The 144,179-nt window shown below is 44.6% G+C and overlaps 3 protein-coding genes across 7 annotated transcripts in view; all 3 read left to right on the top strand.

Moving 5' to 3' along the window:
- LOC140909989 (uncharacterized) overlaps positions 1–40,776 on the top strand; it is a 74,348-nt gene extending 33,572 nt beyond the window's left edge. The window contains exons 1-4 of one of the 3 annotated variants that reach the window (XM_073340088.1): positions 30,745–30,791; positions 37,673–37,772; positions 38,967–39,570; positions 40,158–40,776. In XM_073340088.1, coding sequence (XP_073196189.1) covers positions 38,988–39,570; positions 40,158–40,699 — 1,125 coding nt within the window. In that variant the 5' untranslated portion in view covers positions 30,745–30,791; positions 37,673–37,772; positions 38,967–38,987 and the 3' untranslated portion in view covers positions 40,700–40,776. Of the gene's footprint in view, positions 1–30,744; positions 30,792–37,672; positions 37,773–38,887; positions 39,571–40,157 lie in introns of those variants that run through there. The other 2 variants (XM_073340089.1, XM_073340087.1) reach the window with 2 other exon arrangements.
- Positions 10,373–12,213, top strand: LOC140909988 (uncharacterized). The gene is made up of 2 exons (XM_073340086.1): positions 10,373–11,023; positions 11,612–12,213. The coding sequence occupies exons 1-2, from the start codon at positions 10,441–10,443 to the stop codon at positions 12,130–12,132; spliced, it is 1,104 nt and encodes a 367-aa protein (XP_073196187.1). The 5' UTR covers positions 10,373–10,440; the 3' UTR covers positions 12,133–12,213.
- A 36,558-nt stretch (positions 40,777–77,334) lies between the features above and the next one.
- On the top strand, positions 77,335–142,747 carry ACSL1 (acyl-CoA synthetase long chain family member 1). 3 transcript variants are annotated; one of them, XM_073341795.1, is made up of 21 exons: positions 77,335–77,443; positions 92,787–93,015; positions 101,728–101,842; positions 102,290–102,354; positions 104,085–104,186; positions 108,569–108,668; positions 108,826–109,004; positions 113,491–113,523; positions 113,705–113,756; positions 114,483–114,556; positions 118,063–118,140; positions 122,257–122,391; positions 123,150–123,284; positions 126,345–126,440; positions 134,404–134,476; positions 135,507–135,595; positions 136,117–136,233; positions 139,062–139,205; positions 140,635–140,736; positions 140,834–140,905; positions 141,160–142,747. In XM_073341795.1, the coding sequence occupies exons 2-21, from the start codon at positions 92,821–92,823 to the stop codon at positions 141,298–141,300; spliced, it is 2,097 nt and encodes a 698-aa protein (XP_073197896.1). In that variant the 5' UTR covers positions 77,335–77,443; positions 92,787–92,820; the 3' UTR covers positions 141,301–142,747. The 3 variants fall into 3 exon arrangements, with proteins under 3 accessions (XP_073197896.1, XP_073197897.1, XP_073197899.1); XM_073341796.1 differs by lacking the exon at positions 118,063–118,140 and adding an exon at positions 117,924–118,001; XM_073341798.1 differs by lacking the exon at positions 77,335–77,443 and adding an exon at positions 88,557–88,732.
- Positions 142,748–144,179: the final 1,432 nt, after the last annotated feature.

The following is a 144,179-nucleotide window of genomic DNA, read 5'->3' as shown; positions in this document are numbered from 1 at the left end:
ATAATGTTGTAGCTGTTTGAGGTCTGCAAATATAAGCACTTAGAATCATTTTTCATCTTGTCTGAGTTTTCATTACACCACAATGTACTGTCAGAATATTAGCAAAGAAGTAAACACTGAAACTACACATAGATCAAGAGGGCTCAGTTCCCCAAAACAAGGTGACAATGCTGTTGAATGATGAAGTCTGTAAGTCAGACTTGGGAGTTATTCTCTGCCACCATGCTGAGAGTGTAAAGAGGATGCAACTGGAGCCAATGAAATTTGATATGGTGGAGCATCTAGAAGTATGAATGTTACCGAAACTTCTCCGAAGCATGAAGGGCAGATTGTGCCACTCTTTCTTATGTGGAGTAGCACCTTACTCTGCACCCACAGGGTGACGTATTACTCAGTATGAGTGACACAATCTGGCCCTAAGGGTTTAAGATGATTTGAGAAGTCTAGACATCTCAGATAAGGTTTTTCTGAATAGTACACAAACACGACAATGAGGGTTATGCAGGGAGAGGGCATCGTTCAATGACAAAGGTCCATTTCAGTTTTCAAATGCTGTGGTTCTGACATTGCCTAATGGCAGCTCAGCTATGTGATCTGAGTTTTCAAGAACTTCTTACACACAGCTGAAGACAATTGTTTTATCCATTTAGAGAACTCCAGCTTCATATATTCATGTCCCTTCCATAAGTTTGGTGTTTTCAAGCTTTCATAGCGCATGTTACAGGAGTGCTTGATAAGAGATGTCTGTACGTAGCTACATAGTTAGTTAATAGATAAAATGCCAGTAGATGGCATTCAAGAACATGCCATGTAGTTACTGGGTATAGTAGAACTACTCCAATGTCTTGTGCACTGCAAATGGCTTCCTTTTGTACTGCTGTTCATGTCAACTTTTAATAGTGCGGACCACAAGTTAGTTGAGAGAGTCTCATGTACTCCTCCAATTCAGTTAGATGAGCCATTGTTCCCCATTTGTGATCCTATAACACCCCCATGGCAAACTGACCAATGGTACACATAGAAAATTAACTTTAAGATAGTGTTTATGTATATCTCCCTTCAGTGTGTTGTTTTTAAATGCAGCAAAGGTGAGCTAGCACAATGTGACTGATGATCCAGAGGTCATGGTTTGGAAATCTGGGTCAGTGAACCAGAAGTTTAAGCACCATTTTTTTTTTCATTTCACCATAGAAGCGACTGTTGCCTTCTTGGAATGCTTTTTTCTAAGTTAAATATTTCTCAACTCTGCTTACACAACAGATGACTTCTCTACTTTTTCCCTTGAAGTTAATGGAAGAGAATAATATAAACTGATCAGTCCTTCCACTTTACCCAGAGAGCCAAAGGGACATTTGATTAAAGGGTCACTAATTTAGAGCAAATAGAAAAGGAAATACTCCCTTATATAGCATAGTCAATGTCTAAAATTTATTACCACAGGTGACTGAGCCACACTGGCTCGATTTTTAAAGTGTTGGGTAGCATTATGGCTATTAGCATCCATAACTATACAAGTAAAGACAATGGTAAGAAATGGCTAATCAAATCTTGCATTTTAAGGCATAAATTGAGATTTGATTACCTGTCCCTTTCCTTAGCTCTAAGTCCAGACATAATATTTAAGTTATAACATTTGGTGGTGGTTTTCATTTTGGCAGTACCTCAGACACTGTGGGATGTTTTTTGAAATACTAGTTAAAACTGCAAATCAAACTACATCTGGTTTTATACTTGAAGTTATGATCTATAGCAGGGGTGGGCAAACTTTTTGGCCCGAGGGCCACATCTGGGTTTGGAAATTGTATGGTGGGCCATGAATGCTCACAAAATTGGGGGTGGGGGGGGTGAGGGCTCCGCCTGGGGCTGGGGATAAGGGGTTGGGGGTGCAGGAGGGTGCTCAGGTCTGGGACCGAGGGGTTGGGAGGGAGGGAGGGGGATTGGAGCTGGGACAAGGAGTTGGGGTGCAGGATGGGAGCAGGCTCTGGATGCTTACCTCAAGCAGCTCCCAGAAGCAGCAGCATGTCCCCCCTCCAGCTTCTACACAGAGGCATGGCCAGGCGGCTCTGCGCGCTGTCCTGTCCACAGGTGCTGCCCCTGCAGATCCCATGGGTCACGGTTCCCGGCCAATGGGAGCTGTGGGGGCAGTGTTCGAAGCCCCTTGGCTGTCCCTATGCGTAGGAGCCAGAGGGGGACATGCCACTGCTTCTGGAGCTCTGCAGAGTGGGGCAAGCCCTGGACCCCACTCCCCAGTTGGAGCTCGAAGGCCGGATTAAAACATGTGGAGGGCAGGATGCGGCCCCCCAGGCTGTAGTTTGCCCACCCCGGATCTATAGGAATATGGAGAATGTTACACCAAGCTTCTCCTACCCACTTGTGATTGAATTACTTTTCTCCTTTTTAAACCATTCTTTCACTGCTTCTTGGACTATGAAACATGCAAAATCCAGGTTTTAAGAATGCAGTTATACCAGTAACACTTGAAGTAAACTTGGTGTTGCAGACATATATGGACATAATACATCCCTCCCTTCAGTAACTCAATTATACATATAAAAGTGTGTAGTAAATCAAATCAAATTTGCAGGAATACATATATGAGCATGCCATAAACAAAGCCTCAACCTTACAAAGGTAGGTATCTGCAGCGATAACCCAGCCCCATCCACCCCTTCTCAAAGCTGACTTCCCCCTGCCTATCCCTGCAGCCTCTTCCCTCTTCTTTATTTAGCCTTTGCTGTCTTTGGGAAGCGATCTTGGCTGCCCTTATCTACTCTCCTCTCAGATTCTTCAGAGGGTGGCATAGGAGTTCTTACTGTTAGCTTTGTCTTTCCTATTATCCTCCTCCTCTCATTATTACTCATGATTTATTTCAAATTAGCTTGTAAGATCTTTAGGATAAGGAACATGACATCCTGTGTTTGTACAGCCCTTAGAACAGGCCTGTGTTTATTATAAGAGGGTGTGGAAGAAGATCAGATTTCAGGAGAGGCCTACTTTGGTGAGGTCTCAAGAGTTTAGGAATGCAATTTAATGGCCAGGCTGCTACAGGACAAAACACTGACCTCTTTGCTTAATAAAGATGGTTTTCCTACAGTTCTGCCTCTACCTGTGGCATCTCTTACTGCTAACAAAACAGGGCCTTGATCTTGACTGGAACATCTGCCATTACCACAATACAAATGCTATTTTTAATTATTTCCTGATTTGTAACCCCAGAATGAAGGGGAGAAGCAGCCAATAACAGAAGATAAGAAGGCAAGGAAGAAGAGAAGAGCAACTAGTTCTACAAGAAGCAGGGAAGAGACAATGGAGGTAGCCAGAGATTAAAGCCCCAGGGGGGTAGATGATTTGCAGAAGATTACAAGTGAAAACGGAAGACAAGACTTGCAGACAGAAAGAATAGAAGGAGGAAGGCCTGAGATTTGCATCAACACCATGAAGAGGCAGTTCTACATAATTCGGGAAGTCCTACTAAGATGATCAGCCAGGTCTGTCACTGGAGCTGATCCAGAGAATAGAAGTGTGCTGTCTTCCTGGAGCTAAGATGCAGGATGTGAACTTGAGTCTGAAGAAGATCCTAATAGAAGCAGGAAAGAATCAGATTGCTCTTCATGTGGGAACAAATGCTGCTGCTAAAGTCTCACTGGGACACATCAAGGATGACACTTAAAGAAATGGAGGCTCAAGTGATCTTCAGTGGGAGTCTGTGTCCCTGGAGGACAGTGAAAGTAAGACAAGATTATGATGGTCATCAGATGGCTCAGGCAATGGTGCTCTTAGGAGGGCTTTGGGATGTTCAACCACGAGAAGGCATTCCTTGTTCTCATGGGATGGCCTCCACCTGAGTAGGGAGGGTAATAGACTTCTGGGATGCAAGCGGAGCTGGACTTTGCAAAGGCTATCAAAATCAACAATAAAAGCCTCTTTAGCCATATAAATAGAAAACAAAGAACTAGGACTGCAAGGTGCGGAGGATGGGGTGAAGATTAGATCATCTAGATATGGCCCAATATAAAGAAACATTTTACCTTGGTTTTTAATAAGGGTAATGAGGAGCTTGTTGGTAGTGGCAGGGTGGCTACTGGGAACAAGGGTATGTGTAAGCAGTGTCAGGAGAGCTCCACCCTGACATCTGGTGGTGAGGTATGGCAAGTTGTGGAAAAGAACTTCAGGGGCAGATCTCATTTGCATAGGCACACCCACCCTGCCTAGAATGAGGCCATAGCTGCCCAAATGGTCACTTTGGCTGCTGTGGGATCCCCAGTGTCTCTGTTATTGGGGCAGGAAGAATAAACTGTTATTACCCTGTTTATGGGAACTGTGCTTGGAACTGCACTTGGCCTTTTGTTATGATGGAGGGACTCACCATCAACTAAGTAGCACTCGCTAGGCAAGGGTCATGTTATGAATCCTGGTGGTGGTGTTTCCCCAACATAATGCCACATTGTTTCTCTCTGTTATTAAAAGGCTTTCTGCTACACTCACACTATGTGCTTGCGAGAGGGGAAGTATTGCCTCTTGGAGGCGGGGGTGGTATATATTTGTCCCAGGTCACTGGGTTGGGGCTCGAGCCGGTTTGCATTGTGTTATTGGAATGGATCCCCTAGATATTGAACCCGGCCCTTGTTGCTGCCAACTCTGACGGGCAGAAGGGTTACATATGGAATTAGTAATTACTACATCTGAGGTGGAAGCCAAACTCAAACAGCTTAATGGTGCGAATAAGGGGGCCTGAATAATCTCTATCCAAGAATATTAAAGGAATGACACATGACACTGCAAGCCAATAGCAAGGATTTTTAATGACTTTGTAAACTTCAGGGTTGTACTCTGACTGGAGCATTGAAAATACAGTACCTATATCTAAGAAATGAGGAAAAAGTTATCTGGGAAATTACAGGCCCATTAGTTTGATTTCTGTTGCATGCAAGATTTTAAAACAAATTTTGAGAGAGATTAATTAAAGATATACAGGTAAATGGTAATTTGGGCTAAAATACCACGTTTTTTTTTCAAAAGGTAGGTGTCTGACCAACCTGAGTGTTTTCTTGAGGTAAGTGATTTTCTAGGTCAGAGGTTCTCAAACTGTGATCCGCAGACCAGCAGTGGTACACAAGCTCTATTCAGGTGGTCCGTGGAAAGTTCCCTCTAAGGTGCATGCCTGGGCGGCCACACACAAGAGAATGAAGGGCCACCCACCTAATTAGTGGAGCTGCGCAGGCGTGGCTCCACTAATTAGGTGCCTGGACATATAAGGTGAGGTGGTGGCTTGGAGGGGAATAGGAGGTAGGTGGGAGTGGGCAATGGGGTGAGAAGAGGGGGTGGGGGGGAATTTGGGATGTACAGGGCTGTGGCGGCCAGAGGAAGAGGTGACTTTCCCCAACTCCAGGGCTGCGGCTGCTGGGGAGAGTCAGCCCTCCTTCCCAGCCTTAGCTCTGTGGCTGCTGTGGAGGGGGAGAGACACCCCTCCCCGCCCCCACATCCCAGCGTCAGCTTGGGGACTGCCGTGGTGGGGGAGAGAGGGGCACATCCATTGCATTAGAAAGGTAAGACTACTGATATTAAAATATGAGTTGTGTACCTTTATTTGTAGAACAAAAAAAGTTTTATTATTGATTTTTTTTTAATATAGCACATTTATCCAAAGTGCTTTACAATAGTTAGCTAATGGTACAAACAACATTTGGAAAGATCATTAAGTGGTCTGCCAAGACCCTCAGCAATTTTCAAGTGGTCCACGGAAAAAAAGTTTGAGAACCACTGTTCTAGGCCAAGGAAATGCAGTAGATCTACTCTACCTGGATTTCAGAATAGCATTTGATACAGTAACACATGAGAAACGATTTGTTAAATTGCAGAAGATGAGGATTAGTATAAGAATTGAAAGGTGGGTGAAGAACTAGTTAAAGGGGAGACTAACACTGGTCATTCTGAAAGGTGAACTGGAGTGAGGTTACTAGTGGAGCTCCTCAAAGAATGGTCTTGGGGCCAATCTTATTTAACGTTTTCATTAAGGACTTTGCTCCTACTTCTTGTGCCATGCTAATAACTTATCTGCAAATTTTGGGAGGTATTGCCAGTATGGAGGAGGACCAGAATAGCCTACAAGAAGATCTGGATGACCTTAAATTCAGTAATAGAAATATGTTGAAATTTAATAGTGCACAGTGCAAGGTCATGCACTTAAGGACTAATGAGTTTAGTATAAACTGGGGACCTACCAGCTGGAAGTGACAATGGAGGAGAAAGACCTGGGTGTATTGTTTGATCACAGCATGACTATGAGCTGCCAGTGGGATGTGGCTGTGAAAAAGGCTAATTAGGTTAAGAGAGAGGGAAATGTTATCTTTGTACAAGGCACTGGTGAGACCTCATCTAGAATACTGTGTGTACTTCTCGTCTCCCATTTTTGAGAGATGAATTCAAACTGGAACAGATGCAGAGAAGGACTATTTGGATGATCAGAGGAATGGAGAAACTGACCTTGTGAGGAGGAGATATAAGGTGCTTGGCTTGTTTAGCCTAACAATGGAGGCTGAGAGGAGATATGATTGCCCTCTATAAATAAGTCAGAGGGATAAGTTGCATGGAGGGAGAAGTTTATTTAAGTTAAGCGCCAATGTTGGCACAAAACAAATGCAAGTGCCTACTTTGCATGTGTGACTCAGTGAGTGACATTGCTCTCTAGTTACTGTCCCACAGAGGATGTAGGACCTACCACTGCTGCTACATAAGCAAGTTCTCTTAGTTCAAGTGGCAGAGGCCTACGTCGTTTGAGCTGAAGAACAAGGATTTTAGCCCCATTCCCAAAGGTAGATGTGGTGTCTATACACCAGGATTCAGCCCACTATGACCACTAAACCTTAGGCCCAACAGAAATTCCTTATGTGGACACTCTTAAATCAATTTGAATGTTTAATATTAGCTTAATAAATTGAACTAAAATTAGCTTAATAAATAACTAATTTAGCTTAATAAATTGAACCAAGATATCCTGTCTCAGGCTTGAGCTGTAACCACTGGATCAATATAGCACATCAAACTCACTGACCTTCCAAAGGACTCAGCTATCTGTTTGGTTAGCAGAAACGGGCATACAAGAGTAAAGTCAAAGTTTAAATCAATTACTAATAAAACCCCTTGGACTTTCAACACTTTTAACACTACTTGCTCAGTGGTAAGAGTTAAAGTGCAAACTGAAAAGTGCAGACAGAATAGCCAACTTTGAGACAACCTCAGTGTATGTCAAGAGAAACAAAATCTTCGGAGGCTTCCGATCTGGGACTCTATTAAGTTATTCCAAATATATCACCAGGAAAAGAAAACCTTAAGAGGGAATACTTGTTTTCCAAAGATATCTTGGGTCCAAAAGTAAAGATGTAACATAAATATTTAACATTGCAGTAAGGTAAATGACATTTAAGCTAGGTTCCCTGGAAACATACTCTACCTAGGCATCTCTAGAATAAAATGTGCTGCAATTATGCCCCTCCTACAACTCCCGCTTCAGCGGGGGTGGGGGGATTGGAAAAGGGCTGGGTTTGCTAGCTGAGAATTCCCCCCCATGCTCACATAAAGCAAAAGAGCAAGAATCTGGCCCAGTGCAGTGTACCTTAGCATGATGCTTGGATCAGTAGAAACAATTCCAACAGCTGAGATGTCAAAACTTTCTGCAGCCCCTGGGTTTTGCTTGGTGGTCTGGTTTAGGTATATACATCTTAACTTAAAAGACCAGTTAATGTCACTGTGGTGCTAGGGCAGCAGCATGATGCAATGTATGGCCACTGAAATCAACCAGGGTCATGTATAGTCTTAGTGCATCTGAATATGTTTATGGACTCCTAAATAGAAACAGCTGACATTAAGGAACTTATAAAAAGAGCATCGTTCACAATACCACTGAAGATGACAGAATTTTGTCCGTGCACCAAGACACACTATAGCCTTTCAGACAATAGAAGGTGAACCAGAGCAAGGAATAACATTCACAATTGTAAATCCTCAACTATAGCAACGGCTTCCACTGAGTACTTAATAAAATCTTTCCAAAAAGTTGTCCAGCTGCCAGAGTCTGAGCCTTGCCAGCCTGAGTCAACTGAGCTGGAGCAGTTGTGGGTTTTTTATTTCCATTTAGATGTAGCCAGTATCCCTGGTCTGGGGGACGCCTCCAGCAGCTAGGGACAGCCCAGGGACTTCCCAAGCTACCCCTGACTCCTTGGGAGCAGCACAGAGAATTCCCCAGGAATTGGGGGCAGCCCAGGAAGCCAGCTGCTCTGTTTCCTTGTGGAAAAAAAATGTAACGGGAACAGGATGTGTTTTTCTTGGTTGCTTTTTTCAGAATTAAAGCACTTTGTAATATCCTTTCCTGGGGGAATTTTTTTAAATGTTGGAATTTCCCACAGCACAGAAACTGAGGCTTTGACTAGCTCTGGTTAAGAGAGTCATGACATCATAGCCCCTGCTTCCCAACACAATATTAAAGTAACATAATACTTGAGTTAAAAACCTGCTTGAAAGTGGGATATGTAAACACTGGCTGATACATACAGAGGACTATAAGTTGAATGTGCATCCAAGTTCAAGTTGCACAGAGCGAGGCTCAGCTGCCTCCACAGCACCGACCCTTTCCCCATGTCAGACCCTATAGAGTGTATCATACAAGTCTGGGCTCTGTGCTTGGGGAGCAGGTGAAGACTGGATGGGTCAGAGACAGGGAGCACACATCATTTCCCGCATTCAGCTCCAGGGGGCTTATCAGAAAAGAGGCTACAGCTTCAATCTGTGTTACCAGTTCCCTGGAGCCGTCCTGGAGGTTGTGAAGACAGCTGTGAGCAAGCGCAGTCTCGAACTGTGTGGAGAAACTTACGGTCCATCAGGGTCTAGAGCTGATGCAGAAGTATGTACAGCCTTTGCCTCCCACTGATTCCTGAGTATCTGCTAGGTGAGATGACCTGGTCCTTCAGAGGGGCCTAGTGACCGACCATTAGTCAACTTTCAAAATTGGGAAGGATTGCATGATTGCATCAATTCTGGACTAGTGGCTGTAAGCACTGTTGCAATAGAATTCCTCTAAGCTGTCATACAAAACCTGTAATTATGAAATTGTCAATATGGTGAAAAATCAGAGGCTAGACAAGGGACTTGAAAGAGTTTCTCAATGTATTGGTAAAGGAAGCTAATTCAATCAAATGTGAATTAATCCAGCAATAACTAAAACATCTGACCTTTGTATGCATAAAAGTTTCACACACACTCAACTTCATAACAAAAATAACTCAAAATAACCTGTTGCTACATGTTCATTTTAAATTATTCCCTTTATCACGGCACAGCCTAGAAACCATCGGAACATTATGCACTAGTCATGTAGGAGTACAGCTAGGGAGTTTCTCCGGTACAGTTATTTTCCTAATGAATAATCACTGAATAGACCAAAAAGTCTTTGTGAAAGACTATGCTATCATATCTGAACTGTAGATTAAGATCCAGTATAAATTGCCAATGATGAGGAAGGTGCTGCTGGGGATACCTAGAACTGCGAGCCACTGTTACCATTCTGTCTCAGTAAGAGGAAGTTTTGAACAAATAGATTGTCAGCTCCCTGTCACACCAGTCTGTCTTCCTCACCAGCAAACTCCTCAAGTCTCTCCAGACCCAGACCATGCCTACCAGATAACAATCAGTTAACTCCAGCCCCTGAGCTCTTCAGAAACGTTTCTCTGCAATGCACAGCCCTTACCACTGTGCATTCACAGAAGATATTAAGTTTGCTGCTTTGTTAGTCAGCATGTCACAGCTTATCAGTCTAACTGGGGTAAATATACCCTTCCCTTTCAACATAGCATGGAATTGGTTTATAGTAAAACAAGTTTAATAAAAGCATGGATTAAGTGATACCACGTAAAAGAGAGACAGGCAGAGATGGTTACAAGCAAATAAAAGTGAAAATGTGCATCTAAAAGGCTAAAATTTAGTCTAGCAAGATATTCTTTGTTCAAGGTGGGTTCTCTCACCTCCAGTCTCCTTTCCGGATTTTTACAGGCACAGAGATTTTATTGCTTGGTTTCTTTTCTTGGTCTCCTAAGCCCTGGTCTACGCTAGGACTTTAGGTCGAATTTAGCAGCGTTAAATCGATGTAAACCTGCACCCGTCCACACAATGAAGCCCTTTATTTTGACTTAAAGGGCTCTTAAAATCGATTTCCTTACTCCACCCCTGACAAGTGGATTAGCTCTTAAATCGACGTTGCCGGCTCGAATTTGGGGTACTGTGGACACAATTCGACGGTATTGGCCTCCGGGAGCTATCCCAGAGTGCTCCATTCTGACCGCTCTGGACAGCACTCTCAACTCAGATGCACTGGCCAGGTAGACAGGAAAAGAACCGCAAACTTTTGAATCTCATTTCCTGTTTGGCCAGCGTGGCAAGCTGCAGGTGACCATGCAGAGCTCATCAGCACAGGTGACCATGATGGAGTCCCAGAATCGCAAAAGAGCTCCAGCATGGACCGAACGGGAGGTACGGGATCTGATCGCTGTTTGGGGAGAGGAATCCGTGCTATCAGAACTCCGTTCCAGTTTTCGAAATGCCAAAACCTTTGTCAAAATCTCCCAGGGCATGAAGGACAGAGGCCATAACAGGGACCCGAAGCAGTGCCGCGTGAAACTGAAGGAGCTGAGGCAAGCCTACCAGAAAACCAGAGAGGCGAACAGCCGCTCCGGGTCAGAGCCCCAAACATGCCGCTTCTATGATGAGCTGCATGCCATTTTAGGGGGTTCAGCCACCACTACCCCAGCCGTGTTGTTTGACTCCTTCAATGGAGATGGAGGCAATACGGAAGCAGGTTTTGGGGACGAAGAAGATGATGAGGAGGAGGAGGTTGTAGATAGCTCACAGCAAGCAAGCGGAGAAACCGGTTTTCCCGACAGCCAGGAACTGTTTCTCACCCTAGACCTGGAGCCAGTACCCCCCGAACCCACCCAAGGCTGCTTCCTGGACCCAGCAGGCGGAGAAGGGACCTCTGGTGAGTGTACCTTTTAAAATATTATACATGGTTTAAAAGCAAGCATGTGAAAGGATTACTTTGCCCTGGCATTTGCGGTTCTCCTAGATGTAGTCCTAAAGCCTTTGCAAAAGGTTTCTGGGGAGGGCAGCCTTATTGCGTCCTTCATGGTAGGACACTTTACCACTCCAGGCCAGTAACACGTACTCGGGAATCATTGTAGAACAAAGCATTGCAGTGTATGTTTGCTGGCATTCAAACAACATCCGTTCTTTATCTCTCTGTGTTATCCTCAGGAGAGTGAGATATAATTCATGGTCACCTGGTTGAAATAGAGTGCTTTTCTTCAGGGGACACTCAGAGGAGCCCATTCCTGCTGGGCTGTTTGCCTGTGGCTAAACAGAAATGTTCCCCGCTGTTAGCCACAGGGAGGGGGGAAGGTTGAGGGGGTAGTCACGCGGTGGGAGGAGGCAAAATGCGACCTTGTAACGAAAGCACATGTGCTATGTATGTAATGTTAACAGCAAGGTTTACCCTGAAAGAGTGTAGCCACTGTTTTATAAAATGTGTCTTTTTAAATACCGCTGTCCCTTTTTTTTTCTCCACCAGCTGCATGTGTTTCAATGATCACAGGATCGTCTCCTTCCCAGAGGCTAGTGAAGCTTAGAAAGAAAAAAAACCGCACTCGCGATGAAATGTTCTCCGAGCTCATGCTGTCCTCCCACACTGACAGAGCACAGACGAATGCGTGGAGGCAAATAATGTCAGAGTGCAGGAAAGCACAAAATGACCAGGAGGAGAGGTGGTGGGCTGAAGAGAGTAAGTGGCGGGCTGAAGACAGGGCTGAAGCTCAAATGTGGTGGCAGCGTGATGAGAGGAGGCAGGATTCAATGCTGAGGCTGCTGCAGGACCAAACCAGTATGCTCCAGTGTATGGTTGAGCTGCAGCAAAGGCAGCTGGAGCACAGACTGCCACTGCAGCTCCTCTGTAACCAACCGCCCTCCTCCCCAAGTTCCATAGCCTCCACACCCAGACGCCCAAGAACGCGGTGGGGGGGCCACCGGCCAACCAGCCACTCCACCACAGAGGATTGCCCAAAAAAAAGAAGGCTGTCATTCAATAAATTTTAAAGTTGTAAACTTTTAAAGTGCTGTGCTTAAAGTGCTGTGTAGCATTTTCCTTCCCTCCTCCACCACCCCTCCTGGGCTACCTTGGTAGTCATCCCCCTATTTGTGTGATGAATGAATAAAGAATGCATGAATGTGAAGCAACAATGACTTTATTGCCTCTGCAAGCGGTGATTGAAGGGAGGAGGGACGGGTGGTTAGCTTACAGGGAAGTAGAGTGAACCAAGGGGCGGGGGGTTTCATCAAGGAGAAACAAACAGAACTTTCACACCGTAGCCTGGCCAGTCATGAAACTGGTTTTCAAAGTTTCTCTGATGCGTACCGCGCCCTCCTGTGCTCTTCTAACCGCCCTGGTGTCTGGCTGCGCGTAACCAGCAGCCAGGAGATTTGCCTCAACCTCCCACCCCGCCATAAACGTCTCCCCCTTACTCTCACAGATATTGTGGAGCACACTGCAAGAAGTAATAACAGTGGGAATATTGGTTTCGCTGAGGTCTAAGCGAGTCAGTAAACTGCGCCAGCGCGCCTTTAAACGTTCAAATGCACATTCTACCACCATTCTGCACTTGCTCAGCCTGTAGTTGAACAGCTCCTGACTACTGTCCAGGCTGCCTGTGTACGGCTTCATGAGCCATGGCATTAAGGGGTAGGCTGGGTCCCCAAGGATACATATAGGCATTTCAACATCCCCAACAGTTATTTTCTGGTCTGGGAATAAAGTCCCTTCCTGCAGCTTTTGAAACAGACCAGAGTTCCTGAAGATGCGAGCATCATGCACCTTTCCCGGCCATCCCACGTTGATGTTGGTGAAACGTCCCTTGTGATCCACCAGAGCTTGCAGCACTATCGAAAAGTACCCCTTGCGGTTTATGTACTCGGCGGCTTGGTGCTCCAGTGCCAAGATAGGGATATGGGTTCCGTCTATAGCCCCACCACAGTTAGGGAATCCCATTGCAGCAAAGCCATCCACTATGACCTGCACATTTCCCAGGGTCACTACCCTTGATATCAGCAGATCTTTGATTGCGTGGGCTACTTGCATCACAGCAGCCCCCACAGTAGATTTGCCCACTCCAAATTGATTCCCAACTGACCGGTAGCTGTCTGGCGTTGCAAGCTTCCACAGGGCTATCGCCACTCGCTTCTCAACTGTGAGGGCTGCTCTCATCTTGGTATTCATGCGCCTCAGGGCAGGGGAAAGCAAGTCACAAAGTTCCATGAAAGTGCCCTTACGCATGCGAAAGTTTTGCAGCCACTGGGAATCGTCCCAGACCTGCAACACTATGCGGTCCCACCAGTCTGTGCTTGTTTCCCGAGCCCAGAATCGGCGTTCCACAGCATGAACCTGCCCCATTAGCACCATGATGCATGCATTGGCAGGGCCCATGCTTTCAGAGAAATCTGTGTCCATGTCCTGATCACTCACGGGACCGCGCTGACGTCGCCTCCTCGCCCGGTATCGCTTTGCCAGGTTCTGGTGCTGCATATACTGCTGGATAATGCGTGTGGTGTTTAATGTGCTCCTAATTGCCAAAGTGAGCTGAGTGGTCTCCAAGCTTGCCTTGGTATAGCGTCCGCACAGAAAAAAGGTGCGGAACGATTGTCTGCCATTGCTCTGACGGAGGGAGGGGCGACTGACGACACGGCTTACAGGGTTGGCTTCAGGGAGCTAAAATCAACAAAAGGGGGGCCTGTACATCAAGGAGTATTTCAGGCAGGACTTCACGGAGGGTTCCAATAAGAAATGGTGCACCTAAGTTATCGTTGTTATTGGAACAAGGAGGTTAGCCTGGCCTCTGATTGATACATGGCTAGATTTACCTCACTGCACCTTCTCTGTGAGTGACTGCAGTGTGACCTAGAGGAATGAGTCCCCTAGACAGGGGAGGAGGCAAATGAGTACAAAACAAATCTGGTCTATTTCTTGTTTTGACCCACTCCATCTATCTTTTACATCTTTGGCTGGCAGACGACGGTGCAGAAGGACTGCATGCCATCCACATCTCATGGCTGCTCGGCAGAAGATGGTACAGTACGACTGCTAGCCATCCTCATCTCTTGCCTGCCTGGCAGAAGATGGTACAATACGACTACTAACAATCCTCATCTCTTGCCTGCCTGGCAGAAGATGGTACAGTACGACTGCTAGCAGTTCGTATCGCCTGCCCGCTCACCATAAGACGGTTCAATAGGACTGACTGCAGGACTAAAGAGAATGACCTGGTCAAGTCATTCCAAATTTAGTCCCTGCGCCCATGTCTGCCCAGGCGCTCCCAGCCGACGTGGCCAGGAGCACCTCGGACACGACGAGGACGACTACCAATCGTATTGCACCGTCTGCTGCCAGAAGGCAATGGGTTGCTGCTACTGTGCAGCAAAGCCGTACCGCGTCTGCCAGCACCCAGGAGACATAGGGTGACGGTTACCTGAGCTGGCTCCATGCTTGCCGTGGTATGGCGTTTGCACAGGTAACTCAGGAAAAAAGGCGCGAAATGATTGTCTGCCCTTGCTTTCACGGAGGGAGGGAGGGAACGGGGGCCTGACGATATGTACCCAGAACCACCCGGGACAATGTTTTAGCCCCATCAGGCATTGGGATCTCAACCCAGAATTCCAATGGGCAGTGGAGACTGCGGGAACTGTGGGATAGCTACCCACAGTGCAACGCTCCGGAAGTCGACTCTGGCCTCGGTACTGTGGAAGCGCTCCGCCGAGTTAATTCACTTAATGCACTTAGAGCATTTTCTGTGGGGACACACACACTCGAATATATAAAACCGATTTCTAAAAAACCGACTTCTATAAATTCGACCTTATTCCGTAGTGTAGACATACCCAAAGGGAAGTTGTTTCTTACAAGTCAGGAAGGCCTCTTGGGGATTCTCTGTTTCTCTGAGGTGGAGGAGCCAGGTTAATTCTCTGTCTCTCGAGTTCACCAACAGAATAGCCCTTCCAGTTTAGCTTGATGAATTTGTTTATGGCTAATATGTAAATTAAGATAAGCCCACATTCCTAGAACTAGGTCAGACCTGTTTATCACCTTTAGAGTGGACAGCCTTGCCTAGGTAAACATGTTCTAGTCAGAGGGAATTTATAACTTCACATATAAGGGTAACATGCATTTTACAATTATATTAATAACCAGCATGTTGTTATCTTTCATGTGATACCTCACAAGGTACATTTTATATAAATATTGTTGCAGTTGTGTGTAGGGTTTGAATACAGAGGTGCCTCGGGTCACAGCCACTGTATGAATCTAAATAGATCAGTCTTCTTGGTTCTGATTCAGGCTCTGATATGTTTCCCCCAAATTCCTGACCCCAAATCAGATACAGGTCTAGATATAAAAAGAACAAGGAGTACTTGTGGCACCTTAGAGACTAACAAATTTATTTGGGCATAAGCTTTTGTGGGCTAAAACCCACTTCATCAGATGCATGCAGTGGAAAATACAGTAGGAAGATCTATATACACAGAGAACATGAAAAAATGGGGCCTCTACGTAGACTCTCTCCTCTCTTGGGAGACAGGCCGGTCCTTGATTACAGAAAGCCCTCCAACCTTAAGCAAATACTCACCTGCAACCATACACCATGCAACAAAAACACTAACTCAGGAACCTATCCTTACAACAAAGCCCGTTGCCAACTGTGTCCACATATCTATTCAGGGGACACCATCATAGGGCCTAATCACATCAGCCACACTATCAGAGGCTCATTCACCTGCACATCTACCAATGTGATATATGCCATCATGTGCCAGCAATGCTCCTCTGCCATGTACATTGGCCAAACCGGACAGTCTCTACGTAAAAGAATAAATGGACACAAATCAGACGTCAAGAATTATAACATTCAAAAAGCAGTCGGAGAACACTTCAATCTCTTTGGTCACTCAATTACAGACCTAAAAGTTGCAATACTTCAAAAACAGACTCTAACGAGAAACTGCAGAATTAGAATTAATTGGCAAACTGGACACCATTAAATTAGTCTTAAATAAAGACTGGGAGTGGATGGATCATTACACAAAGTAAAAACTATTTCCCCATGCTAATTTTTCCCCTACTGTTACTCACACCTTCTTGTCAACTGTTGGAAATGGGCCATCCTGATTATCACTACAAAAGATTTTTTTTCTCCTGCTGATAATAGCCCACCATAATTGATTAGTCTCGTTATAGGTGATATGGGAACTCCCATTTTTTCATGTTCTCTGTGTATATCTATCTTCCTACTGTATTTTCCACTGCATGCATCCGATGAAGTGGGTTTTAGCCCACGAAGCTTATGCCCAAATAAATGTGTTAGTCTCTAAGGTGCCACAAGTACTTCTAGTTCTTTTTGCTGATACAGATGACCATGGCTACCACGCTGAAACCTGTCACCATGCAAGGTATAGAAATGTTTTCCATGGTCATGTCAGGAAGTGATATGTGGTATTGTCAAAATGGAAGAGTGTCTCAACAAGATTGTCCGATGATGATGATCATCAACCTTCGGGAAACATTGTAAGCAATGTTTCAGATTAAATAAAATGAGGTCAATATGCAATGGCTGCATTTTTAGATGCTGGGACTGACTATGTTGTAGCCAGTGCCTGTTGGGTATAGCAGAAAGGTAGGGCATGGCCCCCCCAAATCTGTCTGGCACTGGCCCTAGGTACAACTTAAACCAGCTGGTGGGGTTGCTGTAACATGTATCAGCTGACAATGGTCCCAAGCGAATGTTCACGGTCTACAGCTGGAGAACAGTGTGCTTTTGTCACGCCTCTTCCATGCCCCTCCGTGTCTCCTTTTGCCAGAGCATGTACATAGGGTGCTGAATGAGACAGCTGTGCTGGTTCTGTCTGTAAACCTCTGTGGACTGTTGCATACTAGGGGGCATACATGGCTAGGGAACATAGTCAATCTTTCCTTCTCTGAGCTGTCTGGATGACATAAAAGGAATAGAGTGGGACAGAATCTGCTCCCCTGAGTAGCTGTTGTGTGTACATAAGAATGGCCATACTGGGTCAGACCAAAGGTCCATCCAGCCCATATCCTGTCTACTGACAGTGGCCAATGCCAGGTGCTCCAGAGGGAGTGAACCTAACAGGTAATGACCAAGTGATCTCTCTCCTGTCATCTATCTTCACCCTCTGACAAACAGAGGCTAGGGACACCATTCTTTACCTATCCTGGCTAATAGCCATTAATGGACTTAACCTCCATGAATGTATCCAGTTCTCTTTTAAACCCTGTTATAGTCCTAGTCTTCACAACCTCCTCAGGCAAGGAGTTCCACAGGTTGACTGTGCGCTGCATGAAGAAGAACTTCCTTTTATTTGTTTTAAACCTGCTACCCATTAATTTCATTTGGTGGCCCCTAGTTCTTATATTATGGGAACAAGTAAATAATTTTTGCTTATTCACTTTCTCCACACCACTTTTATATACCTCTATTGTATCCCCCCTTAGTCTCCTCTTTTCTAAGCCGAAAAGTCCTAGCCTCATATGGGACCCGTTCCAAACCCCTAATCATTTTAGTTGCCCTTTTCTGACCTTTTCTAATGACAGTATATCTTTTTTGAGATGAGGGGACCACATCTGTATGCAGTATTCAAGATGTGGGTGTACCATAGATTTATATAAGGGCAATAAGATATTCTCCGTCTTATTCTCTATCCCTTTTTAAATGATTCCTAACATCCTGTTTGCTTTTTTGACTGCTGCTGCCCACTGCGTGGACGTCTTCAGAGAACTATCCAAGATGACTCCAATATCTTTCTCTTGATTAGGTGTAGCTAAATTAGCCCCCATCATATTGTATGTATAGTTGGACTTATTTTTTCCAATGTGCATTACTTTACATTTATCCACATTAAATTTCATTTGCCATTTTATTGTCCAATCACTTAGTTTTGTGAGATCTTTTTGAAGTTCTTCACAGTCTGTTTTGGTCTTAACTATCTTGAGCAATTTAGTATCATCTGCAAACTTTGCCACCTCACAGTTTACCCCTTTCTCCAGATCATTGTACTTTGTTTTTAAATCACCTTTAACCATTGATCTGCTTCAACTGAAATCAGGGGCCAACATTTTCCAACGGAGGCAGAATCAGGTCCTCTCTCTAGAAATAATATCAGTAGAAAAAATTCCCTGGAGAATAATAATGGCAATACATTTGTGGTGTATTTTGGCCAATGAACCTATATATAAGACTAACTTGGAGTATAAAGAATACAGCAAGTACTGTACTGAATATACACAAGACCATCTCAATGGTTAAGACCAAACTTTTGTAACCTTTCTGGCAAGTGGAGTCAGGAGCAACAAGGATCGGGTTCAATAGCGAGGGGTTTCTCTCAACAATGCAAAACAACTGATTTGAGCCCCCACTCCTGCCATACCAGGATTCAATTCAGACCAGTGTGGGGTCTCACCCCTGCCCTGCAACCTGGGGTGTCTTACAGTGCCTTGCTGAAGTAGCTCCTACCTGGCCACTTAAACAGCCTTCCAGCGTGCAAGTCACACCCTGAGTGTCTGTGTGTCTTACTGCGGCCCACCTAGTTATACCCTGACTCTCACCAGCCTTGATTATACTGCATGGTGACCCCAACAAACCCCCAATGCTGGATTTTCCATCTGAAATGTATGTCCTCTACCGCCCAGCCCTCTCCTGGACAGTACAAATACACTAAGTCCGTTATTCCTTTAAGGCAATAATATGCCAGCTAATTATCTTAAATAGTTACTTAAGGCTTGTCTACACTGCCAAGTTGTCAATAAAACTTTTGTCTTTCACTGGTACTTAAAAAAGTCCCCCCCCCTCAAAAAAAAAAAAGATAAAAGTTTTTCCACAGCAAGTGGCAGTGTAACAAAGCAAACACTGCTCGCGGGACTGGAAGTATTTTTTCGGCAAAAGTGCCGACAAGGAGTGTTTACACACGCAGACATTTAGCGACAAGGCTGTGTCAACGCAGCCTTGTTGCTAAAAGCTGTGTGGTGTAGACAAGCCCCCAGACCCTTCCATTTAAACACACTGGATTAGATAAAACATGTTTATTAACTACTGTGGAAGTATAACATTGTATAAGGGGACATGCTGGATACATTGTATATGAGAGGGCATGCCAAAACATGTTACAAAGTATCTGAGGGAGCACACGTAGGGACAGTTAGCTTTTTGAATGGAGAAGCAATTAAGATAGAGCCAGCACGTCTAAGAAGCAGGCATCAGAATGGAAGGTGTGAAGGGCAATTAGTTAAGTTAACTGGAAGCTGTTAAAGGAGATTGTTAAGGGTGGCAGGTAATTGAAGATACGTGACTGATCTCAGGGATCTCGAAGGGTGGTGACTAAAATCTTTTTCTTCTTTTGTCTGTAACTTCTCTGTAACTTGTTCTCCAAAAAACTGTATAAATTAAAAGACACAAGCCCCACTCGGGGGGCTCACTTCTAAATGTATTAGCAGAGCAGCTTTGCTAATAAAACAGAGTGGTCTGATAAATTGTGAGTCTGAGTCAAACTTTAACACTACAAAAAGAGAGACTTAAAGTGACTACAAATAATGCAGCATAAAAGTCAGAAATAGTTACAAGAAAAATAAAGATAAGAAGCTTACTAGTGCCTAATTTAACAAACTATATTAGATTCAAGCAAAATTTCTTACCACATGCTTCCAGCAAGGTTACTGACCAAACTCTTCAGGTCAGGACCTCTCCCTCCCTCCTCCTCACCCAGTAGTCCCACGGCTGTTTTCCTTTGTTGTCTTAGGTGCAATGCCAGAGACAGACAGGAAGAAAAAGGAGGTGTGTGTGTCTTGGAGCATTTATTCCTTTTTATAGTTTCAATCCCCCTTTTGAAAAACATTTCCAGCTGGGAACTCAGAGACATAGAGTCTGTGTGGAAGGATGTTTTCTGTGTTTCTTTTTCACCTGTTTGAGCTTTGTTTGTTTTCCCTATCTAATAATGACTCTATTTGCTGCTTACATGCAAACAAAGGCAAACATACACTCCTTTGTTCAAGACAGGCCTGTTGACCAATTTGGTGCTAAGTGAGTTTTGAATGTGATTTTTTTAACATCATAGAGGGGAATCTTAAAACTTCATATTATACAATGTTGCTACACATATTTTATCAGGACAATACTGACCAGAAAATTATGAGTTTTGAAATGATACCTTAAAAGGCATAACGTGTACAAATATTATTACCATACTGTGTAGAGTCTGAACAGAGAGGTGTATTCTGCCACATCACCCAATAATCTGGGGAAATTTACCACCACCCTGGGAACCTTTAAGAGGCAATACTTACCTGTTCATAAGCACAGAGTCTGTGTATAACAAAAGACAGTTTCTATTAAAAAGAAAAGGGAAACCAAGAATTAGCTTGGGAAAATGCCAGAACCACATTCAAAAGAATGTGACCATAAGCAAACCCAACCTCTGAGTGCACTTTGCCTCAGTTTCCCACCTTGTGGTGGGAAAGTCTGACAAATGAATGTCCCTTTAACACATCACTCCCTCACCCTTCACTGCACCCCACCCCAGTTGGCTGTCCTTGGTTAGCCAAGACCCAGAGTTCAGAGGTGTGTTCACAGGGTTCATCTCCTATCCCAGGGTGGGGGGCACTGAGCAATACCTCTGCTGCTGCCTCTGCACCTGGCTCACAGCTACTGCTGCTGGCCACTGTCTGCTTCTGCTGCCACTTCTGCGATGCATTGTTCTGAGCTTCCACTGCTTCACTCAGCTCTCAGTGATTTCAGTCAGTAGTGAGGAACCTCCCAGCCAGTGCAGCCCCTGTGTTGTCTTTCACTGTCCCAGCACAAGGCCTACGGTCCTAGACCTGCTCAGCAGTGACACTGGCTCTAGGAATCATAAAGTGGAAACAAGGACTCCCAATTGAGTCTAATCAGCTCTGTCATTAAATGCTGGAGAGGAGCAGGCGAGGTAGTATCTAGGACTCTTTAGGCAATATCCACACCGCCAGCTGAAAACATCTGTCCCCACCCATTCTTATCTTCACTGAGATTTGGCATTTCTGTCCCCTGCTTCGCAAGTGAGGTTCAGTTTAGGGTGACCCCCTCAATCAGAGCATGCTAATCACAGTTCTGTTGCCCTTTACTTGTACAATAAAGATAACATTTCGTTACCCCTGTATTCAAATACTAGGGTGATTTGTAACCCAAAACCAGCCAAAAGTCATCATTTTGGTAAAGAAGCTCTGCCTGCTGCAGGGCCACGCCAGGTTGTTTGGGGAGGCACAGCCTCCCCCAGCCTATGATACCCGCCACCCATGCTGTATAGGTGGGATCTCAATCTCAAATCACCACAAGGGCCACATGAGGACTAGTACATTGGCCTGAGGGCCACATCACTGAAACCTTTCCATACAACGATACAAAAGTATAGTCAAAAATGAAAAAAATTGAAGAATAATATAGGTGCCTGCTGCACACCTAGGCAGAGTAGACGTATCTATTCAAACATGGTCTGTCCTGAAGTCTTTTTCCCCAGCTCATCACTTGATGTCAGGGGAAAGCTCATTCAGACTCTGCTTCTGAGACCCAACTGGAGTCTAAGAGATCAGTCTGGCTGGCCCCTGCTCTTACTGTATGGCATGGGCGGAGGGTGAATGAGCTGTGGGGAGGCTAGTCCCCGGCCCCTCTACCCAAGTCTCTGCCCCTCCCCATCACCTTCTCCCCCACCTCTCCACTGGAGTGCAGAGCACCCCCCCCCACAGCTGCCAGCCACCCTGCGTGCCCCCAACCTTGGGCAAGTGAGTTGGCCCCAGTACCCCCAGCTCCAGCGTGCCGGGCCGGTGGTGCGATTGGAGCACCCCAGCCCTGGGCAGGCAGGCAACATGGTTCCAGCACCCCCAACCCCAGTGCCAGGCGGGCAGCACAGTGTGGCCCCAGCCTTAGCGCCCCAGCCCCAGGCCTTGTGAGCACAGGCCCCATCTTGCCTGCCCCAGCCTCTCAGTCACAGAAGAGTGGAAAGGGGAACTAGAAGCAGGCAAGAGGGGGTCTGGCGGTGGCGCATAGGCGGTGCCACTCCAGGTTGTTTGGGGAGGCACAGCCTCCCCCAGCCTATGATACCCACCACCCATGCTGTATAGGTGGGATCTCAAACTCAAATCACCACAAGGGACACATGAGGATTAGTACATTGGCCTGAGGGCCACATCACTGAAACCTTTCCATACAATGATACAAAAGTATAGTCAAAAATGAAAAAAAGAAGAATAATATAGTATGCTATTAAAAGTCAATGTAATAACTTTTTAAAAACTGTAATGCAAAGAGGGGTTTTAATAAAATATAAACACTCAGTAATGCACCTCACTCAAATGACAAAACATGTATTTATTTTTAGAATTACTTTGGTTAAAGCCTCCCTCCTCTGCCCCCGGCCCTGCCCCCCACTCCACCTCTTCCATGAGGCCCTGCCCCTGCCCCGTCTCTTCCCACCCCTTCCCCGCTCCCATTCCAACCCCTTCCCCAAAGTCCCCGCCCCAAATCTGCCCCTTCCCTGCCCCTATTCCAACCTCTTCCACAAATCCCCGCCCTGGCCCCCTCTCTTCTCTGCCTCCTCCCCTGAGCACTCCGCCTCCCCGCTCCTCCCTCCCCTCCCTCCTGGAAAGTCCTAAGCACCACCAAACAGCTGTTTGGCGGCGGGAAGCACTGGGAGGTAGGTGGAGGAGCAGGGACACGGCGCGCTCGGGGGCGGAGGGAGGGGAACTTTGCTCCGGTGGAGTCGGCACCTATGGTGTGCTGCAGGAAGGCCCGCGGGCCACATGTTTGAGACCCCTGCTTTATAGTCTAGTTCAGGGGTTGGCAACCTTTCAGAAGTGGTGTGCCGAGTCTTCATTTATTCAATCTAATTTAAGGTTTCGCATGCCAGTAATACATTTTAATGTTTTTAGAAGGTCTCTCTCTATAAGTCTATATTATATAACTAAACTATGGTTGTATGTAAAGTAAATAAGGTTTTTAAAATGTTTAAGAAGCTTCATTTAAAATTAAATTAAAATGCCGAGCCCCCTGGATCGGTGGCCAGGGCCCGGGCAGTGTGAGTGCCACTGAAAATCAGCTTGCGTACCGCCCTTGCCTACCCCTGATCTAGTTACTATCTGTTATGCATGTGTTATTCTTACTCTATTTGGAAGTTTCAGCATGTTCCCAGTGAGAGATGAATTTTTCATATCAGGTTTTTAAAAAGAACAGACAGACATCTATATAACTTACAAATTGTGAATGAGGCCTAGTTTAATGAACGAGCAAAGCAGGAATGTAATCCTGAATTAAACACTGAGCAGCTGAGTGGAAACAATTTCCAAAGGGATTCGGGGGGAGAGAAGGGCTTGATTTTCAAGCTTTTCATCAAGAAATCCCTTTCAGCTATTAGTCAGTCAAATGTTCCTGTTGCTTGCCTGCTCTTTTCCTGTCCAAAAAAGCAGATTTCATGGCAAAACAATTCCAAGACTTTGGATCTCGTCCAGACATACTTTGAGCTGCAGTGTCCTAGCCAATCAGCAAACTCGTTTAACATTGCCATCATGTAGCCAGTTTTAACTGCTATAGAGATTTCTGTAGGAACATCGTCCACACGTCAGCCTTACAGTCTAAAGGGAATTTTTCCTTAGGAAACAAAAAGTGCTGAGCTGTATGGAATGAGTGCTTTGGCCTTTTGGTGAATATGGAGGTTTTGTTGGCTACTTAAAGCAGTGATAGGAATTACAATATCTTAGGAACTTGTTTCATCAGACTAAGACTTTGTCTCATTTGAAGTCTTACAAATTGGTAATTAAGTTCTGCCTAAAAATGCTGACTGGCTGATTTTATGTACGTTTCTTTAGGTTTTGCATATCTAAGAGTATAGCACAGGTAAACTTCATGCTTAAGGGCCTGATCCAGCAACCCGTACTCATATGAGCTATCCCGCTGACATCAACAGAACTACCCACATTGAGACTATTTGCAAGAGTAGCAGTCGCAGATGGACCCCCAACACTGCAGAATAATATTTTTTTAAGTCCTTTTTTCTAGCAAAGTAGATCAATTTGGCTATACATTCGCAAGTGCATTTTGAAATTCATCAGATCCTTTTCAGTTTGTTTCCAAAACAAAGCAAGTAAACCCTCACTTGCAACAACGAGTGAGGTTGTGCCTGGTAGATACAACCCTTCAATACCAGATTACTTCAATGTGGCTGCACCTGTATAACAGAACAAAATTTGGCCCAGCAGTTTTCTTTTGTCACTATATTTACATGATGATGAACAGATGTTACACATGTGGAGGGAAAATTGAAAAATGTCCACTCTAGATGCTTTTGAGAACGTAAAAATACAAAAACCAAAACGCACACAACTTTAAACTATTACTAAATCATGTTTTTATCATTGTCTATTTTTATCCAGGACCACTTCTGAAGTTCTATTTTCTAGTGAATATGGATCTGTGTCTTACTTGGTGTAACTGTAACACTCAAAATCTTAGTCCTTGCTCTCTCTTTGTACCACTGGTTATTTTGCTCACCCTTAGATTATTAATGTCAACAAATGAACCATTTCCAAAAATTATTAAGAGTTTAACTTTAGCATTAACAATGCAAAACAAAGCTGTTTGTAGTTCTTCTTATCCAGAAGAAATTCTGTTGTCTATTGTGTGAGTTTGCATGAAGCTTGTGTCTTAGAAAAAACTGATTGTAGGTCAGACTACCATGTCATATGCATAAGGATTTTTACATTTTGCAGAGAGACAACGTCAAAGTGCATCTGCACCCAAAACTTCTGTACCCAAATTCAGTTACCCCACTGTAAATCTACAATTATTACACACTTTCATTTTCCAGACACAAGGCCTTATCTGCACCCAAAGGGTCTTGATTTGTGACTTTGGGAAAACTTAACCATTTAGCATGACCATAATAACTTCAGCACACTTGAAAGGATATCCCAGAATGCACAATAACCTATGTGAACTTTTTGTATTTCATTTTGACCATGACTGTCACATTGCAGATGTGTGAAAATCACACTGAATGTCAAGCATTTGAGGAGCAGGCAGGAGCCTCCTTACTAAAGTTGTCTTATGCTAGTATTTTACCATCCTAGAGGAAGTATGGATTTTCTCCTCTATATGCGCTCTTTGTTTGTGATGATAAATCTCCCTTCTTTCTCCCCCTTAAAAAGTATGTGGTTTGTGTAAAAATTGGCATTCTAGATGAAACAAATATGACATTTGTATTCTACTACTTGAGGAAAAATCAGTTGTGGAGGCAGTGTTTCATGCGTAAATTAAATTTAAGTGTAAATGAATACTTCAGAAGGAAAAACTTGCTGTCTTAAGGCAGTATTATCTAGATGTGATTTTTTTTGTACACACTTTTTTCAAGTAAATCACAAATCTAAATACAAAATCTAGCATATTTGGCAAGTCTCATTGTTCCTGGAACAGTTGTCTCAGGTTTCTGTCTTGTGTTCAGAGTATCTCTGGACCAAGGAGAACAATGGTGTGAAGTTCCCCCTTCAAGCCACTGCTCCAGCTGAAGTTTTCCCAAGGTTTTGCTAAGGGCAGCCATCAGTCCCTCCCTTTCTTCATGAGGAGATGATCCATAAAAACAGCAGAAAAGAGAGCAGACTTACTTCCTATTCCATAAAATGTCCTGGAAGGGATAGAGGCCACTAGCCCTACTTCCAAGAGCAGCAGGATCCTGAACATGTTTAAGGATAGGATGCCTGTGTACTGAATGGCCATGCGAGTTAGTGGAGCCTCCATAGGTCCACATAAGCCTCCAATCTTTAGAATATTTATCAAAACCCTGACATTTTGTGGGTTCTCTATCACTGATTTCATATGGATTTTGCACTGCTGATGGGAGAAGTTTTATACAGTACCAGGACTCAAGCAATTTTTTTTTACTTTCATAACTAACACGACAAGCCCAGCGGCACCAGGGCTATGAACTGCTTAGCCTAGAGGCACCAGGGCTCAGCCCTGGCAAGCCTCAGCATAAACTAAGCACTGGATACTGGCTATCCAGTGATGGTGTTGGTGGCCACTATTCATTCAGCAATTAGCCTCACATCTTTAAATATTAGATTCTGTTTTACTGGAAGTGTCAATGTCAGACAAAATACAATGGTTATCACCTAACTGCTCAAAAAATGCTGTCAAGTCATGAGATTCCTCTTGAACAGATGCCATAGGGTGGGTTGTTTGGTTTTTTTGACAATTACAAGAAATAACTTTTTTTTCCTTTTAACTACCACCACCACCATCACCATCACCATCACCACCACCACATAAGGGTGGATGAGTAGATTTTGTTCGTTGGCTGGTAAAATTGTCATGACAATCTTGAGACGCTGCTGGAGGCACATAGATGGTTGAATGTAGTTTTAGAAGTATGTGGCACCTTTGGGCAGCACTACATTAGTGGTAGTATGCTGTAGTATTACAGCATTAGTAATATGCTGTAATGCATCAGCAAGGGGTATAAGTTTATGTTTTTGCTGTGGCAGTTGAACCCATGAAACACTAAACTTTACCTCGAGGCAACAATGCTACTAGCCAAGTCATGCTGACTCCTGCATCAATGTTCTTATTAACTGAGGACATATGGTGAATCAGTGACTCCAAATCACAATAAAGAAAACTCAACCATGTGCCATTCTGCAGCCAACTGCATAGTAAAAAGGTCATAAGTGTAACTACCGTACATACAGTAATACATTTAAACGGGATGAGGAAGGCTGAGGAAGTGAGACTAGGCATGTCCATCTCTTTACAGTACACAGTAGTATTGCAGTGTTGCAGCACTTCCGTTTACCTCAGAGAGTGAAATGGAATGGGTTGAAAACTTTGAAGGGAAGTATTTAAAGTGTGTTAGATCCGGTGTGAATTTGTTTGGGAAGAAAAAGTAAATGCTTATTTTTTTAAAGGGAAACTATCATTTTATGGGAGTTTAACAATATTCAGTTAACTTTGCTGATATGTATGAAATGAAAACTGAGAAGGAAGAATGAGAGAAATTAAGTGACTGAGACAAAGAAAAAGAAAATAAGAGGAGAATGAGTCAGAGGGAGAGGATGCAAAGTTAGGATCCACTAACGGGTGAGATGTGGACCTTGCTCTAATTGTAGCTGGATAGAGAAAAGGGATATTGGTTTAAGATCACAACAGAAGGATGGCACCTTTAACAGTCTATTCCTGTAGATGCTGTTTTCCCCCCCTCCTTTTCTACAGCTGCATGAGAGCTCTTGCTCAGTGTGAAACAGCTACCATGCTTGTTGACGTGGCCACTAGACTACCTGGTTTTATCAAAATAGACATTGGTTTGCAAAGTGCTTTGAAAGGGTATGAAAAAGGCTATACAAAATTAATTAATACTATGTGAAAGTTAAAATATGTTTGCAGTTGTTGAAATCCCTCTCATCTTTTGCAACTTCCCTGAACTGTGACTCTGAGAAATCTCCACTGACAGCATGTGATTGACAGTTCTGTCTTAAGGAAGTTTCCTAATATATCAAACTCAGCTGGTCAGTGTTGATGCAGTGCAGATCATAACTTCCCCTTTCTGTCAGTAAGTCACATTTGGGAAATGATGATGATCCACTGTACAGCTTTCAGAGGAAGCTCATCATTTGTAGGTCAGGAAGGTGGACTTTCCAGTTCAAGGGCCTGTTTCTGATCTGATAAGCAAGTCCTGAGTAACTCTGCTGACTTCAAAAAAGTTATTCCAGATTTATACTAGTGTAACTGAGCAGAACTTGGCTTAATCCATCCATCCTTGAAGAAACTGCAGGACTCTATTTAGTGGGTTAGGAAGCTTGATTGACTCACTTTTAAAGGGAACAGGGTCAGATCCTGCTCCCTCCACCTCACTTCTAACTAGTTACCAATGATGCTTGAAGAGCTACATTTTATGGTACTACAATGTGATCAACATTCAGTAACCATTTTTCATCAGTTACACCTCTCCAACTTTCATTAACAGTGTTCACTGAGCTCCTCCAGTTCTATGGAATATCCCCCGCAAAAGGATGTGATAATTTTATATAATAATAAAAGACAAAAAATAACTTTTTGAATAAAAATGCTCTTTTTAAACTCCCTGTATAAACGTATATCAGTACACAACACTAATAGTGCCATCTGTCTTACGCTTTTAGTCTACAATAGCATTAGCTCAAAAACAAACACAGGCTTCTGTAACCCCTACTCATGGGAGTAATCCTTACCAGTTTGAGGAATCTAACTGAAAGCAAATAAGGATTACTCCTGTGAGTAGGGGTTGCAGCATACGGCCCATAACTTATACTTCCCTCACTGTATGACAGTGAGTTGAAGATTGTGAATGTGATTGTGAACTACAGACCTGAACTGTTCTCATGGCATGATCCAAGTGAATAGAAAGATTCTGAATTACTTTCCTGGGCCCTGGATCAGGGCTAAGAGTATTAGAAATCTTACGTGGAAGGTGTTCAGATACTATGGTCATGGCTGGCAGGATAAAACTTTTAAGATAGATTTTATTTTTTTTAAATATTGGTGCTTCAGTTATGGTTTTGGAATATTGGTAAATTATATATAGTATGAAAAATCATTGAAATATTGAACTGAATTACAAGCACAGGCAGTTTGAGATGACCTTGATAACCTACTTCTAATTCATGTGCGCGGAGACCTTCTTTGCTTAGAGGTTACTGTTCTGTAATCTTGAATTGCATTTCTGCTATGTACTTTCAGCTGATGTACATATAAACTAGAATATTTCCTACTCTGTGCAGAGGGTGGACAAACACAGCAATTGTCTGAGCATGTTTTTCATTCCGTTTAACACAACTATTATCTTACCATTGTAATATAATGCATGCACTCAACCATTTACTGACTGCAAATATTGTGCTAAAATATTCAATTTCAAATGGATGCATACCATATAAATAAATAGAATGTATTAAAAAGACTTACAAATCCTAGCTGGCAGGACTGCTTTGAAAAAGGAAATGTTTTATGACACCACTGAATTAGTATAAATGTGTGACCAGTATAATTTGTAATAAAAAAAGTGTGAGAAATGCAACACAGTTTACCTAGCAACATATTTCCCCAGCAAATGTTTCTCTATCATCTGAAGAATTGCAATAAAATCTTTACCTGAAGAATTAAAAAGCCACATAAACATACATTGGCTCGTATTCCCTGCTCCAACGATGCTGTGTTCAGTGCAAAACTGGAAGGTGCAACTCTGAAGCAAAAGATTCCCAGCCACCTTTATGGTCCCCTACTCCTAGGGCAGGCCAGGGATTGCTCAAATGGTATAAATTAAAGCAGTTCTCCCCTCCCGGTGCATTTACACACAGGTAAAAAATAATCTGGCCTTTAATTGTAGGCATCTTTGACTAGGTAACAATGTTGCCAACCCTAACCATTTAAAAATCACGAGTTAGGCCCCCTAAATTCATCAGATTGGTTTAAAAAGCATGAGATTATTTTTTTAAAAATGTTTTCTTTAAGGCTGGCTGAAGTAGAAAGAAGAATAGAAGTAAATAGAACACAAGGTTGACACAGGGTGGGGGGGAAGGGGGAAGAGGAGAGGAGGGGAGGGGAGAAAGATACCTCATAGTGCTGCAAAAATAAAATAGAAACAGATTATAGTAATTCAGAGGTTCTTGTGAAGGAAAATGTTTCCCTTAATAGGAAATTGGAACACTTTAAGAGTTATTGAAAGGGGTGGCCAATTATGATCAAGAAAAGAAACTGAAAAATTGCTTAGTAGGGCTTTGGATCTAGATTTGAAGTTACCTGCTCAAAGAGGAAAAGTTAATCCAGTTCTGTGCTAGCTAGGGGATTCCTTTAGTTTGGCCCAATCCTACCTCTGTTGAGGTCTATGGAAATTTTGACATAGATTTCAATAGGAGAAGGAATGGACCCATCAACTATTTTTTTATCCAGATCCTGAGAGGTGATGAGCACCAGCTTTTTGATTTGGTGCTATGTTATTGACAATGTTGTAAAAAGAATCTTTGGCACAATTAGATCATTAAATCTTGAATGACTCAAAAGAGTCTTAATGCTAGGGAAAAGGAATATAACAGAGACTAAAATACAGGATGCTTCAAGGTGACAAAATGTAACACTTTTCTTTGATTTTAATGGATATGTATTTGATATATATATATTATAGGTATTTGCTGTGTGATTTTATTATACAGGGTTTTTTAAAATTTCAATAAATGTTTTGGAACAAGAAAACTATAGAAGATAATAGAAAATATAAGGATACATAAAAGACTTGCCAATATTCTAAGAGTGAAATGTGCTCCTCTTTGACCAGCTAATTTGACTTTGTGCAATGAACTCAGAAGGGGTGAAGAAATGGAACTCAAACCCCTTCTTAATTTCTGGGAAAGTCATGGTGTCATAAATATAAAGGGAAGGGTAAACCCCTTTGAAATCCTTCCTGGCCAGGGGAAAGCTCCTCTCACCTGTAAAGGGTTAAGAAGCTAAAGGTAACCTCGCTGGCACCTGACCAAAATGACCAATGAGGAGACAAGATACTTTCAAAAGCTGGGAGGAGGGAGAGAAACAAAGGGTCTGTGTGTCTGTCTATATGCTGGTCTTTGTCGGGGATAGATCAGGAATGGAGTCTTAGAACTTTTAGTAAGTAAGCTAGCTAGGTATGTGTTAGATTATGATTTCTTTAAATGGCTGAGAAAAGAATTGTGCTGAATAGAATAACTATTTCTGTCTGTGTATCTTTTTTGTAACTTAAGGTTTTGCCTAGAGGGGTTCTCTATGTTTTTGAATCTAATTACCCTGTAAGATATCTACCATACTGATTTTACAGGGGGGATTTCTTCATTTCTATTTACTTCTATTTTTATTAAAAGTCTTCTTGTAAGAAACTGAATGCTTTTCATTGTTCTCAGATCCAAGGGTTTGGGTCTGTGGTCACCTATGCAAATTGGTGAGGCTTTTTATCCAACATTTCCCAGGAAAGGGGGGGTGCAAGTGTTGGGAGGATTATTCATTGTTCTTAAGATCCAAGGGTCTGGGTCTGTAGTCACCTAGGCAAATTGGTGAGGCTTTTTACCAAACCTTGTCCAGGAAGTGGGGTGCAAGGTTTTGGGAAGTATTTTGGGGGGAAGGACGCGTCCAAACAGCTCTTCCCCAGTAACCAGTATTAGTTTGGTGGTGGTAGCGGCCAGTCCAAGGACAACGGGTGGAATATTTTGTACCTTGGGGAAGTTTTGACCTAAGCTGGTAAAGATAAGCTTAGGAGGTTTTTCATGCAGGTCCCCACATCTGTACCCTAGAGTTCAGAGTGGGGGAGGAACCTTGACACATGGGTATGTAGCTCTGCCCATGTATAGCTGCTATAGGCTGAAATAGTGGCCACGACCCCTCCACATCTCTTGCACAATGGTTTTGGAGCAGTGTAAACATTTCCAGTATCACTTCCCTGGAACCACCACACCACTCCTTTGCACTGATCTCATCAAAGCTGGAAGAAAGCCCTTCCTGCATCATATAGGGGGGTTGGAGGAGCCCCTTGCAGGGCTATTCAGCCCACCCACCTCCTTCCCACAGCGAGGGGCACCACAGAGTGTAAGCGGTGTAAAGGGCCTGCACAGGCTTTCTACACTTTGTGAATTGAACCCTCCAAGAATTTACTCTGATCTCAGGAATCGTAATATAGCCCTAAAAATAAAGTAGCATTGAGCAACATTTCTCTTTCACCTCATTCCAAATGCATGTTATACTTCAGGAAAATATGATTTATTTGAAACATGTCCCAAGAATTATAAATACAGTGTACTATTTTCAGAGACAGAAAGAAAACAATGAAAATTTAACCTAAGAGAAATGTCTTCACGAGATTGTTATATATAGAAAAATGTTGAGCTTGTTCTTTATAAAACTCTAAAATACTTAATACTGAACATATATTATACAGGTAGTTCAGTGATACTCAGATTGAGGCTTGCTAGCCACAAGTGGCTCTTTAATGTGTCTTCCGGGGCTCTTTGCCGCATATGCTATTAAAACACTGTGTGATTTAATTATTAACCAATCTGAGTTATTAACCAGTCAGGATGCTTTTATTATGTTATTAACCAATTAAGTTATCAACTTGCACAAAGTTATTAAATTATTTGCTGTGAGAATAAAATAGATAGATAGATAGATAGTACTACAGTAAATGAAACAATGAAGTCACACTACTGTGGCTCCTTTGGGCAATGTTGATTGCTAATTTGGCTCCTGAACCACTGAGGTCTGAGTATCACTGATCTAGAACATATTTCTTAAGAATTACATAATTCCACCTGCTGCAGATAAGGGTCCAATTCTGCAAGCTCTCCCCCATTACAGTTATAGAACCCCATGAAGGTCTATGGGAGTTCAGAGCATAGAGAGCTAGTAGCGTCTGTGATGTTCCCCTCTGGTGTTATCTGGACCGATGATCTGCTAGGCCACTCCAATCCTTGACTCTGGGAGCCAGCCTTACCCTGCAGTGCTGTGAGAACCCCCACTCCTGGGCTGTTCACACACAGCGTCTGGCAGGTAAGCTGCTTTCAGCTACTTGCAAGCGCATGACACTAGCCAATATCTCCAGTCCCAGACACAACCCTAGGAACCTCCATCTTGCAGTGTCCAGTTGTGCCCGCTGGACGTTGCAAGCTTATATGAGTTCATCAATTTAACAAAGAAATTGATAGGTACCAGGCTTGTTATCTCAAAGGGAGCCTCTGACACACTTCAAACCAAACACATTGCTTCAGGTAGAATAAACAAACAGATTTATTAACTATAAAGATAGATTTTAAGTGATTATAAGTCAAAGCATAACAAGTCAGAGTGGTTACCAAAATAAAATAAAATATAAGCATGCAGTCTAAACTCTCAACCCTATTAGACTGGGCAGCAACAAGATTAAGCTGTTTTTCTAACCCCACTGGATATTGCAATTCTTTATATACAGGTTTGTTCCTTAAACCTGGGCCAATCTCCTGTGTTGGAGTCTTGTCTTCTTCTCAGGGTCTTGGTTGCTTGCAGCACAGGTGGGGGCAGGAGAAGGGCCCTGTATGTGTCCACTCTGCCTGTTTTACACTCTCAGTCCATGTACTTGTAGAACACAAGTCCAGATATGTCTGTGGGGCATTGCTGAGTCTCTCCAAGCAAGGTTGAGCAATTCCCTGGTGTGTCCTCATGCAGGTGAGTCATTGCATTGTAGTTCCCTTGCTGGACAATGGCTGTTGATGGGTTGATTGACATCCCGCCCAGGTGTTGGCTACTTTCCTTGCTGTTGCCTCTGGGGAGCTAATACCTGGCTGATCCCCCAATTTACAGCATGTTTTAGTGACCCCATACAACACAATTCTCATAACTTCATATTCATTAATGATATACATATATGGATAGAGAAATGACTTTCAGCAGATCGTGACCTTTCCCCTGATACCTTACAAGGCATGCTTTATATGTAAGATCATGGTTATATGAAAATGAGGAATATGGGGGTTACAGTACGCTCCCCCAAGGTATAGAATGTCACAGCATCATTCTCAGGATCACTGTCTAAGGATGGCAATTAAAGTGAATTGTATTTATGATGTGGCACTCAACTCCGTGGTGATATAATAAAAGATCTATCAAATGTAGTAACATGGGACTATAAAAATAGATTTAATGTATATAGAAATTCAAACACTTTATTGATTTTGAAAAAACAATATAAAAACGAGGGGGGAATAGAAAGGCAGCATTGTAGAACAGAAACAAGCATCGTGTTTACGTTTTCTAAAGCATGACAAAATAAATGTAAAGATGACAAATTACAGTGGTCACCCAGTTTTTCTACCATTTAAAGAGACATCACTAGTTGTATTGGCATTCCCCATTTGAAGTATAGGGAATACCTCTCAAACCAGCAAAATCTTTCCAAACAGCAGAATTTTTCTAAATGCATAAGACCCAAATGTGGTATATACAAGGAGAGTGTAATTGGTGAAGATCTATGATAACACTAAAACAATCTACTACCTTTTCAGTTTTGATAATTTATGCTGAGAACTGGTGACTGCATTGATCACAAATTTCTTTGAGATGGGGTGTGAACACACTCTTCAGTAACATAACTATCAGGATGAGTTAATCAGAAGCTCCCCTTCACCTATGACAAAATGGGGTGGTGAACCTGCCCAGGAGGAAGGCTGAGTGGGCAGAGTGATTTTGGTGCATATTGTTTGGGGTGGGGGTAGAAGGGTTGATGGGGGTGGGAAGGCAAAGCACACAGAACAGAGAGAGAGGCAGAGGCAAAAAGAAAGCCAAGCAGTAGCCTTGCCTATGAGCACAGTGTGACTTTGGGAAAAGCTAGAGAGAGCTTTGGGGTCTGGGGTTGGCTAAAAGGGTTTGGGGGCTAAAAGCTAAGAAACTGCCCCTTTTGTTCTTGAGTCCTCCTCAGAGAAGCAGGACTTTGTCATTCCTTGTAAATTTTTAAGAGAGCATCAAGGAAAATACAAGACTCCAGACATTTATACTTCCAGATGGAACATCCCGAATGCCCTGCAATTTGACTAGCTGCTTGGGCTTAAAAGGGGGCAACAATAACCACATTCAACCATTCTGAGATTGAGACTTGCAGATGTTATTTCCCATTGTATATAATTGCTGACATGAACCTGCTCCCATTGAAGTCAGCAGGGGTTTGCAGCTGTAATCAGTGGGAGCAGGATGAGGACCTAATTTAGGTCCCAGTTTTCAAATTTGTGAGCCTTCTATTAGGTACCTAAATAGATAAGGATTTAGGGCCATAATTTTCAAATCTGTATACCTAAAGCTCCCTTCCACTGAGATAGGAGCTGTGGGTGCTCAGCACCTCTAAAACTCAAGCCCGTTATTTAGGTTACTTTAGGCACCCAAATGTGAAAACTGGACTCTTACTTGCCAGTATTATCCATTTTCCTTCCTCATGTTCTATAGCCAAATCATCGGTAATCTACAAAGCCCTGGCTGGGATCATCTAGTTGGGGATTGGTCCTGCTTTGAGCAGGGGGTTGGACTAGATGACTTCCTGAGGTCCCTTCAAACCCTGATATTCTAGGATTCTACATCTAAAATATTATAGAGGGTGAAATGCAAAATCTGAGTGTACAGGCTGCTGGATGAGCTGTTCAATTTGATATAACAGCTGACTTATTAGATGTTCAAACCATAGATGCCGACTTCTGCTGGCGCCGGTGGTTGCTCGACACACCCTGCTCCAGCCCCGCCCTGACTCCACCCCTGCCCCGCCCTGCCCCACCCCTTCCTGCTCCTATTCCAACCCCTTCCCCAAATCCCCGCTCCAGCCCCGCCTCTTCCCCACCTCCTCCCCTGAGCGCACCACATTCCTGCTCCTCCCCCCTCCCTCCCAGAGCTTGTTATGTGGTGAAACAGCTGTTTTGTGGCAGCAAGTGCTGGGAGGAGAAGCTGGGATGCAGCATGCTCAGGGGAGGAGGCGGAGGTGGAAGTGAAGTGGGCTGGGGCGTGGGGGCGGGGCAGGGAGCTTGGCTGCCAGTGGGTGCAGAGTAGCACCCACCAATTTTTCCCCGTGGGTGCTCCAGTCCCGGAGCACCCACAGAGGTGACGCCTATGGTTCAAACTGCATTTGTATATTGTTTCTATGTCAACTTCATGAAACCAACAAACATTTGATTGCCTGACGTCAGCTCTATTCATTCTCCCTGGAGTCCAGAGTTGGGCAGTCTGTGCAGGATAAAATAAAAGGGAAATGTTAATGCAGCTGACTTTAAAACCTATTGGATTTCTCCTCTCTGTTATTATTTAACACAAATATAACCTGCCTTCCAGTTACTATTCTAATTATCTTCAGTTAAGGGACTGCAGTAATAAAAAGGATTATTGGACTTCATTACCTGTGACCCACTGGAATTTGAAATTCTTTATGAAACACAAAACAGGGGCCACACTGTGACTGTGCCATCTCAAAAGTGCAAGGAGACTTCCCCTCCCTTTGCATGGGAGCTATCCACAATCCCAATCCTGGTCCATCCTGAACCTCATCCAGCTCCCATTTGAAGTCAATACAGTCCCTATTTACGCATATTTCTACCACTCCACAGTTCACATTTCAATACACAAGTCCTTTCTGTAACTTTTTCTGCTCTCATTTACTTTTAGGAATTTCCAAATTCATACTGCATTGGGTTATATTGTTACCAGCATTGGGGAGTGATGAAAGATACTCTGCAGCATTGTCTGATATGATCAGAATTCTCTCAGTAGGGTGTGGGTGTTCCACTGAGACACGCTTAAACAGTATATTGTGCTTGGTCCCACCTCTGAGCCAGCTCAACTCTCCTAAGCAATGGAGAAGGGGTTCAAGGTCATGACCCCACCCCTGACTGGACAGCCAATGTTGCCAGGTGTGCTCAACTCTTTCAGTTTTGGTAGTGAGAAGGCCTCTTCCAACTTCTATTAGTCTCGAAAAAAAGTTGGAGAAAATACATGTTTGTGGAAATGTAAGCAGTGGGCAACCAAAGGGTGGTCGTTTTTTCCAATCTAACTGCTAGTCTTCTCAATCTATTGAGCAGTTCTGTGGTATCTCAAAGATAGAATGGCAATGTTTATTGATTTAAAGTTTTTGTGTGGGTCTGTAGCCCTACTATAATTGATCTCCCTGGCATGTTCTTTAAAGTCTTTAGGTATTTTAGAGAGCTGTATAAAATACCAGTCTTACACTTACCATGTGTGCAGTCTTCTTCTTTCATAGGGCTGGTGTAGAGCAGCAACTACAATTTCATGTGAAGTTGATAGAGCCAAATGGCTACATGAAGCGTAGCAGAATTTATTCCAGTGATGCCTCCTTCATATTTTATAAATTGGGCAGTAGGTAGTGATATGTTCAATGATCTGTCATGGGGAACCATGCTTGCACACCGGTGAGTCCTTGATTTTCCATTTGTGCATTAGATATCCACATCAACCATGGTTGGTTTGAATTTGGTTCAGAGTTGACCAAGATGACCGTGGAAGGTCAAACCCAGGAACTTTCTGCTTGGGATCTGGCACAAGGTGCTTATTTTTTAAGTTTTATTTAGCCTAATCTGTTTTCCAAGCCTCCTTCTCATCATAGCCTGATTGCATGAGGCTAAACGAGTGTTCCCAGAAAGGTTTGCGGGACTTAAGACATTGCAGGGGGGGCGTTATCAAGGTCTTGGTGAATAGGAAAACAACTGTTTTTCTGGATTCACGGAGCTTTGCAGAATGTTGCAGCAGTTTGGCGTATCGGCGAGGGAGCAGTGTTAGAGAGGACAGGTAGCCATGGTGTTGGAGTCAACTTAAGGATTCCCATGATGCACGGCATCACTGTATTTAGCTGGGTATCCACAACTCGTGTATGGCTGCATCTGCTCCATACTGGTGCACAATATTCAGCTACTGAATATACAAGTGCTATTGCAGTGATGCTGATGCACCCCAGGTTGTACCTGCAAGTTTCTGGATTATGTTGACTCTCGTTTTTATCTTTGCAGATACCTTCTCAAGATGATCATGGAAGGAGAGGGTGCGGTTGAGTTTCACTCTGAGATATGTTGGAGTATAATCGTGTTGCAATGTTTGCAGTGCAGATAAGTAAGATCACCTTTTTTTTATATTGAGCCTTCATCCACAATGCACCCTCTATGTTTCCTCTTTACATTCACTAGCTACACAGTTAACACACTGCTAGGTTTGCACCTGCACTGGCGCTATCCTCTGAACCCTGGAGTCTTGGTTTTAAGTTTCTGTTACACCACTGCAGTGTTCTTGAGTGAAATACTTACGTGCCTCATTATTGATGCAATTATGGTTTAAATCCTGTTTGATCAATTGGTCATTTTCTTTTGTACAATTAATAGATATATCTGAACTCAAAACTGAGGAACGATCTTTGTCTTTCAAGTTTCTCTATATTTCTTCCTTTTATTTACTGTACAGTAGACCCTCAGAGTTATGAACCCCTTGGGGATGGAGGTTGTTCATAACTCTGAAATGTTCATAACTCTGAATAAAATGTTATGGTTGTTCTTCCAAAAGTTTACAATTGAACATTGACTTCATACAGCTTAGAAACTTTATTATGCAGAAGAAAAATGCTGCTTTCCCTTTTTTTTTTTTTTTTTTTTTGGTTTCTGATGCTGCCTGATTGCATACTTCCGGTTCCAAATGAGGTATGTGGTTGACTGGTCAGTTCATAACTCTGGTGTCCGTAACTCTGAGGTTCTACTATATCTACTATATTCTGAAGAGTGATCAGATACATTTTTCAAAAGCCCCTAAGGGTATGTCTACAGTCAAAAAACCAAAAAAAAAACCAAACCAAAAAACCCACAGCAGCGAGTCTAAGAGCCCAGGTCTACAGACTCAAGCTTGTGCTATAGTGCTAAAAATAGCCGAGTAGATGTTCTGGTTCAGGTTCTGAAGCCCACTCCTTTCCCCAGGCTTAGACTTAGCCCTGGTCTACACTAGGACTTTAGGTCGAATTTAGCAACGTTAAATCGATTTAAACCTGCACCCGTCCACACAGTGAAGCCCTTTATTTCGACTTAAAGGGCTCTTAAAATCGATTTCCTTACTCCACCCCTGACAAGTGGATTAGCGCTTAAATCGACGTTGCCGGCTCGAATTTGGGGTACTGTGGACACAATTAGATGGTATTGGCCTCCGGGAGCTATCCCAGAGTGCTCCATTCTGACCGCTCTGGACAGCACTCTCAACTCAGATGCACTGGCCAGGTAGACAGGAAAAGAACCGCAAACTTTTGAATCTCATTTCCTGTTTGGCCAGCGTGGCAAGCTGCAGGTGACCATGCAGAGCTCATCAGCACAGGTGACCATGATGGAGTCCCAGAATCGCAAAAGAGCTCCAGCATGGACCGAACGGGAGGTACGGGATCTGATCGCTGTTTGGGGAGAGGAATCCGTGCTATCAGAACTCCGTTCCAGTTTTCGAAATGCCAAAACCTTTGTGAAAATCTCCCAGGGCATGAAGGACAGAGGCCATAACAGGGACCCGAAGCAGTGCCGCGTGAAACTGAAGGAGCTGAGGCAAGCCTACCAGAAAACCAGAGAGGCGAACAGCCGCTCCGGGTCAGAGCCCCAAACATGCCGCTTCTATGATGAGCTGCATGCCATTTTAGGGGGTTCAGCCACCACTACCCCAGCCGTGTTGTTTGACTCCTTCAATGGAGATGGAGGCAATACGGAAGCAGGTTTTGGGGACGAAGAAGATGATGATGAGGAGGAGGTTGTAGATAGCTCACAGCAAGCAAGCGGAGAAACCGGTTTTCCCGACAGCCAGGAACTGTTTCTCACCCTAGACCTGGAGCCAGTACCCCCCGAACCCACCCAAGGCTGCCTCCTGGACCCAGCAGGCGGAGAAGGGACCTCTGGTGAGTGTACCTTTTAAAATATTATACATGGTTTAAAAGCAAGCATGTGAAAGGATTACTTTGCCCTGGCATTTGCAGTTCTCCTAGATGTAGTCCTAAAGCCTTTGCAAAAGGTTTCTGGGGAGGGCAGCCTTATTTCGTCCTTCATGGTAGGACACTTTACCACTCCAGGCCAGTAACACGTACTCGGGAATCACTGTAGAACAAAGCATTGCAGTGTATGTTTGCTGGCATTCAACCAAAATCCGTTCTTTATCTCTCTGTGTTATCCTCAGGAGAGTGAGATATAATTCATGGTCACCTGGTTGAAATAGAGTGCTTTTCTTCAGGGACACTCAGAGGTGCCCGTTCCTGCTGGGCTGTTTGCCTGTGGCTGAACAGAAATGTTCCCCGCTGTTAGCCACAGGGAGGGGGGAAGGTTGAGGGGGTAGTCACGCGGTGGGAGGAGGCAAAATGCGACCTTGTAACGAAAGCACATGTGCTATGTATGTAATGTTAACAGCAAGGTTTACCCTGAAAGAGTGTAGCGACTGTTTTATAAAATGTGTCTTTTTAAATACCGCTGTCCCTTTTTTTTTCTCCACCAGCTGCATGTGTTTCAATGATCACAGGATCTTCTCCTTCCCAGAGGCTAGTGAAGCTTAGAAAGAAAATAAAACGCACTCGCGATGAAATGTTCTCCGAGCTCATGCTGTCCTCCCACACTGACAGAGCACAGACGAATGCGTGGAGGCAAATAATGTCAGAGTGCAGGAAAGCACAAAATGACCGGGAGGAGAGGTGGAGGGCTGAAGAGAGTAAGTGGCGGGCTGAAGAGAGTAAGTGGCGGGCTGAAGACAGGGCTGAAGCTCAAATGTGGCGGCAGCGTGATGAGAGGAGGCAGGATTCAATGCTGAGGCTGCTGCAGGACCAAACCAGAATGCTCCAGTGTATGGTTGAGCTGCAGCAAAGGCAGCTGGAGCACAGACTGCCACTGCTGCCCCTCTGTAACCAACCACCCTCCTCCCCAAGTTCCATAGCCTCCACACCCAGACGCCCAAGAACGCGGTGGGGGGGCCTCCGGCCAACCAGCCACTCCACCACAGAGGATTGCCCAAAAAAAAGAAGGCTGTCATTCAATAAATTTTAAAGTTGTAAACTTTTAAAGTGCTGTGCTTAAAGTGCTGTGTGGCATTTTCCTTCCCTCCTCCACCACCCCTCCTGGGATACCTTGGTAGTCATCTCCCTATTTGTGTGATGAATGAATAACGAATGCATGACTGTGAAGCAGCAATGACTTTATTGCCTCTGCAAGCGGTGATTAAAGGGAGGAGGGGAGGGTGGTTAGCTTACAGGGAAGTAGAGTGAACCAAGGGGCGGGGGGTTTCATCAAGGAGAAACAAACAGAACTTTCACACCGTAGCCTGGCCAGTCATGAAACTGGTTTTCAAAGCTTCTCTGATGCGTACCGCGCCCTCCTGTGCTCTTCTAACCGCCCTGGTGTCTGGCTGCGCGTAACCAGCAGCTAGGCGATTTGCCTCAGCCTCCCACCCCACCATAAACGTCTCCCCCTTACTCTCACAGATATTGTGGAGCACACAGCAAGCAGTAATAACAGTGGGAATATTGGTTTCGCTGAGGTCTAAGCGAGTCAGTAAACTGCGCCAGCGCGCCTTTAAACGTCCAAATGCACATTCTACCACCATTCTGCACTTGCTCAGCCTGTAGTTGAACAGCTCCTGACTACTGTCCAGGCTGCCTGTGTACGGCTTCATGAGCCATGGCATTAAGGGGTAGGCTGGGTCCCCAAGGATACATATAGGCATTTCAACATCCCCAACAGTTATTTTCTGGTCTGGGAATAAAGTCCCTTCCTGCAGCTTTTGAAACAGACCAGAGTTCCTGAAGATGCGAGCATCATGCACCTTTCCCGGCCATCCCACGTTGATGTTGGTGAAACGTCCCTTGTGATCCACCAGAGCTTGCAGCACTATCGAAAAGTACCCCTTGTGGTTTATGTACTCGGCGGCTTGGTGCTCCGGTGCCAAGATAGGGATATGGGTTCCGTCTATAGCCCCACCACAGTTAGGGAATCCCATTGCAGCAAAGCCATCCACTATGACCTGCACATTTCCCAGGGTCACTACCCTTGATATCAGCAGATCTTTGATTGCGTGAGCTACTTGCATCACAGCAGCCCCCACAGTAGATTTGCCCACTCCAAATTGATTCCCAACAGACCGGTAGCTGTCTGGCGTTGCAAGCTTCCACAGGGCTATCGCCACTCGCTTCTCAACTGTGAGGGCTGCTCTCATCCTGGTATTCATGCGCTTCAGGGCAGGGGAAAGCAAGTCACAAAGTTCCATGAAAGTGCCCTTACACATGCGAAAGTTTTGCAGCCACTGGGAATCGTCCCAGACCTGCAACACTATGCGGTCCCACCAGTCTGTGCTTGTTTCCCGAGCCCAGAATCGGCGTTCCACAGCATGAACCTGCCCCATTAGCACCATGATGCATGCATTGTCAGGGCCCATGCTTTCAGAGAAATCTGTGTCCATGTCCTGATCACTCACGGGACCGCGCTGACGTCGCCTCCTCGCCCGGTATCGCGTTGCCATGTTCTGGTGCTGCATATACTGCTGGATAATGCGTGTGGTGGTTGATGTGCTCCTAATTGCCAAAATGAGCTCAGCGGCCTCCATGCTTGCCTTGGTATGGCGTCCGCACAGAAAAAAGGCGCGGAACGATTGTCTGCCGTTGCTCTGACAGAGGGAGGGGCGACTGATGACACGGCTTACAGGGTTGGCTTCAGGGAGCTAAAATCAACAAAGGGTGTGCCTGTACATCAAGGAGTATTTCAGGCAGGACTGCACGGAGGGTTCCAATAAGAAATGGTGCACCTAAGTTATCGTTGTTATTGGAACAAGGAGGTTAGCCTGGCCTCTGATTGATACATGGCTAGATTTACCTCGCTGCACCTTCTCTGTGAGTTACTGCAGTGTGATCTAGACAGGGGAGGAGGAAAATGAGTACAAAACAAATCTGGTCTATTTCTTGTTCTGACCCACTCCATCTATCTTTTACATCTTTGGCTGGCAGACGACGGTGCAGAAGGACTGCATGCCATCCACATCTCATGGCTGCTTGGCAGAAGATGGTACAGTACGACTGCTAGCCATCTTCATCTCTTGCCTGCCTGGCATAAGATGGTACAATACGACTGCTAGCAATCCTCATCTCTTGCCTGCCTGGCAGAAGATGGTACAGTACGACTGCTAGCAGTCCGTATCGCCTGCCCGCTCACCATAAGACGGTTCAATAGGACTGCAGGACTAAAGAGAATGACCTGGTCAAGTCATTCCAAATTTAGTCCCTGCGCCCATGTCTGCCCAGCCGCTCCCAGCCGATGTGGCCAGGAGCACCTCGGACACGACGAGGACGACTACCAATCGTATTGCACCGTCTGCTGCCAGAAGGCAATGGGTTGCTGCTACTGTGCAGCAAAGCCGTACCGCGTCTGCCAGCACCCAGGAGACATAGGGTGACGGTTACCTGAGCTGGCTCCATGCTTGCCGTGGTATGGTGTCTGCACAGGTAACTCATGAAAAAAGGCGCGAAATGATTGTCTGCCCTTGCTTTCACGGAGGGAGGGAGGGAACGGGGGCCTGACGACATGTACCCAGAACCACCCGCGACAATGTTTTAGCCCCATCAGAGTGCTCCATTGTGAGTGCTCTGGACAGCACTCTCAGATGCCCGATTGTTTGCCATTGCTCTGACGCTGGGAGGGGCGCTTACAGGGTTGGCTTCAGGGAGCTAAAATCAACAAAGGGGGTGGCTTTACATCAAGGAGTATTTCAGGCAGGACTTCACGGAGGGTTCCAATAAGAAATGGTGCACCTAAGTTATTGTCGTTATTGGAACAAGAAGGTTAGCCTGGCCTCTGATTGATACATGGCTAGATTTACCTCGCTGCACCTTCTCTGTAAGTGACTGCAGTGTGATCTAGAAGAATGAGTCCCCTAGACAGGGGAGGGGGGGAAGCAAATCTGGTCTATTTCTTGTTTTGATCCACTCCATCTATCTTTTACATCTTTGGCTGGCAGCAGACGGTGCAGAAGGACTGCATGCCATCCACATCTCATGGCTGCTCGGCAGAAGATGGTACAGTACGACTGCTAGCAGTCCGTATCGCCTGCCCGCTCACCATAAGACAGTTCAATAGGACTGACTGCAGGACTAAAGAGAATGACCTGCTCAAGTCACTCCAAATTTAGTCCCTGCGCCCATGTCTGCCCAGGCGCTCCTGATCAACCTCACAGAGGCGACCAGGAGCACCTCAGACATGACGATGACGGCTACCAGTCGTACTGTACCGTCTGCTGCCACAAGGCAAGGGGTTGCTGCTCCTGTGTAGCAATGCCGTACCGCGTCTGCCAGCACCCAGGAGACATAGGGTGACGGTTACCTGAGCGGGCTCCATGCTTGCCGTGGTATGGCGTCTGCACAGGTAACTCAGGAAAAAAGGCACGAAATGATTGTCTGCCCTTGCTTTCACGGGGGGAGGGAGGGAACGGGGGCCTGACGATATGTACCCAGAACCACCCACGACAATGTTTTAGCCCCATCAGGCATTGGGATATCAACCCAGAATTCCAATGGGCAGCGGAGACTGCGGGAACTGTGGGATAGCTACCCACAGTGCAACGCTCCGGAAGTTGACGCTTGCCTCGGTACTGTGGAAGCGCTCCGCCGAGTTAATGCACTTAATGCACTTAGAGCATTTTCTGTGGGGACACACACACTCGAATATATAAAAGCGATTTCTAAAAAACCGACTTCTATAAATTCGACCTAATTTCGTAGTGTAGACATACCCTTAGTGATTTAGACTCCTAAGTCACTTAGGGGCTTTTGAAAATGTTACCCATGATGTCCTGCCAATCTTGCCTGCTGATTTAGTTACAATGGTGTTGTCCTCATGTAAAGCCTACAGTACTTTCTCATTTACATTCTAATAAGAACTTCTTAATTTAGAATGGTATCACTTGGTTACATCCTTTCCCATATGTTTTCTATAAATCTCAATAATATGCTAGGCAGCATTAAGAAAAAAACTATTTTCAGTTTGAATGATTTTTTCCAATTCATTTGATAGTTCTGGAGTTTTGTATCCCAAGATTGAGACTGCTGTTTGTCTCACTAGATATATTACCCAATTTAATGCTAAGAAATCCTTTAATAATCCTACACATTCTAAATAAGTCATTCTTTAGCTCCTTCCTTTATCTCTTCCGAGAATCTGTTTTCTTTTTTATCCTGTGCAATTGTTCCTTTACAGCTAAACTAATTTAATTTTTGTAGTCTGTTCCTTGATTACAACTAGAAACAAATGTAGGGAGCAGTTATTTAAAACATAGCACCAGATTTTCTCTTCATTTTTCTTGAACTGGTTTTGAGTTGGATTTTTTTACTTCATACATTATTATGCAAAAACATTAAAATAAAGCAGGAGCATAAACATGGATGGGAATCTGGGAGGCAGTGACCATGAGTTGGTTGAGTTCAGGATCCTGACGCAGGGAAGAAAGGTAAGCAGCAGGATACGGACCCTGGACTTCAGGAAAGCAGACTTCGACTCCCTCAGGGAACGGATGGCCAGGATCCCCTGGGGGACTAACTTGAAGGGGAAAGGAGTCCAGGAGAGCTGGCTGTATTTCAAGGAATCCCTGTTGAGGTTACAGGGACAAACCATCCCGATGAGTCGAAAGAATAGTAAATATGGCAGGCGACCAGCTTGGCTTAATGGTGAAATCCTAGCGGATCTTAAACATAAAAAAGAAGCTTACAAGAAGTGGAAGGTTGGACATATGACCAGGGAAGAGTATAAAAATATTGCTCGGGCATGTAGGAATGATATCAGGAGGGCCAAATCGCACCTGGAGCTGCAGCTAGCAAGAGATGTCAAGAGTAACAAGAAGGGTTTCTTCAGGTATGTTGGCAACAAGAAGAAAGCCAAGGAAAGTGTGGGCCCCTTACTGAATGAGGGAGGCAACCTAGTGACAGAGGATGTGGAAAAAGCTAATGTACTCAATGCTTTTTTTGCCTCTGTCTTCACTAACAAGGTCAGCTCCCAGACTGCTGCGCTGGGCATCACAAAATGGGGAAGAGATGGCCAGCCCTCTGTGGAGATAGAGGTGGTTAGGGACTATTTAGAAAAGCTGGACATGCACAAGTCCATGGGGCCGGACGAGTTGCATCCGAGAGTGCTGAAGGAATTGGCGGCTGTGACTGCAGAGCCATTGGCCATTATCTTTGAAAACTCGTGGCGAACCGGGGAAGTCCCGGATGACTGGAAAAAGGCTAATGTAGTGCCAATCTTTAAAAAAGGGAAGAAGGAGGATCCTGGGAACTACAGGCCAGTCAGCCTCACCTCAGTCCCTGGAAAAATCACGGAGCAGGTCCTCAAAGAATCAATCCTGAAGCACTTGCATGAGAGGAAAGTGATCAGGAACAGCCAGCATGGATTCACCAAGGGAAGGTCATGCCTGACTAATCTAATCACCTTTTATGATGAGATTACTGGTTCTGTGGATGAAGGGAAAGCAGTGGATGTATTGTTTCTTGACTTTAGCAAAGCTTTTGACATGGTCTCCCACAGTATTCTTGTCAGCAAGTTAAGGAAGTATGGGCTGGATGAATGCACTATAAGGTGGGTAGAAGCTGGCTAGATTGTCGGGCTCAACGGGTAGTGATCAATGGCTCCATGTCTAGTTGGCAGCCGGTATCAAGTGGAGTGCCCCAAGGGTCAGTCCTGGGGCCGGTTTTGTTCAATATCTTCATAAATGATCTGGAGGATGGTGTGGATTGCACTCTCAGCAAATTTGCGGATGATACTAAACTGGGAGGAGTGGTAGATACGCTGGAGGGGAGGGATAGGATACAGAAGGACCTAGACAAATTGGAGGATTGGGCCAAAAGAAATCTGATGAGGTTCAATAAGGATAAGTGCAGGGTCCTGCACTTAGGATGGAAGAATCCAATGCACCGCTACAGACGAGGGACCGAATGGCTAGGCAGCAGTTCTGCGGAAAAGGACCTAGGGGTGACAGTGGACGAGAAGCTGGATATGAGTCAGCAGTGTGCCCTTGTTGCCAAGAAGGCCAATGGCATTTTGGGATGTATAAGTAGGGGCATAGCGAGCAGATCGAGGGACGTGATCGTCCCCCTCTATTCGACATTAGTGAGGCCTCATCTGGAGTACTGTGTCCAGTTTTGGGCCCCACACTACAAGAAGGATGTGGATAAATTGGAGAGAGTCCAGCGAAGGGCAACAAAAATGATTAGGGGTCTGGAACACATGAGTTATGAGGAGAGGCTGAGGGAGCTGGGATTGTTTAGCCTGCAGAAGAGAAGAATGAGGGGGGATTTGATAGCTGCTTTCAACTACCTGAAAGGGGGTTCCAAAGAGGATGGCTCTAGACTGTTCTCAATGGTAGCAAATGACAGAACGAGGAGTAATGGTCTCAAGTTGCAGTGGGGGAGGTTTAGATTGGATATTAGGAAAAACTTTTTCACTGAGAGGGTGGTGAAACACTGGAATGCGTTACCTAGGGAGGTGGTAGAATCTCCTTCCTTAGAGGTTTTTAAGGTCAGGCTTGACAAAGCCCTGGCTGGGATGATTTAACTGGGAATTGGTCCTGCTTTGAGCAGGGGGTTGGACTAGATGACCTTCTGGGGTCCCTTCCAACCCTGATATTCTATGATTCTATGATTCTATGTAAATAACTGCCATTTAACTGGGTTTCTTTAAATTCATCAGCAGTGCTCCAAAGCTCTGGAATTTAAATATATTTTATAAGTATAGTAGACCAGATATGAGTATTATCAATATACTTATGGCCAGATTGTTAGCTGGTATAAATTAGCATAGCTTCATTTACTTCTGGCCTGTTATATCACCAATAACAATAAAACTCTCTAATAGTTGATTTTTTTCCAAAATACATATCTGCATACTAACACCTGGACAGGATTGGCTGACATGCAATGTAAGAGTGGACTGCAGATATAGACAGAGACTGAATTCTTCTTTTCTTGACTATGATAGAAAAACAACCGTCTTAAAGTTGACTGTGCAGTTTTCCTGCATTCAGCAACAAAGAAGGAGCCTCTGTTAGAACACACAGCATAGAAGCTGGTTGTTTTCTAATGCCTGCTTCAAAAACCATGGTAGTACCATGCTAGGAGCTCTCACTGCCTTTAACATGTCTATTCAGATTTAGCTGGCTCCAGAGAGCAATGCTGCTGCTAGCAGAACTGACCTACATTTTCAATTCCACCTGCTGCACACATTTTCTCTCAGGGCCCATTCTAGTGCCCAGTGAAGTCAATAGAAGCTGTTCCACTCACTTCAATTGGCATTTGAGCAGACTCAGAGGAGAGGAAGGATAATACAGAGCTGGGCATCAATATAAGCATGTAATTAGCGAGGATGGTCTTGTGGTTAAGGCATGGGACTGGGATGCAGGATCCCTCGGTTCAATTCCTGGTTCTGTCACAAACTTTCTGTATGACCTGAAATAAGTCACTTAATCTCTGTGTTGTGGTTCCTGCTCTATAAGGTGTGGATAATAATGCTTCCCTACGCCCCAGGGGTTTCTGAGGATAGGGGTTATTTAAGTCTGTGAGCAGCTCAGATACTAAAGGTACTGGAAGTTTCATTCGCAAAGAGTGAAGCTGAATGCAAGTTAAGCTGAACAAGTAGAACTTTATTAAGCCCTGTGCATTGATTTATCCATGTGGCTGCGTTGGTTCCAGCCTAACACTCCCCCCGACACGTTTTCCTGGGCTATGTCTACACTGGCAATTGAATGACAAAACTTTTCTTTTTCACAGGTGTTGAAACACTCCCCACCCCCTGAAAGACAAAAGTTTTGGCGACAACAAGCACCAGTTTGAACAGCGCATTGTTGGCAGGAGCACTCTGCTGCCGACAACATAAACGTCGCTGATTGGGGGTGGAAGTTTTTGTCGGCAACAGAGCTTACAAACAGCAGCTACACTGCTCGACTTTTACCGGCACAGCTGTAGCAACACAGTTACTGGTGTTAATTCCTTGATGAGAGGGTGAGGGGACTCTCTCAAGACCTCTCTATGAAAGAATAGGGAAATCTGTTTCAAAACCTGGCAAACCTAACAATGGATGCAGAAAGGTCACCACAGTTTGCAAGTGAACACCACAAGAAGCCATAGTTATGGAAAAGATCTTCACTCCATATATACCTTCTAGATGAGACAACCTAAGAAGAACACAATCTAAGGCCTTGTCTACACTGAAGGCGAAAGTCAATCTAAGCTATGCAGCCTCTCCCGTGTCAATGTGGAGCGTAGAAGTGTTTTTATTAACTTCAGCTTGGAGAAGCTGAGTTCTCCACTGGCAACTGTTACAGGAAGCATTAGAGGTATGCGCAGAGCAACAAAAGCATTTGGAAAGAGGGTGGTCATCTTATTTGTGCACGTATATTCCAGAACAGCTTTTGGAGTTGATCCTGCTGAAATGTATCTTGAAAGGGCTTTCAGTTCATTACCTAAATTGCTTGCATCAATATCGCGCATGTCATCATGTGTCAACACTGTCTCTAGTGCCCTGCATTGCTGGTGTAGGTCTTCTTCAGGCATAGTGAGAGTTTTGGAATATCATACAACATCCCAAATATACTGCTGTGTTCCTTGAGTAGCATGAAACGTTCTTCAACTTACTGTATTGCACAATCTAGCACCTGGTTAAAGAATTCAACTTTGAATTGTTGTTTGGGGTCTCTTATGGGATTATCCCATGCCTCATAATCAAAATGTCTTCTTCTGCGGTGACTCTTGTATTTTTGAATGGGTGGGGAAATAACTTCAGTATGAAGTTCCTCTGCCAACTTCTGTGCATGCTTCAGAATGTTTTGAAATCCCTCATCTGACTGGTAAGACTGTAGCTATGACTTTGCTTTGTCCAGTTGTTCCATTGTTCCAGATATATCAAGGTCAACACCTTGGAGTCTCTTGCTTACAACATTTATTTCAAACAGTATGTCTTGCCACAACACTAAGCCACACAGAAATTTGAAGTTATGTATGTTTCTGGTGATTCCATTTCCCTCTGCCACTGTTCTCCCAAGAAAGCTCATGCTCAAATAAATTGGTTAGTCTCTAAGGTGCCACAAGTACTCCTTTTCTTTTTGTCATAGCATTATACTTCATAATGGCAACTATGGCATCATCTATCTTCCCAATTTGGTGTTTGATAGGCTTTATCGCCTCCACTCAACTTTCCCATTGTGTGGCACTCAGTGGTTTCAGTGTCAGAGAGGATGTTCCCAGATGTTGCTTCAAAATTTGCCATCGATGAGTTGATGCAGAGAAAAATACATAGATGCTTTGAATTACATTAAAAAATTCAGCAGCCTCACTAGAAGCTGATGCTGCATCACTGACCACCAAGTTCAATGAATGAGAACTGCATGGGACAACAAAAACTCAAGGGTTTAACTCTCGGATCCGTGTCTGCATTCTTCTGTTCTTTCCTCTCATGTTGGCACCATTATCATAGCCCTGACCTCGCATGTCACCTATCGCAATTCCTGTATCTTCCAGCTTTTTAAGAAGCACATTTGTCATACCAGCTCCTGTAGTATCATCAATGTCAATAAATTCTATAAAATGCCCTCTCCACAGTCACCATTGCAGGGACATTTTCACTAGGTTCTGTTGTTGTTACAAAATGCACCATTAAAGTCATTTGTTCCATATGGCTGATGTCAGGTGTGCAGTCCAGCATAACAGAGTAACATCTTGCTGACTTCAGATCTGCCACAATCTTCTGTTTGACTTTTGTTGCCAGTAACTGTATGATCTCATTTTCAATTGTTTTTCCAAGGTAGTGGTGTGTGTACATTTCTTGGGTGGTGACTCTTCTTAAATGCTCCTGGAGTACAGCATCAAACTCAGCCATCAGCTCCACAATTTTAAGGAAGTTTCCATTGTTTGGCGCATACAGCTGATCTGAAGTGCCAGGCAGTGCTAGGTTTTGGGTAGCAAGCATTCTCACAATGGCAACGAGCCTTTTCAGAACATTTTGCCAGTAAAGACACTCTTATGCAATCTTCTCTTGATGCTGATCATCTATGGTGGCCTTTAACCTCAGTTCCGTCTAAAGCTCTTTCCTCCTATGGAATGCTCTCTGGTGATTTGCTGCCTTCTCATGGCATGCCAGATTTCTAGACCGATTCTTCCAGTCTTTTGTTCCTGTAGAACCCAATGTGGCTGGAACATTAGACTGGAAGAGTTTGCAACAAAAACAGTAGGCAGCATTCTGGGTTTTTGAGTACATAAGCCATGGCCTCTCCACTGTGTCACCATTGGGGATTTCATGCCAGTAATGTGTTGGATGGAAACTTCTATTTTCATTGTCTTTGGGGAACATGAAGTTTTTCACTTGCTGCGGCCCATGCAGTACAAGGAAGTCCCTCAGGCTACTGCTCAAGTGGGTCCACAGTCCTGGATCATCTAGACTTAAGGAACTAAACTCATCAGCAGCAGTTTCTTGTGCCTCCACCACACTCTTCTCTGATCTACACTTTTCTTCAGGAATGTGCATGGTTACATCCATTTGAGATGGAGATATGGATGCTGCAGTAGCTGCCAGGTCACCTGCACTCTGGCTAACTGGAAGATCAGGCATCTCCTCACCATTCACATCCTCACTGGGGCCGGATGGCTCACGGTGAACATTTGTGTCTATGTATTTCAGGAGAGCTCCTTCCTGCTTAGATAGAAAAGCTTCCTTTGCTTTCTTTCTTTTTCTGAATGCTGCCCCAGAGGGGCGTTTTCTTCTTTCACTCATGACTGCTGTTCTGTGCCAGCTATAGTGGCTCTCAACACTCAATTGAAGGGGCCAAATAAGTAGGCTGGTAGCAGGGCCTGAGTGAGGGAAGATATCAGCGTCTTAAGGGCCTAACTGGCTCCTACTACTTCAGTTGACTGCCTGTTCTCCTCAAGTGGGTTCAGGGAAGCAGCAGGAAACAGGAAGCTCCCTGAAAGCTGGTGTTAATCAGCCCAGGCTCCTGGGGATGCTAGAGAGGCACATAAGAGGCTCCTCCTCCTCTCTCCCTGCAGCTCCTGCTGCTTTCTGTTATTCCCTCTCGCCTTTTCTCCTGCCTGCCTGTTATGTCGCTTGTGTCCTCCTTCCTCCAGCACAGCGATCCACCCTCTCTGTGCATCTAGAGCAGAGAGAATACATATGCACCAGCAGCAGACACAATTTTCTACACGCTGGGTCCTAGTGGCACCCCACCCCCCCACAGTCTGGCACCTGAGGCAGCCTCCTCAGTTTGCCTCATGGTAAGGCCAACCCTGGAGTACTGGAGTTGACATCCGAGCGATCGGCAGTCCATTTAGTGAGTCTTCAGTAGACCTGCTAAATCGACCCCCAGTGGATCGATCACCGCAGCGTCGATCCCAGCTGTAGTGTAGACAAACCCTTAGAGTGGAATTCAAACATACTGTCATAGCAGTGTTTGACTGTGCTGACATCAGGAAATATATGTATATATTTCACAGATGGAACAGTGAAACATACATGCTTAATGTGGAAGGAAAGTCTTGGTATTCCTATTGCACTGAAGAAAGTGTTCAGTAACAATCCATCCTTCAGAAAATATTATTACTTTAATGATGCCGTTAAAAGAGTCAATAAAGCTCTAAGGCATCTTTAGAGTATTAATGAAGTTCAGTCAAACAATTGCATTGACATTGCAACAGTTCCGTGGGAGCCATTTACAGAAATTATTAGAGGGGTTTAAAAGTTTTTTAACATGATTTCTTTTGAAAACGTGTATATAAGAGAAGTGTATAGTAGGGATATGGAAAACCTCTGCTACTGTACTAAATAGACATTACTAAATAATAATAGCTCTTCTGGAGTAAAATATGCTGTACTTATTTGTAATTTATTTATATCCCCTCCCTGATCCAACTTGTACTGAAGTCAATTGGAGTTTTTCTATTGACTTTAATGGAAGTTGGATCAGGCCTTTAGCTAACATCAATATTTTCATGCATTATTATAAACCTAAAAGAATATTAAGAATTAAGTCCTATATTCTTATTGGTTACTGCACTGATAAGAAAAGAGCATTACTGTCAACGGACAGGGAAGTGTCTTGAGCCTGTCAACTTTTAGCTTTTCAACATAAAAAGTAAATTAATTTTATTTTTCTCTTTACATTTTCTATTTCATTGTGTATACAAAATAATGACCTCTGGTCAGGTATTTCCTAGCAATTAGCAATGGGCTGGTTAATGATCCAAGACTGGGTGAACTATAGTAGCTGATGATGAATTGGATAAATTCTGCCAGCAGGTAATGACATTTTGCCTAGCTAGATTTCCCCTGAAGTTTGTATTGGATATGGTGTTCTTCACTTTGTGTCCTAAACTGTTGTTTGACATTTCTAGGTGCTATTAAATAGCTGCTGCGTTCCACCCAAGAAGTGGTTGTATTATATTGGTGGAAAAATAATCCCTCTATTTTGGCAAAATTCTGACTTCTGCTGTATCAGTGCAAAATGGGGGAATGGGGTAAGGAGCTTCTTCTCCTGGTGAAAGCAGCAAGGCAGGATCTCTCCATAGTGCTCAAGGCAGTGCTAGGGGTTTGAGCCTGGCTAGTGTTGGCCCATACATTACAGCTCCAAGGGGTATGGTCTGAGGTTTAAGTGTTTCGTCTGGACCTAGCTAGCTAGGGATACCATTCATTTTTTATAGGAAGAATAGTTATAGACCATTCAGGTGGTCTTTGGTTCTATAAGCCTCTAAATAGAAGAAGAGAATACTTAATACACTAACTGAAAATTAAATCAGTTCATCTCATATTTCAGAGTTAGAAGTTATAACTGGCAATTATTATAGGAGACCAAGGGTGTATTATATAAGATGGGCATAACAGGATTCACTTAGTATAATATTACTTTCTTCTCCACCTCTGTTCAAACAGCAAGCACAATGTTTTGGGTCTGCCTTCTTACCGTGAACAGGGATAGTGACGAGAGTCAGACGTATTAGAAAGTTATGTAACAATTGAGGGGGCAGCTTGAGAAACTAGGGCAATAGTCATGAGGGGAAAAGTTTTAAAAAATGGATAAAAGTCCATATAAAAGGAACTGAAGTCCTAGAGTTGGTTCACATCTTAATGAATGGCATGTCTGTCATACCAATTCTAGTAATTGCTATCCAGGGATTACCTCTGTATAGTGTTGCCCATCATGTTAGCATTTAGTCAAAAAGAGCAGAGTTCAGGTTGATATTCAACCTTATTCATGCCTTCAGCCTTGTGAACATTTCCCCTAGTCTAAAGGGGCATCTTGGTGAGAAAATCCATAGGAGATGAAGTAGGACATGAATCCTTTTACCAGCTCCAAGATTTTCCTAAACAGTTGGAAAGTTTTCCAGGCCAGTTTGAATCCATTCTGGAGACTAGTCAGTTCATTGTGAAGCAAGGTTAGCTACACATGCATGTGCAGCCATCATTTCTTAGGTGTGCACTTAACAATTTCAGCAAAAAATTCTGCTGTGCATGTTCAGTAGGTACTTTTCAGACACCCATAACTCAGTCAAGCCAAACCATCTTCCTCTGGAATAAGGCCTAATTTCTATGCTAAATTGTATCTTTAAAGCTTTTGCCATTTCAGCTCCAGATCTATTTAAAAACAGTCACATGATTTTTTCTAATAAGAGATAAACCTCAAAACCTGCTGAGCCATTCTTCCCCAAGCTTATCTATTTACTCAGCCTCCCTCCAGGGCTGGCTCCAGGCCCCAGCGTTCCAAGTGAGTGCTTGGGGCGGCAGTTAGAAAGGGGCGGCAGTTCCTCCGGCCGCGGCGGCAATTTGGCAGCAGGTTTTCTGTTCCACCCGCAGCGGCGGCAGCTTCTCCCCTTTGCCAGCCATGGCGGCAAATCGGCGGCAGCTTCTTCCTTTTGCTGTCCGCGGTGGCAGTTTTTTTCTCTGCTTGGGGCAGCAAAAACTGTAGAGCCAGCCCTGCTGCCCTCCCTCTCCCCCCCACACACAGTGAAAATCACTTTTGGGCAGACACCAGGCCTGGAAACTGCCAGCTCCAAATGTGAATGTTATAAAGTTAGGACTGTCTGCAAATAGGTTTTTACTATGGGAGCCATTTTGCAGCCCTAGCTATAGCAACATTTGCTGTCAAAGAAATGAACTGGAAGTCTGAATATGATTTTTGTCCTCCCATCACCTAAATCAGTGGTTTTCAAACTGTGAGTCACGACCCAATATTGGGTCGTGGAATGTAAGGCACTGGGTCACGGCGGCTCTGGTCAGCACCACTGACTGGGCCATTAAACGTCCTGTTAGTGGTGCTGCCTGGCTAAGGCAGGCTAGTCCCTACCTGTTCTGACACTGTGTTGCGCCCCAGAAGCAGCCAGCAGCAGGTCCGGCTCCTAGGCGGGGGGTGGGGGGGGAGGGAGGGGAGGAATGTCGGGGGTTCGCACACTGCCCCTGCCCCAAGCACTGGCTCTGCACTCCCATTGTCTGGTTCCTGACCAATGTGACCTGTGGGGGCCGTTGCCTGCGACCGAGAGGCACATGGAGCCGCTTGCATGCCTTCGCCTAGGAGCTGGACCTGCTGCTGACTGCTTTCGAGGCACAGCGCGGTCCCTGCTGTGCTGCTGACCGGGAACCGCCCGAGGTAAGTCCATGCCCCAACCCTGTGCCCCAATCCCCTGCCCCAGCCCTGAGCCCCTCCCAAACCCGGAGCCCCCTCCTGCACCACAAACCCCTCATCCCCAGCCCCACCCCAGAGCCTGCATCCCAGCCCAGAGCCCTGATCCCCTCCTGCATCCCAACTCCCTACCCAGCCCAGAGCCCCCTCCCACACCTTGAACCCCTCATTCCTGCCCCCCCGCAGCCCTCCGCCCCGCACCCCAACCCTCTGCCCCATCCCTGAGCCCCTCCCATGCCCCAAACCCCTCATCCCCAACTCTGTTGGGTTGTGGGCATCAACAATCTTTTTCAACTGGGTCGCCAGAAAAAAAGTTTGAAAACCACTGACCTAAATGACCAGACAAGTAGAATATAGTGCTCTGTGACCTTGCACTAAAACCACCTCTCGTTACACTGTAAGCAACATGTGTCAGCAAGCAACAGCAAGAACTGGCAAGCTGCTTCTGCTCAGAGGAGAAGCAGACAATGCCTGGCACTGCATTTAGGTGTCCCAGCTAGAGTCACCTTTCTCCACAGGCTATTGCGCCAAACACACAAAGCTGCCTACCTGGCACTCTGCGTCCCATGGGGTTGCTTTAGGTAAGGCCATCCGATTGATACATTGGTTTGTTTAGTACACCCTGAGAAGACTATATACACACAGAATATTATCATGATCTGTTACTGGGGCAGGGAGTTGCAAATGGTACAGCCCAATGTGTTAATTTAAATGCCTAAAATTATTTTAATCGTGTTTATAGCATGAAATACTTTTGAAAGCTAACAAGTACCTTAATGGAAAACAAAAACTAACAGAAAAAGAAATATCTCAAACATGATAGATTAGCAGAAGCAAGTTAGCACAAAACCAACAGAAATACATTAAATATCATCACTTCCTTCTCACCTCTCGTTCTGCGTCACTCCCTTCTAGCATCCCCTATCCTAGCACTCAATAGTCCTCTGTCACATTATCCCTTTCTTAAGGCTGCAGGGAGCCCACATACATTCTGCTGTCCCCCACATTAGCCCCTGGGAGAAGCATGGCTTTGTAGTGCCCTTGATATCTGGTGTTCTGACAGATGCACCTTTTAGAGGTGCTGTATAGTTTTTTTTTCTGAACAAGAGCTGACAACAGGAAAACAGAATGTGTGGAGGACAATGCAAGGATATTCATTGTAGGTTGAAGATACTAGATTCTGTTAATTGGTCCCAATCCTGCTGCCATTTGTGTGGCCAGGGTTATTGTACAGAGACGGGAGCCATGATCATTACTATTAGGAAATGCCAGACCTATTAGTTAACTATAAATAAGTTGCATTGTGGAAGCATCTAGAGACCACAGTCAGGATGTCCTGAAATTCCACTGTGGTAGAAATGCCTTAAAACTCCCCGGGCATGCCTACACAGCATGCATCCCAGCCCAGAGCAGCAGTGAGCACCAAAGTTCTTACGGAGCACCAAAGTTCTGTATGTGACAGTCACTGTCCACAGAAACTTGCCACCTGGCTCACAAACAGATAGAACAGTTTGGTCACACATGATACATCAGGTGCTGGTACAAAGAAAGACAGGCAGTGAAAGAATCTGACAGTAATCATCTGGGTTGAATATCATTACTATCTCCAGTGTTGCCAGCTCTTACAATTTCATCACGAGTCTCAGGATATTTGGTGTTTTGCTTAAAGCACCAGCCTTTCGAGGCATGTGATTAGATGAGAGTCTCAGCTTTCACTTTTTAAAAAAAGTAAGTTTCTAGCAATCATGGTGGAGAAAAGCTTGAAAATGTGACCCACGTGTCCCCTAAAGGCTCAAACAGAAACCAAATATAAAGAGCCCCACATTTATTGTTTACAGAAATTTCATGCATCCGACGAAGTGGGTATTCACCCACGAAAGCTTATGCTCCAATACGTTGGTTAGTCTACAAGTTGCCACGGGACTCTTTGCCGCTTTTACAGATCCAGACTAACACGGCTACTCCTCTGATACTTGACATAATTTCTGAGTGAGCGTCATGATTTTTGAATGCTTGGGGTTGCCAGTACAACATCTGACAGCCTATTTATTATATCATCTTACATATAATGAGCTGGAGCCTGTGATCTCATGCCAGGCTGAGAGGACATATGCCATAGTTGCAAACATTCCCAATTTTCTTGGCACAGTCCTTGGTTTCTGCCTTGTCTCCGTCTCCATGATCCCCTGTTTGGTTCATGCAATGGTAACTGGGAAACATTGGCTGAAGATCTCTCCTCCTGTTACTAGGGGTCACTGTCCCTGTCGGAGCCTCCAGAAGCTGCCTGTCCTTCTCCTTCTGCTCTCCTTTCCTGCCACCCTTCTGGTTTGCCAGGAAGGAAGGAAGGCCTGTCTAAGTGGTGGTTGTCTACTGATGCCCCTGCCTGTGCCTGGGACAGCAGTGACAGCCCCTCAGGAAGATGGAGAACCAGGACACTGGCAGGTGGGGGAAAGGAGCCAGGGGAATCCTCATGGGGGCAAGAGGAAATGCAGCCCGTGGGGGTTGGAAGCATTACGCAGGAGTGGGCAGACCACAAGGGGAGAGGAAGGGGGAACCCCATGGGGATGAGGAAAAGGAGACAACCCAGGGCAAACAGAGGCAACTAAGGGAAAGTGGAAGGGGACCCAACAAAGAGAAGCCATGGAAGCATGGTGAGAGATGGGGGGAAAGAGATAATCCATGAAGACATTGTAAGAAGGCGCATGCCTACTTTCTTCCTCTCAACCACATTGGAGTGGAGAAAGCCATCTTGTTTTCCTGTAAGGCCACCTGTGCTTGCTGGGAAACAGAACCTGTTTAGGGAAAGGGTGTCTGTGGGTGAGAGTTACAGAGCCGGGCAGGAGCCTCCCTGTAATCCAGACTTCAGGATGTTTATCCAGATTTCAGACCTGTTGGGAATTTCCTTCGGGGGGAGTGTCCATAAAGCTGATCACAATGTCCTTAGAGTTATTCACTTTTGAAATATCCTTGCCATTTTTTGGGTCAGTGTGAATGGTTTTACTACATGGATTGATTGTGAACAGTTCATTGTATTTCATGTTGGACACGCTATATTTGAAATTTGATCTGTGTTGCTCAACTGTGATTTGTTTTTGTTTTGTTCCTTGCTTGGATGAGTGCACTTCTTATAACCAGGGAGGGCCTAAAGAAGCCACTGGAAATGGGAATCTCTCAGGGAGGGAGAGAGCAATTTAGGTAATGAGAGCAAATAATCAGAGGATTTAATAAAAGAAAAGAAGTACTTGTGCACCTTAGAGACTAACAAATTTATTTGAGCATAAACTTTTGTGAGCTACAGCTCACTTCATCGGATGCATGCAGTGGAAAATACAGTGGGGAGATTTATATGCACAGAGATCATGAAACAATGGCTGTTACCATACACACTGTAACGAGAGTGACCAGGTAAGGTGAGCTACTACCAGCAGGAGAGCAGGCGGGGGGGAGGGGAGAGAACCATTTTTTGTAGTGATAATCAAGGTGGGCCATTTCCAGCAGTTGACAAGAACATGTGAGGAACAGTGGAGGGGAAGGGGGAAATAAACATGGAGAAATAGTTTTACTTTGTGTAATGACACATCCACTCCCAGTCTTTATACAAGCCTAAATTAATTGTATCCAGTTTGCAAATTAATTCCAATTCAGCAGTCTCTTGGAATCTGTTTTTGATGTTTTTTTGTTGAAGAATTGCCACTTTTAGGTCTGTAATCGAATGACCAAAGAGAATGAAGTGTTCTCCGACTGGTTTTTGAATGTTATAATTCTTGATGTCTGATTTGTGTCCATTTATTCTTTTACGTAGAGACTGTCCAGTTTGACCAATGTACATGGCAGAGGAGCATTGCAGGCACATGATGGCATATATCACATTGCTAGGCTGGCTCACCTGCACCTCTCTGATAGTGTGGCTGATGTTATTAGGCCTTATGATGGTGTCCCCGAATAGCTATCCGGGCACAGTTGGCAATGGGCTTTGTTGCAAGGAGAGGTTCCTGGATTAGTGTTTTTGTTGTGTGGTGTGTGGTTGCTGGTGAGTATTTGCTTCAGGTTGGGGGGCCTGTCTGTAAGCAAGGACTGGCCTGTCTCCCAAAATCTGTGAGAGTGATGGGTCGTCCTTCAGGATAGGTTGTAGATCCTTGATGATGCATTGGAGAGGTTTTAGTTGGGGGCTGAAGGTGATGGCTAGTAGCATTCTGTTATTTTCTTTGTTGGGCCTGTCCTATAGTAGGTAACTTCTGGGTACTCTTCTGGCTCTGTCAATCTGTTTCTTCACTTCAGCAGGTGGGTATTGTAGTTGTAAGAACGCTTGATAGAGATCTTGTAGGTGTTTGTCTCTGTCTGAGGGGTTGGAGCAAATGTGAAATAGTTATGGGTCAGGACAAAGTCACAAAGTTCAGCCACCAGGTTTGCTGTGACATTATCGGGGATACTGTTCTTGATGGCTTGTAGTCCATCTTTGTGTGGAATTTTGGTGTAGAGGGCTTCTACATCCATAGTGGCTAGGATGATGTTTTCAGGAAGATCACCGATGGATTGTAGTTTCCTCAGGAAGTCAGTGATGTCTCAAAGATAGCTGGGAGTGCTGGTAGCGTAGGGCCTGAGGAGAGAGTCTACATAGCCAGACAATCCTGCTGTCAGGGTGCCAATGCCTGAGATGATGGGGCATCCAGGATTTCCAGGTTTATGGATCTTGGGTAGCAGATAGAATACCCCTGGTTGGAGTTCCAGGGGTGTGTCTGTGTGGATTTGTTCTTGTGCTTTTTCAGGGAGTTTCTTGAGCAGATGGTGTAGTTTCTTTTGGTAACCCTCAGTGGGATCAGAGGGTAATGGCTTGTAGAAAGTGGTGTTAGAGAGCTGCCTAGCAGCCTCTTGTTCATATTCCAACCTATTCATGATGACAACAGCACCTCTTTGTCAGTCTTTTTGATTATGATGTCAGAGTTGTTTCTGAGGCTCTGGATGGCATTGTGTTCTGCATGGCTGAGGTTATGGGGCAAGTGATGCTGCTTTTCCACAATTTCAGCCCATGCGTGTCGGTGGAAGCACTCTAGAAGTCCAGTCTGGTGTTTCGACCTTCAGGAGGAGTCCACCCAGAATCCTTCTTTTTGTAGTCTTGGTAGGAAGGTCTCTGTGGGTTAGTATGCTGTTCAGAGGTGTGTTGGAAATATTCCTTGATTCGGAGACGTTGAAACTAAGATTCTAGGTCACCACAAAACTGTATCATGTTTGTGGGGGTGGAGGAGCAGAAGGAGAGGCCCTGAGATAGCCCAGAAGAAGAATATGTCCTAAGAATATAGCTGGATAGATTTACAATATTGCTGGGTGGGTTAAGGGAACCACTGTTGTGGCCCCTTGTGGCATGTAGTAGTTTAGATAGTTTAGTGTCCTTTTTCCTTTGTAGAGAAGTAACGTGAGTGTTGTAAATGGCTTGTCTAGTTTTTGTAAAGTCCAGCCACAAGGAAGTTTGTGTGGAAGGTTGAATGGCATCTTGCTATTATCTATAATGAAGTTATAATTGGTTATGCCCCCAAGTTTTAGTGAGGTTTAACTCAGCCCATGTGACACTAGTTTATGAGGTAGATTCAAGTAAACAGCCTAACATCATCATCATTTTGCTTTTAGCATACATTTTAAAAGCACCTTTATCACTGAGTATATCCTCAACTGTTAGGTGGATTTTTCAAGTAAATACTGTCTTTTGTCAATTTCTGACCATCTGTCTATATTTACTGACCTTTTAAAAAGGGGGAATATTATGAAAGCCAAGAAACAACGAGTGTTGATTTTTCTTTTTATAAAATACTTTTTCAAACACTGGGTGCTGCCAGGAATGTCTAGTTTGCTCATAGTGTTTGATTGTTTTGCTGAGCTCAGGGTATTTCACTGACAAAACCAACTGCAAAACTTCCTTGTTATGTTCACTATTTAGTTGGTTAGTTAACTTTTGAATTTGAAAAAAGCAGAATTGAAGTATTCAGATGAAGTGAGCAGTAATCTAGTCCCCAGTAGTTGATTTCCATTTCACTTAAAGTATTTGAGAAATATCTTTATTTAGTGGGTTTATACTAAGGCTATGTTACACTACAGCATAAGTCGACAAATTATGTCGCTCAGGGGTGTGAATTAGCCACCCCTTGTGTAATATAACTTATGCTGATTTAAGCACTGGTGTGGACAGTGCTGTCGGTGGGAGAGCTGCCATCGCTCGCGGGGCCTGGAATAGTTAAGGCGTCAGAAGAGCACCACTGCAAGTTCTGTAGTTAAGCCACAGCCTAAACCTCAAAAGGAGAAAGAGGCATTTGGTAAACAGAAATAAGATACCTCAGTAGCTGCAAGTGAACTGGTTTCGGTCAATACAACTGTGAAACAAAATAGGAGGAACATACAGAGATTGCCCCAAAATGTTTTCCCTATCAAAAAGCCTCTAGTATCTTCTAAAGATCAACTCTCTTCCTGGATAGGGGTCCTGTTTTTAAAAAAATCCATGTTTCATGGCTCTCATCAAGTTTGTGACTTTTGTTTCTTTTCTTTATAAGTTTAGCTAATGAAAGTGATGAAATGATTAAATGAGCCAGGCATAGTTTGGATTGGCACCGTGCCAACCTTGGCACATAGCTCTGCCAGTACAGTTCACTTTTTCCCTCCAACCCCTGTACTGTGAAAGGCTGCCCATCATACCAAGTTGCATGTTGGTTTTGTGATATGGCCAAACAGCTGTTAGCATTTAGGAATTCCCCAAAATTCATTTTCGCTTTTACAGGTTTAAATTTTGGAATGTGCAGGGGTCTTAGTTCACCATTTCTCACCTGTTTTCCCCATTCAGCAAAATCTCGCCATGCATACAAACAGACAACACTAAGATTTCTCATATATTTTCACTTGACAAATATATTGCAAGTAGTAGAACAATTGTATCATTATTCGGACTTGTAGCCCTCTCCCAAGGTTATAAAGTAGATTTTTACAAACACAGTTTCAAATATTACTTTTACAGATGCCCATCGAGAAAGAAAAAAATCCACAACTTAAATAACCAGGCTTCATCCATGGACCAATCCATTTAAGTGGTTTTTAAGACATCAAGTAAATGTTTTAACAGCAAGCAAGTGCTTCCTTACAAAACACTCCCTTGTTTATTTTCTGTCTGTGGATTCCCTCTAAATGCAAATAGAGGCAAATACTTTGAAACAAAGGAATAGACCAACCTGCCTATCAGGATGGATCTTCAGTTGGTGAAGGAGACAAACTTTTGAGCTACACAGAGCTCTTCTTCAGATATTCTTCTTCTTCTTCTTCAATATTCTGCCAAACACCATTGCACTGGAAATCCACTTTGGGTAATCTGTTCATTGGTATCCATATTATTGCTGGATAATGTACCAGCAGGGCAGGATCTCATTTCAAATCCTCCTTTGTCTGTCCACTATAGCAGACCATGGCATCTTATAGTGAAATGGGTTTCAAGAACTGCATGCCCCCTGCATATGGGCAGCATTAGTTAGTTTCAAGTCTGGAATATGCTTATGCATGCCTTCTTAATTAAAGGTTCCCAGCTCAAGCTGGCTCACAGTGATCAAACTCCTTAGCTTCCGCTCTGTGGGAGAATACAAAGAATGCTATGATCATATGTTCTGCTTCCTGTATTTACAGCAGGAAGAATCTCCTTCCTTTCTGTTTCCACCTATTTTATCTCCACCACATTATTTTAGTACAACAAAGCCAGTTATGTTCCCCTTCTCCTAGGTACCCAATCCCCTGATCAAGGCCAACTTCAGAGAGCAAACACAATTCATGGATTTAAGTAAGGGAATATTGAGTAGAAGTAGGGTGGGATTACCACTGTTTAGTGCATTAGTGAGATGACTATTGGAATTCTGTATCCAATTCTGATGTCCATACTTCAAAAAGAGATGTTGTCAAACTGGAAGGCGTTCAGAAAAGTGATGATTGATTTGAGATTTCGAGATTTGAGATTTCAAAAACCTACTTTGTAGTGGGAGATTAAAGAAGCTTAATCTATTTGGTTTATCAAAGATAAGGTTAAGAGTTGAATTGATCATGGCCTGTAAGTACCTATATGTGGAGAAGATTTCTGATAGTAGAGGGCTCTTTAATTCAGCAGACAAAAGTATAACAAGTTCCAATGGCTGGAAGATGAAGTTAGATAAATTCAGACTAGGAATAAAGCACAAATTTATGTGATGGAGTAATTCTCTGTCACTTAAAGTCTTTAAATTGAGATTGGATGTTTTTTTCTGAAAGATAGGTTCTAGCTCATCCAGAAGTTATAGGCTTGATGCAGGAATCACTTGGTGAAATTCTGTATCCTCTGTTATACAGTAGGTCACACTAGATGAACCTAATGGTCCCTTCTGGCCATAAAAATCTATAAACCACATAACATGAAAGTCAGTGAAGTGACAAGGTAACATACAGAAGAGCTATCTATTTGTTATGCTATAGAAGTAATTCCTAGGAACTATTTTTCAACTCACCACACATCCTCATATGCCCTATTATTATAAGGTACCACCTGAGCAGAATCCTCCATGAATTCATTTTCTTCATCAGCAATAGCTGAGGACCAAAACTTCATAATACAAGTTTAACCCTCAAAATAGATTGGTGGTCTCTACAAAGAGAAGTCCTTCCAGCATCTTGTAAAAGATTACAGATATGTATGTAAGGAAAACATTTAAGATGGTCCTTAACCCTAAACCAGTCACAGGTAAAAACCCTGACAATAGCCACGAAACACAAGGCATAGAAGACTAGAAAAGCCATGGCAATCTGGAATATATATATATATATATAGTATGACTTCATAAAATTTAGGCTGAAGTTTCCCAAATTCAGTGGACTGCTCAAGTATGCAGATAAAGCAAAGCAAGCTGTAACAATGATCATTAAAATAACTCTGGCTCACTCACAGTTCCTCCAGCTATCACATACTTTCCATACTGCACCAGAATGCAGACAGACCATGTAATGTTTAGCATTGGGAATGGTAATTAATTATGGTTCCTTCACAAAGTTTGATAGTAAGTAACAGACTATTCTCCTCCACAAAATTTGCATTTTCAAAGGATGATGCTAAATTATTTTATCCCCTCTCTTGTTTGTAGCAAGGTCCACAAATCTTTGACATTGGGTATCTGCTCTAGTAACCTTGGAGGCAGACCAAACCTGTCTGTCAGATACTGGCAGGAGAGATAAGAGGTATTTCTTTGAGAAACTGCCAGTTTTTCATTTCCTCATCTTCAGGCTGGCAGACCAGTTTCTGCCTGCTGCAGAGCAAACTTAAGAAAAAAAACTGTCTTAAAATTATTAGGCTGTCAGGGTCTGTCTTTGTCAAAAGTGGGGAGAAAGGGAATCTCTTCTGTCACTGGGACTCTCTGTGCCCCCTGCTCACCCATACAGAGTGCAGTTTGGTGGAGAAGACTAAGAAGAAGGAAAGCCAGATGCTGCATTTCCTGCACCTCCCTGTGAATTGAGTGGCTGGCTCACTGGAGATCTGCACCTGTTCTTCTGGGGAGACCCAGGCCACCTCAAATGCTCGGCCGGGGCAGTGTTTCCTCCACTTCCCTTCCAGAACAAGAGAGCTCCCACGAAGCAGTTGGCAGCACCTTAGCACCCATGGGCTGGCACAAGAGGCAGTCCTGAGAGTAGTGGTTCCCCCATGCAGGGGTGTGTGGGGTGAAGCACAGTATCAAAAGGCCAGGGAAGCTTCCTGCCCAGCTGCTAATGCCTGTGCTTACAGCACCAACTGTTGACTGCAGAGCAGCTCCCCAGCCCCTCTTCTGCAGCTGCTGCAGTGATAGGGAGCTACGGACAGGGACCTAGAGTAAACTAAGGAGAGTCTGGTAAGGGACCTTTGTGCACAACCTCTCCCTCCATTCCACAGCAAATGCCCCTTCCTTCTGCCCCCCCGCAACTAGTCTTTCAGTGGCTCAGGGCTACTCCCTGAGCCAGTGAATGCTAGCACTGCCAGCTAAGTGTTGTCTCCCAGTGCAGTAAGTGGGCTAAAGACTCCTGTTGAACTTCTAGGGTTGGAGCCTTGGTGCTCCTGGGATCGGGTCAGCCGTGGAATCTTCCTTGAAGAAAGTGTGGGAGCCTGGAAAGCCCATTTCAGACCCAGTCCAACACAAGCTCCAGTATGACCCCCCCTCCCTCTTTCTCAGGGTGAGAAAGCTGCTTGAAAGAGTAACCACAAAGTTCCCTTCACCTCCCCAGAGAACTCTTCAGTCTGAAATTTCTCTTCCCATCTGAGGAGGAGAAGGAAGATGGTCAATGAAGAGTTAAGAAACGGACTTTCAGACCCCTGTGACACCCCAATAAAAAGCTCTAAGGAAACAAAAAGAGCTCTCTCTGATCCCATTCATCTTTTTGAAGAGTGATTCAGGGGCGTCCTCTAGGAGGTGCTCTCAGAGGAACAGAGGGAAGTTGTTTCCCTCAAGTCACAGAAATCTGCAGATTGCAGCTGCATGGTTCCCGATTCACCCTCATAGTGTGCACATGGGAGATAATCCTCAGTGCCAGGTTCCTTCTCATGAAGTACAACATGACAACAGCCTGGGGTACAACATGACAAATTAAGTGTTGCTCTTTGAGGAACAGGAGGAGTCTGGCCCTGCAGACAGCCACCCTAGATCTCCTGAAAATGAGAGCAATATGGAGGAAATGAGGCGGACACTCCATATTGTTCCTAGTTCCTCCTGCTCCCAGCTCCCCAAAAAAAGCCATAAGGTAGTTCTCTACTTCAAAAATCCATGAAGAAATCAAAATTCAAGACAGAGACCTTAATATCCTCATTAGCTGCCATCATCAAAGGGGACTGTATGACATCAATAGATTTGAAGGATGCCTCTTTCCATATTCTAATTTGACAGTCTCACAAATGCTTCCTGTGCTTTGTTCTTGAAACACTGCCAGTGCAGGTCCTTACCCTTTGGTTTAGTAACCGCACCACAAGTACTGATAGTAATAATAGCTGCTTTCAGACAGGAAAGAGCCACGTCTACCATTACCTGAGTAATCTCCTTATCGAGCCTCATCCAGGATCAAAATCATAGATGGTACCATTCAGGTGATAAGGATGCTGCCAAGCCATGGTTTTGTGACAGAGTCAGTTAGCAACATCTCAGCAGATTCCCCATCTCAAAGTGGAGATGGGCACTGTCCTCTACAAAGTTTTGTTTTTTTTCCCCCCCTCCAGGAAAAACAGAAGAAGCTGAGGAATCTTACTCAAACAGTCCTCCTCTCAAGGGAGGTACCCATTATTCACTTGTGTCACTTCTGGGGTCAGTGTCCTCTTGTGTGAGCCTGTGCTTGCATGAGGTTGCTACAGAGCTTCCTTGTGTCTCTCCCCAGGAGGATTCTCAAGTCATTCAGACAGTGGATGAGTCCAAGGAGATTCAAGTCAGGCTTTCCAATAGGTGAACCAGACAGGACAGTTATCACTTCAGATGCAAGCATGGAGATATGGGTGTTCATGTGGGATTGAATACTGTCCAAGGGATCTGATCCAAACAAGGTGAACAAACACAGCATAAACTGGAGAGAGGTCAGGGCAATCCAATATGGTGTCAAGGATCTTCTCCCATATCTGGACTCTTCTCATGTGCTGATCATGCCAGACAAATCCTCAGTCAGGTCATATGTGCATACACAAAGGGGGAACAAGATCTATAGTTCAAGGAGAAGCTCGCCTCCTGACGACTTGGGCAGCGGAAAATGTGCAGTTAAATTCACTCCATTCACATCCAAGGGAAAAATGAAAGTTACAGTTGACTGGCTCAGCAGGCAAAAAGTAGATCATCCAGAATGGGAATCTACACTGGGATATGTTACATCTCCTGATAAAGGAATTCAGTCTCCTAATGATAGATCTGTTTGCCTTCCACCTGAATCACAGGGTTTCAATGTTCACTTACCAGTGGGATCAGAAGTCTTAGGCAGGGCTCCTCTTCATCACTCTCCTACATCAACTAAACCAGATATGAATCCAAGCCTCTAGGCTGATCTATTTACATAGTGACATGAGCCTCCAAACCAATGCCTTGCCATATTAATCTGAAGTGCATGGTCATCACAACCATATTTAATAGTGTAGTTCAACAGCTATGTGTCATCAGTATGTTGATGCTGTATAAGTAACAGTAAATAGTATCCTTATCAGTTCCTTTCTATAACTTGTCCTGTATGATATTGTGAGGTTTACATTGTGGTGTTGTGACTTGGCATCATTATGACAGATTACAATGCTTAAAATGCCATAACTGCATACAAATGTTATCACATTATGATTCTTTATTGTGTGGCAAATTGCCGGCTCTACTTTGATGGGTCTCACGCTTTCTCTTCTTGGGGAGGGTTCAGGGCACATTTCTCACCCCTGAACTGGGGTATTAATTGCTCAACTAGTGTCCTAGAGGAGGAGAGTGGAGAGGGAGGGAGCCAGGCCCGCCCTCTACTCTGGGTCCCAGCCCAGGGCCCTAGGGATAGCGGTAAACCGCTTGAACTAGTGGTTCCTTCCCCTGGGCTACTTCTCTCTACTGTCCTTCAGCTTGTGGGGCTTCCTGCCCTCCCTCTGCACAAACCGGGTGTCCCTTTACCTAAGGTCTTGGCCTTCTTAGCCCACCGCAGCACTTCTCCAAACTCTCCTCTGCTCCCTTCTAGACTGCTCTCTGCTCCAACACCAATCCATTCCGCTTCAGCTCCTTCCTTTGTCTAATTGAAGCGGGGGGGGGGGGGGTTATTAGGTGACTGGCTTCAGGTGCTTTAATTAATCTATAGCAAACTTTCTACCCTCTACAGGGAAGAAGGCTCCCTTCTCACACTCTCCTGCTGCCCTCTGGCCTGGGCTTTCCTTGCTTTTTGCCCCTGCTTTAGTTCCCCCCCCCCCCCGCCCCCAACTGGGCCAGACGCTTTTTCTTCGGTTTTTTTTTTTTTTGCTGTTTTTTTTTGCTGCCGTTCAAGTGCTGGTCGGCTACCAGCTTGCCTGTCAGCCCCCCCATGCCTGCCCTCGGACACTGCTATTGCTTCAGCTGCAACCCCCGGAGGAGGGGGGAGGACTGCCGACCCGCTCCCCGGAGGAGGGGAGTGGACGCCCCCAGACCCAACTGTTTTGCTGTTTGTTTGTGGACCCGTGATTAATCATCTTCTTATCTTTGCTTGCCATTTTTGGAATGCTCCACAAAGACCGGGAGAGAAGACAGCTGACAGAGACATTGCCCAAGGAAGCTACAAATCATCGTGGAGGGGGCCATAAGACTGAGTAACTTTTGAACTGTACTCTCGTGTGGGGGGAGTTTGACTGCATCTTAACTGCATTTGTAGGGGCACAGGGGGTGTGACACGGAGCTGCCCCCCGATCCATTGGTGCCCCCCCCAACACTTCTGCAACCTTCACGGCCCCCCCACCATCCATCCCTGCTGGCAACCTGCTGTCTGCCTCTAGCCTCAACTGCTTGCTTTGAATTCCATCACCCGGACCAGACACAACAGCCGACCAAACGAGATTCTTTGGATAAACACGCGTGGGTCCGCGTTCCCCCCTCCACCCCCGGACTGCCCACCCCACAGTTTGCCCCTGTTACCTGACCCCAACTCCTGTTTCCTTCCCCTGTCCAGTCCAACCCATTTGGCCTCCCCCCTGCCTGCAGCCCAACAGGGAGAAGTGGTTAATCTGCTTCCCCCTCCCCCTTCTGGTGTCTCCCCATCTCTCCCTGCTCACGATGGCGGGGAATGAGAGGGGTGAGGCCCCTCTAACAACCTCAGTTGCCCCTCCCCCACCTACCCCCCTGCCCAACCCCCAAGCCTCCCCCCACACCACTGCTGCCAAAACACCTGCCACCGCCCCCGCTGGGGCATCGGCAGCCGGAGGCACCGGGGCGACTATTACCGCTGCTACGCCCACCGCCCCCCCAGATTCTAGGAAAGCCCCCCAGGTTAGCCGGAAAGGCCAGGGTGCAAAGAAGGGGAAGGACCCCGCCACAACCACCAAGCCCTCCATGGCAGAGGCTGCCCCCAAGGCTGTTGCCTCATCATTGACCATGGCGTCCCCCCCCGCTGTTCCCTCCACCAGCTCTGCGAGCGTCCCTCCCCTGGCCCCCAGGGCGTATGCCCGGGCGGTGGCAGCCCCCCACCCACCTCCCCATCTCGCCCACCCACCGCCTCTGCTACCATCAATAGTGGCTGAGGCCCCTTTTCCACCATGACCAGGAAGCATGGCATCTGTTGCCTCCTGGTGCCCGCCTTGCCCCACGTGGAGACATACGTGCAGGCGTTGGCGAGGGTGGTAGGACCCACGGCCATTGTGGCGGCCTCCAAAATGTACGGGAAGGTCGTCTTTTTCTTAGCATCGGAGGCTGCCGCCCAGGAGGCGGTGGAGAAGGGCCTGGTGGTGGGGGGGGTGTTTGTCCCCCTGGAGCCGCTAGAAGACCTGGGCGTCTGCCTAGTCCTGACCTCCATCCCTCCTTTTCTACCCAAAGCCATCCTGTTACCCGCTCTCTCCACCCTGGGGAAACCTGTTTCTGTCATCAGCCCTCTCCCGTTGGGCTTCAAGGACCCCACCCTCTGTCACGTCCTTTCGTTCCGCCGGCAAGTGCAGCTTTTACCACCGGCGGCGGCACGTGACGGAGAGGCGCTCGACGGGTCCTTCCTAGACCCCTACCAGGGAGTATCGGGTCTACTATTCCACAGGAGAGGCCCGGTGCTACGTCTGCCGATTGGTGGGGCATGTCCGAAGAGACTGCCCCTTGGCCCAGCAGGGAGGGGCACCCAAGACCACCGAGACCTGGCAGGACATCGGCTCCGTCGTTGCCGACGCCCCTGGCCGCCCGACATTTGAAACCACCTCTCCTCCTGCTCTATCCACCGCTGCTCCTGCCCGGGCCCAGGAGACACCTCCCCTACAATGCCCAGACGAGTGAGGGAGCCCCGCCCTTGCTGTTAACAATCCAGCAAAGCCTATGGAGGAGGGTGCAGCAAAGATATTACTGGGCATAGGAGAGAGCCCGCCCCAAGGAGAACCGCCCCCCCCTCATGTTGCCTCACCGTTAGCCCCCCGAGCCCATGAACCATCGCCTCTGCCCCCCGACATGACCCCTGCTAACCAGCCCCCAGACGATGCTATGGAGGGCTGGACCCTAGTCCAGGGAAAGCGAGGCAAGCGGAAGGCTCGCGCTCCGCTGCACCCATCCGACGCGGAGGCCCCCCGGAAGACCAGGAAGGGAAGCACTGACACTGAGCCTTCCGCTATGCCCACGAGCGAGATCCATCTGCCGGTGTCAGGAGGGGAAGACAAAATAGCACTGGAAGGTAGAATCTCCCCTCCACGGGAGACCCTCCCCTCCGAGACCCCTGAGGAAGCCCCTTTTGCCTGAATATCACCCGAACCCCCCGCGAACCCCGAAGTGACCGTCGTAGCGGGCGCCAGAGGGGAGTCCCCCGGGGTGGTAGAAGACGACCTTTCCTCCATGTATGAGGAGATCGAGGCCCTAGGTTTGACCCCGGTCACCCAGGGAGAGAATGACCTACTGCCAGCTGGCCTCGATCTGGGCAACCTTACCCCAGTCCCCCTTTCCCCATGCTCCCTCCCCCTAACCACCTTCCCGGGCAAGCACCCTGCAGACCTAAAGCCATGGCTGCCAAATCCACCACAGAGCCTGCACCTAGCATCACTGGGAGCCCCCTCCCCACCCCCTTAACCCTCGAATCTGTTCGGGAGGCACTACCTCTTAGCTGCTTAGCTGCCTCCCGAAGCCCAGAGCCTCGCCTCTGCCCCCGCCCCCACCCCGTCCCTGCCCAATCCACCTCCTCCTGCAATGCTATTGCCACCCCTGGGGTTATTTCTTTCCCGTTTTTTGCGGATCCGCCCCAAGGAGCATCTTTGCATTTTCCTGCCGCAACCCATTAGGAGCTGCAATTTTCCCTCCGCCATCCTCTTCTACCCCAAGGCTTGAGATGGACCTAATAACTTTAGCCTGTCAGATGCCCGATCGGTGGTCTGCACCCTGCCTGCCCGCCTCAGCAGACCATGAGGCTGCACCAAGAGCCCCACCAGGGAATAACCCAGAAATCGCAACCCCCCCCCCATGACCTGCGAAAAGCGTTGTGACAGTTTTTAGAAGACATCTGTGGCTCCCGCAACAGGGTACAGCTAGCTCTCCAGCTATGGGGGGACTTTGATCACATCCTTCAGGCCACAAGGGCCCTTATAAAGGAGGGTAAAGGGAAAGGAAGGCACGGCGCCATGGCCTATGGGCGGGCCCGCAGCTTCCGTGACGATTTACTCACGGGATGGGTCACTGATTGTTGTGCGACCCGCCGGGGGCTGCAAACACCCCCGCCAACAGGGAACCCCCACCACCCCAGCCCTCCGCATGACGCCCCTCATTATTGCAACTTTGAACACCAGGAGCTGTAGGATGGCTCTCTGCAGGTCCCAGGTGCTCTCTTACCTTTGGGAAGGGGGGTACTCTGTGGTTTTCCTGCAGGAGACCCATACGATCCGACTGCCGAGGACAGCTGGCGGCTGGAGTGGGGGGACGGGGTCTACTTCAGCCGCTTCACGATCCAACAAGCTGGAGTGGCAACCCTGTTCTCCCCCAACCTACGGCTCGAGGTGCTAGGGGTCACTGAGGCCGTGCCGGGCCACCTGCTGCATCTCCGAGTCCGTATGGAGGGGCTCGTGGTCAACCTCATTAACATCTGTGCCCCGACAACGAGCCCGAAGTGGCAGCAATTCTATCAGCAGGTGTCCGACTTCCTCAGCACCCTAGATTCTCACGAATGCTTAGTCCTGGGAGGGGACTTTAACACCACCCTCGAGGAACAGGACTGCTCAGGGGCCGAGCTGAGCCCAGCCGCTGCGAACATTCTCCGAGAAATAGCTGAACATCACTCTCTAGTAGACATCTGGCGTGACCACCACCCAGATGACACTTCCGCGTTCACCTTTGTCTGGGTGGAGGCCCACCGGTCACACCACTCTCAGTTGGACTGTATTTATTTATCCCGTTTCCATCTTTCACAGGCCCACTCCTCCAACATTCGGCCGGCCCCATTTTCCGACCATCATTTAGCTACCATAACGGCCTCCCTTTGTGCAGAGAGGCTGGGGCTGGCCTATTGGCACTTTAACAACAGCCTGTTGGAGGATGAGGGCTTCGTGACGTCCTTCCGGGAGTTTTGGCTGGCCTGGCGAGAGTAGCAGTGTGCCTTTCCCTCGGCGCGGCGATGGTGGGATCTAGGGAAGGTGCGCGCCAAGCTCTTCTGCCATGACTACACCCGGGGCACCAGCCGACGGAGAAATGCAGCGATAGAGCAGTTGGAATGGATCCGACCAATCCTGGCGCTTGCAGGGTGCTCTGGGAGGAACTCCCCACGGTCAGCGTGGGCGACCGAGACCGACTAGAGCTGCCTCTCACCCTGGCCGAGTTCTCGGAAGCCCTCCGTCGCATGCCACCAATAAATCTCCGGGCATGGACGAGCTGACCATGGAGTTCTACCGCGCGTTCTGGGACATCCTTGGCCCAGACCTAGCCACTGTCTGGGCTGAGTCTTTGCAGGGCGGGGTCCTCCCCGTTTCGTGCAGGTGAGCAGTGCTCGCCTTGTTGCTGAAGAAGGGGGACCTCTGCGATTTACGAAACTGGCGTCCCGTCTCGCTCCTTAGCACGGACTACAAAATCGTAGCGAAAGCAATCTCGCTGCGGCTAGGGTCCATGATGGCGGACGTGATCCACCCAGACCAGACCTATACTATCCCGGGTCGCAGCATTTTTGACAACCTATTTCTAGTCCGAGATCTTTTGGAACTCAGGCGTAGAGACGGTCTGTTGTTCGCCCTCCTGTCTCTTGATCAAGAGAAGGCATTTGATAGAGTGGACCATGGGTATCTCCTGGGCACTCTGCAGGCGTTTGGACTCGGACCTCAGTTTGTGAGTTTCCTCCAGGTGCTGTATGCTTCCACAGAGTGTCTGGTTAGGCTCAACTGGACCCTGACCGAACCGGTCAGCTTTGGGCGAGGAGTACGGCAGGGGTGCCCCCTCTTGGGCCAGCTGTACGCTCTGGTGATCGAGCCCTTCCTCTGTCTCCTCCGCAGGAGGTTGACGGGGTTGGTGCTGCGGGAGCCGGAGCTGCGGCTGGTCCTGTTGGCGTACGCCAATGACGTGCTCCTCGTGGTCCAGGACCTGGGGGACTTGGCGCGGGTGGAGGCTTGCCAGGCCATCTATTCGGCAGCTTCCTCCGCCCGAGTCAACTGGGTCAAGAGCTCTGGCTTGGCGGTGGGGGACTGGCAGCAGGTGAGCTCCCTCCCACCTGCGCTTCAGACCATCTGGTGGAGCGCGGGCCCACTGCTGTACCTAGGCGTTTACCTTTCTGCCACGCACCCTTCTCCGCCGGAGAACTGGCAAAATTTAGAAGGCGGGGTGATAGAGCGGCTCCGGAAATGGCCTGGGCTACTCCGATATCTCTCCCTCCGAGGGAGAGCACTGGTGCTTAACCAACTAGTCCTGTCCACTCTCTGGTACCGGCTCAACACACTGGTCCCGGCCCTGGGTTTCCTGACCGACCTCCGGACATCGATTCTACAGTTCTTTTGGTCAGGAATGCACTGGGCCCCTGTTGGGGTTCTTCATCTACCCTTGAAGGAAGGAGGGCAGGGCCTGAAGTGTCTGCACACTCAGGTCCATGTCTTCCGCTTCCAGGCCCTGCAGAGGCTCCTTTATAGTGTGGGTAGTTCGACGTGAAGCATATTGGCACACGCCTTCCTGCGCCGCTTCCAAGGGTTCCAATACGACCGGCAGCTCTTTTATCTTTGTCCGAGAGGTTTTCTGCGAGACCTCTCTGGGCTGCCGGTCTTCTACCAGGACCTCCTCCGGACCTGGAAACTGTTTTCAACGGCCAGGTCCGTGGCGGCCACTGTGGGAGCAGATCTCCTCACGGAGCCCCTGCTACACAACCCCCAGCTCCGTGTGCAGGTGGTGGAGTCCCGCTCGGTGCGCCAGAGTTTGGTCCTGGCGGAAGTCATGAGAGTCGGAGACCTCCTGGACTACGACTGGGGAGACTGGCTGGATCCCGTGACGCTCGCTCGGCGCATGGGGCTCTCCAGACCTCGTACCCCCCCCCGCGCGTACTTCAGGAGGTGAAGGCCGCCTTGACGCCCGCTGCTCGGGCTTATCTCAACCGAGCCCTGCGCGAGGGCGCACCCCGCCCACCCTCTACCCAGGCCCGCCAGACCTTTCAATTGGGCCCCTACCCCGTAGATCCTCACAAACCCCTCACCCTTTCACTGCGAGCCGGCTGCATGAACTGCAGCCAGTCAGCTTCCAAATCGCGCCACGGAAATATCTATACACTCACGCTTCACACCCTTCATGCCCACACCCTGGTGTCCCGCCCTGATACAAAGTGGTGGGACTTCCTGCTACCTTTAGAGGGTGAGTAACCCTGGTGGGCCAGCCTGTATTCCACCTTGGTCCTGAGGCCCGTCGGGGACATTAGTTGGCAGTTCCTTCATGGAGCTGTGAGCATGGGCGTGTTTTTGAAACGGTTCACCCCCATCCCGGATACTTGCCCTTTTTGCAATGTGAGGGAAACCCTGGCGCACGTATATCTGGAGTGTGCCAGGCAGCAGCCCCTTTTCTGGCTCCTCACAAATATTTTATTATGCTTTTGGCTACATTTTTCCCCTCACCTTTTTATCTACACATCCGTGGCCCCACAAAATCGCGGGATCTCCTGGTTAACCTCCTCCTAGCCCTAGCTAAAACAGCCATTTATAAAACCAGAGAGAGGAGGTTGGCTAATGAAGCGTCCTGCGATTGTGGGGCCGTTTTCCGATCCTCAGTACATTCACGTATCTGGGCGGAGTTCCTCTGGGCCGCGTCCACCGACTCCCTTGACACCTTCGAGGAGCAGTGGGCGCTGTCCGAGGTTCTCTGCTCGGTGACCCCATCCGGTTCCCTCCGTCTGACCCTTTGATTGAGGGGAAGAGCAAGAGACCCGAGCCCCAGCCGTTGCCGCTGTGGATACCATCATCACTGTCACCTAGGAGGGGTCCTATCACACGTGGTGTACGTCCCTCCCACCCCCAAACTGCCCACCCCGCAGCCATGCCCATCTTGTCAGGCACTCTCAGGAGAGGGATAATCGGTGACACTGTGCGTGGCACTAGGTAACTCGAGGGGGTTAAAGACCATGAGTGTCGAGGAAGCCCCCCCGCTCTAGGACACCAGGTAACTCAGGAGGGTGGAAGACCACGAGTGTCAAGGAAGCCCCCCCGCTCTGGGCCCAGGCTAGCCTGAACACTTCTGCCTCCTGAAGGCTGCTATGTTATACCTTGTGTTTGCTTTTGTTTTGTTGCATAGTTTTGCTTTATCCTTTTTGGTGACTCTGTAAGTGTTACACAAATCAAACTTTTTTCTGCTTCAAAAAGAAAACAACAACAAAAAACAAACACTCTCCTGCTGCCCTCTGGCCGTGCTGTATCACAATTGCAAGATGATGAAGTTTTGCAGGCTGTGAAAGTAAATTTGGAATCCATGAATGTCCTGTAATCACTGGCATGTGTTTGTCCTCAGGAAGTCAGGATAATACAAGAAAATCCACCATGGATGGCAACTTTATGGACTCCTCCAGAAACAAATCTAGATGTCTGAAAACTCCTTTATATTCTTTACTTCAATTTCTTTATCTGTGAGATGCTGAGTGTTTCCTGTGTGGTTGATCTCTTTCAGCTTCCACAGAGGACACTTTGAGTACTTTGCAAAACCAGGCCCTTATTTTCCAACCACTCTGACTAAAGACGTGGATGAAACTATGGTGGATTTTTACAGCTGTCTTACAATTGCACAGCTAGGGAACAATGTATGTACTAATTACTTGATGCTTGTTTGTAAAATCTAACAATGGAGAAAAATGCATGACATTGGTCACTATGGTTTCAGTTTTTAATCCCATGTTTGACCTTCTGAATAGCCACTACCACATTTCTCTTCTTTCCATGTAAATTTGACTGGATTTTCAAAAAATCCTTTCTGCTCACTAAAGTGTGACCTGCTTCTGTATTTTTTATTTTCCTAGACATCTTCCTTTGGGGGGGGGAAGGTTGTTATATAAATATTAGTCTGTTTACTATACTAATGTAACATAGATTATACTGACCTAAAAGTGTCTATAAAGTTACAGAGGTGAGAAGGAAAGTGAATCAATGTTTGGGGGAAGTATGGCGCTGTTAGTCATAGAAACAAACCTCCCCAGCTATGGTCCAGTTAGGAGCTGTGAAACTGTGAACCCACATTTGTGGATATGATGTGCACTTAGGCAGAGTAGAAGAAACCTCAGAGACAGGTATAAAGAACGTGGAGTATTTGTGGCACCTTAGAGACTAACAAATGTATTTGAGCATAAGCTTTCGTGGGCTAAAGCTCACTTCAGGACTGATGACGAGGGACACTGATTTGTTCCTGTGAGATCTCTTTACCCAGTTTCCCCCTAGTTGGAACAAGAGCCTACTTTACAACTCCCTGTTTCGGAAATAGTTTTTTGTCTTGTCTTCTCCACCCTCCATTTTCAAAGCTTCAGCTGCACATATGCATTCTCTCCCTCCCCCGTACCTCTTCCATTTTCTCCCTCCCTGCCATTTAACTCTGGACCTGAGCAAACAGCTCTTGGCTCGTCTCTAACGCCGCCTGGGGTCACGTTTGATCCCGGGAAGCACTGGGAGCTGGGCTCGGTCTGTGCAGCACGCTGCTGGGCCCGCCAATGGATCTGGCTCTTTCGGCCGCCCCCAGCCCGGACCCCTCTCTCCCCGGCCCTGTCCCCCACCCGGCCGCGGCGCTCCGGCCGCGCGCCCTGCTCTCGCTGGTTACTTGTCTTCGCCCAGGCCCTGCTGCCTCGCTCCTGGCCCGCGGCGGCTCGGCTACCCCGCCGGCCCTAGCGCCCGCCGGCTCCGGGGGCAGAGAGGGGCGGGCGCGGCGCACACGCAACACGCCGCTCCGGCGGCGGCTTGTGGGGGCGGCTTAAATAGGACGGGCCGGGGGCCGGCGTTGCACTGTCAGGGCGGAGGGCGCTGGTTGACAGCCCTGTAGCTGCTACGCCGGGCGGTGAGTGAGTGAGTGAGTGAGTGAGGCAGGCGGTGCCGCCGCCGCCGCCCGGGCGCGTTGCTCCCAGCGGGGGGTTCGGGGAGGGGGCTCCGCTCGGTGCGAGCTGCCGCCTGGGCTCTTCCCGGGCCGCGGAGGCGCCGCGAGGCGATGCCGGCTCCTTCCCCTTCCCCTGCCGCAGCCCGCCGGCGAGAGAGCGCGAGGGGCCGGCGGAGCCCCTGGCGCTGCGGTTGTTCTGCCGCCTGCCCGGGCCTCTTGGGCGCTCCGCGGCTGATCGCTCTGGCTGACACGACGCTGTCTGTCTCCGGCGCGCCGGGAAGCTGGGGCTCTGGCAGGGGCCTCAGCCCGAAGCTGATCAGATGGCTTGAAAGCCTCCTCTCCATTTCCGTGTGTTAGGGAAGCGCCGGTGCAGCTAGTGGGCTGGCAGACCCCCCGCCCCGTCTCTGCGTGGTGACTGTGGAAACCGGCTCTGTGCTCTTGGTTTCACTGCAGGACCGTTCATGTGGTGCTATGCCGCACAAGAGCTTGCACTCCACAAGCAAAGCCTGCACTAGTGCGAACAAAAGAGCACAAGTCTTGTGGGAGGGGACTTGGTTCTAGTTTTCTAGAGCAGTGTTTCTCAACAATGGGTACTCCTTTTCTTTTTGCAAATACAGACTAACACGGCTGTTACTCTGAAACCTGTAACAATGGGTCTGTGGACCAGTGCAAGTCCCTGGGATCTCCTGGACACAGTTTAGGAAGGCAGCAAGCCAGTCCCTGGTATCAAAAAGGTTGAGAAATGGTGTTCTAGAGGGTGTACTGCTGAACTTCTAAAATAGAAGTTACAGATATAGGGCCATGTGTGGTGGTGAGTTTCAGTGAAAACTGCCTAGTGACCCTCCTGTATTGGATCTCAGAAGTCACTCTGAAAGTGACTCTGTCCTATCTAATTAAACAACCTCTGCTTAGTGCTAAGAAATGGTAGACTTGTACAGATCAGTGCTATGCTGTATTGTGCTACTGGGGTTATAGGTATGTGAGACTTCCCTTGGTATGAGTTAGCTTTCCCTTGTTTAAAGGGACACTAGAATTAACCCTCTAAGCATTGTAACATTGTTGCTTTTTAATATGTTACTGAAATGTGCTCCTCAGGCATCTGTTCCTCTTCAGTTAAGTGAAAGCTGGACTGGTCAGTGTTGTTTCTCTGGGTCTTGCATATAACAGTGATACATGATCAGAGGTCCCATGCAGGGTTTCAAATCCAATCTGAGGCTGTTCTTGTGTTAAAGCTAAGGAAAGCATTAGATCTAAACTGTGTAAACTGAAGCTAGTTTGGTGAAAAAGTGGCATTTGTTTCTGCAGGTCTAGTTCTCCCTCCTTTCAATGACTGAGTAAAAACTCTACTCCAAAGGGATGCTGTCAGGTCAAACTGGCTTGAAGTTTTATATTTAAAGCCAAAAGCTCTTAGACTAATTCCTTTCTTCGTTAAATGTTGGTTGAGCAACACTGTTTAAACACACCTTTTTCTGAAGGGTCTATAGTCCAAACATTGTGGTGTTACTGTAATGTAGTGGTTCTCAACCTGCAGCCTGCATGTGGCCCAATTAACACACAGCTGTGGCCCAGCTGTGCGCTGAAGGCTGCCTGGCAGGTTTGGGGTCTGGGACTGCTGGCCACACTGAGGGTCTAGCAGTGTCCAGTGTCCCTGCTGCCCAGAGCTCCACTCCTGGCCTCACTTTGTGGAGGGGTCTATGGGCGGGAGGCACTGGACAAGGGGGGTGCTGTGGTTCTCAACCTGTGGCCCAGGTAATACATTATGGCCCACAGTGATAAATAGATTTATCCACTGCTGTAATGTATTAGAGCCAGAAAGTGAAAATGATACTCTACTCTAATACAGGACCTGACTCTGATTCATCTCTGAACTGATGTAACTCTCAGGACTCTGTGTGCAAGCTAAAACAACTGATACCTTTATCATGCTACTTTCTTAAATATAACTGGATGCCTTTTTAAAATGGTTTTAATAACTAGTAATACAGCTAAGAATTGAACACTTGAACCAGAGGGTCCCTTATGTGTGGTATATGAACTTGTACAGCATTCATTATAAACCGTCAAAGGTAGACAGGTTTCAGAGTGGTAGAGTCTCTTAATACAGAATAAGGAAAATTAGCTTTTTAAGGGCTTCCTATTAAGTTGAAGCCACTAGTTTTTAAACATTCTACCCTTTTCAAAAATCTCTCATTCTGGTTTATTAATTCTTTAGTGATACTAAGTTGGGTTAATGTAGAATAACTTCTTTGTAGGACTAGGACTGTGTTTTAAGGGCAAACATAGTATCTTCAGATGTCAGTGTTCAACAAGAATGTGTAATCTCAGCACTCAAAGCTGTAGTTCCTAAGTTTCAAAGGAGAACCTATGGACGATCAGGCATATTTGGAGAATTGGGTTCAAAGGGGTGTCTGCAACATAGGTGTCTGGTGTGGGGTAGAGTCCAGGATGCCCTGGTTGGATCCTATGATAGGGCTTGATAAGGCAGTTACTTTAGACATTAACCTTTCCTATCTACTTTTCCGTACCTAGTTGGGAAAACTGTTCGAAAATGGCTTTAGCAAGCTTTTCTCTGGCTTACACTGTTCAGGCAAAGCAGTCTCTAACCCTGTTCTTAACCAGTTAACTAATGTTAATATATTTGTAATCTGGCTGGGGGCATACTCTTGGAGTGGCTTGGCAAGAAATTTTGGACATTGATACGCTTAAGTTTCCACAGGAGTGCATTAAGTACACGGGCACACTTAAAGACCTCTCCTTGCAAACAATAATAGTACAGGTTGTCCAAATAGCTTATTTTAATGTTCCAATTAAGCATATGATATGGCTCTGTCTGGAGCTGTGCTGTTGGCCTTGCCAGTGTCAACTGCCAGAGTTGTCATGACTTTTCACTCTCTGAAAAGCAGCACTTCCTTATTCTCAATTAAGGAAATGTTCAGACCTTGATTGGTTGGGGAAAAATAAAGCTTACTATTTAATTCGTAACAGTACACACTCAAGAGTATGAGCAAACAACATGAGCCTTCCTTGACAACTGCAGTGAATAAACGAAATCTAAAAATGTTAAACTTGTACATTTTGGAACTTATTTTGCAACTTTAAGCAACAAATGTTAGGTTGGATTTGGGTCATCAATTTCATAAAGCAAAAAGTTTCTGGGTTTTTTCTGTCCTGGAAGCAAGGTTGATATTACTGCAAAACAAAACCACTCCTTCAAAAGGGAAGGAATGAAATGACTTTCTAGTCATCTTAGGCAAATTTTCCTGCTTTTGAATAAACTTACAAGTCTACCTATCTGGTTGCATCACAAGATATGAATTACTAAATGTAAAAACTTTCACTTTGAAACTCTGCTCCTAGGGAATGAGTGTGCTGTTGTTGGGGGCACCGTGGTCTCCTTTGTATACTACTTCCAGCATTGGAAAACCACAAACTTTGCCATGTGGCTTTTGGTTTGGTTTTTGGGGTTGGGTTTTGTGGGAATAGACTTTTTTAATATTATAAACTATTTGGAGTGTTAATGACTAACAATCAGTGGACACCCTGATGAGATTGCTGTGGATAGTAGATAACCAATATCAAGAGAGGATGATAGTATTGGGCTAAAATCGGTGCTAGCACTTAATGGATTTTTCTGTCCCTGCTCATAAGTACGCTTCAATGAAGAATGTGGTTGGCTCTACTAACTCTTCACTAGTCTGTTTCTTAAACTTTTATTTTCTCTGCCTGTGTTCTACAAGCAAGCATTCTGGCCAATAAAGCTGTATTGTTTGAGACTCTAGATCCGTGGGCCTCTGGCTGGCTGCCATGTCTGTTTTCTAAAATGTAGTCAAAACACATGAAATACTGTCTTGATATATTGCATGTAACTGACCACATAACATGCTTGTGGGAGCTATAGCAATCTCAAATGGGAGAGGAAGTGGTGGTATGCCTAGTTATGAATGGGAGAGGTGTTCCATGAGAATTTCCCTAAGACATGGCCCATACTGTGAGGAAAAACGTATGCTCTGCTGCATTGCCTTGATCACTTAAGACTACAACTCTGAGGTATGGAGGGGGAGGGGCTTGCAGTTTTCCAACCCAGCCTGACCTGTCGAAATTGGGACACTTCAAAGCACTAACTACTCTAGCCTTAGTTTCTACATTAAATTATGGGTGTCAGTTTGTCTTCAGATGACAAGCCATGGTCCATTTGAAGAAGGGGAAAAAAAACCCCTTCAATTAAAAGCCTACTAGATATTTTTCTCGTAAGCCACCTGTACTAGAAGCTTGTCTATCGCTGGCTGAAAATAGCTTCCTTACCAGAAAGCAAAAAAATTATACTTGGAGCCGACACTCTTGGTGACTGATTTTTCCCAATGGTGATCACTTCTGATGGCTTAAGGCCCTGTTCTGCAAACACTTCCACGCAGTCCTGTGGAGGAGAGAAGGGCTTGTGGGACAAGGCATTTAGGCTCTTTCTGCATGATGTACAATCCTTAAATCCAGAATCCTTAATATAAGAATGACCATGAGGGGTCAGACCAATGGTCCATCTAGCCCACTATCTGGTGTTCTGACAGTGACCAATGCTGGGTGCTTTGGAGGAAATGAGTAGAATGGGCGATTATTGAATGATCACCCCCTCTTCTCCACTCCCAGCTTCTGACAGAGGCTAGGGACACTCAGAACATTGGGTTGCATCCTTGACCATCTTAGCTAATAGTGTGGTGTGTAGTTTTTTTGTTCCCCCTTTCTTATATCACATTGCTCCCACCAATAAGTTTTTGGCATGTTAAGTTGTAGCAATCGACTAGTGGAAAGGAATTTCTTCTCGCTTAATGCAAACTACTTGCTGCAGGTGACTAAAAAGGAACTGCAGTATAGTGTATTAGGGCTTGTCTACACTGGCAGTTTACAGTGCTGCAGCTTTCTCACTTGGGGTGTGAAAAAACACCCCTCGAGCGCTGTAAGTTTCAGCTCTGTAAAGTGCCAGTGTAGACAGTGCATCAGCACTGGGAGCTATTCCCCTTGTGGAGGTGGGTGGTTTTTTATAGTGCTGGGAGAGCTCTCCACGTTGGTGCCACGACTACACAGCCATGTTAAAGTGCTGACGCAGCAGAGCTTTAACATGTCTAGTGAAGACATGCCCTTAGTCCTGGGACAAGGAATCATTGAGAACTCTTTTACATAAAGGGGGAATCAGTAGACCTGATTCTTGTAATACTATTCGAGGAGTGAGTAAGGGTTGTGAACCCAATCACTTCCAGTAAGGTACTTATTGAGCTCCTTGTTCTAGTCTTGAATGCTTTAGCAGTATCTATTTATCTGTGTTGTGACTTTAGTCTAAAGGATTGGAGTTTAAATGCCTGAACACTAGTTCCTTGTGACATGATCTAAATTAAACTTGCCTGACTCTTACTTAACCTTTCTGAGATTGCAGGTGACTAAGTGTGTATAAGAAGCTAATTCTTGCACTCTGTCTCATTCATCATTCAGAAGGTATATGATGACTTTACATGTGTGCTGAGCTGTATTTTCCTGGAACTATCAGAATGAGTAAAATACAATGATTTTTGTCGGTTATGCTGCTGGTGACTCCACGAAAGTGCTTCTGTGTCTGACCAGCAATAAGCTTTTGCAGAACAATGCCCATCTTGGGTGCCTTTTGTGAATGAACCTACTGCAAACAGAGAAGCTGGGGTGTTGCTGCACACGTCAGTAGAAAGTTGTAGATGTGTTCATTCTAATTGGAATGATAGGCTTAAACATCACTTCTGAGACAGTGCAAGCACTCATAATTAGCTTCCTATTAATTATGGAGGTGAGAACAATTTTAGTGTTCAGTGGTCCAACATATCCAGAAGTGGATCAGCCTCAGTCTAAATATTAGGGCAACTGGTTATAATTTATACAATCTTAATTTGTGGTGCTACCAGCTTCACCTACAATAATCTAACTCTTAAAAGATGGTTGGGCACAGTCTTGTCATGTAGTGCTATACTGTCAGACTTGAGAACTTAATGTCCAGTTCAGCATGCCCTCAAGTTACCTTTTGGACACTATTCTGACTCTAAAATACAGCTGCTGTTCCCCTGAATATCGAAAGGAGTTAGCCATACATTTGAGGGCAGAATTGAGTGCCCACTTCAAATGTATTTCCTAGACATGCTGCTGTGTAAAGACTGCTGAGAAATGCTCTAATCCTCAGTGTGCTTGCAGTTTGCAGGGTAGAAAGAGAAAATTATCTTAAGTGCTAGATCAAATTCACACTGCTGCAAGGGCAGGTTATAGACTTTATTAGGAATACTCAGGGCTTGCCTACATGTATGGGAGGACTGATGCTGTGGCGATTGATGCATCAGCCATTGATTTTAGTGGGTCTAGTGAAGACCCACTAAATTGACCACCAATCACTCTCCCATTGACTCCTGTACTTTAGCGGATCAAGAAGAGTAAGGGGAGTCTGTGGGAGGATGTCTCCTATTGACATCGCACAGTGTGGACCCTGTGGTAAGTAGATCTAAGCTACATCAATTTGAGTTACGCTTTTCACGTCACTCGAATGGCATAGCTTAGATTGACTTTTCCATTTAGTATAGACAAGGCCTCAGAAGGCCATATGAGACTGATGGACCAGATTTTCAGGGGCAGTGTCGCAACCCTATAATCACTAGAATAATCTGGCTGTAGAATCAATCTAACTAGTGTTGGGAGGTTTACACTAGCACAACAGGTTTCAATGCTTTTTCATTTGCAGACCCCTAAAAATTTTCAAATGAAGGTGCCAGACCTTTCTGGAAACTCAACCTGTGGTCCATGGACCCCGATCATAGCAGTCTTAGACTGAAAGCTGAATTCTGTTCAGTCAGTTAATGTGTTCAGCTTGGCATTTGACACAGTGAGCGAGAGGTTAGTCTGTATTCGCAAAAAGAAAAGGAGGACTTGTGGCACCTTAGACTAACCAATTTATTTGCGCATAAGCGTTCATGAGCTACAGCACTAAACTGTGGGCTTCTATGGTAACTATAACACTTCTGGGTTTTGACCTGTAGGTGGGGGTACTTGCATATTATTGCTTGATCAGAAAAACAGAATGCCCTTTTCTGGGATCTGAAACTTTATTTTCTATGCCCTGCAACTGAAAGCTCTTTCTACCTCTGTGGACCAAAAGGTGAGAGGCAGGTTGAAAACTACTGCACTAGCTCTGGTGGCATAGATCACTACAGCAGCTTCTATGCCTTCTGCTTTCCCTGTTGCTTGTGTGAGGGTGACTGGGCTTGCTTTTAGAGTAGCAGCCGTGTTAGTCTGTATTCACAAAAAGAAAAGGAGTACTTGTGGCACCTTAGAGACTAACCAATTTATTTGAGCATAAGCTTTCATGAGCTACAGATCACTTCATCAGATGTATTCAGTGGAAAATACAGTGATGAGATTTATATACACACAGAACACGAAACAATGTGTGTTACCATACACGCTGTAAGGAGAGTGATCACTTAAGATAAGCTATTACCAGCAAGGGGGGGGAACCTTTTGTAGTGATGATCAAGATGGGCCATTTCCAGCAGTTAACAGGAACGTCTGAGGAACAGTGGGGGGCGGAGGGGGGAATAAACATGGGGAAATAGTTATACTTCATGTAATGACCTATCCACTCCCAGTCTCTATTCAAGCTTAAGTTAATTGTATCCAGTTTGCAAATTAATTCCAATTCAGCAGTCTCTCTTTTGGAGTCTGTTTTTTGAAGTCTTTTTGTTGTGACCTTTAGGTCCTCAATTGAGTGACCAGAGAGATTGAAGTGTTCTCCGACTGGTTTATGAATGTCAAGAATTATAACATCTGATTTCTGTCCATTTATTCTTTTACGTAGAGACTGTCCGGTTTGGCCAATGTACATGGCAGAGGGGCATTGCTGGCACATGATGGCATATATTACATTGGCAAATGTGCAGGTGAACGAGCCTCTGATAGTGTGGCTGATGTGATTAGGCCCTATGATGGTGTCCCCTGAATAGATGTGTGGACATGGTTGGCAACGGGCTTTGTTGCAAGGATAGGTTCCTGGGTTAGTGGTTCTGTTGTGTGGTGTGTAGTTGCTGGTGAGTATTTGCTTCAGCTTGGGGGGCTGTCTGTAGGCAAGGACTGGCCCGTCTCCCAAGATTTGTGAGAGTGATGGGTCGTCCTTCAGATGATGCGTTGGAGAGGTTTTAGTTGGGGGCTGAAGGTGATGGCTAGTGGCGTTCTGTTTTCTTTGTTGGGCCTGTCTTGTAGTAGGTGACTTCTGGTTACTCTTCTGGCTCTGTCAATCTGTTTCTTCACTTCAGCAGGTGGGTATTGTAGTTGTAAGAATGCTTGATAGAGATCTTGTAGGTGTTTGTCTCTGTCTGAGGGGTTGGAGCAAATGCGGTTGTATTGTAGAGCTTGGCTGTGGACGATGGATCGTGTGGTGTGGTCTGCGTGAAAGCTGGAGGCATGTAGGTAGGAATAGCGGTCCGTAGGTTTCCAGTATAGGATGGTGGTTATGTGACCATCACTTATTAGCACCGTAGTGTCCAGGTAGTAGATCTCTTGTGTGGACTGGTCCAGGCTGAGGTTGATGGTGGGATGGGAATTGTTGAAATCATGGTGGGATTCCTCAAGGGCTTCTTTTCCATGGGTCCAGATGATGATGTCATCAATGTAGCTCAAGTAGAGTAGGGGCATTAGGGGATGAGAGCTGAGGAAGCATTGTTCTAAGTCAGCCATAAAAATGTTGGCATACTGTGGGGCCATGCAGGTACCCATAGCAGTGCCACTGATTTGAAGGTATACCTTGTCCCTATATGTGAAATAGTTATGGGTGAGGACAAAGTCACATAGTTCAGCCACCAGGTTAGCCGTGACATTATCGGGGATACTGTTCCTGACAGCTTGTAGTCCATCTTTGTGTGGAATGTTGATGTAGAGGGCTTCTACATCCATAGTGGCCAGGATGGCGTTTTCAGGAAGATCACTGACTTCCTGAGGAAACTACAATCCATCGGTGGTGTCTCAAATAGCTGGGAGATAGCTGGTAGCGTAGGGCCTGAGGAGGGAGTCTACATAGCCAGACAATCCTGCTGTCAGGGTGCCAATGCCTGAGATGATGGGGCGTCCAGGACTTCCAGGTTTATGGATCTTGGGTGGCAGATAGAATACCCCAGGTTGGGGTTCCAGGGGTGTGTCTGTGCAGATTTGTTCTTGTGCTTTTTCAGGGAGTTTCTTGAGCAAATGGTGAAATTTCTTTTGATAACCCTCAGTGGGATCAGAGGGTAATGGCTTGTAGAAAGTGGTGTTGGAGAGCTGCCTAGCAGCCTCTTGTTCATATTCCAACCTATTCATGATGAGAGCACCTCCTTTGTCAGCGTCTTTGATTATGATGTCAGAGTTGTTTCTGAGACTGTGGATGGCATTGTGTTCTGTACAGCTGAGGTTATGGGGCAAGTGATGCTGCTTTTCCACAATTTCAGCCCGTGCACGTCGGCAGAAGCACTCTATGTAGAAGTCCAGTCTGTTTTGACCTTCTGGAGGAGTCCACCTAGAATCCTTCTTTTTGTAATGTTGGTAGGAAGGTCTCTGTGGATTAATATGTTCTGAGGCGTGTTGGAAATATTCCTTGAGTCGGAGACGTCAAAGCTCTTGTTGTGTGGTGGTGTTTTTTTTGTTGTTTTTTTTTTGTTTAAGCCCTTTGAGGCCACTGGCTACTAATGTAAGTTGATCAGTCTTTACTAGGGGTATGTCTAAACTATGAAGACTATACCAGCATAGCTACGTTGCAGGAGCTCTGGCTGGCAGCATCCTGTAGACACAGCCTACAGCAATGGAAGGGGTTTTCATGTTGGTGTGGGAACACTGCCTTCCCAAACAGCGGTAGCTACGTGAATGGAAGCACTCTTCCATTGGCATAGATGCATCTATACTGGGGGCTAGGTTATTATAGCTATGTCAGATGGTGTGGATTTTTTCATACACCTGACTAATGTTAGCTGGTAACTTTTCAGTATAGGCCAGACCTCTGCCTGGGTGGGAGGAGAAGTTCAGGAGAACTTGCTTTCATAAGTGCTAGATTAATTTCCTAGACTAAACTTAAGTCTGTATGCATCATATTAAAAGGACCATCTCTTGAGGTGGGTATCGGTTCCTGCAGCAGCACCCTCTCCTGTGCTGTGGTTTCATACATGGCTGGAATGAGGTTCTAGACTGGGTCTCTTCCTCATTCAGGTTTTTAGACTTGGGTACTACAAGAACATCCCCTGCTAACTATGTACAGCAACATGCAGCAGTAAAAGGGGGAGAGGGGGAATGTAATGAATTGATGGCAATCCAGGTGCATTGCAGTACACTTAATGTAATAGCAATGGCCCACTTAGACATAAGTATAGTCTGGTAACTTTTAGAGGGACACTTTCCAAATGATGGGAGAGGGGAAATCTTAGCAGATATCACTCAATTTGTAGGAGGCAGCAGTGGCAATCAACTAGAGCAAGTTTCCATAGTACTAGTCACTAAACCTTTCTTTAGAGCAAGACTCACAACCCCTTTGCTAGCCATTTTGCCAAATCTAAATGTTTGGCTATGTACACACTACAGCTTACATAGGTGTAAGTTATGTTGCTCAGGTGTGAATAAGCTTCACCCCCCCCAAGTGACATAAGTTACACTGACCGAAGTGCTTGAGTGTATATCGCTATGTCAGTGGGAAAGCTTCTCCCACCGACATAGCTACCCCTGCTGGTGGGGCTGGAGAACTAAGTCAACAGGAGAGCTCTCTTCCATCAGCTGAGTGTCTGCACTAACAGGACTACAGTGGTGCTGCTGTAAGCTCGCATAATGTAGCCATAGCCTTTGGGTGGAGAGAAACTATTGGTTCTTAAGTTTTCTCTCTGCAATACAGAAGCTGACTGCTACTCTCCTGTTTTCTTCCGTTGCACTGGAATGATGTCTGGTTACTGATAGACAATAGGGGAGTGCTTAGCCCTCTGTAAATAGATCATTGTACACCATGAGTGGGAGGAGCAAAGAATAGCAGTATCTTGCCAATTTTGCTTACTGCCTCAAATGATTCTGTCCTTGCTGTGAAGATCAGTCTTGGATGCTGTGCTCGTTACTTATGTGTCAGAAGGAAGCTTTCTTTGCCTGGGTGGCACAAAAGATTTTAACAGAACTGATCTGAAGAGCTCAGAAGGATTCTTTCTCAAGTGGAAAGTCGACTCTGCATGTCAGTATTTGGAAATTGATGCTGTTTCCCTAAAGGTAGGTATATTACAGAGTCTCTTTCAATAGAGTAACTTGAGAAAAGATCTAACCTATTTTCTTTCTGCCAAAACCCACTGCAAAACTAGCTGCTAATCTTGGTCATGGTACAGTAAAAGCTTCTTAATACTGTCTACTTTATATGTGAAAACTTTAAACTCTCTTGCATAATATGTCTTCAGGTGCATCTCTGTGCTTATCAGTTTGAGCATCACAAGCTTTTATGCTCCACAGAGTGAGTCTGCTTCCTTTAGGGCAGAGATTCTCAACCTTTTTCTTTCCGAGGTCCCCACAACATGCTATAAAAACTCCATGGCCCATCTGTGCCACAATAACTGATTTTCTGTATACAAAAGCTGGGGCCAGAGTTAGGGGGTATCAAGCAGGGCAATTGCCTGGGGCTGCCATGCCACAGGTGGCCCACATGAAGCTACATGGCTCAGGCTTCAGCTTCAGCCCCAGGTGGTAGGGCTCAGGGACCTGGGCTTCAGCCCCATGTGGTGGGACTTTGGCTTTCTGTCCTGGGCCCCAGTGTGTCTAATGCTGGCCCTGCTTGGACGCCCCCATGAAACCTGCTTGAGGCCCCCTATGGGGCCCTGGACCCCTGGCTGAGAACCACTGCCTTAGGGTGTACTGCTATGTCTTCCATTCTACAAGGAATGGTGCCACTTGCTACTCCTGTCATGTTTGACTAGGGTCCTGCATGTCACATTACATTCTCTGCCATTCAGATATCAGGATAACAAGCAAACAGCTTACTCAAAGGTCTCCAGCTTGCTAAAAGAGCAGTAATTAAAGATAATGTTGAAGTAAAAAGAAAACAGTACAGAGTTTAGGCATAGAAGTTTTTGGTTATCAGGGAATAAGGTACAGATTATCAAGGGGTGCAAAATTCGGTTTAGGAGCGGGTGGCGTAAGGAATACAAAACCTGCAATTTCCCCGATTGGGGGTAAAAGTTTAACAGCTCAATGTCTGTACTTTGACCCATGGGGGTATGTTGTCCATAGAATGGCTATATTCAGGTGAGGAGTACAATGAGTGGATACGATGATGAGAATGGATCTACTCTCATTTGGTGGGATTTAATGTTCAATGAGTTTATGGTTCCAGTTCATATGGTCCAATGGAAAGTCTCTCAGTCCCTTTCCCATAGTTGATGCACGATGCTGTACCGGCTCTCACCTCCTGGTACTGTCGGTGGCCGGTGATGTGTTCGATGTAGATGTCCCTGGACCATCGGATGGTGTCCAAGACCATGAGGCTCCGCATGAGCCGTGCGTAGCATCGACCGATCCCACAGGTCTGCAGCACACGCTCGTTGCAGGGGTCCCAAGTGCCCAGGGCTCCAAATGAGTCACCTGATCTTGCTGACTTTCCAGCACTATTTAACCTTGATAGCAGTGTGCTAGACCTGCCAATGACCAATAGATAGGATTGCTCATCTCTAAGAAAACAGATGAAGGATTGAGGTTGGCATGCAACAAAAGCAAGTGATCAGCCAGCTTTTGTCTTGCCTGTTTAAGGGCTGGGAAAAAATTTATTCGATTTCTTAAGGAGGCACTTGGAGATGAGGATCAAGCCTGCCCTGTAAGGGATGGGTGTGGGGTCTAGACCATGAGTGGATTGTATGGGAGGTGTCACAACAAAAGGGGGAGACCTTTCATCTTATGCAGATGCTGACTAGCTCATCTCAGATGAGCTAAGTTTGGCTGACATAGGGCCTTGAAGAAAAGGACCAGGTGCTAAAGTGTGTCTACTCTGGGTTGGGGGCAGGGAGACCTTTCAGCACCAAGTATGTGCCTAGGCCAACTAAGTTGAGCTCATGGGCCTTGCATTATGGGGCTAAAAATAGCAGTGTAGATGTTCCCCCTTGGGTGGCTCTGGGGGCTCTGAGGCCTCCCCCACACCCTCTTGCTGAGTTTCAGTGCTCAAGCTGAGTCGGTTGACCCAGGCTCTGAGACCTGTGTGCACATCCTTAATCTGCCTCTGCAGTGAAGACAAGGCAATCAGAGCTGCTGGGCATTGTCAGAGTGAAGTAGGTGAAAGGTCCTGCATCTTTGTATTTTACTTAGTGTTTGGCATTTGTGAGTTATACACTGGTCAATCTGTTCTTCCTGTGCCTGTGTGGCCTTACCTTCATTAAAAAAAGTATTCACTAGGGGCTTGTCTACACTGGCAATTAACAGTGCTGCAACTTTCTCACTCAGGGATGTGAAAAAACACCCCAGTCAGCACAGGGCACTGGAGGCACAGTGAGGAAACCAGCTAAGTGACTTCCCATAAGTCACAGTCCTTCCAGAGCCAGGAATTGAACTGAGCCCTAAACTAGTGCCCTAGTTACAAGACCATCCTTCTCTGCTCTCCTACTGGTGTTGTGAAACCCTGAACTATTTCTATGACTATTTGCAGTCTCTGGCAACCTAATTCTTCTCCAAACACTTGTGTAGACCTCTTTTGAGCTAGACTGCTCTCCTATTGCCTAGTTGAGTAACTCATTGCAGTAACAGATTTTAAGATTGTAAACTGAGACCATTCTGTAGCAGTAACATTTTAAAGGGAACCATATCGTGCTAGCATACAGCTAACTAGCATCCTGAATTTAAGTGTAATTTTCATATCTATTTTTACACTAGTAAACACCTACTTTATCTGGTGTTCAGTCTTTTTACAACATACTATATTAAAGTCAAATATGTTCACATTCTTTAGTTTTGCTTTGATCTAACTTCACAATATTCAATAAGGTTTAACAGCTTAAGCATCTGAGTAAATAACTACCAGCTTCCAAAAACAGTATTTGTTCCACATAACATCAAAATATCCACTGCATTTTTTTCCCTCTAAAAGCCTATTGACTCTTCCTCTTGTGGTAGGAGGCGTGAGCTGGCAACAGACATTTATGAATGTCACGGCCAGTTGTGAGTTTCTGAGACAAACATTGTGTTCTTGTCTGTTGCCCTTTTGTGCAGTGGTGTGACTCCAGACTCTCTTGCCATTGGCCTGCCCTCCCTCCCCTGAATAACTTGTCTGCTAGTTACCTTTAGCCTAGTGGGCAGGAGCTGTAGGGCTCAGCATGTGACTAATGGCCTGAGAGACCTTGGCTGAGAAGAAAGCACCAGCTGAGCTGACAGCAACACTCCCCTTCCCGACCGACCGACCCTCCCCCCTTCCTCCCCCGCCCCCCCCCATGGTCTGTTCTTGCTGCTTTATGTTGTCTGTTAGTATTTGAAGGCAGAGAGAGAGAAAGAGAAGGCTCTCCTGTGCTTTCTCCTGTACATAAGCAGCAGATAAAATCTACTTCCTATGCTTATTTACATTGCCTTGCACTACTACGTAAAACCTTGAAATGTCAGTTTGTCCTGCTGGGTGAACAAAGATACACTGATGTCATGATGGGAAATGGGATGCCTCTAACATGTCTGGTGGCTCTTCACAACTGACCTATGACGACAACTCACTTCAATTAGCTATGGAAAGTTCAGCATAAAGGCTTATCTTGCTGGACTTGCAAGGTGGAAAATGCTGCTGTTGCCGTGCTACCGTGGCATTAAGGTGCTCTGCCACTAACGTTCTGGCACTCCAAGGCATAATGTTCAAATGCAGGCAAAAAAACAAGAAAGCAGATGCTGCCACCTCTGATTTCTTGATATAACCCCCAGATTAGATCCCTAATGTTGTAAGACTGCTTCAGCAAAGCTGTTCTGTAGATAATTATTTTGTGTGCCAAAGGCACAGTCTACTGTAAACAACTCTCCTTTTGAGAGGTAGAGTAGCAGTTCAGTTAAAATGTGGCACATGCCAACAATTGGTTTAGAATTAGGATATTTTAAAGCTCTGATCCATCCACTTTTATTTAATAAACTAGTCCTATTATTATCCAGAACTGTTATTGGATTGACTAATAGTTGCTTATCTGAAATTACTGATTTAGTGCTGAGAAAAGTATTGTTCAGTAACTGAAATTGTAAGACCATGTATATCCCTCTCCTGTTGGGGAGGGGCAAGTGGAAAGGGATTATCATATTATGTAAAAGGTATTTCTCGTATCAACAGCCGCCAGCATAAGGAACAACTGCAACCGACCACGATGCAAGCACATGAATTGTTTCGACATCTGCGAATGCCAGAACTTGATGATGTCAGACAGTATATACGCACTCTTCCAACAAACACATTGATGGGGTTTGGTGCATTTGCAGCTCTTACAACATACTGGTATGCAACCAGACCCAAAGCTCTGAAACCACCATGCGACTTAGCCATGCAGTCTGTGGAAGTAGAGGTAAGTGCATTTCTGTCTAGCCATGCCTGTAGTGGGCAGCTTTAAAACCTGGGGATACTACAGTGGGAAGGTTACACACACTAACCTCTGTGTGGAGTATCTATACCTGGAATGTGCTCTCTTCCTGCATGGGGCAGGGGAAAAACTTTTTACATGAATCAATTTCTTTAGGCTGCGGAATTCTTTCCACTCTTAGTAGAATAACTTGAGTTCCTTGATGCTAATTGATATTAGGCTTCATTCTAAATTATTTCCCTAATATTTTGGTTTAATGATTAGCACAGAAGCTTTGTCAGAATAGATAAACATGAAACCACTTTTCTTCCTTAACCACCTGGTTAAGCAGATGTCCATCTAAAGAACTATTGTTCTTGGTCAGTAGGATTCAGTTGCAATAGGTCTCTTCTCCAGGTTAGTGTTACGTAAGTATATAGACCGAACACTTGAATATTCCTGCTGTTGGAGTTAGTTTTAACAGTTAGAAAAAGATGTAAGATTTATTGGCTTTGGAAAATGGCAGACTAAAAGCGATCTGTTCTCTTCCCCCCCCCCCCCCCTTAAGTTGATCAGTAATAAAAGATGTGTTCTGGGCTTCTTGGCAAGACTATCTGATATAGGTGTGCCCTTAAAGGTCTGAATTAAGTAACTGTCAGATGTACCTTTTATGTGCACACAAGTCAGCAATCTGTTAAAACATTTGCCTGGATTTTGTTCTGTGGTGCTAGATAGTACTCCTGCCCCTTGCCAACAGCATGTATTAGCAAACCGTGTCATAGCTCAGTATTGCTTTCTTAGTAATGGATAAAGATACTTGTCCACAGTTCATGTGTGGACAAGAATATCACACTGGGTTAACTAGTTAAACTTCAGCATTTGGTATGCATCAACTGAGTATGTGGATAGACTTGTTTAAGCAGTAGCTTATAATTGGGGGCTTTCAATAGCTGAGCTAAGAAGACTTTAGGACAGAGATTGGCAATTAGTATTCTGGAAGGATACTTCTGATCTCTCCTCCACAATCTTGGTTATAGTCTTCTCAGTCCCAGGATCTTCTTGGGGGGAGGTTTCTGGTGAGCTGTAGGGATACACTGGTGGTGGTTCCTCCTTCCTTGTCTCTTATAGAAAAACCTGGGATTCAACTGCCAGAATAGTGAAAAGAGTCTGAGTTTCAACTTCCCTTGATAGCCAAGACAGTCAATACTGTTGGACTGTAAAAGCACTCAAAATATGTTAACAGCAAATGTGAAGCCTCCTATTCTAACTGGACTTCTATCTGTCCATAACTAGTCATTATGTACTACTGAAGTTGATCTAGGAATACTAATGTGGAATCCTGTTAATACAAGTTACCTTTAACTTAGTAACTTGTCTTAAGCTTCATAAAACTGAAGTAAGAGCAGAACCAATAACTAAACTAACACAAACTAATGTGTAAAGTTGCTAAAACTTAAGAATTGTAAGAAAGCAGACTCCAGCCATACAATCCTCCTGAAAGATGGACATCTTGTCTGCAGTATTCCTGGGTGTGATTTTTTAAAAAAATCATACTCTTGGATTTTGTTTGCTGGCTTCTCCATTCAAAAGGAACTACAATGGCCCAGTAAAAGTAACAAAACAAGTCTTTATGTTCAAGAGAAGCTTCAATAGCATGAATTGAAAACAAGAACCATTTTCTACTGATAGGTATCTGTAATGTACCCATTGTACTGGTATGAAACTAGTAGTATGTACTCCTATACTGGGAGTAGTAGTCAAAGCAGGAGTATTAATGTACTTTTTTTCAGTGAAGTAATTACACAGTTTAACTTAGTGGTGAAACAATTTGTCACAAGCGGCAAAATCCCACCAGCTGCTTTCAGATGGCTTTCAGCACTAGTTAGTGGTATCTGTCATGATTGACAGAGCTCTAAAAGTGGAGCTGGAAGAAGTGGTGTAGAGCAGTGGCATTCAACCTTTCCAAACTACTGTACCCCTTTCAGGAGTCTGATTTGTTTTGTGTACCTCAAGTTTCACCTCACTTAAAGACCACTTACAAAATCAGACCTAAAAAGACAAAAGTGTCAGCACATATTACTGAAATTGCTTACTGTCTCACTTGTACCATATAATTAATTGGAATATAAATACTGTACTTACATTTCAGTGTATAGTATATAGAGCAGTATAAAGTCATTGTATGAAGTTTTAGTTTGTACTGACTTCACTAGTGCATTTTATGTAGCCTGTTCTAAAACTAGTATCTAGATGAGTTGAGGTACCTCCTGGAAGACCTCTGCATACCCACAGGGGTACATGTACCACTGGTGTAGAGCAGTGGCATGCAACAGGCTGTTCTGGTAGCTGAGCAAAGAGCTAATGTCTCCAAGTTACAGGACTGGCAGTGAGAGCTTATAAAACTAGAAAGCTCTCGCCCTTTAGGGATCTGAATTGTCACTGGTTCCTTGAGCTCCCGGCTGGGGAGGCTAGCCCCTGGCCCCTCCCCCACTGTCCCCCTTCCCCCACAGCCTCAGCTCGCTGTGCCACCAGTGCTCTGGGCAGCAGGGCTGCGAGCTCCTGCCCAGCAGTGTGGCAGCATGGCTGGCTCCAGCTGGGTGGCATGACTGCAAACATGCTGCTCTGGGTGGCATGGTAAGGGGGCAGGAAGTGGTGGGGGGGTTGGATAAGGGGCAGGGGTTCCTGGGGGGGCGGGCAGGGGACAGGGGGCGGTTAGATGGGATGGAGGTTTGGGGAGGGAGCTGTCGGGGTAGGGAATGGTGGGGATGGATAGGCGTGGGAGTCCCAGTGGGCCTGTCAGGAGGCTGGGGTGTGGATAGAAGTTGGGGCAATCAGGGGACGGGGGGCCAGTCAGGGGGTGGGAAGTGGGAGGGGGCAGGGGCACAGCCTTCCCTACCTGGCCCTCCATACAGTTTTGGAACCCCGATGTGGCCCTCAGGCCAAAAAGTTTGCCCATCCAGTCCTAGACCATAGACAAGTACATAAAATGCAGTCTCTGAGCAACTTATTGCTTCTCAAGCATAATCTAAATTGGCTCCCATCTCAAATGGATTCTATAGTTGGAATCATGAGTCCAAAATATTATAACCCTTTAAACAACCCCAGTATAGGAACAACTGAGATCTGTATTGTACTGCCTAATGCCAGACTTGCTGGATTACAAATAAGGTAACACTGCACTGGAATGACTCAGTAAAAATTAATCTAACAAATTACAGTAGTGGTTGAAGAAATTTCATTTTGGAGGACTCATTGGAAACCTACAGAACTTGTGAATTGCCAAGTAAACTGTACAAGTCAATATTCTTAATTTTATCCAAAAGACCTTACCACAGTACCACAAGACTAGACTGTTGTATGAAAGTAAATGACAATGATAGGGAACTATGTCTTAGAAGTCAATTCCAAGTATTCTGTAGTAAAGTTTGTGAAACTAGCATTCTAGTAATAGTAACATGAAATCTCATTACAGTATTTCTAAATCTCAGCTGAGAAAGAGACAGAGTTAACAGTTCTGTGGACCACTTGGTTTCTGGATTAGTGAGGTGAAGTTCTAGAATGCATATTTTAAAACTTGTACATTAATAGTAACCTCTACTCTAGAGTTATCAAACTTTCAGTGGTTGTTTTTTTTTAACCCAAATGATCACATACATAGCACAGTAATCGCCTTAACTTCACTTAACCTAAATCCTGACTTCTAAAAATAACCCAGACTAAACTAATCTTATCCAGTCTAGCCTGAAAATCAGGAGTTTACGTGCATTTCTTGCACAGATATTCTGCCTCTAAAGAACAGTTGGTGTATTACAGGTATTACAATAACTATTCACAAGTAGTTTGAGTGGTGAAGTTGCCAAATTCTAAGTGCTAGAGCCAACTACTCACATTGTGCTCTGCGTTTTTAAGGAAGGACACTGACCCTCTGATGGCTGGTTTTACTTTAGAAAGATATCATTGCTATCACTCATTTCCAGCTACGCCCCCAGCAATCATATAGGCATTATTGTAAAAGCTTGTCCCTGACACTCTGATCCTATTTGCAATCCAGAAATCTTATTTAAGTCACACTTTATGTATAGCTGAACATAAAGCTTTTTGTAAAATTCCAAAGGCATGTAGCTAGAATGATACTGTGCTATCCTGGCTGTAACTTGTCTCAGGAGCATTATCCAGTGATAACCACGTCCCTAACTGCATGTATGTGCAGGCACACTTGAAACTGCCTAGTCAAACCTGTATCATTCTAGCTACATGACCTGTTACCCATATTGAAGGATGTCTGAACAATAATAGCTGTTAGCTTGATAGCCACACGCCTTGCCCAAGTAACTGTGTAGAACTCAGAGTAACAGCCATGTTAGTCTGTATTTGCAAAAAGAAAAGGAGTACTTGTGGCACCTGAGAGACTAACCAATTTATTTGAGCATAAGCTTTCGTGAGCTACAGCTCACTTCATTCCACAGTATGCATCCGATGTATGCACAGTATGCATCCGAAAGCTTATGCTCAAATAAATTGGTTAGTCTCTAAGGTGCCACAAGTACTCCTTTTCTTTTTGTGTAGAACTCCACATTAAAATCTGAATGCACAAAAACAGGACAGGGAAGGAAAGGAATATCTTCAAAATGACAATGCACATTATGCTATTTTGTGGCTTTCTCTCCAGGCCTCAAACTGTTTGTGGTAAATTCTCAAATTGCTGCACTTCGAATGTATGTAAGTTATGTCAAGGGCCTAATTCAGAATATATGGACAGGTGCCTTCTCTAGCACTTTTTATAAATCCAGATAAACATTAGGGCATGCTAGTGACCTTTAGTGTCTCTACAGATGTCTAACTCTTCCAGTTGTTGTATGGCCCATATCATGCATGCAACATTTGAGAGCTCAGTGGGCTATATTTCTGGAAGACCCCTTCATGGTTGCTAGGTGCATTGCAAGGATTGCCACTTGCCCTAATGGTTTTTCAAGGATGTAGCTGCAGCCAAGAGGCTCTGTTGCAGGGGATGGGGGTTGTTCTTCATCAGTGAAGAGATACACAGATAGCTTATTGCCAATAAACTGCAATACTAGAGGGATTTCTGACCTGCAGGCGGTCCTATTTTTCTGATCAGGTGGAGGATTGGGGGGGCAGAAATCAGATGAAAGGTGTCCCACCTTGAAGGACTTTAGGGCAAACATTTTTAAATGTGGATGACTAACTTTAAGGGTCTCGAAGGGTGGTGTGTGCTCAGAACTGAGCTGTTAACATGCCTATCTATGAATAGTCGTCAAGTTATACACCTAGTTTGAAATTTACTTAACAAGTACATTCTGGGCAGTTGAAATCACTACTGCTGCTGAGAATCACCTGCCAGTGTGCTTCCCTCTTAAGCAAACTGAAGGTGAACAGTTCCTTGGCTCTTGAGGATGCAGACTCAAGCATCTCTTGGTGTAGATACAATCTTGTTTCATGGTGACCACGCTAATCTTAAATACAACCCTAGTCAACAGGAAATAAACCAGTGATTTTAAGTGGGAGCATCTCTCTTGCTGTGTCAAATGACAAATCTGAGTTTTGATCCATAGATCAAAAGTATGCGTGGCTCCTGTAGGTATTCAGTAAGGGCACACATATCCAGGGGCCATGTAGTACCACTTCACCTGTGAGTCGGTATTCTAAATGCCTGTGTTTTTAAGCAGAATAGAAGCCAATGCTTTGACTTCACGACACAACATTTTCAGGCCTTAAAACTTCCACTGCATGTCACTATGGTGAGTCCTTCTCAAACACTGAGTGGAGTTGGCCATTCTGCAGGATTTTTATCTCCCCATCTTGTATTTGCTGTAAGAAATTGCTACACTTAATCTGAAGGCTTGTCTACATACAGCTAGCTCCCAGCAAGCTGGGATGTGAATCTACACCACACACTAGCCAGCTGTGGACAGCCTATGTGTACCCTGCTGACGTGTAGTTCATTGGGAGTAGCTCAAACTTTGATCTACTCTAGGCAGTCCATGGCTAAAGTTTGAGCTACTTCCAATGAACTACACGTCAGCAGGGTACACACAGGCAGTCCATGGCTGGCTAGAGTGTGAGGTAGATTCACACCCCAGCTTGCTGCAAACTGCCTGTGTAGACAAGATTTAAGACGAAATAGAGATCTGTGCCTAAATCAACTTCAGTAATATAACCTTTAGAACTCTAGCTTAGCTTCCAGTTCAACTTAGTTCAGGTCATGTTCCACAAATAACCTGTAGCAGACTGATTAGGTAACACAGGACTTTCTACTGGGTCCCATGAAAACAAATTTGGCTCTTGTGTTTGGAATAGGAGTGTGCACAAATTCATGAGTTCCATTTTCTGTGTCTGAAGCCTATTGCATAAGCTATTCAATTCCTAAAACTAGAAACTGTGAAATAGCTGAAAAGAAAAAGCTTTAAGGTTTTCAGTGAACATGAATAAGAGTCTCAAGTACACAGCACTCCATTTGAAATGGAATACAGTACAGTGAGCCGCCTTCTTATGCTTGTACAGAGGAAAGGAAATCTTAGTGATGTGTACTTCTTGTGGCATAAGTAAAGGGCTTAAGTATGCCAGTATGCTTCTGAACTTAGGTACTATAGGAATACTAAGTGTCTGGAAGGGGCAAGTCAAGTGAAGAGACTTTATTCTTCAGAAACTTGTTTTCAGTCTAACAGTGAAGGAGTGTCACTGAAACTGTACAGTAAACATACAGAGTTTGACTTAAACCAGTGTAACTTGTTCTGCCATTAACTCTCCCTGATGAATTGCTAGTATATCTAATAAATTGTATTTTCCTCTTCCTTGAACTGCCAAAGTGTACATAATTAGGTAATTGACTGTCTCCTAGTGCTCAGTTGAGAATACCATAGACCTTGAGGAAAAGCCTAGACTAATACGTGAACAATTCCATGTGTAGAAGTCCAAATGCAATGTATACCACACAGGCACTGATTCAACTAGGCCAAAATTTGGCTAGGCAATAAAGCCTAGGTGTCAGCTCTGAACACTGCTACTATTTAAGAGCTTACTTGAAATCCTGTGCTGATCTAAGTAGATCAGAGGCTTTCAGACTTTTTTTTCTGGCCACCCAGTTGAAGAAAATTGATGCCCGCAACTCAGCAGAGCTGGGGATGAGGGGTTTGGGGTGTGGGAGGGGTCCAGGGCAGAGGGTTGGGCTGCAGGGGTGAGGGGTTTGGAGTGCAAGAGGGGGCTCTGGGTTTGGGGGGGCTCAGGCTGGGGAAGGGGATTGGGGTGCAGGAGTGGGTCAGGGCTCTGGGCTGAGGGTGCAGGCTCTGGGGTGGGGCTGGGGATGAGAGGTTTGGGGTACAGGAGGGGGTCTACTATGGGGGGGGCTCAGGGCTGGGGCAGAGGATTGGGGCATGGGGTTGGGGCCCTGGAAGCAGCCAACAGCAGGTCTGCCTCCTAGGCAGAGGTGCGCGAGCAGCTCCACATGGCTCTCCCACAGGCACCACCCTCTCCCAGCTCTCATTGGTTGGGACCTGGCTAACGGGAGTATGGAGTCCGTGCTTGGGACAGGGGCAGCACATGGAGCCCCATGGCCCCTCACCTAGGAGCTGGACCTGGTGCTGGCCATTTCTGGGGTGCAGCAGAGTGTCAGAACAGGTAGGGACTAGTCTGCTTTAGCCGGGCAGCACCACCAAAAGGACTTTTAATGGTCTGGTAGACAGTGCTGACCAGAGCCTCCACAACCCAGTGCCTTATATTCCATGACCCAGTACTGGGTTGTGACCCGCAGTTTTAAAACACTAAAGACAGTCTAGTTCAGTGAACAACTTGGTAGTTGGGGTCTTTCAGATAGAGATGAGTTGCACTGATGGTGAGAGCAACATGCATAATTCTCATATGTAGAACTTGAATTTCTTAAATAGGCATTCTCAATCAATAAAAGTACTGTAGGATTTTTTTAAGTGGTAGAATGAATCTAGAGAATAAGCTATGAACTTGAACTCTCAAGTTAATTGCTAGCTTCTCCTCTCAGCAGACACTAGCATATTTGAAAAAAGGAGGCTTCCTAAATTCCAAGATATGTTCTTAGTGGCCTATAAAAACTAGATCAGACAACTGGTTCTGAGTGCCTTAAAAAGGGAGTGTAAAAATCAAACTTATGGATGCTGGAATAGGGTTAAATAACTTGTACCTTGTGCTCAAAGCTTACTTCCTGTTCTGGTTAGGTGGTTCTTGTAACCTAATATGGACTTCAGTGAGGTACTACTGAGGATCTCTTAAAATAAAACTTCTCTCAAGAGTTGACTTGTTAAACAGTGTTATAAAATAGATGAATGCAAGCTTGCTTACAAAAGCAAACAAGATCTCAAACTTTAAGTGCATTGACTCTTTCCTCAAGTGTGTCCAGAGGTGAGGAAGCTAGAAGGAGCTAGCTTTTCTAAATGGTGCACTTTACTTAGTGTGTGGGGGGGTTTTATTTATTTATTTTTTAAATACTGGGCTCTTAGAGAACAAGAGTGCCATGGCCAAATTCTGCCCCTTCGTGCACCTATGGTACCTCATTCTTGCTGTTACTTTTAATGATGGGACTCATGAGAAGATCTTTCTAGATTTCATAACTTGCTCATCCCTTTTGAAACATTTTCGATCTTAGACTAGCCACCAATGTCTTCATGTTGTCATTCCTGTCTTCCAATATGTCATTAATCTTCCTAGCTATAAACATATATACTTCTTTTTTAGGGTGGTGAGCATGCTCGAAGATCATCCCTGCTTAATAGTGATGAGCTGTTGACATATTACTATGATGATGTGAGAACAGTCTATGAAATCTTTCAAAGAGGTTTGGAGGTGTCAAGTAAGTTTATAAAAAGTAGTCTCTTTGCTGTCAAGAGCTAACTTGTAGGGTTTGAGACAAGTGAGGCTGCGGGATAAGATGTTATCCTGTTGTTCAGTAGACAAATAATGCTCTAGCATATTAGGAGGTCAAAGGTAGTGTTTCAGAACTTGGGAAAGCGAAACAGACTGGTGATCTGATGTGAAGCAGGGCTGTGCAAGAAAAGTCCACCCTAGAGCACGCTCTGTTCAGTCTACACTGACCAAACAGGAACAAATGTGGGTTTGGCTTCTATAGATGTCCATTGGGATCTAGACCAGAGGCCGATAGTCTCTTAAAGGCTAATCCTGACAGGCAACTAGCTGAACTGAACAGCTAAGGTATCAAATAATTGAAAGGGAGAACACAGAGTTCTAGCCTGAACAAAACTGGAATAACTGTTACATGATTTTTTTTCCTTTTCCAAAGATAACGGTCCCTGTTTGGGTGTTAGAAAACCAAATCAGCCATATGAATGGATCTCTTATAAAGAGGTAAGCAGCCATTCTAGTTTTCTATCTTTAAACAAGTTGGGTTCCCCCCTGGTATGACCATTAGTATAATACCAATGATGTAAGAAATCTTGTAACTCTGCAGCTGTTTCAAGTAGTATCTGAAATTCATGCTGCTGTGACCCCACAAAAAATATTGCGAGTAGATAATTTCTAACAATGTCATTCTAATAAGACACTGCACTCTAGGGACAAGAGCTAATATAAAAAGGGAAATGGAGTGAAAAGCATTTCACAGGAGCCTGTGCATTTTAGAACTATAAATCTGAGTATGAACAGTCCCAGATACTATTGGGGGTACCTCAAATCACTGCACAACCCTTCAGATCCGATCTTAAGTTAATCACTTCAAGACTGTTCCTGAGAGCTCTATTCCATAGCCCTGACCTATTCAAAAGGAAGCATTTTCCAGATGCTGCGTAGACACCCTTTTTACCAGTCCATCTAGCTCAGTGGTTCTCAACCGATTTACCATTGTGGGCCACATATGCAGCTCTGTGTGGATGTGGCCCACACAAAATATATATACTACCTGTATGGCCCTGAGAATGTCACATGGGCTACAGCTGTGTCTTGATTAGACTGCAAGCAGCCTGCTGGTTTAGAACTAGCAGTTGCAAACACTTGATTAACGCCACACTGGGAAAACCCTGGATTTAAACTTTAAAACTACTGTGAGACTCTCCAAAAAAACAGATGTGTAGTATTGTTGGGGGAATGTACAGAATGCAAGTAGCAGATAGGAAGAAGTGATATGCTTATTGACATAACTGCTAAAGATGTCAAAAGCTGTGGACTGGCCCTAACATTATAGTTTTAAAACTGCTGTTCTAAAAGCTTTAATATATATAGTCTAAAACTCGTTGCATCATCTTAAGGTTTAGAACTATGAGAGGTTCCTTGTCTCTCCAGTTGATGCTTTTATTGGGCTCCAAACTTGTGATAAGGCTTTCCTAGAGTGTATTGCTACACTCCCTAAAATCTTCCTAGATGCTAGAATTTTCAGTTGGAGGAAGCAGGGTCTCCTTCAGGAAAGATGAGCCCATCAAAGTCCTTCCTTTAATGGACATCTTCACATTATAGGATGGTGGCTCTTTATCACATGTGCTTTACTTAGTCACATGGTGTATACATCCTTGTGTAGCATTCTGAATCTAGATTAAAGGGCCAGGATGGTGAGTCCAACTTTAGACCAATCAGTGGAGATTTGGCTGTAGGCATGATACTAGAACAAAACTCAGAAAAACTGGTTTAAGGAACAGCTATCCGGGGGAACCCAGTTTCAAGTACTGGAGAAAGATTTGTATCATTCAGTGCTTATCTGAATAGTGAACTAGATGGATGACATGCACTCTCCATGACTGAATCAAGCAGAACTTAGATGTTGAAATCATTCCAGTATTGCATCCCTTGGGTGGACTGCAGATGTGCAGAGTCCAGCTTCAGTCATATCCACCTGAGAGCCCTCAAGAATAGTGTCCTGAAGTGATTAACTGTTAACCACTGTGCTGTGCTCTACTGTTAAACTGGAGTAGGTTGACTGATGGCTATTGTAATGCCTCTCATCTAAGTCATGGAAACAGCCAAAAATAAGGCCTACTAGACTCTCTCCTGCCTACACTTTAAATCTCGATACCCCGTGTAAGATCAACAGATTGAGATGTGGTTTGCTGAGGAGTTTTCTGTTAACCTTAGTTGGCTTTCTGTTTTAGGTCTCAGAGAGAGCAGAGTATGTGGGTTCAGCACTACTCCACAGAGGCTACAAGCCAGCTCCAGACCAGTACATAGGAATCTTTGCACAAAACAGACTAGAGGTAACTAACTGAGGAACATGCTAAGTTAAACTTAAAAGAAACTGACCCATTCACGTTCTGAAACTATTGGATAGTGTACCAGTCTCCTAGTAAGAGAAATGCATTGGGGGTAGAGGGGTGCTATCATGGAGGCCTACAATTCTACATGTGGCAGCTGTAACTAGGAAACCAAGCTTGGCATCTAGTGTATAGTAGTTATTGCTTCCTTGTGACAGACCCATTGGCACAGACTCTTACCAGAGCCACATCTAGAAGGAAGGGGTAATTACAAAAGATGTAGGGAATCCCAGCGGACCTAACTCACCTCACCCTTTTCCACTAAACACTCTGGACTTCAGAGAGGAGACTTATCCCTCATGTCCACAGTTTGCTAGTTTGTTGCCCTCTAAAACTGGGTATCTCATTTTGAGTGTGGATTAATATTTAAAATGCTTAGAAATCTGTTTAGTATGGTGTGTGTGTATATAAAACTATAAGCCATACTTGTGCTTGCTAGTGTCTTGAAACTGATTTTTAGCAATTCCCCAGAGCTGCTAACCTCTCATAGGCAAACGCTAAATGCTATGACTCATGCTGCAATACCATGGACTACAACCTTACCAAATGCCTGCCACTTCTGTGTAGAATCTGCTCCATTCTATTAAATGCAGTGTCTTGGACCTTACCTTTTAAGTGAGCTGGAAGTGAGCCCACCGTCCTTTTCCAAAGGATAGTATGTTCAACTGGCAGATATGGAATGACGGTCTCAAGACTTCTAAACATGAAACACTTCTAGTGTCTTTTGAGACCATATTTAAGGCTGTTTAAAACTTGGGGAAGGCTTTCCCCCCTCTTCTCTCTCTTCCCCTCCCCACAGTCTCCAGTACTTTCCTACAGACTTTATGGATGTCCACACAGCCACAATTTCACCCCCTAAGACTAAGGAGAAAAGAGGCTAGGACATCTCCCACCTAATAAAACAAGTTTTAATAGGAAAAATCATAAGATGTTTAAAATGATAGGTTTCCACAAACTCATTGGCTCTAGTCTTCTGGATCCTGCTAGAGTAGGCGATGGAATAGGAGAGAAGGAGCCAGAGTGATGGTCTCTTGATATAGTGCTTCTCACTAGCAGACCTTCCTTGAGTATAGGTGGTGAATGGCCAAAAACTGGAGTACCCTTGCAGCATAACTTCCTCTCCTCAAGGGGATTAGTCAATGTATGTCTACTTGAGCTACAGCTGTTTGCAGTATAGATGTACCGAAGCTAGCCTTTAGCTAGCCGGGGTATAGGAGCAGTAAATGAAGATGGCTGCACCAGCCAAAGGCTTCTGAGCCTTACCCTTGTCTTTTATGGGATATAAATTACACTTCTCTGCCTTTTAGTACCTCCCGATGTCTTTGGACAAATCAGATAAAAGGCCTACCCTGGAGCCATGTAACTTTGGTCCCTGAAGGATGGGTGTATGTGACTTGTTTTTAAATTAGGTCATCAGTTAGATGGAAAAGGTTCACTTATGCCAGCGATTTTAAATATTGGTATCTTCCATATCACACTTCTGTGAAACCTCCCCTCATCCAATTTTTAGGAAGCTGGCATGGCCTTTGAGTCAAATGTCCTCAAAACATTACCAGTTTATGGGAATACTAAATATAAAATCGCTAATAAATAACTAGAAGGAAAACCCCAGGAAAAACCCTTGCTCAAACTGAGTGTATTGCCAGTAAATGAGTTTATAGATTTCATTTCTACTGCTTCTGCTATCTCAGACAGATGGTTTTTATGCTTGCAAACTACTATAATCTCCCTATTTTGCAACTTTATATTCAGTTTTTTCTGAATATAAAATTATCTCTTTATAGAAATTTAAAGCTTACCAATTTGAAATCTTTTGAAATAATAACACTTTATTTTGTCTACATGCCTGTACAAGCTATCCTCCTCCTCCTGTTCAGAGCAAAGAACTGGTGTCAGGACTCAAGGTTATAGCTGAAGATCCATCTGTAACTCCAGAGTGTGATGGGGAAACTCTCCACCATTATCTCTGTAACACAAAGGTGCTTGAATTCTTCTAGTGCAGGAGTATTTGGTGCAATAACACCTTGAAATCCACCGTAACAGGCACCTGGTAACATAGCAACTAAAATGGAGGCTACTTTCAGAAAAGTTTAAACAGTGGGTATAAAAGAAGTTGTAAGGCTCAGTCCAAAAATATTTAGGTGCTGTTATCAAGATGGCTTGATAGTGTTACAAGCCAATCTAGCAGGCAGGCCTGAACGCTGTCTCTACTGTGAGCAACTTGGGGTCAACTGTCGAGTCATTATACTGAACTTTACAAAAAGCACACTTCTGGAACATGAGCATGGAAAGATGATGCAATTTACTTATCAAATGCACTCCAAAAAAAAAAAAATCTCATGGCTTGTGTCTGGTTCAGCCTGGAAATATGTGGTACCATTAGTATAGGAAACTTGAAGTTTTCCTGGATCAGGTGAACAAACATAAGAGGCCTGAGATTTAGCAACCTTGGTAGCATAGTTAATGCAGAACAAAATGTTAGGGGATTAACCAATTTAATGTTACACAAACTTGGTACCACTTGTTCGGTCAATGAAGTAACTGGCTAATTTCCTCTGAAAACACTGAGGTTTTTTCCAATTTTTTTGCTTGAGTAAAAGTTTAGAGAGCCCTTTGGGATTAATGATCCATTTTCAGATAGATTTTAAAGATGCCTGCTGCTTTCACCACTAACTGGAATTGGTGAACATTACAGATCTTAAAAAATTCTCAGTCCTACAATATTGTAGAATTTGTGACAAACTCAAAGTAAGGAAGACTTGAGTTGTCTGTTTCTAGGCACACAGAAAAGCCAGGGAGACTTTTATCTCATGGTAGTCTCAAATCCTAGAATTTGGCATAGTTACATGGGTATTGCATATAACTGGTTCTCTTTAGTGAACAACTTTCACTGTCCTGTTTTTATAGAAATCCTCTGAATGCATGACTGCCTCATATAAGGATGCTTTAGGAACTTATCTGCCTAAATTACTTGGCATAAATTTGTAATAGCTATTGTGCTTGCTGGGATATGTAACTAATTATCCAGTAAACTCTTCCCATTTCAACAGCAACTGTCTGAGTACCAGTGGAGAGCTCCTCACCAACCAAAGGGCATATATCCAGCTCTGCATATATTCCACAATGGCTCCTTACTAACTAGGGATTTTCTGCCCATTTGGACTTGACTTATAGAAAGGGGGTGGGTGTGTGTGAGATCTCCATCTCCAAAGTAGTAGACCCCACCTTTTCAAGAGGGAAAGGTGACCATATGGCATTTGGGTTATTGGTGGTACACTTCAGACAACTGTCTATAGACTGGCTTGCATCAATTTGACAAATGTATTCGAGGCTCCTGCACACCTGGCCACTATCCGACTGCACTGAGTGACTAGCATTGACACTTGAAGCACTTCAATGATGGCTTATACAGAGGGGTGCTGTGTCAGGGATTGAAGTTAATCTAATAAAAGCACTGAATGAGTAGAAATCTTGTGTCCACACTCCCATGGACAGGTAGAATCAAAAGGAAGAAACTGGAGGGAGACCAGAATAGAATGGGTGTATGTAGGAGAAGCTAGCTAGTAGAAAAGGACTTAGGTTTTTGTTTCTCTTTTTTGTTTCTTGGGTGGGTGTGTAGGTTTTTGTCCAGAACTAGCATCTGTTACCATATAACTGAGAACTACTGGTAGGCCAGCTTGCTTGTTGGTACCTTTGGAAAACTAACCACCTATACCGGGGTGGTTACCTGAGCCTGAGAAGGAGCCAGAATTTACCAATGTACATTGCCAAAGAGCCACAGTAATACATCAGCAGCGCCCCCTCAGTCCACTCCCAGCATCTCCCACCCACCGGCAGCCCTGCCCATCAGCGCCTCCCCTCACCTCCCGATCAGCTGTTTTGTGGCTTGCAGGAGGCTCTGGCAGGGGGGAAAGGGGGAGGAACTAGGGCATGGCAGGCTCAGGGGAGGGCGTGGGAAGGGGTGAAGTGGGGGCAGGGCCTGTGGCAGAGCCAGGGGTTGAGCAGTGAGCAACCCCCAGCACATTGGAAGGTTGGCGCCTGTAGCTCCAGCCCCAGAGTCGGTGCCTATACAAGGAACCACGTATTAACTTCTGAAGATCATCTTCATGTGGCTCTAGAGCCACAGGTTGGCCACCCCCAGCCTATACTATGCCCTCCTGGGTAAACAAATGACTGTTAAAAGAACAAGTAACTCCTGTTGATCAAATCTCCAAACTGAAGATTTCTTTTTGTATGCTAACATCAGGTTCCCTCCGTTCAGGAGTCTTAGCACCCTGCTGTTTGGACTAGTAAACTCCTGTTGACTTGTGCTTTTCTTTCTACAGTGGGTTCTCATTGAGCAGGGGTGTTACACCTACTCCATGGTGGTGGTGCCACTTTATGATACGCTGGGAGCTGATGCAATCAGTTATATTGTGAACAAAGGTATGACTCTTTCAGCAGCTAAATATCAGATGACAGGCTGACTGGTAAAAATGGTTGTTGCCTTATTCAAAATAACCCTCTGATACAAACCTGTCTGGATCAGGTCTAATAATTAAATAAGTCAAACTTTACTAATAGCACTCTTCTCCTAATTCAGCTGATGTAGCACTGGTTTTCTGTGACAAATCTGACAAAGCCAAGCTTCTGCTGGATAATGTGGAAAGGGGAGAAACTCCAGTCCTCAACACCATTGTTATCATGGAATCCTTTGATAGTGATCTTGTAGAACGTGGGAAGAAGCGTGGGGTTGAAATTCTCAGCCTGAGAGAACTGGAGGTAAGCACTGAAGTCTTCCCCTATTTTACTGTTTCCACCCAGTATCTCCTCTATACCCATAGTTGTACAGTGAAGTGCCCTAGAGGGGTGGGGAGTTGGGGATTCAGCAGAGTAATTCATCCTGTTCAGATGGCTGGTTACAAAATCTTGATCTTTGACCAAGAGAGTGAAGGGTAAAGGTTTGACATCTGTTTACACAATACACCCTTTCTAAAAAGTAAACAATTCACTAGTAGTGTTTCACAATGCTTAAATGAGTCTACAAAATAACTTCCAAAGTGGATATAAAAATTAGTTAAACTGGTTCAAAGGTAACACTAAAATCTAAATCTTACCATTAATATTTACATCTAGAGGAGCTGTCTAAACAATTCTGCTATCCCTTTATCTTAGTCCTATTTCATAAAGTACCAGCTGCAATAAAACTCAAATGGTGGTGGGTTTATACACAGAATAACTACTTGTATGGATCTTGTTCAGGGCACATAGTCATGGACTAGGTGTCCCTGACAATTTGGTACTCCAACACCAACACTGTACCATCTTCTAGTTGGAACCTTAAATTAAGTCTTACCGTCTCTGCTAGTAAATGGACAAGGTTCAGCTGTCGTACATGTCTCCTGAGGTCAAGAAAATCTAGTACAGCCTCATTCTGAGGAATGCTAACATGGGGAGGGAGGAGCAAGTGTCTGTAGATTCATCAGTTTAGTAGTTATGAATCTAAGGCAGTGGTGAATAAAAGCAAATTACGTACTACAGAGAATGGGAGGGAGTCCCAGTTTTTCTAAAAACTGTTTCTGGAGTTTAGCACAACTGAACTGGGCTCCGTGATCTGGAAACTTAACACGAAGTGGTCTTGGTGGATTTTTAAACCACTTATACTGGCCCCACAAAACAATGCCAATGGAACCCTGTAGTGGAACACTGGCTTTCTAGGAGTACCATCATCTGGAAGTCCCTAAAACATTCAAAAGGTATATAACTGTCCCCCTGCTTCAGGCTGCCATAATGAGCTTTGATTGAGGCAGCGAAACTTCAAAGTACAGAATTTGGGCATAGGCCTGCAGTTTGCATCCTTCAAACAAAAAATGTCAGGGCTCATAGGCACACTTGTGACACTTCATTTTACTGACTAGATGGTCTATTCAAATGAACAGTCTTCAGATGTGGAATTTGAGAGAAGTGGCACATCTTTCCATGTCAAACTATAGAATTGTAAATTTAACTAGGCTTCAACTGGAAAATTGGTGAAGACAAGACTACTGATATCTAACTCCCAAGTGACATGTTTGATCCCCTTGTTCCTCACTAACTCAGGTAAATTCCTGAATTTCACTGAACCAAAATCTTTGCTGCAGTTAGACTGCAGGGCAAATGCATCCTCCTTTTGGTGAAGGGTTACAGATAACAAAACAGTGGAGGTCATTACCAAGGAACAGCTACTTGCATATGTTTGAGGGTGGGGTAAAACTTTTTTCTTGCTTAGGTATAGTGAACTTTCATGGCATCAATAATATTGCAAAACACCTAGTGCTTTTATTAGTGGTGAAACTGGCATAATTCTTAGAATGTTTGTTTGTTTGAACTTGACTTGTCCAAAACACAAAGAATAACCTGGGATGCTAAAACCAGTCCTTTACTTAAGGACTAGTGCAATTCTAGTACTTTAAAAGCAATTTTATTTAAAGAGTGGATTGCTGGTGGCTTGTAACACTCCAAATAAGCTGCTTTTATGAAAGCTTAACTATCCTAGGGCAGTAGTTTCTAGATTGCCCTTCTGGTAACTTTTTTTTTTTTCCCTCCTCCAAGTGATCATTCACTCCCATTTGTCCCCAGTGGGAGCTGCTGGGTACTGAGTGCTTATTTAATAATATAATTTTTAAAAAAGTGGCCCACAACTTGAAGTGCACAATACCTTGGAAGATAAAGTCTGAACTGCATTTGCCCAATTAATGGGGAAAATATTCAGTCCTCACATTCTAATACTCCTCTTACATGCAGTATCAACTGAGAGTTATCCCTGAAAAGTGTACAATACAATCAACATAGTCTCCTGGGTCTTACCAGGAATAAGTAATGTAGTACTAAACTTCTGTTGGCACTCCATCTCACAGCAATACCCTGATCCAATCCAGTCTTGTAAATATGGTGTAGTTGCCTGTCCATGATATCTTTTTCTTAAGATGTGCTTTAACATGGTCACAAATGATAGGCCATGGAAATGTTAAGTGCATTTTCCCAACACATTAAGTCTTTATTAAAACACACACAACCTGGACCTAAACAGCCTAAAATCTCTAATTTTTAAAAAGCAAAACAGTGCAGAGACTAAGGGTATGTAAACACTAGCCACTGGATCGGTGGGTAGTGATAGATCTATCAGGGATCGATTTATCATGTCTAGTGTAGACGCGATAAATCTATCCCCGATCGCTCTGCCGTCAACTCCTGTACTCCACCGCAGCAAGAGGCGAAAGCAAAGTCGACAGGGGAATGGCAGCAGTCGACCCTGCGCCTTGAGGACGCGAGGTAAGTCTACCTAAGATATGTCAACTTCAGCTACGAGAATAACGTAGCTGAAGTTGCTTATCTTAGGTCGATTTTCCCCCCCCCCCCAGTGTAGACCAGGCCTAAGGCTATGTCTACACTGCATTTTTAGCAGTAAGCACCAGTGTGGACAATGGTTTTTGTTGGGAGGAGATGCTCTCCTGCTGACAAAACTATTGCCCCTTGTTGGGGGTGGCTTTATTTTTTTTTGGCAGGAGAGCTTTCCTGCCTACAAAGAGAGCTCCTCTGCATGCCTTACAGTGGCAAGGTTTTGGCAGCACAGCTGCACTTCTGTAAACTGTGCGGTGTAGACATAGCCTAAGCCTTTAATTCAGGGCAGGGCCAGCCACAAGGAAATGTTCAGTGCTTATTTTCTTATACCTTGAGGTAAGGACCATGATGAAACTGACCCATAGAATTATTTCAGGTTTAAGACTGTTAACGTTTCAATCTGTCAAAAGATTGACTTATATGGGTTCTTTAACTACTGTCATTCCTAATTAAGATTAAAAACACTTGATTTTGAAACCTTTAAGCTCATTAACACTGAAATTCCACTCTCAAATATGCTTGGCTTTTAGCCATTTCCTCTACTACTGTTCAGAAGGGAAAACTTCAGGCTCTACCTTTTTCTAGATATTGGAACTTTTGTCAGCCTCTTTAGCCACAGGGTCAGACAAATCTCAAATGACAAGGGGCCACAATCCAAATAGGGATGCAGAGTCTAAGCCCTACTCCGTTCCCATTGTGGTGCAAAGGAAGCAGAAATCACTGCAAGCTCCCTTCCTAAACTCTGGAGTAGGGAGCATGGGGGATGGAGAAGAGTGGCTGGAGTGTGCTCTAGTTATCCCCAGCTGGCATATGGTGTGTACTCTAGGGGACTGCTGTCACCTAGTGTAAATTGGAAGAGTCCAAGCTGTTGTAACCTGGGCTATAGCTGAGAATCCACCCACCCCACCCCCTGGTTGCAATGAAGTTTCCTCTGCTTGGAGCTCCCCTAATGTGCCACTCCTATCTTGCTCTCCCTGGAGTTCCCACAGCCTGGTGAGTAATGAAGCATCTCTGCTTCATTGTTGGCAGGGAAGGAAGGAAGCTGGTAAGAGATTTTGGCACTTGTGTAGGGAAACAGTGGGAGGCAGTTGGGGAGAAGGTGCTCCCCACCTTGTAGTGACAGGCTGTCCCAAACACTTCCATTCAAAAGTCCCAGGGGAGCATCTTTCTAATTCATAAACAATAATCACTTCAACAGTAATACTTGAAGTCCACAGCATGGGCACCATCATGCTATAATAATTGATTTGTCTTCAAGGTGGTATTGGCATGATATTGGATGCTAAAGTCTTCTGTAACCTCTGACAGTAACACAATGATTAAAAAGTTAGTGCCCCATCTGCATTGATGAAGCATGTGAAATAAGGAGTCTGTTTTGAAAACAAAGTGCAGAATTAATGGTGACTTTAAAAATAGACTGTCATAATCTGGGACCAATGCTAAAAGGTACTTTCTCTTGAAAACGTCAACAATGGCTTTTGTTGCATTAAAGGTTGACCGTGCTGAATACACACATGCCATGGTCCACTAGATTAGAATAGGAGTGTGAACTGGTTGTTATAAAACTGAGAATTTAGGTGACATGCCTGTCTCCTCTGCCACGTGTAAATTGGAAACTATGCTTCATCTTATTCCACAGATCTTTGGTTTCTTAATAAATAAGATACTAAATTTACTGTTGTGTTCTTGAAGGGGCATTTTCAGGTCACTGTTTGCTTATTTGGTGCACAAGCATATGGCACTTAAAGTTCTGTTAAACTTTATTCCTTTATGGTCAAAAGTAACTAGCTTGGTGTCTAAATGACAAATGTTCTGAAATGGATAGTGATAGGGCATATTTTAAAGCAAATGTGGTTATCCTACTCATGTCTGTCTCCTAAATTTTTAGGAGGTGGGGAGAGCTCACAGACGAAAACCTGTGGTAAGTATCAAACTACCAAAAAGAGAACTGATCTGACATTATAACTCTGGCAGTCTTTAGATCAAAGTAAGGCACCAATGTGTCATCTTCTGTGGCTCAAAGTAAAATTGGTACTTTGATGGTTTTGTCCCTCAAAATCTCATTATACTGAACCAGCCAAACTTTTTTTTTTTTTTTAAAGCCTCCGAGTCCAGAAGATCTAGCAGTCATCTGTTTCACCAGTGGAACTACAGGTACACTTATGCTGGACTTTCTATATTCTACTTTTATGGACAAAGATCATTCAGTAGGCTCCTTACCACATGCTCAGTGTTTCTCCTTCTGCTTCAGCATTTCACCTGTTACAGCAGAAAGTAGTGGATGGCAAACTTGCTTTAGAACTTTCAGGGTTAGCCAATGGGAAGTTGAAGTACTTGACAAATAATTCCTGGAGACCAAAATGCACTTTCAGAAGTGAGGTATCAGGATTTGCTTGCTGCTAACACAGAGGATGAAGAGCTCTGTGTAGCCTGAAAGCTTGTGTCCTTCAACAGAATATCTTACCCCCTCCTTTTTTCTCAAAAACAATGAGACTTGTATTAAGAGAATTTGTAGGATTGAATTTAAAAGTTAAGACTTCAGTGTTTAAACTTTTTCAAATTCTTTCCAAAATCCCTTCCTTCTGAGATCTTCAGCTACCAAACATGGAAGATATTAAAGGCCTTCGGTCTCTCTTTATTCCTCAACTATTTGAACAGAACTGGTGCTGTCTAACTTTGCAAACCTGTTAACAATTCTATCCCTTCAAGTTTTACTTCATTCATACCATTAGTCTTTGTTTTAAATGTTGTGCATCTATCCATTAAAGCTCTTTCTAGACTTCCCTAGAGGTAAGTGATAAAGTGAATATTATCTCAACTTGATATTTTAATGTGTATAAACCCTTCACTGTTGCATTTTAATATTTATTTCCTCTTTAGGAAACCCCAAAGGAGCTATGATTACTCATCAAAATATAGTGAGCAATGCTTCAGCTTTTTTGAAAGCTACAGAGGTAAACTTAAAGGCTAAGTCATTCAACGTTTTCCAGACTCTTAGGGCTTTGCCCATAAGAAGGAAAGCCTTTTCAGAAAGAAATGGCATTGAAAATATCTAACACTGTTTTGCTAAGTTCTTTAGGCTCCTAAAGTCTGGCTGATACTACTTGAACCCATCTTATCAAAACTTCACCAGTATAAGATAGCTGTTCTGAAATTGGCAACTCCACACACTGAATTCCTGAAACTCCTGCTAATTGCTCTCCCATCCCCCAAAACATTAAAATAAAATATCAAATCAGTCTCCCTTGCTTAATCCATTGGTCAGTGACTGATTTGACAGCTTGCTATTTAGTGACTTCCCAGGCAAGAGATTGGTAAAGCTGCAAGCTTTAGACTAGTCCAAAAATCTGCATACATTTTTCTCATGTAGTTCCCTCTGACAGATGGGTTCCCCACATCTACACTGATCTCTGTGTAGAAATTATTGCAGTGACTTAAATTAGTGTCAAGGTGAAGCAAAGTCCTTCTAGACATCTTGGAGCTAATTCTATTAGGTCAGGGTTATAGTGCAAGTTGAACAATTGACGTATACCCTGAAACTTCCCCATCTGAAGGCTTGTCTCCATTTGCAAAAATGACAGCATCTAGTTTAGCTCCAGCTAAACACATGCGAGCTAATTCCAGTTCAAACTCCCTCTTACCTAATGTAAAGGTGGGGGTAATGCTTTTTAGCTATTTGAGATCTAGCCTAGGCTCCTACCCTCTTTTCAATAAAGACAAATCCTGAAAAAGGGTCAGATGAGATGGTTTCCCATATTCCTTTTGTCTGCTGCTCTCTTGCAATACAACAGGGTGAAAAACTAATTCCATTAAATTATGTAGTATGTTTTTCCACTGGCTCTCTAGAGCAGATCATAAAATAGCTTTCTCTAATTTTCCAAGTCTAATTTGGAGACTACTGTGCCTCTGGCCCAATGAGTTAAAAACAGGATGGCTAAAGTTATTTTATGGTCCATACCTTTGGAGAAGCAAATGCATGAGCCTGCAAGAAGCATAATGGTTCATACTCGCTGTTGGGTGCAGACTGACTAAAACCTAAATTTGCTGACCAGAAAAGCAAGCAGTTTTAGGATCATGCAAATATAGATGTAATCCAACGAACACAATCTTGGAACTTAGAAATATTAACTTGGCAAAATAAAGAACCAGGATATAGGACTTTCGGGGGGAGGGAACTTGCCCTGAGACAGTTTAATTTCAGAAGTGCTCTTAATTCACTCTGATCCCATTGAAGTCAGTGATTGATTTAGTTTCAACACTGAGCACTCATGAAAAACCCATCTTGAGGTTTTGGAGATGTATAACTGTGTTGCATTTCACCTTGATGTGGATGATAACTCAGGTGTGTGGAAGCTGGCCTTCAAAGCTGTCCAGGAATGACTTTTTCCTCTGTTCTGCAGTCTGCCACTTGGAGACCAAGCCCTGGTGCAAACCTACTAAAGCTATTCATAATGCAGAAGAAAAGGGGGCTGGGGGGCTCTGAGAGGACTTGTAGAATTAGAGAAATGTAGACCTTGAGTGGTCATCTGGTCCCTCCTCCCCATGTTGAGTCAGTATACCTATATGAAACTGTTCTTAAACCACCAATGACAAGTATTCCACAACCACCCTTTGTAACTTATTCCAGTACTTTGCTATCCTTATAGCTAGGTTAGTTTTTTCCTAATGTCTAAGTCTCCCTTGTTGCAGATTAAACCTATTACTACTTGTCCTACCTTCTGTGGACATGGAGAACAATAGATGACAGTCCTCTTCATAACTTATTTGAAACTTGAGTTCCCCATTGGTGGTGGTTAAGACTAAATGTAATCTGTAACTCTACACTGAAACACCTACATTCATTAGATGAAAGTAACTAGTCAACCTGGAACAGTTACCTAGTTAATGAGGCTGCTTAAATTGCAGGTGGTTTTGTTTTGATTCTGAAATAGCAAAGTAGTGACTCTAATCAATAAGGTGGCGTTTGCCTTCGATCAAACATGCTAATGCTTTTTTAAAGTGAGAAAACATTTGGGGGATTTCTAGAAATTAACAGTCCGTTTATATATCATGGTAAATTTGTTCCATTAAGTATCCACCTCCAGGCTGCAAGTAGGAACCCTGTCTTGGGTTGACAAGAATGGACAAGTGTTATAGGCAATATTGCTGAACTGTGGTGGCTTGTGCACTACTTCTGTTTACTCAGTGGTTCTCAGCCAGGGTTAGGTGTACCCCAGGGGTATGCAATGGCCTACCGGCGGGGGAGTACTCAAATCATCTAGATCACTGTTTCTCAATCTGAGGATTGTGACCCTGGGAGGGGCAGGGTTGCAGGACAGGTTTCGGAGGCTACAAGTGCAGGGCTGGCATTAGGGGATGCAAGAATGGCAATTGCGTGGGGGGGCCCCCATGAAGCTAAAGTACATGCTTAAGCCTCTGGCTTCAGATGAGGCTTGCATGTGAAAAACAGGCTCAAGTATCACAGTAAAATTGAAATATATATTGTACTTTGATTTATTTTATAATTGTATGGTAAAAATGGGGGGGGGAATATTGTTACAGGACATTATCGAAACTTTTATGTATGATTTTTGTAAGCAAGTAGTTTGAGGTGAAACTTGGGTACAGTAGTCTGGAAAGTTTTGAGAACCACTATGCTTATTCAAAAAGAAAAGGAGTACTTGTGGCACCTTTAGAGACTAACCAATTTATTTGAGCATAAGCTTTTGTGAGCTGCAGCTCACTTAAGCTTATGCTCAAATAAATTGGTTAGTCTCTAAGGTGCCACAAGTACTCCTTTTCTTTTTGCGAATATAGACTAACACGGCTGTTACTCTGAAACTGTTTACTATGCTTTAGCTACCTATTAGTCTGTTAGTGTACTTACAGTAAGTTGGGCAAAAACTTCTGAGTGGGATAAACAATGTCTCTTCCTACCCAAGGCACACCGCTTCAATCTTGTTCTTTTCAACATGTACATCTTCTGAGCACTTGACTACCCTTAATTGTCCCAAAAGTGACTTCCTCTATCCTTGTAGGATAAGGAAAGGGACAATTCTGAATGGCTGCTGTACACATCCCAACACTAACATCCAAAAGACAGAACTCAAATCTAAAACTTAGGTCAAATGTCTCATCCCAAAGCTATTTGGAACTTTCTTTGGTCAAAGTATGTAAAAGCCAAGAATACCTTTTTACAAATAAATAAATTTGAAGTCTGGGGTGTGTCCTAGAGTTGAGAAGTGTTACAATAAGCCTCTGCTACAAATTGTCATTAATTACTGTGAAAATTTAAGTCTGTTTCTCTCTCTCTCTCTCTCCTGCTTGGCATTTCCCTCACAGAAAGCAATCATTCCTGCTACAGAAGATGTTCTGATCTCATTCTTGCCCCTGGCCCATATGTTTGAAAGAATTGTGGAGGTAGGAATCTGCATGTACTATATTACTATTCAGAAATCTCACTTTTTTTTTTTTTTTACAGAGTGCATGTGTCTTGAACCCCAGTGACACACACATTTCCTTTTTGCCTCTTGCACACATGTTTGAAAGACTTGTCCAGGTAAGTGTCTGAAGGAAACAAATTGTTGTCCGGATGACGTGAGTATTGGGCATTTCACTTCCTGTTAACTACGAGCTTTAGCTTTACTGAAAAGTAGATATTTTCAGGAATAAGCTTATTAAGAACTATATAATGGAGCACTAGATCTTCTTTCAAAATACTTATACTGGCCACGATTCTTTCTCTAATGCAACTGGTACTGCATTGAAATGCCATGCTCTTCATTGGTAATTACCCTTAGCTAGCCATAATAGTCTGTGAATAGCTATGTTCTCAGATCATGCAAATTTAGGTTAAATTCAATGGAAAAACATCACCAGTTCCAAGAATCCCATTTCCAAGAAGTGATGGTGGGATTTTCGCTTTTGACCTCATAATGGACAAGTGCCTCCATTCTTCCAGAAAGTGAGATTTTTGGAGTTGGTGGTTTTTCATTGGATTTTTAAAATGCTAATGAAACTTGGAGCTGCTAGGCCATGCTGTCTGATAATTTGGCAAAGTCCTAGGACCCCTAATTTGGGGGATAAGGGATTTGACAGAACTCTATTTATAAAAATAGTCTGGACTGTGTAATCAAGAACTCGGTGAAGGCCATAAACACTAACATTGGGGTGCTGGAGCAATTTATATAGTGGGGGTGCTGGAGCAATTTATATAGTGGGGGTGCTGGAGCAATTTATATAGTGGGGGTGCTGAGAACCATTGAACCAAACTGTAAACCCTGCATGGGTAACTCTTGACCCTATTTCATGAAGGGAGGCTGAAGTGGAGACTAGTCAGACCAAATAAATGATGGCCTATATCATCAGTAGGTAATGCATGCAATACAGAAGTATGGCGTTATAGTAGAGTGTGTCAGTAGTCTGCATAACAGTGACTTGGGGTACCAAGCTGCTTAAGATGGGGGTGGGCAGGTGTTATGAAGGCAGATAGCAATTTGGAATATCCAGGTCTTATTTAAGACTTCAGAGTTGGGTTACATTTGAGTCTGAATTTTTCCAGCTTTCAGGTGTCTGTTGCAGTTTAAAAACCATTAAGGCCTTTCCCTTGGTTTAGTTGCAATATTAACTCTGAAGGTCTTAATATTTAGAGTGCAAGAGGCTGGGAATGCTGCTGGTGTGACATGAGTGCAGGTAGGGGGAAGAGTTCTCAAGGGTGGAATTGCGGGGTGGGGGCGACTGATTCAGTATGAAGAGGCTATTGCCACTGTAAAATTGAGTAGTGGTTATTGAAACTCAGTTCTACCAACACTTATTCTCATTGCTTAAAGTGTAGCAGCCAGCTTGCTAGAGCAAACTATCTGAACTGGTTGTCCCTGTAGTACACCGGCTTTCTCCTAGTTCAGCAATCTGTATTGGCTTGCAAAATCACAAGTAGTCTGAAGACTTAAGCAGCTAACCAGACAGATGGGAAGTTGTGATGTAAACAGATCTTTCACAGGATAAAAACCTGTACTTGAGTGCTATGTAGTCCAGGTATTCATAAGAAACCCAGAGTACTCTGCTTTAAAGTTATCTTGACAGACACATTGCTCATTTAAGTTCCTTCTAAATACATTCAAAGTAATGGTTTTGAGTTTCTAGCTCTTCCTTTTGTCTAAGGAAACACAATTTGGAGCCCAGAAATTTTGTAATTCAGATCTGTCCCCCAAATTTCATGGTGGTGGGAGGTAATTGGGCTTCCACTTGGACCATGCATCCAACATTTCTAGGCTGAAATCTAGTCTACCTCCTAATTTCAGATCTAGAAAAGGTTTAACTGTGTGGAGCTGTTGGTGTACTTATATTTGACTCCACTACTTCAATAGTTGGAAAGCTTTTCCAGAATGAGGTCACTGTTACCACCTCCAGTTATAAAAACTACATAAACTGCCTATACAGCCATTCATCTCAACTGAATCTTGTGCTGGGGGAATGCAGACTTTCATTTGTTCCTATCAGCGTTGGAGTCAAATGTTGATTACACACGTGGCAACTCCTTGGGCTACCACTTAACTAATAGTAACCCTATTCTAGCACACCACTATGAATGATTAACGAGAACACCTTGGCCCATTCAGGCATGGGAAACCATAAGGCTTATTCTAGGCAAAACCGCTTCTCTTGGCCCAACAGTCTTCAAAATCCTTTGCTGACTTGGCTGGGGGCAGCAAGTAGGAAAAACTATGGGGGAAAAATGGCACCTTGCCATCCATTGTAGGTATATCACCTGAAATAAGTTGAATAGTAAACAAATGACAAGACAAGTTAGCCATGCTAATTTATTCATCGTGGTATGCAGTCGTTACAACATTTTCTTGCTTAAGGGTGGTGTAGGGAATGAGTGAAAGAATGGGTGGCCTCAAAAAGAAACCACTGTGAAGTAAGAAACATATTAGCCAGTTTATTCTAAGACTTAAGCTGGGTAAAATGTGCAGCAGCCATCACTAGAGCTACAGTCTGAATCTCAAGAGTTTCCTTCTTCCCCTGGCAGCCTGGACATTAGGTCTCTATTCCTGCTTCTCTGTCCTTTTCTTCCTTAAATCACAGGGTACCACTCTGGCTGGAAAGACCCTGACAGCCAGCTGCTGAGTATGCAGCAACTTGACTGTTAGCTATCCAGTAGGAACAACAGGTCCAGTGTGGGAAGGATTTAGTGGCAGTGGGACTCTGCATTTGGGTAGGGTACAGAGGACTTAATGAGGGAAAACAAGAGGGCTTTCAGTTGCTGGTGAGGAGAGAAGCCTTCCCTTCCCACCGTAGAGAGGAGAACTGATATTTCTGAAAAACAGGAATGCCCTGTTCTCGACAGTACTCAGTCTCTATTGAAAAGCTGGTCCTGAGTCTTGTAAACCCCAGCAGACTCTACCTACTGCAGACTCTGGTCACCTGAAAAAACTGTAGACCAATGAACTTGGCAGACTGAGTACACTGACACCTTATGCAGGTGGTTGGTGACTCTGCCTGAACTGATGTGCAGGAGAAGAATGCACTATATAGTAGCAGAACATGGGTGTGGGGTGCGGGATGTTGAGCCTATATTGCAGGGCTGGGGGTAGGGGGAGAGGAAAAAGACAAATCTGAGGGCAAGGAAAGAAAAGCATAGAAAACCACCCAAGAGAAGGTACAGCCAACAGCAAGAATCAGTAGGGAGACCATTTGGGGGGGGGGGAAAGGGACATACAGGATAAACTATAACAAGGGGGTGGGATTAGAGAGGGAAAACAGGGGTTCATTGTAGTTCTATTTCCTTCCCTGTTTTTAGCCCAAAGGGGGGAGTGAGCTTGCTTTCCTCAAGGAGGGGGAAGGGGAAGAGTAGGCATTTCTCCTGTTGCCAGAATTGACCCAGGCCCATCTCTACCATCCACCCCCTTCAATCCATCCTCCTGCGTTTCGGTTTACCTGCCCCCGTTCCACAGAAGTATAAAACAAGTGGTGAAGACAAGCATCCATATTGTCAGTCAGACAATGTGCTACCTTAAGTGCAGACGTGGGAATTTCTTGACCTACAGTAGGGAAGCCAAGCAAATGGGAACAGACATTCTGCTTCATAGTTGGTTTCAGTATTTTAATAGGTGGGTCTAGAGTTCCTGTAGTCACAAGTATATCTTTGCCACTGCCTGCTTTTCAATCCCTGCCACTGCTTGCCTACCTGGCCAGTGCTCTCCAGCCACTGTGGTTTACTTCTGCTGTTAGTGGGATAAGGCATGTGAGGAGCCTGACTTAAGGTCCCTGGCCTGCCTCTGCAGCTTAGAATCCTAGGACTGGAAGGGACCTCAAGAGTTCGTCTAGTCCAGTCCCCTGCACTCATGGCAGGACTAAGTATTCTCATTCTAAATCATTCCTGACAGGTGTTCGTCTAACCTGCTCTTAAAAATCTCCAGTGATGGAGATGCCTTGTCTCCCTTGGTGCTTCATCTTTCCTGTCCTACCCTGAAATGAAACACTTCTCCAGAGGCTCCCTCCCACCACCACTTCCCAATTGTTATAGTGGAGCTGAAGACTTAAGAGGACTTGGCATGGGTGGGGTGGCAGCTGCCAAGACTAGAGAAGATACTGGATCATCAGTTTAGCCTGCTCTAAATGTATCTCTTTAACTATAGCTCATGTACTAAAAGCAGTTTTACTGTCTTAACAGTGTGTGATTCTCTGCCATGGAGCTCGGATAGGATTCTTCCAGGGGGACATCAGACTACTTATGGATGACTTAAAAACACTGCAGCCAACTATATTTCCTGTAGTACCAAGATTGCTGAACAGGATGTTTGACAAAGTAAGTCCAGTAGCATTAATCTAAAACTTGACAAATTAAACTGAAAACCACTTTCCGAAAGCTGTGCCAATAGTGGGGTAGGACTTGCTAGCCATCAAAACCTGGGATGGGTCATTAATTTCTAAAACATATGCCTGCATATACAGTACTGTTTAAATCCCTAGAGAGTTAGGTTAACTGTAGTTAATGGTTGGCTGTTAGATATCCCTAGAAAGGCAGCATGTTCTGGTGGAGACCAGACTGAATCAAACCTGGGTTCTAGTCACTAGCAGAGTTGTACCTCCTGTGTGGCGTTGAGCAGATCACTTAGGGCTTCGCTTCATAAACACTTAGGTCATGGCAAGATGAGGTGTAAATCTATTCCATGCTAGCCTGATGTGTACTAAGTATTTATGTGCATGCTGCTGACATGCACTAGAAGTTCCTCAGTGTACTCTGATCTACCCTGGTTTCAAAGCAGGGTAGGTCAACGCTAATGAACTGTTGGTGCATGTCAGCAGAGTCCATGTGAATAATTAGCACAAATCAGGCTAGTGCATGATAGATTTACACCTGATCTTACTATGAATTAGTCATGTAGACAAGCATTTTGCCTCTCTGTATCTTAAGTCTTCCATCTGGGATAAAATACTTCTCAGTAAAGGCTTCTGAGAAAATTTTTTTTTTTTTTTTTAAAAAGACTTTGTGCTTTCCCATAAGGATAAAGGAACACTGTCTTACGAACTTTCTAATACAAGATTTAACTTCTTTCATATTAGATCTTTGGACAAGCCAATACTTCACTGAAAAGGTGGATCCTGGACTTTGCTTCCAAGAGGAAAGAAGCAGAACTTAGAAGTGGCATAATTAGAAAGAACAGCCTGTGGGATAAACTGATCTTCCGCAAAATACAGGTATGCTTGAAACGGTCTCTGCTCACACATAAAAATTCTCATGTTATAAATCTTTGGAGGATTACTCCTTATTAGTTCTAGTGCAAAGAAACATTATGAAATAGATTCTCCTGAAACAAATCTGTCTTGCTTCAGACAGGCAAACAAATAGCATAGAATATCTGAGTAATCTCTTTTCTCTACAATACATGTTGATAACTGTGTGCTGTACAAAGGTCTCAAATCTTCAGTAATCTCACTTGACTATCCTTTCTCTATTAGACTCTTTAGGCTCTCTGAAGTGCATTAAACTGTGAGACTTCCTACCAGTGTCCTAGCTGAGTGGTTAACATCTAAGATATTTGCATCTAGTGACCTTGAAATCACTGTATCCAAAGCACTTTCTAATAACTGAACTGTAGGCATCAGACTATAATCACTCAATGTGAATGAGGGAGTGATTAGCTGGGACTCCCTTCAGCCTGGGTAAAGGATGTCTTAGCCATTCAAGAACCTATGGCTATATATGAAACTCAAAGTAAGCGGTTTGTACTTTTGGTAGTGACTCGTCATTTTAATCCTAGATGACCTGCGTCACTGACTGCCCCTCCATACTGTAACACTGATGTCTAGCATGGTTAATCAGAGCAGTTTCACTCCCTCCCATCCTCCCTACAGTAGGACTGCTGCAAAGCCAAATCCCACAGAGGGGGCCATGGCTTTGGGCTCTGCAGACTCAGTTGTCTGTGTGTGCCAGAGATGCAGTAACAGCACAGTGTGGTCTTTGTGGACAGTGATTGTAGAAAATGGCTGCAAATAACTGAGTTTAGTGCATGAGCATAAAGCATGTCAAGAAAAAGGTAGTTCCTCCTTCTAGAACAGGATACCTTTCAAAACTAGACGTGAGTGCCCAGCACTCCTGTGACTCGTATTGGGCGGGGAGGAAGACTTAGAATCATAGAATATCAGGGTTGGAAGGGACCCCAGAAGGTCATCTAGTCCAACCCCCTGCTCAAAGCAGGACCAATTCCCAGTTAAATCATCCCAGCCAGGGCTTTGTCAAGCCTGACCTTAAAAACCTCTAAGGAAGGAGATTCTTCCACCTCCCTAGGTAACGCATTCCAGTGTTTCACCACCCTCTTAGTGAAAAAGTTTTTCCTAATATCCAATCTAAACCTCCCCCACTGCAACTTGAGACCATTACTCCTCGTTCTGTCATCTGCTACCATTGAGAACAGTCTAGAGCCATCCTCTTTGGAACCCCCTTTCAGGTAGTTGAAAGCAGCTATCAAATCCCCCCTCATTCTTCTCTTCTGCAGGCTAAACAATCCCAGCTCCCTCAGCCTCTCCTCATAACTCATGTGTTCCAGTCCCCTAATCATTTTTGTTGCCCTTCGCTGGACTCTCTCCAATTTATCCACATCCTTCTTGAAGTGTGGGGCCCAAAACTGGACACAGTACTCCAGATGAGGCCTCACCAATGTCGAATAGAGGGGAACGATCACGTCCCTCGATCTGCTCGCTATGCCCCTACTTATACATCCCAAAATGCCATTGGCCTCCTTGGCAACAAGGGCACACTGCTGACTCATATCCAGCTTCTCGTCCACTGTCACCCCTAGGTCCTTTTCCACAGAACTGCTGCCTAGCCATTCGGTCCCTAGTCTGTAGCTGTGCATTGGATTCTTCCATCCTAAGTGCAGGACCCTGCACTTATCCTTATTGAACCTCATCAGATTTCTTTTGGCCCAATCCTCCAATTTGTCTAGGTCCTTCTGTATCCTATCCCTCCCCTCCAGCGTATCTACCACTCCTCCCAGTTTAGTATCATCCGCAAATTTGCTGAGAGTGCAATCCACACCATCCTCCAGATCATTTATGAAGATATTGAACAAAACCGGCCCCAGGACCGACCCTTGGGGCACTCCACTTGATACCGGCTGCCAACTAGATATGGAGCCATTGATCACTACCCGTTGAGCCCGACAATCTAGCCAGCTTTCTACCCACCTTGTAGTGCATTCATCCAGCCCATACTTCCTTAACTTGCTGACAAGAATACTGTGGGAGACCGTGTCAAAAGCTTTGCTAAAGTCAAACAATACATCCACTGCTTTCCCTTCATCCACAGAACCAGTAATCTCATCATAAAAGGCGATTAGATTAGTCAGGCATGACCTTCCCTTGGTGAATCCATGCTGGCTGTTCCTGATCACTTTCCTCTCATGCAAGTGCTTCAGGATTGATTCTTTGAGGACCTGCTCCATGATTTTTCCAGGGACTGAAGTGAGGCTGACTGGCCTGTAGTTCCCAGGATCCTCCTTCTTCCCTTTTTAAAGATTGGCACTATATTAGCCTTTTTCCAGTCATCCGGGACTTCCCCGGTTCGCCACGAGTTTTCAAAGATAATGGCCAATGGCTCTGCAATCACAGCCACCAATTCCTTCAGCACTCTCGGATGCAACTCGTCCGGCCCCATGGACTTGTGCACGTCCAGCTTTTCTAAATAGTCCCTAACCACCTCTATCTCCACAGAGGGCTGGGCATCTCTTCCCCATTTTGTGATGCCCAGCGCAGCAGTCTGGGAGCTGACCTTGTTAGTGAAAACAGAGGCAAAAAAAGCATTGAGTACATTAGCTTTTTCCACATCCTCTGTCACTAGGTTGCCTCCCTCATTCAGTAAGGGGCCCACACATTCCTTGGCTTTCTTCTTGTTGCCACCATACCTGAAGAAACCCTTCTTGTTACTCTTGACATCTCTGGCTAGCTGCAGCTCCAGGTGCGATTTGGCCCTCCTGATAACATTCCTACATGCCCGAGCAATATTTTTATACTCTTCCCTGGTCATATGTCCAACCTTCCACTTCTTGTAAGCTTCTTTTTTATGTTTAAGATCCGCTAGGATTTCACCATTAAGCCAAGCTGGTCGCCTGCCATATTTACTATTCTTTCGACTCATTGGGGTGGTTTGTCCCTGTAACCTCAACAGGGATTCCTTGACTTCTGACAATCTCTCATTAAAATGCTGTTAGTGTCCGGAATACCTTGTCTGTCTGTATGTGTGTGGTTTGTTTTTTTTAGGCAAGTCTGGGAGGAAAAGTAAGACTAATGATCACTGGAGCAGCTCCTGTGTCTGCAAGTGTACTGACCTTCCTAAGAGCAGCTCTTGGTTGTCAGGTGAGTTCAGGTTTCAGAGACCAGATTGCATGCATTCATGTCTGAGCACTGTATACAGTACTAAACGCTGGCTGGAAATATACTATTAGGAGCTTGCAACAAGAGCTTTATTAAGGCTTTTGCTGTTTTGGTCAATTTGCTCTAATGCAATACATTCTAGCAATGGTGCACTCCAGGTAGAGTGACTACATTGACTAATGACTATTGTTAGAACTGTACATGAAAGCTGAGGCAGAGACACATTTATAAACTACACATCTCAGAATTCACAGCTCACGTTTATCACTAGAGCTCTCTGATAATCCAGCTGCTTTCTCTGGTGTCTTAATATCCTTAGCAGCACCCTTAAAGTGTCTTTGTACTATGAAAAGACATGCCAATGGTGGCATGAGATTCCATGGGTTTTTTCTTTCCTTTCCCACTCCATATCAAATGTGACCTGTTTCCAAGTCACTCTTCTAAATGACAGTCTTTGGATCTAAAATTCTGGCTGGGTTTCCTTCTAACTGGTGTATACTCCAACTAAACCTCAAACACTTGAGTTGGATCTGGGTAACTAGTGTCAATGTGAGGCTGAAATATCCCCATTTAACTCTGGGAGCATTTAAAAGGCTGGCAGTTTAAAACACACAAACACCACGAAGAATCATGAGTAGGAATAGAGGTGTTTTTTACCTCTATATTTGGCACTGGAAATTAATAATAGGCTCTTCAGCCTAGCAGAAAAAGGTATAACACAATCCAGTGGCTAGAAGTTGAAGTTAAACCAATTTCAGGCTGGAAATAAGACTTATTTTTTTAAGTGAGGAATTAACAATTGGAACAGTTTACCAAGGGTTGTGGAGGATTCTCACTGACAACTTTTTAAATCAAGACTGGATATTTTTCTAGAAGGTATGCTCTAGGAGAGTTGTGGAAGTTCTTTGGTCTGTGCTATACAAGAGGTCAGACTAGATAACCACAATGATCCCTTCTGGCCTTTGAATCTATGAAGGGAATTGGCTGTCGGCAAAAATGTTCTTAACCAGGCCACGTTAACAGTTGGGCTCAGTGTTTTGCCGTTCTGCTACAGAACTGTAGCTCGTCTGCAGCAGGCAGATGTGGGGGCAGGACATGCAAGGGAGGATGCAGAATTCCTGTGGCTCTGACTTGATGGGATCCTGACTTCTCTTCTAAGAATGAAGATTTAATGCACAAAAAATAGAGGTGGTCATGACAGCACCCTCCAGGGCCTCTTAAATTAGTAAAGCTGTAGCACTAGTACTCTGTGCCATCTAGAAATTTTACTAGCTGGGGGAAATCAAACACCTATTTTACTCCTACGAAATAGGTTCTGTTGGAGTAAGCGCTTTTCAGGGAAAAACTCCCTCTGAATCCAAACTTTGCCAAATCCAGTTTGTTCAAGTGGTAGTCCTTATGCTTATTTCACACCTGGTACACATTGAGCCCCATTGCACCTCAGACCAGAGATTTGAGGCAAGTAGTGGCCATTGGTCCAGGAAGGACTGAAAACTTTGAAAATATCTTCTGAGGTAATCTGTCCTATCCTCAATCCCCCTCTTTATCAGGCATGGTCCTCCTTAGACACGTCAACACCAGAACACCAGAAATCACTTTGAGGAGAAGAGGATCCTACCCTTCTGTCTGCAAATCAGAGCATGTTTCCAATTGTGGAACAAGACCAATCCAATTTTCTAGCCAAGCCTTCCCCTAGAGGGAATCAAGCCCAGACAGAACCCATAGGAGGTCTTGGAGCATCCTCCTTCTCGTTATGACTACCCAGGGGACCATAGGTACCCTATGGCTTGGGGGTGGAGGTGGCTGGTTGAGCCTTCATTTTAGCCTTACTGGGCTCCTTGGGATTCATGTAAAAGATGACCTGGATCTGTGCAAGAATCTCACTGATCCTTCTCTCCCAGCCAATATCAATCTGCTCTGTCAGTTTCCAGAGGAAGAAGTCAAACTGGATCCACCAGTCCTGATGGATGTCATCCTCCTCACCTGATGAGGCAGTTGCTCAATCATTCCCTCCCCTGCCTGATGACCACACCCAGTATCAAGAACTGTTAAAGGGTGGTAGTCAAACTCCAGATACCACTTGAGGAGGTCTAGGACACACAACATGGTCTACTGGACATTCTACAACACTCTGGCCCCAGTAGAATCTCCCAGTCAGAGGCCATTTTGGAATCCATGGGTCTCTGCCATATCCCTGCCTCCTATACCCCTATCTTGGAAAGGCCTAAGAAGTGTTTTCCATGCCAGCTAAAGGGGTGGAATTCTTATTTACCCGCTCGGTCTTCAACTCGTAATTGGTGCAGGCAGCTACAGAGAGGTCCATGATACAGCACCAAGTCTGCTCCACCTGGCAAAGGCACTAAATGCCTTGACCTCATGGGGAGGAGGGTATTCATCAGCTAGTTTCCAATTGAGTTGCTAACTACCAAATATTATTAGCAAAATATGATTTTTCTGGAATTCAGAGACAAACTTCCCCAGGAAGACAAGGCTCAGTTCCAAGCTCTCATGGGTTGGTGTCTGAGAGAACTTCAAGCAGCAGTGGACACAACTGACTTTGCATCTAGAGTCATCACCACAGCTGTAGTCATGAGGCATGACTCGTGGCTTCACTCTTTGGGGTTCCCCAAGGAGCTCCAGAATATCAGAGAAGCCTGGCACTTTGATTAATCTGAACTCTTCAATTAGACTGACAAGTCCTCCCTCTCGCTCTGGTCCCCAGCCTTGTTGACAACACACAAACAAACCTACAGACCCAGACATCTTCCTTCCTTTCACCCCTTGCTCCTCCCCACCCCAGCACTTTATCACCAAAGCCCTTATACATCACCACACAAACTGTGATGGGTTGGATTACAGAAACCCCTTTGGGACTGCCACCTGATATGCAGAGACTACCTCTGCCCCCCTTTTTCCCTGCCAGCTAGGGACCTCAGTGCCCTGCCTGGTTGTGCCGGACATGCTAGCCTGCTACAAACAGACCCAGGTCTGAACCATGTCCCCCAAAAGCTGCAGGCTTAAGTTAAAACAGCTTAAGAAGTGCTCCTGTTGCCAGCACTCAGATGCTCAACTCCCAATGGGGTCCAAACCTGAAATAAATCAGTTTTACCCTGTATAACCTTTATACAGGGTAAACTCATAAATTGTTCACCCTCTATAACACAGAGAGATGCACAGCTGTTTGCCCCCCTGGCATACTTTGGGTTAATAAGTAAAAAGTGACTTTATTAAATACAAAAAGTAGGATGTAAGTGGTTCCAAGTAATAACAGACAGAACAAAGTGAATTACCAAGCAAAATAAAATAAAACATGCAAGTCTAAGCCTAATACAGTAAGAAAACTAAATACAGATAAAATCTCATCCTCAGATGTTTCAATAAGGTTCTGTCACAGACTGGACACCTTCCTACTCTGGGCACAAACCTTTCCCCTGGTACAGCCCTTGTTCCAGCTCAGGTGGTAGCTAGGGGATTTCTCATGACTGCAGTCCCCTTATATAGCTTTTGCATAAGGTGGGACTCCTTTGTCCCTCTCTGGGTTCCTACCCCTTCTTGTAAATAAGTACCAGGTTAAAGATGGATTCCAGTTCAGGTGACATGATCACATGTCACTGTAAGACTTCATTTAACCACTTGCCAGCATACAGGAAGACTCACCAGTAAACAGAGCCATCTACAGTCAATTGTCCTAGTTGATGGGAGCCATTAAGATTCCAAGCCACCATTAATGGCCCACACTTTACATATTTACAATAGGACCTCAGTTATATTTCATATTTCCAGTTTCAGATACAAGTGATACATTTATACAAATAGGATGAGCACACTCAGTAGATCATGATTTTACAAAAATATCTGAGTGTGAATATAATAACTGGAATATGTGTCATGCAAAAGGTCTGTTCTAAGGTATCATTACAAAGCTTATAAGTGCAATGTCACACAAACAACCAAGGTTTCAAAGACCCAGGTACATAGCTTCCTCCACCTCTACAACCACTGCCCAGCCCCACCTGTCATCCAAGGGTTTCTTTTGATGGGATGCCTAAGGACCATGTGTCATATTGATGCCAGTCACATTGCCCCCAAACCTTTGGTAGCTGCCTTACTTCACACAATTTGGAGGCGGTAACAGACAAGTGGGTACTAGAAATCCATCCAGTTGGGCTATACACTTGAGTTCTCATCTCTGTCCCTTACCATTCGCTTCTTTGGGACCACTCGCATGGGGACATCCTTTGTAGGAAGGTGAGTGGCCCAGAGAGGGGGGGCCATAGAGCAAGTGCCATCCTGATTCCAATGGAAGGGCTCGTACTCCCCATAGATCCCAAGAAAAACAGACTAGGTTGAGAATTGGTCTCCATTTCAATGAAATACCTTTAGTCGCAAATCAAAATTTTTGTAATTCCCTCCCTGGAGGAGAACACGTTGGTTTGCAGCCCTTGACATGAAAAAGGCTTGCTTTCATGAGGATGTTCACCATTTCCCCCAGAACATTTCTCAGATTCATGGTATAACAAGAGCGCTGCAAGTTCAGAATACTCCCATTTAGGTTAATGACAGAACCCATAGTTGTCATGAAAGTCTGCTCTGTGGTAGCAGCCCAGAGGAGATGCAACATCTACTCCGTCTTCCCATATCTGTATGACTGGCTCCTAACAAGCAGATCGAGCTAAGAGGTCCATTCTTCCTCTAACTTCTGATATCATTGGAGTTCTACATAAACAAATGCAAGTCCACTTTGACTTCCGCTAGGAGTGACCCTAGACTTATCCTCAGGAAAGGCTTACCACCCCATAGACAGACTTCAGTCTGTGGGCAGCCTGATAAATCAAGTCCCCCTCAGACCTCGCACCCCAATCAGGGTCTGTCTTTCCCTGCTTGGCCATATTTATATACATAACATCACTTGCCAGCCTCCACCTCTGTTGCCTAAGGGCTTGGCTTTGGTCTGCTTTATTCACTGGACAAAGACAACCTGTATTTCAGGGTAGCAGTCAGTCTTGTAAAAGGTCAATCTATCATATAACAGACAAAATGGGAATAGGTGCAGGTAGGAGGTCCATCTCTCCCACCCATAAGATGGGGAATCCATATGGACAGTCACAGTGGACACGGCACATGCATTCCATGGGAGGCCAGAATGCATGTCTGCTGAAGGTGACGGCAGCCTGCAGTGCATTCATCCCCCTCGTATGGTAACATCACATCCAGATAGTCATGTTGTCTGATGCTGGCTCTTATAAAAACAGGGCAATGAGATTTCTGTATACATAGAGGAAGGAATTTATGGAACTGGTGCATCCAGAACCACATCACTCATCAACATACCTACCAGGTATGCAGAATACTCTAGGAGACAATCTCAGCAGGCGCTCCTCTGCAGACCACAAATGGGAAACTTATAATTGTCATGACCAAAATCTTCACCCAGTGGAGGTACACCATCTTGGTCTGTTTGCGCCAAACAAATGCAATTTCTACTGCTCCAGAGCAGCATGAGGCAGAGACTCCAGGGGTGATGCCTTTTTGTTATCCTGGATGGACCATCTGAAGTATGCCTTTCCTCCCCATCCCTTTGCTACCCAGGTTCTCTGGGAAAGCTTGCCACAACGGCACCAGGGGATCCTCATCGCACCCAATTAGCCCAGACAATTTTGGTTTGTGGACCTTTATGAATGTTGTCCGTCCTCCCATCTATATTCAACTCTTTCCAGATATGTTGACTCAGAAGGGCAGGATCAAACATTCCAATCCAGACTCTCCATTTCACAGGCTGATACTTGCATGGATCCTAGACCTAGAATGTTAATGTTCAGAAGCTACTGAGCTATCCTCAGTTGCCACATTTTTTTGTGAAGATTTTTCTGCTATGTAGCAAAATGGAGGTATCACCAGAATTGGCAGGGGGGAGTGGGGTTTGTTCCTTAGTCTGGTGTTTTTTATAATCTCCTGCCCCTCAGTGTTAGGGCTTTCTGTTAGCTTGTCCAACTGGCAGAAATAAGCTCTCTCCATCCTCCAGTGGAGGGCTGCTCTCTCTACTCACCCTACCACAACTTGATTCCTGAAAGACCTAATTAGCACCTTCCCATCAGTGATAAAGTGAACACACAATGGGACCTAAACCTGGTACTCTGAGCTCTTACCAGACCACCCTTTAAACTGAGGGCTATATGTTCCATGTCTCACCTTTCCATGAAGGTTGCTGTCTTAGTTGCTATCTCCTTAGCCAGACGGGTAAGCAGATTGGGAACACTCGTGGCTGACCTGGTATACACCATATTTCATAGAGTTAAAGTCCTCCATCTCCAACATGAAACTCATCCTAACCTAAGAGTTTCACATGAACCGGCATATTCACTTAACACAGTGGTTCTTAACTTTTACTGCAGCCTGCACCCCTTTGGTTCTCAAAATATGTATCTCGCATCCCTTATTGTAGGTCAGTTCTTTAAACCTAGATATATTTTTGTTTGTATATTACAGTAATCGTTAAATGTATAATGTTCATAAATACATAGGTTTGTTGGAACAAAATAGTTGTACTTGCGTGCCTGTACTTAATTTGTGTTTTCGACTTACCTTCTAAAAAAAAACTGGTGCGTCTTGCACACCCAGAAAGGGCATCTCACACCCCAGGTTAAAAACCGCTGTTAAGACTTAACAGTATTCTTTCCACAAACCTCTTGCTTCCAGCAAAAAAAAGACTGCACTCCCTCAACATGAGACTGGCCTTTGATCTTTATCTGCAAAGAACAAAACTAACTGGACAATACAGACTACTTTTTACTATAGCAGCACGGTTGCATTATTAGTCCAGAGATACTCAGTGGATCTCTGGATACATTATTTAGTGTCTTCAGTTGGCAGGTATTCCTCCCCAAGATGGGGTGAGGGCCCATTTTTCAAGAGCACAAGTAACCTCAACAGCATCTTTGAGATTACAATACCAGACCTTCGTAAGACAGCTACTTGGAGCACCATCCGCACATTTACAAAGCATTATGTCTTAGTTCAGGCTTCTTTGGCAGATGCAGCTCTGATATTGACAGTGTTAGACATCCATACCAACTGACTTCTTGCACCCTCCTCCTGTTTGAATACTGCTTACCAATCACTGACTTGTGGAATATACACAGGAACCAGCACTCGAGGAAATGGAGGCTACTTACCTATAATTTGGAGGTTCTTCAAGATGTATAGTCCCTATCTATATTCCGCTGCCCACCGTCCTTCCCCTGATTTTTTTCTTTTCAGTAAGAGAAAACTGGAGAGGTGTTGGTTCCATGCTGCACCTTATGCTCTCTGTTCAGAGCACAAGGAGAGCAGTTGCAAATGCATGGATCAGTGGACACTATTTGTTATAAATTTCCAGTCTCTGGCATACCTGTCCCTCAGGTGGAATACGGATAGGGACCACACATCTCAAAGAACCTCCAGTTACAGGTAAGTAATCTCCATTTCCTCCATGGTTAGTCCATTTTTGAGAATTGGTTTTGGCTGGAACTTAGCCATCTTGTGTAGGCTTTATAACACTGGTCAATAATGCTTTTCTTCCATCTTTAAAGTTGTTGCCTGCCTGCCTGCCTGCCTCTTGGTGGTATAAGACTTAATTTACCAATGCTATAATGCACCTACATCTTCTGAAGAGCTCCACACAAGTGGAAAGTATGGTATGCTGTGCTCTAGTTGAGTGACATGTGTAAGTAATATATATGTACTTCAAACTAGAGTTTTAAAACATTATAGTGGATAGTTTTTTAGGTAATATTTTAACTTGGCAGCTTCCTTCTTGTAGCATACTTAGATTACAAGTTACACAACTCAAAGTTGAATTGCACTGAGCTAAAGGACAAATGTCTCCATTTCTACTTTAAAATTGAAACTATAAAGTGACCGGTATCAAGGTCCCTTGTTCAAGTTTATTTTTGTTTCAATTGAATAGTTCTATGAAGGCTATGGACAAACTGAATGCACAGCTGGATGCTCCCTGACATTACCTGGTGACTGGACAGCTGGTATGGTTTCTCTGATCTTCTCCTGAGTGAACTAATTTAGTCATCTATTCCAGATGTTGGTGTGGACATCACTTATACTGTTCTTAAAGCTGTCCCTAAAGTACTGTAATGGATTACTTGAGTTTTTTCTAGTGCAGTGATAAAGGGTTGTTTGAAGACTTCACTTGAAGCAAGCCACCACCTATAACTAGATGTGAACATAATGTTACAAGGCTGAACCATAAGACTACCTCTCTATAGGGCTTTAAGGGAAATTGAAACATGAGTCATAATATCCTGTAGTTTCTGTATATTAACGTTATAGGAACTAGATGTCCAGAGAACTTGGATCAGTTGTCTGCAAACAGCCATTTGAAACACTGGTACAGTACCCGTTTCTCTCAAAGCAGAGAAGCATTTCTCCTGTTAGCTAGATGTTGTAATTACTTCAGAGATCTGGTAAACTAAACCAAATTGAAATTATAGCAACTTAAATGTCAAGTGTCCTGCTTCTGAATGAAACATTCTGTACATCCTGAGGGAAAACTCTGGATATGTTAATATGATGTAAAAGTTTGTCCCAATAGGACATAATTCTGCAGTATCTTAATCTGTTCTATAGTCAGAAGTCTCAATTGGTTTTCACTGTGAAATCATGCAGTGTTAAACAATTCTTTGAAAAACAAAACCCCAAATTACTGCCTTGTGGTAATGATGCTTCTGCGCATACCCAGTAACGAAGTATGCACTTTTCTTGTAATACCTTCATCCCCATCTCAGCCCCTGCCCTTAAATTTGATTCCTCCAAGCTAGTACACAAGTATTGTTAGCTAGCTGTGTGGAAAGGAAGGATGGCCTTGACTTGTCCAGCATCGCATTGTCTGTCGGACCTAAGAGATTTACTGACTCCTGTAGTACAGTGTGTGAGCCAATGGATGGAATGCCAGCTTTTGATTTGTTTTTAGACTTAATCCTAAAACTGTAAGCTTGAAAGGTCTGGTAAGCAACCTGAACACAAATACATTTAAGGTTAATGTCTGTTCTATTAAAGGTCATGTTGGACCACCAATGCCTTGCAGTCTCTTAAAGCTTGTTGATGTAGAAGAAATGAATTACTTTGCTGTCAAAGGAGAGGGTGAGGTGAGTAACATTTTAAGGGTCTATAAGATTTTTGAAGAGATTTGTAGAGGGTTCTTGTGCAACCTCTAGCCATCTGGTGAGCTAAAATCAAATTAACCTTATATTTGAAGCTAGGGAGGTTTAGTAGGTGCTTGACAAAAGTAGCTCTCCTAGTCTACTTCTGACTGGAGGAGTTTGACTATTAACTGCATAAACACAACAGACCTCTACTAGGGGATATTAAGTCATTCTGCCTCAATGACACTGGAGCAGGTTAACGGTCAATAGTTGTACACTTAAGCAATTGAGTATAAACAGTTATTTGCTGTTGTTTAACTATATTATATTACAGTCCTGCATAATGAAGAGAACTCTACTAAGCTGAGATTTTGTGGCTATAATTTAGAAAATTACTCTATTTTGGTGCTTCTAGAGACAAATGGGGAAACGAACTTCCTCTGAGAACTAAGTTTTTATCCACAAATCACTTATTGATTACTAACTTTCTTGCCCATCAGTCTTGATTAACAAACTCATTTCAGGTATGTGTGAAAGGGCCAAATGTATTTCAAGGCTACTTAAAGGATCCAGAAAAAACAGCAGAAGCTCTAGACAAAGATGGCTGGCTCCACACAGGAGATATTGGAAAATGGCTACCAGTAAGTCAGCTTGTATTGCTTAAACATGCTTTTGTAAAACTAACTGCATCTGTTATGTTGTCAATGGCTGAGTTCCCCAAGGGGCCTTCCATAAGGCTTGAGGCTCAGTTCCTTTTGCAAAGGTGCTTTGAGATACTCTGTTGCAAAGTACTATAAGTAAGGCTACATTTGTCAGGGTGGTCATGGAAGTCATGGAATCTGACTTCCAGAGACCTCCATGACATTCTCTGTTTCAGCCCCAGGGGCTGCAGGACTCTTGAGCTGGCAGCCAGCAGGGCCTTGGCAGGGTTCCAGCAACAGGCAATGAGGCCCCCTGCAAGATTCCAGGACAGGTGAGGGACTTCTCAGGGGGCCCTCCTCAAGGTTCCAATGGCAGGAAACGGCCTTGCGTGGCGGAGGGGGGACATCTTGGACAACTGGCTGGGAGCGTCCCGTTTTCTCTTTGGGAAAAGTGGTCACACTGCAGCTCCCAGCCGCTGTGGGCAGAGGGGGGGAACCCCACAGTTCCTAGCCACCATGGTGGCAGGGGAAACCATGGAGCAGCAAAAGTCAGACAGGTCTTGGCTTCTGTGAATTTTTGTTTATTGCCTGTGACATGTCCACTTTTTTTAACTAAAAATAACAGTCAAAATCGTAGCCTTAACTATAAGTGAAGTTTGAAATGGGAACAAAGCACTAGCCATTTTTATACTATCAGAAGATAAATAGCAGTACCACTGTGTGGTGCTGTTCAAGAGGCTTTAGCAAAATTCCAAAATGCCTTGAGGAATATCTTCATTTATTCCAAATTTGAGAGACTTGTATTGAAGACTGATACTTTCAATTATTGGAGTTATTCTATTGGGTACCATAGGTCCAAATGTCCTATATACATTTCCCTCCAGCACAGGGGTGGGTGACCTTTTTTGGCCTGCGGACCACATCAAGGTTGTGAAACTATATGGAGGGCCAGGTTGGAGAGGCACAGCCTTCCCTGACTGCCCCCCCAAGACCCCGCCCCCCAGGACTCCCACACGTATCTGCCGCCGCCGTCTGCCCCATCCAACTGCTCCCTCTCCCCTAACTGCCCCCTGGGACCCCTTGCTCCTTATCCAACCTCCCCGCCCCCTTACCATGCCACTGAGAGCTGAAGCTGTGGGGGATGGGGGACCAGCAGGGGAGAGGCCAGGCAGGAACGTCCCGCAGGCCAGATATGGCCCTCAGGCTGTAGTTTGCCCACCTCTGCTCTAATGTTATGTATGTTCAATGCTGTGTCTAACTAATTCAAAAACACACTCTGCCCTTATTTAAGAAACCTCTTGCAACTCATGATGGGTTTGGGTCCGTTTTCTTGGATGAAAACGTGGACCATCAAACATAAGAGGGTGAGGGGAAACAAATCCTAGCATGAACATAGTGCTTATAACTGGTACTGAATCTGTCCTATATACTAAGGAAAGGATCAGTGGTTGGAGCCAGAAAATGGATTATTGGCAGTGTCAGCACTGAAGCAATCCTAGGCTATGCATAAATGTGAAGGGACAAATCACTTTCCACTCCTTTCTCCTCCTCCCCCCTCTAGCCTCAAATAAGGCTTCAGTGAGCAAAAGACTCTAGATCATGGGTGGGCAAACTCTTTGGCCTGAAGGCCACATCTGGGTATGGGTGGTGGGGTTTGGGTTTGGGTTTAGGTTTAGGCTTTGGCCCCGGCAAGTCTAATGCCAGCCTTGGTGACCCCATTAAAATGGGGTCGCAACTCATTTGGGGTCCCAACCCACAGTTTGAGAACCGCTGGTCTAGAGCAGGGGTGGGCAAACTTTTTGGCCTGAGGGCCATATCTGGGAATAGAAATTGTATGGTGGTCATGAATGCTCACAAAATTGGGGGTTGGGGTGCTGGAGGGGGTGAGGGCTCCAGCTGGGGGTGTGGGCTTTAGGGTGGGGCCAGGAATGAAGAGTTCAGGGTGTGGGAGGGTGCTCCAGGCTAGGACTAAGGAGTTCAGAGGGCAGGAAGGGGATCAGGGCTGGGGCAGAGGGGGTTGGGGCGTGGGGGCGTCAGTGGTGCAGGCTCTTACCTCCGGGCGGTCCTTACCTCAAGCAGCTCCCAGAAGAAACAGCATGTCCCCACTCCGGCTCCTACGCTGAGACATGGCCAGGCGGCTCTGCGCGTTGCCCTGTCCGCAGGCACCACCCCTGCAGCTCCTATTGGCCATGGTTCCTAGCCAATGGGAGCTGCAGGGACAGCGCTTGGGACAGGCAGCGTGCGGAGCCCCCTGCCTGTCCCTACATGTAGGAGCCAGAGTGGGGACATGCTGCTGCTGCTTCCAGGAGCCACGCAGAGTGGTGCAAGCCTCTGACCCCCACTCCCCAGCTGCAGTGCCGGAGCAGGGCAAGCGCTGGAGCGGGGATGCCCCGGACCCTGCTCCCTGGCAGGAGCTCCAGGACTGGATTAAAACATCTGGAGGGCCGGATGTGGCCCCCGGGCCATAGTTTGCCCACCCCTGCTCTAGATCCATTATCTAGCCTAATAATTTGAATGGCTTGTCTGCCTGCCTTTCCCTCTTGCTTTCAGTTTTTCCTTAGTAGTATTAAATCATGTGACCTCTGTTTAAATAGACAGCAAAAATCAGAACAGTCTCTAAATCGAGTACATTCAGGCAAAAGTTATTCCTGTTACAGGCTTGGAGTGAACTAATATTGATAGGATTACTGGTTGGTTCTTGGGCTACTCTAAGTATTTACCTTCCTGGTATTTAATCTGCCAGTGTGTGTTTGTAAAGCTTTGCAGCATGGCTCATAAAATGCCTGCCTTCTGTAAAGAGAAATAAATTAAATTCTCTTATCCCACAGAATGGTACCTTAAAGATCATCGACCGGAAAAAGCATATATTCAAACTTGCACAGGGAGAGTACATAGCACCAGAGAAAATAGAAAATGTATATATGAGAAGTGAACCTGTTGCTCAGGTGTTTGTCTATGGAGAAAGCTTGCAGGTAGGTATCCTTCAATGAGATGCAAATGATAGGTATGGTTATTAATGCAATCTCCCTTTTTAAAAACTGACACTCAGTTAAATCTTATAACCATTTCTCCTTGTTGCTACATCTGTCTGAAAATTCTGTTTTAATGCCCTAATTGCATCACTTACGTAACTTATTCCAGATCTAAGAGACAAGGTGGGTGAGGTAATATCTTTTTATTGGAACAGCTTCTGTTGGTGAGACTTTCAAGCTTACACAGAGCTCTTCAGGTCTGGGAAACTTATTTAGCTGTGGCACTGAGTACAAGGTGGAACAGATAGTTTAGCATAAATAGCTAACACGTTTCCAGGGACCATTTGCAGTGAAGTGGCCAATTAACAGTCCTCCTGTCATGGGCTGGGTTGGGGAGTGAGTTATACATTGTTGTAATAAGCCATAAATACAGTGCTTCTATTCAGTCCATGATTTTTAGTGTCTAGCCAACTTATGAATTTAAGCTCTCGGGCTCATCTTTTGAAGATGTTGTGCAGATTTCCTTTGAGGATGAGAACTGAGAGGTCAGATATAGTGATCATTTTGTGAAAAAATGTTCACCTTCAGTTGACTTGTCTTCCATAATTTTTCTGAGAGCTCATTTGGGAGCAAAGTGATTGTCTTGTTTCTTACCCATATATTGTTGGGGCATTTCGTGAACAATCCAGGGACCTTGAAAGTGTTTGGAGGGGGTGAGCAGAGGAGGTTTTGATCATTAAAGCAGTGGAGATATGTCTACAGGTTTTGCATCTGTCCTGGCAGGGTCTGGTGCCGCTTTGAATTGGTTGTTCCTTGGTCTTTGGGGAACTTGCTTCTAGTGAGCTTGGAGAGGTTGGGGTTAGTATGAAATCCAGAAGAAGGGGTTCAGGAAGTGGTCCCCACAAGTATGGGTTGTAGTTGTTTGATACCTTTGTATGAGTTCCAGTGTGGAACAACTAGGGGACAACTAGGGCTGTGAAGCTGGATGGAGTTTAATATCTTTATTGAAGTAGGTTCTCTTGGGGTATTAGGGATCCAAGCCAGGCTAGACAGTGGAACCAAAGTTTCTGGTTTTGGGTACTAATGAAATGCTGCTTACATTGGAAACCATTCTGAAGGGGAAATGGACTATTTTTTAAACTAATATTCAAGTATTAATGCACTTTTTGTCATCTTTCAACTTAAAATGTGGTCTTTAAAAATTTAGAGTAACTGCCTCCAGCTTCTAAATGTAGAAAGTTGCATATGAAAGTTAGTCAACATTTTGTTGGTTATATGTTGCAAAAAACTCTGAAGCAAAAGTTGTAACTAATTATGAAAGTGTTGATCTGCATGTAGACTAACAGTGGAGCGCTGGGAGCTTCTAGGAAATTCAGTTAAATGTTTGTTCAGCAAATATGTGCTTTTTTTTTTTTTGAATTATTTTTAGGCCTTCTTAATAGCTATTGTAGTACCAGATGCAGAGACTTTGTCTAACTGGGCCAAGAAAAAGGGATTTGAAGGTTCATATGAAGAACTATGCAAAAACAAGGTAGGTGCTCTAAAATGTAGAGTCCAATCATTGGTCTTTTCAATTCTCTTTAACATGTAGAATGCAATATATAGTATAATTTTTTTAATCTTGGTAGGACCTCAAAAAACATATTCTGGAAGATATGTTGAAGGTTGGGAAAGAATCTGGCTTGAAGTCATTTGAGCAGGTGAGAAACTGTCATAGCAATTGTGCAATTGGAATTGAACTCAACTTTCACTCATTACCTGGCTCTCCAAACATGTCAATACCTACATAATCTGACTGTGCAGAAACTGCTTTGAACTAATCTTCTTCCCTAAGTGATCTGCTAAATAATATACAATACCTGTACACTACTACATTTTGTAAGCCCTTTTTACTATGGGATGCACTCAGCAAAGTAGAAGTAAATCTAGGCTAATTGTTGTTCGTTTTTTCCAGGTCAAAGGCATTGCCCTGAGCATGGAGATGTTTTCTGTTGAAAATGGCTTGTTGACACCAACACTGAAGGCAAAGAGACGAGAACTACAAAAATTCTTCAAGTCACAGATAGATGAACTCTCTGCTAATATCAGGATGTAACTGAGGGAACAGTGGGTTGAAGAGAATGGCAAACATCCAGTCTACTGTTGGCCTTCATATTTGTAATTTGACTACAGCAAACATAGGGAAGGAAACTGTGCAATCATTAACTTGTACACAAATGGGTACCTGCCATAGGAATACTGAAGAAAATGGAACATTGCCTTACTGTCCAGTTATGTTGCAGACCATTTTTATGGTGAACTACAATTTCCAAAATTAGCCTTAAACTGTAAATGTAACTATGATTAAGTTATTTAAACTTCCTCAACCAAAAATGTGACTCTTTTTTGTTAACCAGGGAGTTGGTTTCCTTGTTGCCAGCATGTTCCTGTCTGCAGGATACTTTGCAACTGTCCACCCCAAAGGATTTAGCATACTGGAGAGGTCTCTCTATTCTACTGCAGGGGAAAACAGTTAATCATCAAATAAAAAGCGATAGCTGTTAACAGTGCTTCTTGCATTAGCCCTAAAATTTGGTAAGACCGTGCCCCATTGAAGAGAACTTCCTTCAGCATGCCCCATTGAAGAGATCTCAGAAGCTTACTCTTGTGTAAGCTAGAAGTTGAATACCTATCAAATACCCCTGTGCAGGTGGTGAATGATGCAATACTGGCTCTCTAAATTAGTCTGTTTAATTCTTCTGCCTTAGGAGGGCATATGCAACTAATTCATCAACATAGCAAAAACTATTTAACACAAGCTTCAGACATAGTTGTGTAAATGGATCCAAACTCTGGAACAAGACTGGAATTTAAAGAAGGAAACCATTCAAGAGCTTGACTGTGCTAATGGCCAGGTAAATGTACACCTTGCACTAGCCAAGTGACTCCTGCAATGGGCCCCTCCTGTATTTAATCTGCTTTGTTCCATTAACATGCGAAGTGCTCTAAACACAGAATAGCTTCTGTCACACTCCCTCAGCTGTCTGATTTAATGTATGAGCAATTGAGTACAATGGGTGAGAGCAGAAAGCAGGAATGTTTTTCTATCCGACACACTTCGAAGCAATTGGAAGTATTCAGACAAGGTGGCAGAGGAGAGAGAGAACGCACGCTAGACTTTCCCCTGAACAAATTCCCACATAGTATAAGAATACATAAATAAAATCGTAGTCCAAAGTTCAGTTGGAAAATTGGCAGAATTAAGCCTTGTTACAAATAAAGATTTACCACTAGCATTCATTACTGTTTGGAAACATGGATATATGTAAAATACAAGCACAAGGTTTGCACTAAGATTTGTGTGATTGTAATGCATTATTTAGTATAACTTCATACATGTGTACCCTAATTGCACACATCCAAATCAATGCTCTTAGAATATCAAGTAACTTGTTACATGGGAGTTCAGATGTTTGCTTAGTGTTGGCTATTTCTATGTTTTATAAACCAAAACAATTTCCAAAACCAATGAAGGAAACCAAAATAAATATTTCTGCATTTCATGTGAGTGGAGCACTTATTTTTCAAGGTAAGAAGATAATAGCTAATGTACTGACAGAATATGAAATAAGACTATACATCAGACAACTGCTCTAACTAAACATTTGGGTGACTTACTAAGCAATGAATCTTCATTCTTCCAGTATTTGTCATACAGAAGTGGTAGTTCTGGTTGTTTAAACTTGTCTCTACAAAACTGGGACACCCAAGGATAACTTCTTATCATGGCCTACTGCTACTTATCTGCAGACTCTTGGTTAATATGCCTATAACATTAAGACAAAGCATACGTTGTAACTTGCTTGATCAGCATAAATAAACTGATCCTATTCTCAAAGGAAGCACAAAATATCTTCAAATACCTCCTTGCAAGTAGCTGGGTGTTGTAATCAGTATGCTGGAGGCATGAATAAAGGTTACATTCTTAAATATAAACCTTTGGCAATTGTGATTGTCAAAACCACGTGGGACGGAAGCTTGATATACAAGTTGTTATTGCTAAGGTAAATCTTGTTCTCTTGTGACATACTTCACAACACCTTAAATTCAGCCTAGAACTTTAAGAGGAGTTGGTGGGCTTGCAACTTTCTTAGATCTAGTTGACTCATCTCCTTGACCATTGTCAGTCTGGTTTCTTACCTAGGTGTGTACTGGAGACCACACTTGATGCTCTGGTGGGTGATCTAAGGATGGGGGATCAGGTGTCGCTGCTTTAATGACAGCTATAGCTGTCCTTGGTACCTTATCAGTGTGGTGTCTGCTTATCTGCAGATAAGTTGGGGGATGGGGTTAATAGGGCTACTGTAAAGAGGCTTTGTACTTCCCTTGCAGCGGTCTGTTAACAAGATGGTAAAACTGCTACCATCTGGGAGTGTCTTGGGAGACTCTTACAGCGCTCCTGTCACTCTGGTGCAGTATGTACATGATGCTGCTGGGAGGATAGTGAGGGGCTTAACTGGTATCCCTGCACCTTTCTCCAATCTGGCCCAAATGGTTGAGTGACACTTAATGCCTGGGTGACATCAGGGCCTGCATGACAACCTGAACCTCAGTCCAGAAGAGAGATTGGGATGCAAATAGCAAGAATATCAGCCTTTCTACTAGGTGTCTTTCACTTGTTCGGGTTTGCAAACTATAGATCTGTTTTCAAGTCCAAGTACTACTAAATATCAGGTAGCCGTAATAGGACAACTGCCTCACTTAAATGTGTCTAGGAGGCTGCAACTATTCATCTTAAAGGTGAACCTTTGCAATGGTCACCTTCTAATGGTCAGGCTAGACTGACATGAACTCTGAAGGAGCTGTAACTTGACAATATAGAAACTGAAGCTGGCACAGAATGCAGTGGTCAGCAGGGTAAGTGAAGTGTCATGCCATGAACAATAAGATCTCTGTGCTCCAGGACCCACCCTGGCTGTCAGAGTTGATGGGTGG

Source organism: Lepidochelys kempii, chromosome 4, assembly GCF_965140265.1.
Source record: "Lepidochelys kempii isolate rLepKem1 chromosome 4, rLepKem1.hap2, whole genome shotgun sequence".
Lineage (NCBI taxonomy): Eukaryota > Metazoa > Chordata > Testudines > Cheloniidae > Lepidochelys > Lepidochelys kempii.
The sequence above is the reverse complement of the archived record's forward strand: the minus strand, read 5'-3'. Positions and strand labels throughout refer to the sequence as shown.

Coding starts and splice junctions, on each gene's coding strand:
- LOC140909988 (XM_073340086.1), top strand. CDS start 10,441: ATGCAGAGCTCATCAGCACAGGTGACCATGATGGAGTCCCAGAATCGC. Junction 11,024..11,611: donor AGGCGGAGAAGGGACCTCTG/GTGAGTGTACCT, acceptor TTTCTCCACCAG/CTGCATGTGTTTCAATGATC.
- ACSL1 (XM_073341795.1), top strand. CDS start 92,821: ATGCAAGCACATGAATTGTTTCGACATCTGCGAATGCCAGAACTTGAT. Junction 118,141..122,256: donor TGTTTGAAAGACTTGTCCAG/GTAAGTGTCTGA, acceptor CTGTCTTAACAG/TGTGTGATTCTCTGCCATGG. Junction 135,596..136,116: donor CTGTCAAAGGAGAGGGTGAG/GTGAGTAACATT, acceptor AACTCATTTCAG/GTATGTGTGAAAGGGCCAAA.